This window comes from Chelon labrosus (genome assembly GCF_963514085.1).
Source record: "Chelon labrosus genome assembly, chromosome: 12".
Taxonomy (NCBI): Eukaryota; Metazoa; Chordata; class Actinopteri; order Mugiliformes; family Mugilidae; genus Chelon; species Chelon labrosus.
Genome location: NC_140345.1, coordinates 28318989 through 28459705, shown reverse-complemented (window position 1 = coordinate 28459705; position 140717 = coordinate 28318989). Strand labels below are relative to the sequence as shown.

The 140717-nt window shown below is 43.5% G+C and overlaps 10 protein-coding genes and 1 long non-coding RNA gene across 13 annotated transcripts in view; 5 read left to right on the top strand and 6 right to left on the bottom strand.

Annotated features, from left to right (window-relative positions):
* pear1 (platelet endothelial aggregation receptor 1) overlaps positions 1-17234 on the top strand; it is a 29364-nt gene extending 12130 nt beyond the window's left edge. Inside the window, exons 5-22 of the mRNA XM_084557532.1 lie at positions 1934-2180; positions 3441-3543; positions 3722-3858; positions 4820-5032; positions 5950-6124; positions 6226-6346; positions 6420-6583; positions 7528-7630; positions 8756-8908; positions 8990-9121; positions 10028-10159; positions 11099-11221; positions 11323-11541; positions 12457-12566; positions 12674-12800; positions 14016-14078; positions 14415-14609; positions 15841-17234. Of these exons, the coding sequence (XP_084413658.1) occupies positions 1934-2180; positions 3441-3543; positions 3722-3858; positions 4820-5032; positions 5950-6124; positions 6226-6346; positions 6420-6583; positions 7528-7630; positions 8756-8908; positions 8990-9121; positions 10028-10159; positions 11099-11221; positions 11323-11541; positions 12457-12566; positions 12674-12800; positions 14016-14078; positions 14415-14609; positions 15841-15992 (2669 nt within the window). The 3' untranslated portion in view covers positions 15993-17234. The remainder of the gene's footprint in view (positions 1-1933; positions 2181-3440; positions 3544-3721; positions 3859-4819; positions 5033-5949; positions 6125-6225; positions 6347-6419; positions 6584-7527; positions 7631-8755; positions 8909-8989; positions 9122-10027; positions 10160-11098; positions 11222-11322; positions 11542-12456; positions 12567-12673; positions 12801-14015; positions 14079-14414; positions 14610-15840) is intronic.
* A 138-nt stretch (positions 17235-17372) lies between these two features.
* Positions 17373-46707, bottom strand: LOC311497289 (lamin-A-like). 3 transcript variants are annotated; one of them, XM_084557533.1, is made up of 13 exons: positions 46563-46707; positions 44623-44996; positions 25947-26103; positions 24992-25117; positions 24429-24599; positions 24116-24241; positions 23798-24018; positions 22822-23131; positions 22620-22727; positions 21949-22068; positions 21808-21867; positions 21527-21722; positions 17373-19031 (listed from the first exon to the last, which is right to left on the bottom strand). In XM_084557533.1, exons 2-13 carry the CDS (start codon positions 44949-44951, stop codon positions 18934-18936), a joined length of 2022 nt encoding a protein of 673 aa, XP_084413659.1. In that variant the 5' UTR covers positions 44952-44996; positions 46563-46707; the 3' UTR covers positions 17373-18933. The 3 variants fall into 3 exon arrangements, with proteins under 3 accessions (XP_084413659.1, XP_084413661.1, XP_084413660.1); XM_084557535.1 differs by having other exon boundaries at positions 21552-21722; XM_084557534.1 differs by having other exon boundaries at positions 46438-46564.
* A 9865-nt stretch (positions 46708-56572) lies between these two features.
* Positions 56573-58896, bottom strand: LOC311497469. Its single transcript, XR_014699383.1, has 3 exons — positions 58424-58896; positions 58183-58308; positions 56573-56752 (listed from the first exon to the last, which is right to left on the bottom strand). It is a non-coding gene; the product is annotated as an uncharacterized lncRNA (long non-coding RNA).
* A 2703-nt stretch (positions 58897-61599) lies between these two features.
* On the top strand, positions 61600-72159 carry mex3a (mex-3 RNA binding family member A). Its single transcript, XM_084557531.1, has 2 exons — positions 61600-62174; positions 65551-72159. The coding sequence occupies exons 1-2, from the start codon at positions 61754-61756 to the stop codon at positions 66711-66713; spliced, it is 1584 nt and encodes a 527-aa protein (XP_084413657.1). The 5' UTR covers positions 61600-61753; the 3' UTR covers positions 66714-72159.
* Positions 72160-76312: 4153 nt separating this feature from the next.
* rab11al (RAB11a, member RAS oncogene family, like) lies at positions 76313-87362 on the bottom strand. The gene is made up of 5 exons (XM_084556492.1): positions 86995-87362; positions 81112-81307; positions 80339-80532; positions 78246-78326; positions 76313-76633 (listed from the first exon to the last, which is right to left on the bottom strand). The coding sequence occupies exons 1-5, from the start codon at positions 87032-87034 to the stop codon at positions 76494-76496; spliced, it is 651 nt and encodes a 216-aa protein (XP_084412618.1). The 5' UTR covers positions 87035-87362; the 3' UTR covers positions 76313-76493.
* A 1686-nt stretch (positions 87363-89048) lies between these two features.
* On the bottom strand, positions 89049-98664 carry rab25b (RAB25, member RAS oncogene family b). The gene is made up of 5 exons (XM_084556236.1): positions 97161-98664; positions 92551-92746; positions 90667-90860; positions 90325-90405; positions 89049-89676 (listed from the first exon to the last, which is right to left on the bottom strand). The coding sequence occupies exons 1-5, from the start codon at positions 97195-97197 to the stop codon at positions 89558-89560; spliced, it is 627 nt and encodes a 208-aa protein (XP_084412362.1). The 5' UTR covers positions 97198-98664; the 3' UTR covers positions 89049-89557.
* A 141-nt stretch (positions 98665-98805) lies between these two features.
* lamtor2 (late endosomal/lysosomal adaptor, MAPK and MTOR activator 2) lies at positions 98806-102126 on the bottom strand. The gene is made up of 4 exons (XM_084556237.1): positions 101932-102126; positions 100260-100422; positions 100091-100180; positions 98806-99220 (listed from the first exon to the last, which is right to left on the bottom strand). The coding sequence occupies exons 1-4, from the start codon at positions 101997-101999 to the stop codon at positions 99164-99166; spliced, it is 378 nt and encodes a 125-aa protein (XP_084412363.1). The 5' UTR covers positions 102000-102126; the 3' UTR covers positions 98806-99163.
* A 1107-nt stretch (positions 102127-103233) lies between these two features.
* Positions 103234-108343, bottom strand: LOC311497286 (ubiquilin-4-like). The gene is made up of 7 exons (XM_084557530.1): positions 108139-108343; positions 106430-106581; positions 106212-106339; positions 105684-105946; positions 105255-105370; positions 104995-105160; positions 103234-104649 (listed from the first exon to the last, which is right to left on the bottom strand). The coding sequence occupies exons 1-7, from the start codon at positions 108274-108276 to the stop codon at positions 104509-104511; spliced, it is 1104 nt and encodes a 367-aa protein (XP_084413656.1). The 5' UTR covers positions 108277-108343; the 3' UTR covers positions 103234-104508.
* Positions 108344-109157: 814 nt separating this feature from the next.
* Positions 109158-110621, top strand: LOC311496601 (1-phosphatidylinositol phosphodiesterase-like). Its single transcript, XM_084556491.1, has 2 exons — positions 109158-109534; positions 109631-110621. The coding sequence occupies exons 1-2, from the start codon at positions 109482-109484 to the stop codon at positions 110475-110477; spliced, it is 900 nt and encodes a 299-aa protein (XP_084412617.1). The 5' UTR covers positions 109158-109481; the 3' UTR covers positions 110478-110621.
* A 1682-nt stretch (positions 110622-112303) lies between these two features.
* On the top strand, positions 112304-128585 carry LOC311496563 (uncharacterized protein). Its single transcript, XM_084556450.1, has 14 exons — positions 112304-112493; positions 116072-116269; positions 116428-116541; positions 116702-116758; positions 116885-117112; positions 117483-117605; positions 118073-118092; positions 125399-125403; positions 126348-126634; positions 126802-126906; positions 127076-127132; positions 127259-127486; positions 127831-127980; positions 128448-128585. The coding sequence occupies exons 2-14, from the start codon at positions 116093-116095 to the stop codon at positions 128511-128513; spliced, it is 1617 nt and encodes a 538-aa protein (XP_084412576.1). The 5' UTR covers positions 112304-112493; positions 116072-116092; the 3' UTR covers positions 128514-128585.
* Positions 128586-129278: 693 nt separating this feature from the next.
* LOC311496952 (uncharacterized protein) lies at positions 129279-134305 on the top strand. The gene is made up of 7 exons (XM_084557015.1): positions 129279-129502; positions 131616-131813; positions 131972-132085; positions 132256-132312; positions 132439-132666; positions 133045-133167; positions 133524-134305. Exons 2-7 carry the CDS (start codon positions 131637-131639, stop codon positions 133587-133589), a joined length of 765 nt encoding a protein of 254 aa, XP_084413141.1. The 5' UTR covers positions 129279-129502; positions 131616-131636; the 3' UTR covers positions 133590-134305.
* Positions 134306-140717: the final 6412 nt, after the last annotated feature.

Sequence of the window (140717 nt, the reverse complement as noted above, 5' to 3'; positions counted from 1 at the left end):
CAATGGCAATAGCTGGTTCTCGTGTTAGTACCACGGGGGTAAACTGAAGAACTGGCAATGAGTGGGAGAGTGGAAAGTCCTTAAGTAGGGTTCAGCTTGATTGGGTGACGAGAAGCAGGTGAGATGTCAGCCCTGCCCCAGCATAACGACCAGCAACAGTTCAACTCTGCACACACTTTTATTTGTGCAGCTCTTCTCTGTCATCATAACTTTTTAAATCATCAGATTTCAGTCCTGACGCTGCTCTCAGAGTTGGAGCTATCTCGCGCTGACACGATCCATTTGCATTCCAACACATGCCAATAATTAAAAGGCCACTTCTTTGGATATGTTAAAGGACCGTTGTGGGAGATTTAGCTTCACCTAGTGGTGAAGTTGCAGATTGCAACCAGTCGGCTCAATTGTACAAAGAACCAGGTGCCAACATTTCAATCTTTGTGGGCTGAATCCAAGCTAACAATTACACAATAATTCACAATTACAGGTGATTATACACTAATAAAACATAATTAAAGATATTATATTCAATTCCAGTTAATAAATCTACACAATGTCCTTTAATTGAGGTTAGCAGTAGCACAGTTAAAGCTGTAGTGAGGATGTCGTCATGCATCTTTCATTTCCACTCTGACTGGCATCAGTTCGACTTAGAGAAGTGCTACTACAGTTTAGCATACGTCTCTGGTATCTTTCACTCATTCAGTGCGTGGTTGCATGAGCAGTCGGTTCCCTCCAGCCCTGCAGACCCTCTAGTAACTCTGCCCCGCTGCCCTGCAGAATGTCTGTGTAAACACGATCGCTGGTCCAGCTGAGTTTCTCATTACTCAACGTGACACACTCTGGCGGAGGCCTTGTCCAATGCCCACACGGAGAACAAGTGGAGTTATGATTCTTCTAAACAAAGGAGGAAAGGGTCCTGCTCCCAGTTAGTCCAATAAACATCGCAGTACGCTCCGAGCCAAATTTGGCTCGACTCTACGCTCCACGAAGAACTGTCCAAGCAGTTTCGTGTAGTTTTCAAAGCTGGGGCGGCAGGGGGTGCAGCAGAGGGGGGGGCGGGGGGTTCTGGGAACACGGACACATATGACGTCCAGCTCAGACTCTCTGGATGAGTCACTGCAAGGTAAGCATGAAATTGTTGGAATCAGTTTTGGAGCAGATAACTGACGGCCATCCATCAGAGTCACCGGACACCTCGTCCCCTCCACGATGTCCGAGACAGTCTCAAAGTAACTGATGAGAAATTTGGAGAATGCACCCGTGACCAATGTGGCTCCTCTCTGTGGACTGACGTCTCTTCATTTTGAGCTGAAATCCAAACCTTGTGTGAATCTCCGCTGCACGCCACCAGCTTGTCCGTCTCGTGAGCTCCATGCAAATCTCCGTCCCGCTTCCAAATTATTTGTTGGTAATTTAACACTCGGGCCAAAGCGGCACCGTGGCACCAGACGCTCTTCCTCTCTGGTTTCTGTTCAGTTGTTCACCTAAACACTGCTCAGCACTTTAATCAGATTAGTTTCAGTTTGTTTTTCATGACTTCATGTATTTTAGTGAACATGGAGAACACACAACGCTCGTAGATGAAACGTGTGCGAGTTGCTTTGCTTCACTCTTTTTATTGCATTTGCAGCACAGCACTGCAGAGACGCTTTGCCTCATTGTTTAGAGAAGCAGGAACATTACTGGAAGACCACTGGTTTAAATGGCTGGAAAATGAGGGCAATGAAAGCAAGAGCCCCCATGATGGTGTTTAACTGGAGGAGTAGGCAGCTCTGCAAAAAAAATAAATAAAACTTCTGAAAAGGTTTAGAAGCTGAGGAGATGTTCAACTGTCAAACATTAAACTAAAGTTTCAGGCTGTTTCGGTGCATTTCATTCTTATTTTATCTAAAATAAAAACACAAGTCACTTGTTTTGTCCTGTTACTTTTCAGCCTGTGATGACAAACACTGGGGCCCCGGCTGCAGGCAGCAGTGCAAATGTGAGAACGGAGCCCTCTGCGACCCCGCGAAGGGGACGTGTCGGTGCCCCGAGGGCTTCATAGGACGCTACTGTGAAGAGGCCTGTCCACCGGGCACCTTCGGGAGGGGCTGTCTGCAGAAGTGCAAGTGTGGGACGGGAGGATTTTGCGATAAGAAAACAGGAGAGTGTTCGTGTCGGGACGGATTCACCAGCACCTAGTAAGTGCAACATCCGTCCTGAGGACCTGTGTCCACACCTGGCATTAATTAAAATGTGTCTCCACATGCGTCCTCAGCCAGCACCTGAGATCTGATCTGTATGCAAATAAACATTATCTGAGGTGCAGAAGAATAGAAGCTGCAGCTGCTGTCTCTGATGGATCTCTGCCTGAACCATGAACAGCTCAGTTTTATCTTTGTGCATCTTGGACACACGTTTTTATTATTTGTTGATCTCTGGTGGTCTTTAATGTGACCCAGGACTCATTGTGTGTTCACACTACCAAAGGAAGGAGGTCACATGTGTCCCAGACCACCTCCACATGTGGACTGACACCAGATCAGTTAAATACTTGTGATAGGATTCCCCCAGGATGGATGTACGGGGTCGTAGATTAAGACAGAAACAGCATAAAAGGAATAACTTGAAATAAGATGCTCTGAATCAGCTGATGTGTGTAGTATCTGTTCAGCCCTGCAGCTCATTGCCTTTTCTAGAGTCGCTATAAATGGGACGCAACGTGCCGCTTCCCTTTTTTGGTACGAGACACTTTTAGAGAGCTCCATGGGATTAATTCTTTCTTTTGATAACTTCATTTCATTAACTGGGAGGACCCTCGTTTGTTTCCACAACCTAATCTGGAGATGACGGTCTGCTCTGAGCCATGAGTCATCTTGTTACACCCCGTTTTTATTTTATTTTAGACGCCCCTGAGGATGAGCATGCAGTGAAAACTCTTCCCCACTAAGCTTTAGTGGAAACTCACATGATGCAGCCAGTGTGAAACACTTTGAGGTAAATAAAAAAACGGGGCTTGGCAGCAGAGATTATGGGATAAGTCTCTGTGATGAATTGTGGATATTTGCAGGCCGGCCATGTTCATCACCTCCAGGGTGCATTAGAAAATATAATATCCCAACACTGAACGTACACCAGGTGGTTGAAGCCAAGTCATCTCTGATGTGATTGGTCACAGACACGTTCCAACTGCCCTGATGATTCCCATGAAACTATTACGAAGCCAAGTGTTGTAGTAATGAGGAGCTACTGTTAGATTTTCTTACTTCATTCTTCTAGATGTCATAAGATCAGTTTGAGTTTCTCAGAGGTCTTTTTTTTTTAATGGAAACAGTTTTTCTGCAGAACAAAACATTTACTTAAGTCTTCAGGAATGTCCCAGGACGCGCAGAGAGATCTGGACGATTGCTGTTAATATGTTAAGAGTTCTTCTTCTCTTCTCTTTCTTTTCCCCTCCTCAGCTGTGAGAGGTCGTGCAGAGGTAAATGCCAGGCTCGATGCCCCTGCCAGAACGGTGGGATCTGTCGGGGCAAAGGGATCTGTGCTTGCCCTCCTGGATGGACGGTACGGTTTCACCTTTGACCTCGCCAGATTTTAAATGAGTCTCTTTTAGACATGTTTGAAAGCAATCCGTCATCTGTGGAGAACAAATCACCACGAGATGTCTTTTCGTTTTGCATGTTTGTGTCTCGTTTTATTTTGGGTTGACACACGTCCACGTTTTTCCCGTGTTGCTCTGCAGGGTGCGGTCTGCACAGAGCGATGTCCAGAGGGACGGTTCGGACCAAACTGCTCAGAGGAGTGTGTTTGTCACAACAGCGGAAAATGTGACCCTGAGACTGGACAGTGTCAGTGCGCTAAAGGCTTCACTGGTAACAGGTAGGGATGAGAGAGAACCTGGATTATGTGTCGGTGTTGGCAGAACCGAAGCTTGAAACCGTCTCCTTGAAGCTGGAATCAGATCCTCCTGGAATCAAGCAAAACACCAAAGAACCAAAAGAACCAAAGAACCATGTCTAACCTCATCCAGATTAGGGCCTTGTATTCTCTTTGTCCCACTCATCTGTGCATTAATTTTTATCGATGATCCACTAACGTCCCGCTGCCTCTAATCAGGATATGACCACGCCGTAATAGACAGAGGGAAGTTTATTATTTGGGAAATAGACGGAGGGATTAGAGGGGTAGAATGGGTAGAGGGATGATTGTCTAAAGACTCAGAGGAACCTGGGGAGTGAGACTCGGGATGGGGACACGTCTCGGGAAGCTTCGGCTTCTTGTGCCCCCGGTTCCTGTAATGAAAGAAGGAAAAGGAAGCAACGGGGGAGACAAAGAGGGAGAAAGGGGTAAGACACATGTTTATAGGTAATGAAAAAGGGCGTGGTCTTGTTCCTGAACACTATCCAACATGTGCAATATGCACTGATCAAAAAAAGTTAAAGGAACACTTTACTGGGGCTTTAAAACCGTGCTGGATATCTCTACTGACACGGACTGGGTGATGTGTTAGGAATGAAGGGATGCGCCCTGAAAATCTGAAATATGTTTCGTTGCAGCAACTCAAAAAGGTTCTCAGTAGTTTGTAAGGTCCCCCACATGCGTGACGATGTTGGTGCGTGCTCCTAAAGAGACAACGGGTGGTGTCACGGCTTATCTCCTCTCAGATCTGGACCGGGGCATCACTGAGCTCCTGGACAGTCTGAGGTGCAGCCTGGTGGCGTCAGATAGACGTCTTCAGGGTCTAGGTTTTACTTCATGCTGCCAGCAGTGACTTCATTTGTTGCCATCATTTCTAATAGAGGCCATCTCATCTCATCTTGTGCCCCCCCCCCTTCTCCAGGTGTAATGAGGAGTGCGCTGCAGGAACCTACGGTCAGGACTGTAAAGGTGTGTGCGACTGCGCCAACGGAGCTCGATGCTACAACATCGACGGGGCCTGTCTGTGTGAGCCGGGCTTCAGCGGGCCTCACTGCAGGGACAGAATGTGTCCACCTGGAAAATACGGCATGCACTGTGAGCGCACGTGTCTCTGCCAGGACAAGCACACACTCAGGTGAGTGTGAGATGAAGAGGAGGAGGAGGAGGAGGAGGAGGAGGAGGAGGAGGAGGGTTACAGCTGTGCAAATATTTGTATCTGAATTGAAGCTAAACGGAGCTTGAGCAGGTAAAGGATAAAGGAAAGGAGGTAAAGGATAGGAGAACAAATGAAAGATCAGAAACAAGCAGGAACTCACCGGACGACAAGGCACGGCCATATATATATATATATATATATATATATATATGCACACAGAGGCTAACGGGGCACAGGTGAGACCACTGAGGGAGAAAGCAGTCACATAATTAGAGGAGGGAAAACCCAGACAGGAAGTGAAGCAAGAAACGAGACACAGAGGAGGAAACTTAAAAAATAAAAACAGGAAATGCAAAGAAAAGCCAAACAGGGGTCACAGAAAATACTCAGAGCTCAAATCTCATGAACAGGAAATGATTCTAAAGTTAACACCGTGACGAGACTGCACACGCTCAGAAGATAAATGCTTCTTACTTCTGTGTGCAGCGTCCTTCTTGACAGATTACTGCAGTGTCATTAAAGCTGCTGCACACACACACACACACACACACACACACACACACACACACACATCATAAACCACATGTGTGTTATTATTTCACTTGATTAGACTCCTCTCAGGATGCCGTGGGCGGGGCCGAGCCTGATTGACATCTTATCTGGTGTTAAATTGAGCTCGATGACCTGATTTGAACCCAATCAGCCGGAATAATTGAACACCTGCATGATAATGATCTAAACTGTCCTCAGATCAGATCAGATTCTGATCCCAGAGCAGTGAGAGGAAAGTGTTGGAAATGATTACACATGATGATGATGATGATAAGAAGGAGAGGGGGGTGGGCGGTGGGGTGTGGGGGTGCTCTGGCTCATGTCGGTGTGTTTCCTGTGTCCAGCTGCCACCCAATGAAAGGAGAGTGCACGTGCCAGCCGGGGTGGGCGGGGCTCTACTGTAACGAGACCTGCGCTCACGGTTTCTATGGTCACGGCTGTCTGGAGCCGTGTCTGTGTGTGAACGGAGGGGTGTGTGACAGCGCCACGGGACGATGCCAGTGTGCCCCCGGGTTCACGGTAGGTGGCCGACTCTGAGCTCCAAACACTGAATGTGGTTCATGAACCGGTCGCTCTAACCCCTCCGCCCCTCCCCCCCCCCCCCCCGTCCGTTACTGCAGGGGCCTCACTGCGAGAGTCCCTGTAAGAGCGGCACCTACGGGAAGAACTGCTCCCTGGAGTGCTCCTGTGACAACTTTGTCGACTGCTCACCCATCGATGGGACCTGCTACTGCAAAGAGGGTAAGATATTAAAGAAAATCAGCTGTTGAATGGTGAGAGGAACTACGTCTGATGAGCCTCCATGTGTCTGCAGGCTGGCGAGGGACAGACTGCTCCACCCCCTGTGCCGAGGGAACCTGGGGCCCGGGGTGCAACGCCACATGTCGCTGTGCCAACGGGGCAAAATGTAACCCTGCAGACGGGTCCTGCAGCTGCACAGCCGGCTGGGAGGGGGCGCGCTGTGACCGGCCGTGCCCGGTGAGTGCTCGGATGCGACGCTTCACAAACGCATATTTAATTTTGTGAAGCTGCGAGGAGGAAGAGGTGACATGTCTGTGGAGGTTCTCGGTCATCTGGGTCAGGGTGTAGCCGAAAACACAGAGAGAAGAGGAACTCTGAAAGTCTAGTTTGTATTTTATCAGAGTTTCTGGGTGTAAGGAGGAAGAAAAATCAGATATTAAAAGATCATTCAGTTGCCAAACTATCATACCAAACACAATTAAACCTATTTCTTTAATCTTTAAACACTTTTCTCATTTAAAAGACAATAAAAATCAGATGGAAAAACACTTATGTGCTTTGTTTTAAAATAATTATTCATCCAAAGAAATTTATATTTAGTTCTCAAGTTGCTTGCAGTAGAAGCACTGATATTGTCATAGTTATTCGAATAAAATAAAAGTACACACACACATATATATATTTAAAGGGGTGAAGTGCAAAGTAAAAATCAGGATGCAGTTTTATTAAAAAGACCTGTTTTACGAGTTCATCTGTCTCCATTTGCCTCTCGTCCTGGGCTGCAGCCACAGCGCTGCACAGAAACAGATGTCTCTCTGTAAAATAAATAAATTATTAGCAACTCTACAAGATAAGAAAGAAATGTGTTTATTCTACGCCGGCCCGAGGAGACGAATGATGTGGCGTCTGTGATAAGGCTAAATCATAATATGCAATAATTACAGAGGACATGTCAGTGTGTAGAGGGCGGGGCGCCTCTTCCTCCCCCCTCTTTATGCTTTATTCTGTGTTTTTGGATGTGCACCCCTCTCGTCTTCACCGTGCCAACCCTGCAGGCTGTCCACACAGCAGCTCTCTGCCAGTGTAGTATTTTGTCTGACTCTGACCGAGCTGGCCGAGCGCTCTAGAGATTCCCCCTGACGATTCTTTCTTCCCCCGTTGGCGCCGGTTCCTCTCTGCAGATGGGCACGTTTGGGCCGGGCTGCTTGAAGAGGTGCGACTGTGTCCATGCCGACAGCTGCCAAGCCTCCAGCGGGGAGTGCCGCTGTCTGCCAGGCTGGTGGGGTAAGTGATGACGTCCTGCTGGGGACGCTGCCAGCTTGGCTTTGGTATCACAGATAAGTCTGGAGCAGCAGAGAGAGAGAGAGAGAGAGACAGAGAACCCTCCCTCTTTTGTTCTCGTGTGTAGTTTGACTTAAACGAAGTGAGTCTGTGGATTTTCCTTCTACACTTCTTCACATTATCATCCAACATGTTTTTAATCAAGCCAGCAGCGTAGCTTTCTGTCAACATGAACATGTCTCCCCGTCATCCACCGCTGAGATCTGGACTCAAACGTCAACCGTTCAGTTTCCCAGCAGATAAATTCTTTTGGAGATCCTCTGATTTGTCTTCTAGCGCCACCATGCAGTTACATGCATTCAGGATTTTAGTTGGATTTTACACCTTCCATGCACACGACAGTTTAGCTTTTAAAATACCCACAAACATAAAATAAGAAACCCTATCTAAAGGTGAAGAAACCCTCCATGAAGAGAGGTTTAGAAGCTCAATGTGGCGTCTCCAGCCGTCGCCATCTTAATAAAATAAAATTTCAATAGATTTAGTCGACGAAAAGTCAACTTTTAATTACTACATTTAGTCAAACTGCAACTACCAGTGTTAATTTTGCAATTTTACAACTTATCTGCCATCTCATTGATTGATTAGATGAGACTACAGCAACTAGTAAAGTACTTAGATGAGACTTTAAAACCAGTAAAGTATGAGACTTTAAAACCAGTAAAGTACTTAGAGGAGACTTTGAAACTAGTAAAGTATTTAGATGAGACTACAGCAACTAGTAAAGTACTTGGATAGGACTTTAAAACCAGTAAAGTACTTAGAGGAGACTTTAAACTAGTAAAGTACTTAGATGAGACTTTGAAACTAGTAAAGTACTTAGATGAGACTTCTTTACCTTCCTAGTTATCTTGGTGATGGAGGCTGCATGTTTCCTCCTCATGTGTCCACAGAGCTTGTAGCTAGTTTTGGTATCTAGGGTCCAATATTCACATAACATCTTAGTCTCGTCTCGTTAACATTTCGTCCTAGTTTTTATCATCAGACATCAGTTTCAGCTCGTTAACGTCTTGGTTAACATTTCCACTGCTTCCTTCCTTCCTTCCTTCCTTCCTTCCTTTCCTTCAGGGCCCCGCTGCAGTGAGCCGTGTTCAGAGGGCCTCTGGGGCCGCCACTGTAACCAGACCTGCTTCAAGCACTGTCCCAACAGCGACACGTGCTCCAGAGAGACGGGAGCTTGTGTGTGTCGTCCAGGCTACTGGGGAGTCAGCTGTCAGAACAGTGAGTGGCAACAAAACAAAACAAACAGGAAGTGAACTGGTTTCAGGGTTCAGACTGTGACACCGGCTCTTTGTGTCCCAGAATGCAGAGCGGGTATGTACGGAGAGCAGTGCAGTTCATCGTGCGCGTCCTGTGGCCAGTCGTACCGCTGCCATCATGTGACGGGAGAGTGTGACTGTCTGCCTGGATTCACCGGACCTGACTGTGACCAAGGTCTGGACAAGTAGAACCCTTTGACTTTTCTAGTCTAGTCTAGTCTGGGAGTCTAGTTCACAGACAGGGTGACCATGATACAGTCCCATACACGGTGCATAATGTTCCTGGAGTCAGCACGTTTTAATCTGGTGTGTTTCAGATGTATTTGAGTTCAATCTGTCTGCATTAACCACATAACCGTTTCACTGGAGCCAGATGCAAACCAGTCCTATAAATATATTAATGAAATCAAATCCTCATTATTGTAGTTTTTTATGATGGTTTCCTCTAAGGGTGAGAGAGCAGGAAGCTCCACTGATTGGTTCTGCATGGAGGAAATAAAAATCACTAAAAACAAAAACTTCCTTTGAATATCAAACATTAAGGTCATTAAAAAAGTTTAAAGTGGTTTCCTGTTTTAATAATCTGAAATCCTACAGCCAGCTGTCCTGGTTTAAATGAAGGCTTATAATATGTTATGTATGTAATATGATATGTTAAAATATGTTTAGAACACACAACAACCCACATTTATCCTCCTGAACTGAAACGAGGGAACAGAAATCTCAATAAGTCAGCGACACCTTTTATTATCTGATCATAAAAAATAACCTGAACCATTCTACATGTGCTGATCTCCTCTCATTAATATGTTTTGTTAAAAAAATAACAAACACACCACTATCCATCCATCTATGTATCTCTGATGCCCCAGATGTTCATAGACCTCCCTACACCAATGACAATTTTTATTTAATTTACTTTAAACAAACTAAAAATGATAAAAGCTTTATTAAATTGCACTAATTTCCCGTCTCTTTATTTATTTCTTCATTTAGATTTATTGTCCAGGACTGCAGCTAATCCATCGTGGGTCATATATATATATATTTTTGTTTTCCATGTCGTATTGTGTGTTTGCAGTTTGTCCGGCCGGCTACTACGGTAAACGCTGTTCAGAGGTCTGCATCACCTGCGCCAACAACTCCACCTGCGACCACCGCGACGGTCACTGTGAATGTTTACCTGGCTGGACGGCCACCGACTGCTCCATACGTGAGTGACTCCAGGTCACACTGACACACAAGCTGGACTCTGAGAGAACGACTGAACCCTGCAGGAACTGCAAAATAATAATAATAGTAATAATATTCAGCTGGTGTTGCATTAAATGCACAAAGTAGCCCCAGTCTGACAGAGCTGCAATAAATTCATCATTAACTTGATAAAAATCAAACGACCAAAGCTGATGGTTTGGATTCAAACCTAAAATGGGACACAAAGGGAGGCAGGAGCAGGAAACAATCAGAACTTAAATAAAAACTTACCAAATCAGGAACAACAGGCTGCAGGGTAGGCAAGAAAAATAAAAAAGCATATGAAATACCAAGAGAAAGAAAAAACAAAAAGCAAGAGAAAGAGAAAGGCAGGACTGTACAAGCACACATGGACTAATGAGGGGCTAACGGGACACAGGTGAGACTAATGAGGGCGGAGCACAAGGAGAAACCAATCAACCAATCACAGTGGATGAAACACAGGAAGTAAAGTAAGAAACAAAACACCAAGGAAGAAGCTTTACAAAATAAAACCAGGAAATGATTTTGAAATCAACACAGTCCCAAGAAACCAGTCTTAGCATTGCAGCTAATTTCACTCTTCATACTACCCCAGATCTGGAGTAGTCACATGCACAGTTGTCAATGGCAACTGTCAATCATCATGATGTCACATCCTGTTTTTAATAACGTCAAATAACCAAAAGATTAAACTTCTGATAAAAACTGACTCTTGAACATACAGCAGCATGGAATTAATTACTACTAGTTTTAGTTTGACCCAAGTCCCACCCATTAACATAGAGGGGGCGGGGCTTATATGAGCTATACTGCAGCCAGCCACCAGGGGGAGCTCCACACACCTTTTTATGTCTGCACCATCCGGTCTAGTTCATGTGTCTGATGCACGGCTGTGGTTCTAACATTCTGTCTTCAGCCTGTGGCCCGGGACGTTTCGGTCCGTTCTGCACTCAGACCTGTTCCTGTCCGACCAACCTCCTCTGCGACCGATTCACTGGAGACTGTGTGTGTGAAAGTGGAGGAGATGACTGCAAGCAAGGTACAGACCCCTACTGTGCACCATGAAAGCATGTCAAAGACCTGGTCGTCTGTACCTGAGCCCCCCCCCCCTCCTCACCTCCTGCACGTCCTGCTCCACAGACTCCTCTCAGCAGACGGGGAGCGTCATGGTTCCTCTTCCTCCCGGGGAGAGGGAGTCGTGGGGGGCCATCGGAGGCATCGTGGTGCTGGTCATGCTGGTGGTGCTGCTGCTGGCTCTGCTGCTGCTCTACCGACGGAGACAGAAGGACAAACAGAACAACACGCCGACCGTCTCCTTCTCCACCAGCCGCACGGTCAACTCTGAATACGCCGTCCCAGGTACACAACGTTAGTCGCTGTCATTTATTAAACTTTACTTTTAAAACACAACTATAACTTTCCCTGAGTCCCTGCTGGATCCTGACCAATCACTGTGTGAATAGACGGCTGTGATATCAGCCACATGTTTCCTGAAGAGAGGTTTTGAAGCTCAGTCTGCCGTCTCAGGCTGCCTCCATCTTTGTCCGACTCCAAATAAGTTCCTGCTAGTTCAGAAATGGTCAAAGAGGTGGAGGGAGGAGCTGAGACGGTTAGATTCTGAAGTATGGACCATGGAGGACAGGAGAACGATACGTTTATTATAGAAGAAGGACCTGCTGGTCCTCTGGAGGGTCAGGGCGGGACGGCTGGAGCCTATCCCAGCTGTCATTGGGAGAGAGATGGGGTCCACCCTGCACGGGACATTTAGAATCACCAATGAACCTAACCAGCATGTCTTTGGACGGTGGGAGGAAGCTGGAGAACCTGGAGAGAACCCACGCAGACACAGGGAGAACATGCAAACTACACACAGAAAGGAACCAGTCGGACCATGGATTAGAACCCAGAACCTTCTGGCTGTGCTAACCACACGTCTTTATATTTAATTATATAAGTCCAATTAATATAAGATTGAATTTAGGTGTTGCAGCTACGGGACAGTGCAAAGATAAATAGAAAACATATAGAAGAGTAAATATATTAAAGGTAAAAGACAATAACATATCAATTATATATATATTATTGTCAACACTTAAAGTGTAGCAGTGACCTGTAGCAGCCACAGAGTGGGTGTCGTTGTGGAACATCCTGTGGTCTGAGTCCTACCTCACTGTTGTGTTTTAGTAATTAGTCTTCCACCGGGATGCGTTTTACGGCCTTGAGGTCATTTAACAGCGGCAGACGTGATGCCATGTGTTTGTCTTTGCTCTGCAGATGTTCCTCACAGCTACCACCACTACTACTCCAACCCCAGCTACCACACACTGAGCCAGAACAGGCCGCCGCTGCCGCACCTCCCCAACAACCACGACCGCACCATCAAGGTGAAACACCGTGAAAATCCTTCTAGTGGCGTGAAGCGTAGACGCAGACGCAGACACAGACACAGAGCGTGGCTTTAACGAGGCTCATCATTCTTTGTGTCGTTCAGAACACCAACAACCAGCTGTTCTGCAGCGTGAAGAACGCCGAGAGGGAGAGGAGGGGTCTGTTCGGGGTGGAGACCAACGCCACTCTGCCTGCAGACTGGAAACACCACGAGCCCCGCAAAGACTCAGGTAGCGTCTGTGTTCACGTCTCCTCGATGTGTTCACGCCTGCTGGACTTTGAGCTGGTCTCTTGCAGATCAGCTGACCCGGGACAGATGTTAATGTGGGGTCTGAACGGGGCCTTCATGCCTCAAGAGCTTCACATCTGGCTTTAAGTGGTCGTCATAAAGTTTGACTGACTCCCTGGGGAAGAATTTAAATCATCACAACATCACAAGATGAATTCAATTTAATACTTTACCGTTGTTATACATCAGCCTCATCCTCACTCTCCTTGATTTGCACACAAGATGCAGTGGTGTGGTGGTTAGCACTGATGCCTCACACCCAGAAGGTTCTGGCTTCTAATCCATGTTCCGACTGGTTCCTTTCTGTGTGGAGTTTGCATGTTCTCCTCTGCGTGGGTTCTCTCCAGGTTCTCCAGCTTCCTCCCACCGTCCAAAGACATGCTGGTTAGGTTCATTGGTGATTCTAAATTGGTCACCTGTCCAGGGTGGACAGCCGCCGCCTCTCGCCCAGTGACAGCTGGGACAGGCTCCATCCCCCCCGTGACTCTCCAGAGGACAAGCAGTTACAGAAAATGAATGTTACACACAAGATGGAGAACGTTCTAGACACCAGCATGTTAGCATGCTGAGCATTTGGCATGAAGAACCTCGGAACAAAGAAAAATAATTAAAAGAAGTTCAGACTCAAATTAAAATAAGGATTTTCTTATTTTTTCCTACTTCTAACCACGTCCGTCTGCCTCCAGCATCACTTACGTTTCACTTCTTGATTAGAAACATCAACTGAATCAATAAAACCTGCAGATGTGAACCTTTCCTAACACACATAAACATATTTTATTATTCTGATCATCAGTGGAAAGCTTCAGTAATCCAGAACGTGTCCATAATAAGAAAAACAAATCATCAAACATCCGTCGGGTTCAGCAGAAACCCGTCCCGGTCAGGTCCAGGTAAAGACGTGTAAATGTTTAGGAGCTGGGGCCTGAGCTGAATCACTCTCCTCACCAGGACTTTATCGACCGTCCCTTTCCCCAGTCAGCTCTGGCCGTTTGATCCGAGTCTATAAAAACAATAAATAGTTCATAAAACCTGCAACCGTCGCTCACCTGCTGTTGATGGTGCGTGTTTCCAGAGACGTGCTGACATCTGCTTCTTGTTAGTTTTACTATAAATGAAAATGAAGACGGCTCATTTGTCTTTTATCGTTTTACAGGAGCTTTTGGCATCGACAGGAGCTACAGCTACAGCGCCAGCCTCGGAAAATATTACAACAAAGGTACGAGACGGCGTCATCCTCTGCCTCTGTTTACTCCACTACGTTAATATTAGCTGGATCTTTCTTTTGTTCTATGCATAAATAGAGACAGAACCCACCGTGACTTTAATCAGATCTCTAGCTCTGACCTCTGAACTGTCCATCCTGCTCTTAATTAAATGCGTCCTCAACCAGAACCTGAGCTCTGGATGCAAATAAACTCTGACATCTTCCAGGGATCAGTAGTTAACGTGTTAAGTCCTCGTCAGAAATGAAGAATAAATTCATCTCTGCTGCAGAAACAGCTTCAGCTTCTAGACCTTTGACCTCTGACCTTTGCCTGTGCATCCCGTGCAGAGCTGAAGGACACGGTGGCCGTTAGCAGCAGCTCTCTGAACAGCGAGAACCCGTACGCCACCATCAAAGACCTGCCCGGCCTGCCCTTCTGCCCCCCCGAGAGCAGCTACATGGAGATGAAGTCGGCCCTGCCCAGGGAGCGAGCGTACACCGAGATCAGCCCGCCGCCGTTCCACGCGGCATCCTTACGCAGAGGTGAGCGACCCGAGTGACCTCCTGCTCCGCAGCCTTAAAGTTAACGTCATGATTTTATCATAAGATGAGTCCGTTCAGACTTAAACTCTCTAGATTATTACAAGTTTTTTTCCTGTCAACTTGTCACGTTATCGTCTTTGTTTCATCAGATGTAAGAGACAGCAGGGATCAGACTAATCTCTGGTTTCCATTCCCGATCAATGATTTGGTTTATAAGACATCAGGACATATCATGTAACCCTCCGTAGAGCTGTGATATCTGACGAAGAAAAGCAGCTAATCCAGGCTGGGATGGAGGAATGTGTCTCCAAGGGCATTTATATTAAACAGCAGAACAGCAGGCTTTTAAACAGTCCCACATCGCCCCGCTCCCTCTCCCCCCCTCCCATGTCAAAGAGTAAATCAAATCAAACCTGAGAGCAGGACTGGAGCCTGACGGGAAGGACGAGCTTCTCCAAGTCTGTGGATGTTCTCATTCATCCAGGTCATGGTTTAGATTAAAAAACGAGCTGAAACCAACTGGACTTGTTGAGTTTCTTGAAGATGTTTCAGCTCTAAATGTCTGGTGGGGGGGTGAGGGTGGGGGCGGGGTTTAATCAGGAACATCCGTGCAAGTTGTCCACCTGAAGGTCACATGACTAGAGACTCACCTGTAGATGGAGGAATCTGATTCTAATGACCCATTAATGTCCAGAGACTCATCTGTGTCTGTGTTGTCCCACCCCCCTCGTCCTTAAAGTGTAGATGGACACGTCTACCATCAGGTCCTGCCTTTATTTAGTTTTTGGAGTTAAATTTAGTTTAATTTCTAACAGACACTTCCTCCTGATTGGCTCCTTTGAAAAGACGTCGTCCTCCTGGTTTATTTCAGAGTCAAACGGTTCCAGAGTTTGAGTCACATGAACCTTGAAGTAGACACTAATAGATATCAGAGTTTACCTCCAGCTTCTTCCATCTTCTCTTCCTCTGCAGCAGACGACCGTGTCTTGTGTTGATTTAAAAGTTCTGCACTAGAAAAACTGAAGCGTTGATCAAATTAAAACTTAACGTGGCAGATAAACGAGTTTTTAAGGTGGACATGATTCATGAGGCAGAAGAAATAAAAGAGAATCCATTCAGGGAGGGATTTTCTCATCTAACAGAGAATCAGTGATGGTAATCCAGATTATAATCCCCTAACTGCTCTCTGCTCTGATCACTGATTGTTCTTTAACTTTTATTTCGTCACCAGAGCGTCAGAGCTCCCTCGGCCACACTCCTCACGAGGACCCCCAGAGCCACTACGACCTCCCCGTCAACAGCCACATCCCGGGACACTACGACCTCCCTCCGGTCCGCCGCCCCCCTTCCCCCTGCCCCTCCCCCAGGAGAACACCTCAGTGACAGCCTGAGCTGCAGGTTTTTCCTCCTCCTCCTCCTCCTCCTCCTCCTCCTCTTCCTCTTTGTGAGGGCGATGAATGAAGAGCAAACTTTGCGCTCCTCTCTGACAGTCAGAGCTGCAGCAAGGATCCCCCTCCCTCCTCCAACCCTACACCGCCCCCCTGTGGGCTTTAAGAGGTACTCGCTCCACCGTGACAGACCTGTCATCCAGACTGGGGGAGCCAGCAGGACTCTGGGGAAGTTTGTGTCCACACGTTTGCTTGCTGCTGATCAGCTGATGTGCATCTTATCACGATTTTCAACAAACTGCTTTTATTTTTTATTTTTTGACTTATGTTTCAACCCCCACCCCACACCTTTTTTTTTTTTTTTTTAAACAGGCAGCTTTGGATGAACTCGTCCCAGCTGGACTTGAACTCAGAGTTTGAGTCTTTGTCACAGACACGTTGTTAAAGTTTTCATTCCTGCACCAAAGAAGCGACTGTTTTATGAGCTGAGAGCCAAAATGAGCAGAAACGAGTCTCTCGTTTGTTTAAACTTTGTAAATATAGAAATAAATATATATTTTTAGCTTCACAGTAGAATAGAAGAGCGGCCATATTTCATACACGTGTTGTTAATGATTTTAAATTGGATGTACAGACGGATTTAAAGGGCCAGTTCACTCAAAACACAAAAAATATAAATAGCATTTAGCATTAGCATCCAGAACATCATTTTTTTCTTTCCTTCCCCTTAACCCCGATGCCTACATTACCCATAATGCATCTCTAATTGCTGTACATAAGGAAGTGAAGCCAGAATATCCCAGAAACAGACGCCGCCATCTTGCACAGGCGGCGTCATTTGACCCGTGGAGGGAGACGTGGCGTCGAGGGACGTAATCGATACGAATCACGTTGAAAGCACAAATAATCTGTGAGGAAAGAGCAGCTGATGAGGAGCTAAAGGGACGAATGCTTGTGTTTTACCTCATTTAGTGAAAAGAAAAGGTTTAATGAAGATAATCTGCCATTTTTATTTTCAGATTTCACCACAAACCGTCTCTACCGGAACTACTTTCTATGAACAAACTAGTTCCTTTTAAGTCTCTGCAGACATGTCACCGTTCTCTGGTAATCTGGATGAACTGACTCATCAGAAAGAACTGAACTCATTTGCTTCTAAATGTTTTCTTCGTCCAGACTGAATGTACGCTGTGCTCCAAACGCTCAATGCTGTTTCACATACGGTCATACATATATATATAAATATAAATGTATATTTTCTTTTTTTGAATGTAACCATGGGAACCTGTGTCTTGTCATGTAAATAAAAATATGTGCACTTTTCATTTTTTGTGTGGTTTTTTTTGCATTCATAGGAAATAATTACAAGCATGAGTCAGTGGAAAAAAAATAAGTTTTACTCATCGTTTGAGATTAGAAAAACAAAAACAAAGACATGACATGGAGTCAATGAATGGCTTCTTGCATCATGTTAACAGCAAATCCCACATCTTTGGCGTTGAGCTGTTCATCAGAGCTCAAACCAAACGACAGCAGGAGTTTAAAGGCTTTAGGTGTTAGAGGTAACGCTCTGCAGCTCTCCCTCTAAACGCTCTGCTCTGAGTGGGAAGGATTTAAAAAGGAGGAGGATACTACAAAATTAGAGTAATTATTACTTAATAAAGGTTGCATGCAGATACTGTAGTGGATAAACACTTTGTGGCTTCTGTGCCGGTTCTCTGCTGATTGTCAGACTCTTTAAGGCACTTCAGGGACCATCATGTGAAAAAGAAAAAACACCACAACAGCCGTCAAGTATTTTCAGCATATGCGTTTTCACTGGAGTATAAATGATTTAAGCTGCCGGACTACGGTAAAAAAAAAAAAGCTCTGGATAAAAAGCAGCGCGTGAAGCAAACCCCTCGATCCCGCTCAGACCCCGACATCAACCCCAAAAACACAAACGAGCGGACGGCGGCGGAGAGACAGCGACGAGAGGCGAAAGGTGCTGTCCTCCAAAGGCACATGTGTTCCTTTAAACTGTAAAAAACCTATTAGTGTTGAACACGTCCTACAAATACGTACATATATATATATATATATGTATATATATACTACATGTCTGGTACCAGTTCCTGATGTAGCCCCCAGTAGAAATAGAAAACAATATGAAAGACATATTTAAAGGTTCATGGAGCCGTTGACCAGGTACATTCAACTCCTCCAGAACAAAAATTATAAATCCTCATTTCTATAGACGCCCTAAAAACATCTCTCTGGAGACAGGAGGACGTTTTTTTCTGCAAATATATTTATCTCAAATAATTATTTTCTCTGTGTGCACCACAGTTGCTCGACAGCGTCGTGTAAATCAATCACGAGTTGAAGGCCAAGAAATAAAACTAAACAACAACCTGAGCGTACAGTTCTTTGGCTTCCTCTCTTCTAAAAGTGAATCTGAATTGTAAACGCGGTCTTTAAACACAGAATCAATGTGTTTAACAACGATTAACAAACCCCCCCCCCGCGCCCGTGTGGCTGCAGAGACCAAGTCCCGACAGGGTCCACTAGCTGTGCGTGTTGAGTGTTGACAGCCTCGCCATTAAATGTGAACCACCGGCCTCGGGTCGAAGCTCCGGCACCGGTCAGTGGAGCTGTGTGTGTGTCAGTGTGTGTGTGTGTGTGTGTGTGTGTGTGTGTGTGTGTGTGTGTGTGTGTGTGTGTGCAAGCAGAGCGGTGTACAGTACAAGCGTCAGCATGCAGGAATACAACTGGAATATACAAACGCAAAAGCAGGAATATGAATAATCCTGAGCCCCTTCGCCCCAAAACCCTGGAAGCAAATCTAACCTGCAGATTAATCTGAACACAAAACCAGACATGATCATATAAAAAAAAAATAAAAGTAAAAGAAAGACAAACGTCCCGACGGTAGAAAATGATTCTCCTATGAGGCTTCAGGAGGAGGAGGAAGAGGAGGAGGTGGAGGAGGTGGGTTCAGGTGAGGAGGCGTCTGGTTTTACATGACGGAGCAGTTCTCTGGTTTGACACGACCCTGAGGAGGAAGAGACAAAGGAATAATAGAATCAAGGTAAAGATTTATATAAATGTGCATTAAAATCCTCGTACAGAGACATGTAACAACGATCAGCCACAACATTATGACCACTGATAGGAGAAGGGAATAACACAGATCATCCCGTGACAGTTCAATGCTTCAGGAACAACTCAACAGCACAAGGTGTTGACCTGGCCTCCAAATTCACTAGATCCCAAACTGATCAAGTATCTGTGGGATGATCCACAGAGGACCCTCCCCTCAAAGACCCCCCCCCCCCCCACTAACAACAGGTCACCCTCAGAAGGCCCATGTCCATTCTCTGATGAGTCACCACAAGGGAGACCAGTCATAATGTTGTGGCTGATGGGTGTAAGTACTGTGATTCCTCTGATTCAGTTAGGCTTTCTGACTGAATACAGATAATAACAGATGACTGATTGGTTTCTCTGGGCCTCGGTTTTATTTGAACATTTCTAAGTTTCTCTGGGTCAGAGGTCATGTTCAGATTTGAGCAGCTCTGCGTCTGAACGTCATTTTTCAGACTGAAGCCCCGTTCACTTGAGAAGTCTCAAATTAAATCTAAAACTGGCAGACACCAGCAGCCAGAGCCGGAACATTTATTTCATCCGTGTACTCGCTGTACTTTCTGGTAATTTGTCTGAAACAACTTTTTCTCGAGTTAATTCGAAGCAGAAAAGTTCAGGAAGTGACATGTCCTAGAGGAGGACGCAGCAGACACAGAGGACAGCACTCAAACACTCTGCAGCTGCAGACACATCTTTAATGAAACTAGAATTTAACGCAGACCTTCCTGTCCAACATTAAAACAGACTTCTTTCATTTAAGCAGCAGCAGCATCAGAAGCTCTGTCATGATCCACTACAGAATGACTTCAGTGATTCTCAGAGGAAATGATGTTTTTGCTCCGATGGTTCAGAGTTGATCCTGAATAAAACATGGCTCAGTGAATCAGAACCAGACGATGTAAATAGTTATTATCATAATTAATTAGGTAATCAGGCTCCGTTTGGAGACAGATGTTTAATAAAGTCAAAGAAAAGACGACCTCATTCTGTCTGAACGTCTTTTTCTCTATAATACTGATGCAGTTTGTTTTCAGGAATATAAAGCTGTGTTTAACAGGTAGATCAGATAATTAATTAATTCCAGTTAACTGCTGCCTAGACGTCATTACAGCTTCCTCCTCAGACAGACAGACAGGCTTCCTTCCTAGACAGTAATGATGCAGTTTGCTTTAAAAACTGACAGGAATATAAATGTGTGGTCAACAGGATAATCAGCTAATTAATGAATTCCCATTAACTGCTGCTTAAATGAAATAATATTGGCAGTAAAGTCGTGATATGTCTATATTTTAGTGATTCTCCAGAGGAAACGATGTTAGGACTTCAACAAGGTCTTACTTTCAGTCTGACTCTGCAGAGAAGCATGACGCTCATGATGATTAGCGTCCTATTCACCTTGTACACCTCAGACTACAACTACAACCCAGAGTCATGTCACCTGCAGAAGTTCTCAGATGACACTGCTATTGTGGGGTGTATCAGGGATGGAAAGCAGCAGGAGGACAAGAATCTGGTGAACAACTTGGTCTCATGGTGTGAAGAGAACCACCTTCTGATCAATCCAGCTAAAACCAGAGGTCCAGGCTCCACTTGCAGCCTGTAACCATCAACGTGGAGTGTGTAGAGGTGGTTCAGACCTAGAAGTACCTGGGTCTACATCTGGATCACAAACTGGACTGGTCTGCTAACATAGACTCAGTCTACAACAAAGGTCAGAGCTGTCTCTGTTTCCTCAGGAGGCTAAGGTGGTTTAATATCTGCAGGAAGCTGCTGGACATGTTCTACCAGACTATCGTTGCCAGTGTCCTCTTCTACGCTGTGGTGTCCTGGGGAGGCAGCACTAATATCTTTCATATCTTCAACTGTAATTCCTCCCGTTTCTATGTGATGCAGATACTGGACATCGGATTATTTTCCTGTAAGTTTCATACCAAACTGCATCCTTACATTTACCAGGTAGATCAGACAGTCCGGGTCTTCTGACTCAGCTCTCCGTCGTCTGGCCTCCTGTTTCCTCTGGTTCAGTTTATTTCTGATAGATCACATACGTCCTGATGTTTGCGTTTAGTCCCAGCAGCCTACACAACACGTCTCTGTGGCTTCATCATTGATTTTAAGTGTTTGCATCTCATTTATTTATTTATTTTAACGCCCCTGCTGTCTGCGCTGTGGTCAGAACAAACAGCGGTTTATTTTTCTATAACTTTAAATGTCTGGGAGTATTCTCCATGAAGGTACGGAGGAAGTATCGACTGTCTTGGATCAGATATTTTCTTATTTGTAATTAAATTAACTGCAGACGCCTTGAGCATAAAACTACAAACCATCTGGAACATCTGGAATCTGTTCTCATACGCTCATGTCTCAGTCACAGAATCGTCTCTTCTAATATCATTTTATCACCGTTGATGTTCCGACTGGGATGCACCTGTCTGGGCTCGTTGGTGCCCATGAAGAAGGAATGTCCCACGATGCCTTCGGGTAGACCCCCGCTGCTGCAGGCGCCGCCGCGGTCCGACGGCTGCCCGCAGGAGTCGCAGATCACCGTGCGGCTGCGCAGGTTGTACTCGTTCTCGCCTCCGCTGGTGCTGTGAGCTCCCTGCAGGGGGCGACACACGACGGTCACTTCACTGCCGCTTGACTGGGAAACAGCGGAGGAAGAGGAAGAGGAAGAGTGAACTCACCATGTCGTCAACCTCGTCATCCTGGAACAGGCAGCGCTCCACTTTCCTCGTGGCCATTTCCTGGTGAACAGAGCAAATGAAATGACTGCGGCTAAAGAGAAGAGAGAGACGTGTTGTGATGTAAAAGAAGAGAAGTCAGACCTCTCCGTTGGCGCTGATCAGGAACGTCTGCAGGAGGTCGCCGGTGCCCCACGAGTTCTGGCTCTTCCACACCAGGTCAGTGGGAGGGTTGTGGGTTCCGCCGCCAGAGGAGGCCCAGATCTGTACAGATTGTGACGGATAAAAAGGGAAGCCTGAGATTTCGTCCAGCATCTTAGAGAGCCGCTAAAACATCTGCATGAGTAGAGCTGCATGGAGGTGCAGCCAGTTTTCTTTATCCCGTTTTTGCATGAAAGATTTCTCTGTTAGCTTTATGCAACATGTTTTTTTATGGCCATAGAAACTTCAGATGTAATTTTAGACTTTCTGACTCAAGGTATCGGGTCATCTGAATTTCTCTCTGAGTGTTTGTCTTGTGAATCTGGAGAAGAACCAGGTTTATTTAGCGCTGAACACAGTGATCCATGGACCAGAGAGACCTGGACCAGTGGTCACCGTGGAGACTACTTCCTGGAGCAGAGAGACCTGGAAATACTAGATGTAGGCTACTTCCTGGACCAAGTAAAAATCAAATATCTGTCGTTTTTTCCAGTTTTTGTTTCAGGTGTTAAAAGCAAACTTGAAAGAACTCCTCATCCAAACATCATAACTTCACTACTGGCTCTTTAAAAGCTGAATTAAAAGCAGAATGGAGAGAACTCAGTGGGGCTTACAGTCACGGTGCCTCCAGCCTTTAGAACAAACTTGTGGGGGAACTTGTAGGCGATGGGGGAGGCATTCCCGACTTGTCTCTTCAGCTGCCAGTTTCCCAGTGACTGGTCCTGCGTGAGTGAAATGTAAAGAAGATGAAGAGATGAATTTATTTCAGTCCACAAATAAAAACATTTGACGAGAGACGCCGATGAGCTGGTTTACCTCGTCGGCCTTGTTGCTGAGCCGGATGAACTTGCCCTCCAGGTCGACCTCGTCCACCGTGATGCGCCCGGTGGCCGTGGCGTGCTGGCTGATGCGGGTCTTGGTCACGGTGCCCCCCACCATGCTGGAGGTCTCGCTGTCGTCATCGTTGAGGCGGCGCTTCTTGGAGCTGGCTGCGCCGGAGGAGTTGCGGCTGCTGGAGGCGACGGCGCCCGAGGACTGAAGCAGGCGGCTGCTCTGGCTGTGGCTGGAGCCGGAGGTCCGGGTCACCGTGACCTTAGTGGGCGGGGGGCTGGGCGACAGACGCAGCCTGAGGAAACACAGAGGAGGAGGAGGAGGTTCAGACTCAGTCCTGACTTTACTGGCTCTCTCACCACTCTGCCTAAGGGACAGTTTGATGCATAAAATAATAAATAAAATAAAGTGCTGCAAACAGGAGGAAGAGTAAAGATAATAACTTCTACATCTCCGAATGCAGCAAGGAAAATGTTATCGTTGAGGTTTGATAATGAGTCTGAAGACCTGCACGATGAACTCAGACAGAGCAGAGCAGGGATTAGGACATTATTGAAACTGGGAAACAAACCGATAGAACTGTTTCATGCAGATTTTTGAGACTGAAAATAAACTCGACTCGGCTGCTTTTTGGTTGCAGCAGAGAAACCAGAACCAAAAAGCATCTGAATCTGTTAAATGCTGCTCCAGCTCCCAAACCTCTTTCTATACAGACCTGGTTTGGTGTTTAAAGGGTTTTAAATATAAAGTGTGGCCAACATTTTCCTTCGCTGGAACTCAATGCTCCAGTGAAAAAGTAGACCAAAGTAAATGACCCACAATTTGGGTTCTTCCAGCTTCAGATGTCTGCCTGCAGGGAAACGGCTTATTAAACTAATTTCACCTGATCTGTGACTTCTTAGAGCTCCCTCTTTCCCCCAAACAACTGGTCTCCCGGTGGCTGGTTTATAAACACACTCACCTCTCCTCCTCTCCCTCCAGCAGCTTCCTGTAAGCATTGATCTCCATGTCCAGGGCCAGTTTGATGTCCAGCAGCTCCTGGTACTCATCCAGCTGCTGCTGCATCCGGGCCCGGATCTCGGCCATCTCTCGCTCTTTGTCGTCCAGCCGCCGCCTCATCATGTCCCGCTCCCGCGACAGGGCCTCCTCCAGCTCCCGAACCTTGGCCTCGCTCGACGCCAGCTGATCCACAGAGAACGTGAGAGGGTGAGGCTCGGCGTTAAAACAATGGACGGTGCAATTCAGCGACACATCAGATGGATGGAGAGACGGACAGTACCTGGCTCTGCAGCATGCTGAGTTGGCCTGAAATGCTCTCTAGTCGAACACGGGTCTGCTGCAGCTCGTCGTGGGCGGCTCCCACCAAGTGGCTGCTCCTGTCGGCTGAGCTGCGAGCGTTTTCCAGCTGACAGACAGAAAGATGCAACAGTTAGTGGTCACCTACCTTCTGTATGCAGGTGCAGACCCTCTAACCCAGATCTATCAACGCTTTGCATTCACTAAAACCACACAAAGCTGAACTACAGCGCGACAGTCGGTGCTTTGTCTGCAGGTGGCGACAGATCCTCGTCCGCCGCGGCCTCCACTCTTACCTTGGAGTTGTAGGTCTTCTCCAGCTCCTCCTTGTAGATGAGGACCTGCTCTTCGTGCTGGGTGCGGAGGTCGATCAGAGCCGCGGCCAGCTTGCTCTCAAACTCCTGCTGCCGCCCGCTGTCGATCTCCACCACGCGGGACTCGTACCGACGCCTGGACTCGCGCAGCTCCTGCAGACGCCAGCGGAGAGAACGGGATTATCCTCTGATTATTTTATCAGAACTGACCTCGGCTGCAGCAGAGTCATGCAACATAAACAGTAAACACTCCACCTGCTTTTCAGTCAGTGAACTGTGGTATTTAGTCAGTAATTACTTGTTTAGTGGTGCAGAGAAGTAATGATGGCAAAAACATGGCTCAGTTTCTCTTTATACTGCTTTGCATGTTTTGCACGGAGAAATGAACTTGAATTAGAGGTGAGATGTAGAAAGAGAGACATGCAAAACAAACAAGTAGGTGGTTGGAAGTGAATCAATATCCTGTGGAAAAAGATGAAAAGTAGGACAGATGACTGAGGCTGCGCAAAATAAAAACAGAAAGTGTTGAGGTGAAAAGTGGGAACCTCAGTGTGGATGTTCTTCTGGAACTCCAGCTCCTCCTTCACTGTCTGCAGGCGGTTCTCGGCATCCACTCTCCTCAGCATCTCGTCCTGCAGCTGCTTCTTGGCGTCGGAATAGTTACTCTCCAACTGCGAGGGAGGAGGAGGAGAGAGGATGGAGAGAGGATGAGAGAAATGCTCTTCAGTGGAGGCATGCAAAGCCAGAGTTTGAGCTGTAGGCTACTCTTAAAAGAAACCCTGTAGTTCCTGGGTTTGGCCAATAGGTGGAGCGAGGCCACAGCTGTACGTCTGTCAGAGCTGTGCTGAGAGTCATTGATAAAACAAACAGCAGAGAAAACCTCGTCTGTCTCGCCACCTCGTCCTCATTCATAATCAGCTGCCTGGAGGGTTTACATAAAATGCAGAATTCCACTGAGGTATTTCTACGCTTCGGAGTCGGAGACAGAAAACACAAACACGGGTAATCACTGCAAATGTCAGTCACTGCGGCTTTGAGCTGCAACCACTGACTGTTTGAAATCTTTGGTTGCCACTTGTTGGAGCAGAATATATGCATGTCTGTGGCTTTTAACGAGCCAATTAATGTAGTTATCAAGACAAAACAGCATGTGGCTCTACTGTATATGCAGAGTATCTGCCTGTTCATGTGCAGATTACTGTACTACTGCAGCCTGAGGAGCAGCCTTGAAAGAAACACATCAGCATTCTGGTTGCTGGAAGATTTTCCTCTTCTGAGGCCAACGATTTCCCAAATAATTGCTCCAAGTTTTTTCCAGAAGTGAAAAAAACAACTAAAAGGACTTTACTCAGTGGATCGTGTAGAGAGGATGTGTTTAAATGATCCAGACGTTAGAGCGGTGTTGATTCTGAGCCACAAAAACATCAATAAACATAGATTTTTCCCGCCTTCAAGAACAACCGCATTAAAAACCTGCAGCTCAACTCAGATTGCTTTTACCTTGGCCAGCTGGGCTTTGAGGTCCTTCACCTCGGCCTCCAGGGTTCTCTTCTCTCCCAGGGCGGTGGTGAGGGCGGCGTCTTTGGAGTTGAGCAGGGCCTCCAGGTCCCTCAGCCTGACCAGAGCCCCCTCCAGCTCAGACTCCTTCTTCGTGTTCCTGTGAGGACGAGAGTGACGGGAGGTGGAAGTTAGTTTGACGGTTAGTCTGAACGTGTCCATCGCATCACTGCCGGTGACTTTCAACTCGCTGCGCCCCCTCCTCCTCCTCCTTCCTCTCTTTCAAAGACGTTTGAGCTTTTCAGAACAGTTTTTCTTTGACACAGTTTTGCTCTTTTTCTGACTGACGCCTTTGTAGTTTGGGGCCTAGAGGATTTGGAGCCGTGTTTTTATCTCACGTTGCATTTAAAGCAGCATTACATCTTTCCCCCTACTTATCCTTCTATTGTTTTCATGTGAGCTCTGACTGAAAGCTGCTGTAGAATATAAAAATATAAAGTTGCATGACTTACTTCTGCAGAAAAGTTTATTTTTTTTGCATATGGTTAAAACTATAGAAAATGAGAAACGACTAAATTAAATGAATGACTTGAATTTATCATCATTCTACATTTCTTAATTATGCATGTGTATATTTAAAACTGTAAGCATTTAATTCCAATTTTCCATTTTTTGCATTTAATTATTTACATCTGCATTTTCTTCTGTAGAGGTTTTTCTTTACTTAGTTTTTCACCCAGTTAATGTAATTTCTTTGGTAACTTTAGCTCCCATTAGGTCACAAATCTAAACACAACATCTCCCTTTCTTTATGCCTAAATTAAACGCCAATAAGTGGTGAAACAGTGACGGAAAGTGGACAAACTGTTACTGTACTGCGGTGCAGCGAGAGCAGCAGTTGTCTACAGACGTTAACCGAACAGAACAAGAGCACATTAAACTCCATCTCAAAGGAACCTGTGTTAAATTAAGAGAATTCACATTTGTTGCACATGTGCTCGTGCATGTCTGCGCCGCCTCCTCCTAGCGTCTCCACGGGAACTCATTTACTAGGAGGGAAAAACAAAAAAAAAAAACTTGGATCTACCCGTGGAAAAACAATACATCTCCATCAGAACATGAAGACAGAGGAGGGGTTGTTAGCGCGGCATAGGTGGTTCATGCACGGGCAAGGAGGAAATGGGCTCCCTGTTATTCTATTTGGCCCTGTAGGCTACTCTTCATTGTCACTAATAATGGCCATCTGCTGGGCGAGATTGCTTCCAGGCGGCTCACACAGACCTCAAGAGTCCTCCGGTCGGGGGCAGCTGGGCATTTAGGACGGCCAGTAAAACTCCCAGCGAGATAAAGTTGCTCCAGACACAAACATACACGATTAATATACAAGATTAACTAAAAAAGAATGTACAGACAGAGTAATCTCTACTTTTACTGCCTTCAGTAAACACCTGTAACGATTCTGAAGGCGATAAAAAACCCAGTGGTGCCCCTTGAAAGGAGTCAGGACGAGAGACAAAGTTTCTGCTTCAGGGACAAACAGACAGAGAGAACGTGTGAATGAGGCTTTTATGTCCAGAATACATATCAGAGATGAGGAGCTGAATGGGTGATTATATAAAGAGCCTGCCTGAGTCCCCAATGTTCAGATGAAAGAAGAGAAAAATAAAAAAAAGACTTTCTGAAGCTCTAAATAAATAAAATAAGGATTATGTCTGCAATCCACACACACACATGCTTTCCCAGAGATCCAATGAAAATACAAATAAATCTTCCTTATTATTATTATTATCTGTTTTCAACTTTAATAGAACAAAGAACACAACTGTTTCCAGTTAGCCTGGCATTACACAACTCTTCTCAACATATGGATTTCATTATGGAGCGTGTTTACACAGAGAAAAAATATTCCTCTGCATGTGACTGGCTAGTCCTAGTTATAAACAAATTAAACTCCATCACCACATAAAGCCCCGCCCCCAAAACGATCTGATTGGACCGGGAGATCTTTGCAGGAGCAGAATCAGTTTCCAACGGAGAGACTCCAGAACAAACTTTACCACCACAATCAATCTGTGAGTGGAGCAAAGTCATATCATAGTCAATGTTGATTAAAGTCACTTTAATGACGTTTAATGTCCAGTTTTTGTTGTAAGACTTGTTGATGCAACTTCACATCTATTTTGGAAGCTCTAATACAAAGTTCTAATTCTTAATCTTACTCGTCTACAGTTAAAAATATGCTAAACTTGATGAAAAATCTTACATTTTAATATTTTCCCATTCATCTTCTTAAACTATTCAATTATATAAGTTACTGTCAGTGTAGCTTAGCATTAGAGCTTTTCTTTGAGTCAAAGAAATCTTCCTGGGCCTTCACAATTAAAACTGGAACACATTGTAATGACGCTGTTCCTTTAACCAATCACATTTCTAGTTGGTATCCTTCTCTGTGGCCTACGGTAGCGTCAGCGGTTTAAGCCAAGCTAGCAGTTCATGTTCATCTGTTGCTAGCTGCACAACGTTAATGTCTCGATAGCTGCACCATGGAGGAAGGAGGAGAGGCTATCCATTTGGTTGCAGATCTTCTTAGAAAGACATTTTCACGGCGGACTTTGAAGGACAAGCTGGATATTGAGAGGAAAGGCCGCCCAACCCTGGAGCTAGCTAGCCTGACCCAGCCGGGGAAACTTTCAGGTCAGCAACTATGAGCGCTACCCTTGGTTGACAGGCTCTGAGGAGAACTCTAAATAGTTCTGGTGAGTTAAATGAATTATATTTACATCTGTTATGTATATTTTTGTCATTTTATTGGGTCGACATCAATGCTTCTGCTGGATTTGAATTGTTCTAAGTGAGTTTCTTGCTTTAGTTATGGCATTGATCTCTATCAGACACCTGTCTATGATGCAACGTCGTATCTGTATGATGTTGATGGTTTCTATAGCAGTGGAGTCATAACGATCGTATTAAGACGTGTTTTGATTAAGGTATGAGGACACTGAAGGTCTAGGTAGAAAATGCACGGCTCACCACTACGTTTATATTCTTATCTACAAGTCTAGCAGCAGTTGGTGCTAAAAGCCTTGCTCAAGGGCAGACTGTTGGACTACATTTCATTCACAGACTGATGTGTCACACACTAAAGGAATGCAGAGAGGATAACATCTCAAAAGAAGAAAGAGAATATTCTTTCCACGTAACTTGTTTTGACTCATACATTAGCGACAAGAATGTGACTCTTTATGATGCAGGTGTGCAAAACTATAACTAAAAACTACGCTGTAAAATATATATATGTATAGTATGTAGGTGTTGGTGTGAGTGGGTGTGTTCTTCAAACATTCTCTAAATTCTTGGATCGAGAAAAATGGAGGGCTACTTGTAAACGAACATGTCAGCCATCAATCAGTGTTGGGTCGAGCCTACTAGACAGGTAGATTAGTAACCTGGCTAAATATGCAACATGACAACTGCTGTAAAATGTTTTAAATGACTATTATTCAGCTGCGACTGCAAACTGATGGCTGGGTTTAACCACCTCTGGTTGGGCCCTCAGGAGTTTACAAGTGTGTAGGTCGGATAGCAGCTCATTTTCCACGGCTGCTCTTCTATATTATTATTATCGCGGAACATTTTGGAGTTCACCGCAGCGCTCGTTAACACGCGGTGGGTTTTAATAATCAACACAAACGGGCCTGGGTAATTAGAGAGAGAGAGAGAGACGAGGAGAGACGTGTTTCTGGTTTTATGAAACTCGGCCGTAAAAGTGTGGAAGGACGTGTTCACGCTCACACACACATTCATTAAGTTTCTGAACTCGAGATAAAGATCAGGGGAGAATATACGGCCCTGTGTCGAGACGGTAATATGTTCTTCAATAAAGCATTTTAACGGCGTGACTGTGCGTCGTCGGATGAGGGCTGTGCCGAGTGTGTGCATGTCGCTGCTGTGACGTTCATTAGGGCTAATGGGCCCGGTGGAGCCGCTCCAGCAGTGAGTTAATGGGGAGAAGTGGCTTCACTGTCTCTACATGCTGCTTCACATTCTGTATTCTCTTCATACGCAACAAAAAAAATTTAATAATAATCTGAAAGCACAAGAGAAAGAAAACACCTCACGGCTAAATGGCATGAACAGTAAGAATGTGATGAATGGATTAAATAAATAGTACACTAAATGATAGTCTCCACCTCATAGACTGTAAGAGAAGTGGACGCCATGAACAGCTCCTTTAAAGCGAAGCCAAAGCATGAGGAGCTCCCCCTGGTGGCTGGCTGCAGTGGTGGTTATAAGCCCCGCCCACCTCTATGTTAATGGAGGAACAAACTAAAACGTTAAAGTTTACATCAAATACTTATTTCTGTCATTGTAGGTACTTGTACATGGATCAGCCATAACATTATGACCACCTTCCTAATATTGTGCAGGTGACTAAGCGGAGAATGGACATGGGCCTTCTGAGGGTGTCCTGTTGTTAGTGGGGGGGCCTTTGAGGGGAGGGGCCTCTGGGGATGGCTGTTGCCATCAAGGAGTGTCATTGCTATGGGGTGGGGGTGTCTGGTCCGGTCTAGGTGGGTGCTACATGTCTAAGTAACATCCACACCAATGAATGCCAGGTCCAGAAGTTTCCCAGCAGAACACTGAACTGTCACAAGATGGTTTAAATGTTATTGACTTCTCCTGTCAGTGGTCATAATGTTGTGGCTGATTGTTTTTTTGATGCCACAGAAACGAGATGCGACGTCATGATGATTGACAGTTGCCACTGACAACAGCTCCAATCTTGGGCAGTACTTCAACTCGCAAGACAGCGCTGCCTCCGCCCCCATATCCCCGGGCAACTCGTTGCATCAATGGCAGGAAGCACCACATTGTCCATTTTCCTCTCCAGTCCATAGTGCCCCGCCCCAGTCACTACTATTTTTATTATTTCCAGCTGGAAGTAACAATAAAATGAAATAGGACTTCTTACAACATAAAAAGATAAACAACATCTCTGTGTGACTGTTTCCTGATTGAAGCTGAGTGTGGCGTCTCTGGCCGCCGCCATCTTACTCCCAGCTGATTCAATAACAGTCAAAGAAGCGTGAGTGGAGCTGAGGTGATGTTTATTTCAATAAAGTTTTAACGTCAAGGCCTACGTGGACAGGGCTCATGTCTCAGCCCTGAGGTTGCTGCTTGGTTAGGACGACGTGGTTGTGTTTGGTTTTACAGACGCAACTACAAGTTCTTGGCAGAATCTGTTTAATTTTTTTCACTTGGGGAGGACAAACAGTTTACAAACTAAATAAATTACATCCAGTAGCAGCGAACGGTGTCAAGGACCTCTGAACAAGTCTGAGTAAAAATGGAGGATCAGCACAAACAGCTACTGAGCTCCAGTTTAGTCACAAAACTGGTTTTTATTTCTGTTAAAACTTCACATTGAACTGATATTTCCAGCCTTAAAAATCTGAAAAGTAATTTACGTAGCACTAAGCAGTTTAAGGATTTACATAACACCAGGGCAGAAAAAGATTTTCCGTCTTGAATCGTTTTTTTAAACGCACGCCAGTTCCTGCGTTTTGCACGACAAGTCTCGCGAGACCACGGAGCTAGATTAGCCCACGTGTTACGGAGACTCCAAAACACGACAGAAGCTGCAACAGGACTAAAAAAGCTGACGACAGAGAAGACACGAGAAAGATTAGAAACCAGAGGGAGATGATGGAGGAGACGCCACAAACCTCAGGAACCGATTATTCACACGGGACTAGTTTTACCTGGGACCTCCGGTAATTACTAATAATGTCGAAGGACATCTGTGATCTTCGGCCATGTCTAATTGGTTTTTGTTTGATTTGTGGCTTTTTTCCGCCTCTTATCACTTAAGAATCATGAAGGATGTGCTGTAAATCAAAGTTTAGACAGATGTTAGGCTGCAAAGTGGAGATATCACCCATTTAGACGGATGAAACCATTAAATCAAGCATTAATGTGTTCATCAGTAAAGCTGGGGCTGATTTATATACACTCACAGGTCGTTTGTAGTTTCTTCCTCGGGATCAGTAGTAGAAAAAAAAATATGTTTTTTATTCTCAATTAGAATTTGCAAAGTAACTAAAGCTGTTAAAAAGTGTAAAACGTCCTCTGACATGTAGTGAAGAGGGAAGTAGCAGAGACAGAACTATGGATAGTAGATAAGAGTAAAACACAGAGTTTATTTATCCTGTGTGAATGCAACACATGAAACACACATGTGGTGGGGTCATCTCTGAATCACAGGACGTCCTGAGGTAAATAGGACTAATGATGACTTCAGTTTTAGGTAGTCCAGTTCTGCTCTCTGTACTTTAAATGCCTTTACCCTTAATTTGTGACATTTATACGGTATATTATATTTATTGACTCATTTCATCCTTTTTACACCTACGGAACTCTTCTATTTTGTTTATACACATTCTATATATATATATATATATGTATTTGTACATTTGATGTTTAAGTTGCTGCACCGTAGGCCTTTGAGGGAAGACATTTCAGTCCTCTGGATGTGTTTCACATGTCAGAACTGACAATGAAGCTGACTTTGACTTTGACAAGCAGTTTAGCAGATAAGCCGTCTTGCAACGACAGCTGAAACCAAACAGTCTTGAGGGGTGCAACATGAACACAATGACTGTTATGTTCTAGTCATAAATATTCAACCTGTAGACACGGTGACAGTAAATGACAGCAGTGATCGGTTATTTCAGTGCAGCGTCTGCAGCAAAGAGCCGACGCCTGAGCAGTGTCATGACCGACTGGTCCGTGCTCTGCTCCAACAGGTTTCCTTTCACGCTGACGTCTCCAGGACGCTCTTCCTGGATGAGAGACGCCTGCAGACAACAGACTGACACCAGAGAAACCTCTTCATGTGTGCGGGGGTGTATTTGTGCAAGTTCACAGCTCTAATACTAAGTGTACTAAGTGTGTTGAAGGAGAGCATACGAACCGCTGGGTGCCCCATGCACATGTGTGGTAACGTACACTATTTACATAATCCAGAGTGAGGCTTCCTAACGCAGGCGTTTGGTTTATATAATCCAGGGTGAACGCCGTAATTGGAGAGCCCCAGCATAAATATCCTGACTCCATGTTTACAGTCTGTTCCGTCAGAGACGTGCAGGCTCTCAGCCCCAGGTCAGGACATGTGGAGTTAATATTTACAGCATAAAATCAGCAGGAGAACAAACTCATGTGGGATTAACGCAAAAGAACTAATGCAGACTTTTACATTAAAGTTGCTGAGGAGAGCTCTGCCCCAACGAGGCAGCGTTCGCACGTTTTAGGACTAAAAACTGAAAAAGAAGTGGAATTTATCCAAGAGCTAGTCTTGTTTCCTGACTGTAAACCGCTCGTCTTATTCCCTCCCACACACAAATGACACATGCACCCCAACCAAAAGAAATAAAATAAGTCAAAAAATCATTTTCAGCTTTGATCTAAAAGGAATTTTACGGCCGATCATTTAAAACTGACACATTTTGAGGCGCTGAGACAAAATGGGAGCTACTGGACGGAGACTGGGTGAGATGGGAGAGGGGTGGTCGGGGGGGGGGCGGCGAAATGGAAACAAAAAGGACCAAAAAAAAAAGAGGGAATAATAGAGACAAGAAATCTGAGGAGGAGGAGGAGGAGGAGGAGGAGGAGGAATGTGTTGGCTCGGCTCCCGGGCTTCAAGGATGACTCACAGCTATCTTTGTCCACCCCAGTAACGAGAAACGAACTCCGCCTCGTGGAGCAAAAGAGAGAAAAAGGAGGCCCGTGCACTCTCTCTCTCTCTCCTCCCTCTGTTTTGCTATGCCGTTGCCGCAGCAACCGAGGCTCCGCCGCCACCGCCACCACCACCACCATCGCTTGCCACCGCCGCCAGGGCCTTTCCGAGCATGCACGTTTTTTTTTTTTCTTTGCGGTCGGACGCAATGGAATAAAGCTGCTGTGGACTTTTCTGTGCAGATTTTTTTCTTAATGTCTCAGGACTTAGGGGGAGAGCGTGCTACAAGCCTGAAGGAAAATTATAAGCTACAAACTCCACAAGATATGGAGGATGAATTACTGCAGCCACGCAGCTACAAACGAGTTTCATTGGAAACTAAAATAAAACCTTAACCTAGAGCATTAGAGCAGATGCATGTTGGGTTTGGACGTGTAAAACCACTGGAGCAGGTCTGAGTCAGTAGAAGCTGAATGTGAGTCGTATTAAGAGTCTATAAAGCTCCCTCCGTTGACCTTTACACTAATTGAGCAGCCTCCGCTGTTTTCCTGCTTTGCAAACCAAATCTGTGCTCCAGGTTGCGGAGGGTCAACATTAGTCGGCGTCTCTCTCTCTCCTGCCCTGATCAGGGAGCTCGTATTAAAGCCAAGACATTATCTTAGCGGACCACCAGGTTTAAAAAGGTTAAATCACTCCAGTTACAACAAAACACATGTATTGCTTCAGTCCAGAGCTGCCTTCAGTTATTAACGTAATGTAAACAGCTCTGTGTTTAGTTTTACCACCATAAATAATTAAATCCAGTCATTTGTTTTATTTTTCTCCAACATATGCTGAATCCCTTCACCCTATTATCATCATTATTCCACCAGGCGGTAGCTGTTAACGGAGCTGCAGGGGATTGAGGCACCTACATGCTGACGCCTGGGAGCTGCACACTAACACTGCAGCGGGATGGGGTGTGTGTGGGGGGGGGTCAGCACTTTGCACATGGGCACATCTGCTGAGGCCGTGCAGGGACAATGACGGGGAGGGATAGAGGGAGGGAGGGAGAGTTTTTCTTGCCATTGTGTTTAAAACTCTCAGATATCAGTAACTCATCCCTCGTCCTCTTCCTGTAGTAAGATCCATACGCCGTGTCACTACATAAGCACAGACACACCCATCTGGCAGCCATGTGTGTGGGTGGGGTTTCCCCAATGACTCACTGCATAAACACCGAGCAGAAAGGGTGGGGGAGCGGGGGAGAGAGAGGGGGGTTCTCCCAAATTCCCTATAGAGCGTCTAAAATGTTCCCTCGTCCACTTTTAGCCCAGCTTTCCTCTTTCCACCGCTCACACGCCGGCTATATGCGGAGAGAGGAGCAGGGAAAAGGTGACTCAGAGGAAGGTTGAGGAATAATGGGGCTTCAGTAAATAAGACACAGGGAACCAGAAATAGAAGTGACAGCAGAAAAAACACACCTGCACACACACACACACTGAGGTAAAGGTCGTCATGGTGAAACATAAACGAAGCTGCAGCTAGGCATTACTTTAGTTTAATTGAAAAACTGCAGAGTTTTAGAATCACGTTTTTACATTCGTGCAGGACTTTATAAAAGCAACTAATTAATAAGTACAACTGCGTTAGAGTGATGCTTTGAATTAGTGACGTGTTTATTAATTGAAAACCTGCAGACTTTATTGCATCGTATAGATTTTTACTTTTAAGATTCCCTAATTTAATAACTACAAGGTGTGAGTGTAGTAACTTTCCTGCACAGCGCTGTGTTAAAGGGCATCATGATAAAACACAGAAGCTGCAGCTAATGTCGATTATTTATTTTTTTTAAATTGAAAATCTGCAGACTTTAATGCATAGTAAAGATTTTGCTTTTAGAATTAAACTTGTGCACGACTAATTTAATAACTACAACCAAGTTCTATGATGCAGGCTGCTGCAGCTCATGATGCTTTTAAGAACGGCAGTTATTTAGAAAAGACTTTTTTTTCCTAGACTTGTGTAGTGACTTATCTGAGCAGCTGGAATCACTGGAGTAAAATATCTGCTGGTTATAAACTAATTCAATGACTTTTGCACTAGATAAAAGCAACTTTAAACCTCTTCAAGCATCTCTTAGATGTTCTGCCTAAATGAAAGCAGAGAGGTGCAGGAGAGTTAACCAACATGCACGTGAAGAATCTCAATCATGCGGTGACTCAAACCTCATTCAGACCCGCTGGCACAACTTTTCAGAGCGTTGTGCAACTTTCACACAAAATATTTGATTAAACTAAACATTACAGGCTGGCACATGACCGTGTCCTGAGTTTCCTCTGGGATGAACAGCACAGTAACCAGGATTGTGTGTGTGTGTGGTTCTATGCCTGTGTGTAATAAATCACCAGGAACTGCAGCCTTTGCCCTTGGGCCACCCGTACGCGTCCATCATGTGGAGGACGGGACACAGATCTTAGTGTTTCCAGAGTTAAAGCAGAAGCCGACAGGTTTCAGACGAGCCACACACACTCAGACTCAAGCTTTTGTTTCAGACCGCCACCAAAACCACCTTTTTAAACAGGAAACTATGACCTGCGTCCTTTTCTCTGTCTCATTCATTCATTCATTCATTCCTGTACGAATTTGCATTTGTTAATGCAGTTCCTCAAACTCTGTAAAGAGGCGATAACGTCTGTTAGAAAGTCTACAAAGTGAAAAAGGCAAATGAAACGGGCTGTTGTTCCTCCAGCGTGATTAGTGGATGATTCATCAGAGAGTGAGTCACACAGGCCGCCGCCGCCTGGTCGTTCTGTTGGATTCTACGCCTCTGGTCATTGGTCATGAATCAGATTAGCAGCGATAAAGAGCGGCACCAGGACACAAAGGTTGACACTTTGCCCTTTCGCTTTTCCATTTTTTTTACAGCGTCGTTAAACAACTAAGAGCAAACATGAGCAGAGATAAGGAACGCTGGGGACTGAAACAAGAACTGTTACTATGTTCTGCTGCCTCTTCATTAACACCTTAATCACACTTGACAAACAGGTGGCAGACACACACACACACACACACATATATATACATATAGAAAAATAAATAATCACTCTAATTATCTCCTGAATGAAGATCTCACCAAGCTAAAAATCAGGTTACACTGCATTACATCGATGCTTCTACTTTACTATACAGGTAAATCTGGCTGATGGAGGAAACGTCTGCCAGGAAACGCTGCTCTGCACTTCTTCACCTCCCTTCAACTGGAATTCTCAAGAAAACTCTCTGGTCTTATCACCGCTCTCGTTCAGGCAGCGTGCAGTAACCTCCTTCCACGCTGCTTTTTCCACCAGTTACAATAAAAACTCCAGAGCTGATAATGTTCAGCTTTAAGCTAAATAAAACCCATGTGGAGTTTATGAGCCAGTGCCTGCTCCAGCCCATGAGGGAGAGAGAGAGAGAGATAAAAGGGATTTGGTGCTTGGAGTTTTACCAAGCTGTGGTTGTGGGACGAGCCCGACGACCGGGCGCTCTCACGCAAAGCCGGCAGAGACCGGCGCTGAGCTCAGGAAAAGCAGGAGAGCTCGGCGTGTTTGTAACAGGAAACAGAAGAAGAGATCTGGGTTCTGAGTCGGGACGATTTGCGTAGCGTCAGGTGAGCTGTAAAACGGTGAAAACTTTCACACGCTTTCCTGTGATTGTCTGAACTCTGGCGCTCTGCGCTAGAAAACCACACCCAGCCGCCACACGGTACAAAAACATAAACATGCAAACTGTCCTTCCAAGTTGTTTGCATGTTCATACCAGAAAATAAAATAAAACTACCATCTAGTAATGAAACTGTAAAGTAATTCTCGCACATTAAACACAAACTAACTATGGACCAAAGTACTGTGACTGAAGAGGAACCGTGTCGACTTCCAGTCAGTCTTCAGTCCTAATAAATAAAAGCAGCATCTAATGCACAACATCTGAGGCTGGAAGTTGAAAACAGCTCTTCCACAAACTCTGTGCCCTGTTTAAGATTCTAGAGCCGAGCTGCTGCAAACATTCAGCTCAAGTATCTGTCAGAGAAAATGAGCTTTTGCAGAGATCTGGAACCTTGTTGGGTAACGTGTCCAGGTGGGACGGGCATGGCTGAGGTTACAGTGCAGCCACTTTGTCTACGTCCCGATAGGAAAGCCTCTGAGCAGAGAGAGAACCAGAGAGAGAGGGAGGCTGTGAGGAGTTCCACCATCTTAAAGTGATTTTCCCTGTTCATGTGCTGGTGACTCATCCAGGCAGGGCTTGGCTGGATGTGAAGCCTCTGTGGAAACTCTATTTCTATAAACTCCACTAACACACACACACTAACACACACACACACACACACACACACAAACACTAACACACACACACACACACACACACACACTCAGTGCAGGACTCTGCCAAAACCTCTGTTTGGTTCAGAGTTCTGGTCCGCTGACGTCCAAGATCAACGCTCTCATTACTCGCGCACCAATAAAGCCGAAAGGAGGCGGCGCCATCCTGCAGCCACTCAGCTCGTTTACAGGCCTGCAACCATCTGTTTCCTCTTAGGACCAGGAGAACAAACCAGACCAGTCCACAGACCGTACCCTCACCAGCACCCGCCAACGTTAACCAGAGGACATCTGTGCAAATCTGCGCAAAAGACGAGTGTTGGGTTTGAATCTCAGACAAAACGAGTGATTTGAAGATGCAACCTGAGGCTATTTTACCATGTTCTGCTGGGAAACACAAGGTGTAGATCCCAAACTGATCAAGTATCTGTGGGATGATCCACAGAGGCACCTCCCCTCAAAGACCCCCCACTAACAACACTCTGTTGATCAGACACCACAGGACACCCTCAGAAGGCCCATGTCCATTCTCTGATGAGTCACCACAAGGGAGACCTGCACAATTAGTCATAATGTTATGCCTGATCGGTGTATATTGGAGTCGAGTGGAGCATTATCTACTTATCTCTATTCATCTACTACTTGCTGTTAGCTGGTGTTAATCTTTAACAGAGCAGTGTTGAAATAACCGTTGTCTGGAGTTAATTTAACACCATCAGTGTTGCTGTGGAGATTAATATGAAACTTATTTTATCCGACAACACGCTGGGAAAAACCAGCGAAAGGTGTTTTACGTGGGTCATGAACTTGTATCAGGTATTAATTATGCATTTGATCTTATAGCATCTGCACGGTAGATCCAGTTTAGATCGCTGCAGGCGTGACTCGCTGCCACAGACAATAGGCCTTCGTCACGTAATACGAGCTGAGATCATCGTAGAAGAAACACAGCCAGGAGGACAGAGAAGGAAGAAGTTAATAGTCTCCTGACTAAGTGATCAGACTCTGAGCTTGTGTTTGTGTCTTTAACTTATCCTTTAATTGTCCTGCAACGGGGAAACTGCAGTTCCTGCTCTTTGACCCATTTGTTCCCACAGTGGTGTGTACAGTTGGAGCATTGGGCTGCAGCCTGGGGGTTAGATGCTCGCTCAGGTTCACCTCAGCCATGGGCACGGCAGGAGGGGAACCTGGGACCCCTCTGTCCCAAGCTGCACCTCTAACCACTACTCCACAGCTCCCATCATTTTGGGTAAATGTAACCCTCCAAGGTCTGAATGGATTTTGACGCTGCTTCTAATTACAGCGACTTAATAACAGCACAATCAGTCTAGTATGTGTTAGGGAGGAGGGATTTTATTTCATTTAATTTCATATGGAATCTTCTCTGTCTGCAGCTTCTAAAATGTTCCAATTTACACGGTTTTATTAAGATTATGACAATTTGAAGCATTTTAACACTATTACTTTGTTAATACATAAAAAACACTTTAAATTAATTCAATATTAATAATTATTACCTGCAGATTTTTATTTCCCATGGAATATATCAGGATTTTAGCAATTTTTTTTGCATGTTTAACATATATTAAAAAGTATACATTTAATTAAAATTAAAAAAAAAACTTATCATCTGATCTCTAAAATCAGATATAATAAAATATGATAAATGAGTTGCTGGTATGAAACAGGAAGAAACTTTTTATCTGAACACAGCCGACACCAGCAGCTTGAATGAATCGTCCTCGGGTCACGTTATGGACGGATGTGTACTGCGTTACCGTGGAGACGCGCTGAGAGTTTCCCTCGGGTTAAATGTAGAAGCTTTACTCAGCGCTGTGACTAATATTAGACCACTACTTATCATGACGTCCACCACTTCACCTCGCTCCCCCCCCCCCCGTTCACTACTTAGTTCTCCTTTTTTCCCTCTCAAGAGTGGAGGCTGGCTAAAGGCTGGCTAAATATTTAAATAAAACTTTATCACGTCGGATGCGTTGCTAAGGGCGTCAGCTTTGACTGTGTGACACGCTGCCCGAGGCGAATTTAACTCATCACGATCGAATTATGAGGAAATGTGGCTGATGCACAAAATAAACAACAAGAATTTATCTTGAGGAGAACACGTGTAAATGTAAAGGAAATGATTCCCAATCGAGGAAACGATGCGACGAGTCCACTTCCTGCTGAGCTCTCCGATAGCTGCCGGCCTCACATCACACACAGGACACAAACATGACATCTTTCAGTCTGCGCCTGTGTCGGGACACGTTTCCACAGCTCCTGTTGAATCCTATTTTGAAAGATATCGTACCAACAGGCTTTGTCTACCTGGCGCCACACCCTCAACCACACCCTGCAGACCTGCAGCCACGAGACACTCAATCCTTGCTCTGAGGAAGGGATTGTCTGTTTATTTAAATTTGTTTCTTAGAGTCAGAGCCAGTTTGGCGTTAGGTGTTAGCTTTTAAATTTGCATGCACGCCACAGATAATACTGTTAATACTCTTTATCTGGATGTGGAAGGGGGAGTCTGCTTTATCTTTGTTTGTACAAGAATGTACTCAGTAGTTCCAGTAGAATCTGTGGAAGTGTGTGTTCGATTCTCTTTGTGCTGCAGTGGACGGATAAAGAAAGAGGAATTATGCACTAAAACGTTTTCTCTTTAGAAGAAGAGGCGCCGTGTTCGCATTAACTGGCTTACATGCATGTATGAGCGCATACGCAGGATGAAAGCAGGACATCTACTCGTCCCCCTGAGTAAAGAAGGACTGAAAGAGACGAGCCAGTCGCCCACACAGGATTAAGCATCAGTCAGCAGCACAGCTGGACGTTGGACCGGAGCCCTGTTACAGTGTTAAACTAAAACCCACCAACACGGCTCTGTGGCTCCTGTTTATAAACGCTCATCTTAAATAAGTGGCTCCTGGCTTTAGACTTTACTGCACCACATTCCACACAAACCAGACCGTTTTACCAGTTTTTATGTTTTTGTTTTTCTACAGTTTAGAAGAAGTATTTACAAGTCCAACAGAGCTGCTGAGAGACTGGCTCAGCCTCTGGGGACGAGGGCTGGGGCTGGGGCTGGGGAGGGGGAGCATGTGTTCCTTGTGGTAGTTACGCACACAAAGACGAGTGTGTGAAGAGATGCTGCGTCGCGCCTTTGGGCGAAACAGGTGTGTCCCGTCAACTGTACTGTACTGAAGGCTCCACCTGTTGTTGTGTGTCTGAGAGAAGGTTAAGGGAGATCCAGGCATTTTTAAAATGATCAGATCTGGTTAATTATTTTTATTTATTATGATTCTGCCATAAACTAAAACCAGGTCCCTGCAGCGTCAAAACTACTACTTCTTCTGTTTTTATTGGTGGTTGTCTAGCGTCAGAGCTGCCAAAAACAAAACAAAGAAGAAGAAGAGCAACCAGAGTCATGTGACTAAACAAACGTGTTTGGAAGGACTTTACTCAGTCATTTGTAAATTGTGCAATGTGGATGTTTGGTGAGGTGGTAGTAGTTGATCATCATTCAATACTAGCAACAAACACTGAACGTTTAAAAGAAGAGAAAAGTTTCCTGGAGACAGCGTCAAGGAGAAACATCTTCCAGAGAGGGTTAGGGAGTTTATGGCAGCATTGGATGACCAGAACATTTCTGGAGTAGAGAACACAAGGTACCAGCTACCCTCTCCACACTACATTAACTTTGACTGAAAGATTTATTGGACTGAATCCAGTCCACTCTAGGAGAAGACAAGGAAGACAAGGACAGACTTTAGGACGCTACAGGAGACCAACTCTAGGACATTTAGGATCAGATCAGATCCAGGGGTGAGTCCATATCTGTGACGTAGCTCTCGAGCGTTGCCGTCTGCTGCCACCTGAAGCAAAGAAGCCCCCGTCGGTGTGTATTAATAAAGCCGGCTTCCCGTCACCGAGCCCCGTGAGCCCATCGCTAAGGCCACGAAAAACCTCTGAGTCAACACCCCGTCACACAGCCCGAGCCAAGACTCCCAGAGCAGAGCGCCATGGCAACCAAACATCACAACACGCTGGGAAAAGTCTGACAGATAAAAGGATGGCGCAGGATGAATGGACCGGTTCCTTTCCACCACACACTCACATCAAAAGGTCTGCTTCCTCTGCCAGATAAGGCTGCTTTACCAGAGAAGAAGAAGCAAAAACATGGTGGATTCAGGTAACACGAGGCCTTCCATCCTCACCCATGTGCAGAATGTGCAAACCTACAAAGCTGCAGATTGATGAGCTAAAAGGACACGAGGCAGGAAACAAATGATCCGCACTGAAAAGACACATTTCCTGAAGAATTCCAGATATTTTCATTCATTCAGCAGCAGCAGCCGAAGTCGGACGCGCCCGCTGAGCTCTGTGTGTGCTCACGTTGTTTTACGGTTCAGGTTCAATGTCAACTTTGTGAAAGGAGCACAATGGTACTAATCAGGGGTGGGCACCATGAGAGGCCCCGCTGTAAACACACACTGAAAGTACGCCTCGTGTTTAAGGTTGGTGTTGAACAAAAAGAAAAAATAATAAAACAGAATCAAACAGTCCTACAGCGCTGTGTGGGATCAACCGGTTTGTATTCAGTAGTTTCACTTTCTCAGACCCCCCCTCTCTAACCTGAAGTGCTCCCGTGTGAGCACATTCCTCAGAGGCCGACGGCAGCGGCCTGATCTACAGACATTCACTCACCTGTGAGATTAAATCAGTTTACAACTCCAAGGAAGCCACTCCCTCATCAACAAACCTCCAGGTGTGCTCAAAGGTGACCTTCATGTGACTTTCCTGTAAATGTTAACCTTTAACGTTCAGCAGCGACGCAGGACAGAGAGTTATATTATATTAGAGTTATATTAAAGGTTTGTTCTGGTTTGTAGAGTTTCTATTCCACATTTTAACTTCTGCTAAAATAAAGTATTACCAGTAATTTATGTCTGTTTAATGCTATAAACTGCTTCTGTTTATTACACAAACATCACTCACTTTAAATTATGAGTCCTCTCACACCCTCAGATGAAAACCACTCTGTCAGCACTCATTCATTCTGCCTCAACAGAGCCGGTTGTATGTTAAAGGAGGAGCATGTTTGTCTGGAGGTGTGCCGGTGTGCCATTGCCCCCCCCGTCCCCATCCTACAGGCTCAGGGTGACACAACTCGCACTAATATAACCGCCAGGAATGTCATCTACTGGGCTGGTGTTGGGGCCACATTCCTGGGAGCAAAAAAACATTTAGAGTTGCACCACCTCGGCTGGGTGGGGACCTGACGCAGAGCAGCACAAAAGATGGTAATTATAACTGTCACGACCACATGTTCACATGTTTGGACCACAGCAGGAATGTATTAATATATAGAGATAAATAAAACTAGAACGACTCTGAATAGAGATCAGTGTTTCCCACGAGATTTCTGTGTTTGTCTCAACAAAAGCCACTAATTATGATGCCAATCCCAACTATGCACATATAACACGAGCATAGGTTTTTATCAGTCCGTCTTTAAATTTCCGTAATAACACGAATATTGGATTGCAGTTCATGAGTTCATCTACATGAATACTAAACATGATGCTGCTGAGACGTGGCGTTCTCTGGACAAATGTATGTACGATTAAATAAAGTATCAGCAAAAATATTATGAGACCATGTCGGAGTAAGTTAAGACCCACCGTAGTGTTAACGTTGTGTGGGACCATACCATGACCGTCTTACTTGGCAAGTCTCTGTTACTAATAACACTCAATAAATAAAAGAAAAACCAAGGTGCACAAGAAATCCGTTAAATTAAAAGCTAAAAACCTGAATTTAAAAACCGTTCTGTGCCTTATTCTACAGATATGTGGTTATATTCCTCCAGATTAATAATAATATACGATCTGGCCCTCAACATGAATTTGCAAAGTGCAAAAATTACATAGTAGACCGCAATTTTTCATTGAAAATAGCTGCTAACCCTAATTTATCCAGTGTTTTAGAAAGAAAAGAGGACAATAGACGACGCTGAGAACTAAACAGCCGACACTAATGTGCACAAATTGCTCTTGAAGGACTATCCAGCTGCACATGATTGGTTGAGGACCGCCCCATAAGGAAATCCAAATGAGTACGACCTTTGACCTTACACCACTATATAACATCATCACCATAAACTGTATGTCATAAAACTTTACCTCCCCTTCATGACCTCATTCTCTACCATAACAGAACCGTTTGTCTAAATATTTGTACGACACCACAAGACAAACATCATTCTGAAAATCACAGTGAAACCACTGGGGCACTCCAGAGTTAGTGCCAGATCATTTGCCATATAGAAAGGGAATCCCCCCGTCCCCCTCAACGCAAAGAGCAGAAACCGAAAATAAAACTTATGTCATCAATGCTGCAGCACGGCTGAAAGATTTATGGAGCAGTGCTGCCGCTGGCTTTACTCTGAAGTGAAACTGTTCAAGAGCCAAAATGTTTCCATAAAGAGAGAAAAGATGGAGGCTCTGAATAATAGCTGCACGTCCTTAACAGCTAAATTAATAAATCAAATATAACATGCAGCGTAACTGTAGCCACACCCACTCTCAGTCAAAGCTCCTCCTACCTGGCCTTGAGCTCCTTATGCTCCTCCCTGATCTTGCCCAGCTCCAGCTGCAGGCGTGCTCGCTCCTTGGCCACCTGGTCCAGGGTCTTACGGGCGTCCGCCAGCTCGTTCTCGTAGGCGGCCTTCATGCCCGACAGGTCGCGGCTGACCGAGGACTCGGACTCGGTGATGCGGAGCCGCAGCCCGGCGTTCTCCGCCTCCAGGGAGCGCACCTTGTCGATGTAGACGGCCAGCCGGTCGTTGAGGTTGCACAGGTCCTCCTTCTCCTGCAGCCGGGTGATGCGGGCCGGGGAGACGGCGCTGCGGCGTTTTTGGCTGGGGGTTTCCATGGTGATAGTGGCTCAGCGAGAGGTGCAGACGGGGTGAGTCAGTGGCTGTGGGGGAGGAGGGAAGAAGGTTAATGAGATGTTAAGAATGTGAGGTGACTTCCCTAGAAACAAAATGAAAGTGAATCATAAGAGATCTGACTGGAGGAATGTTCCAGCCTCCATTACTGTCTGGGCAGCATTCAGTCGGCGTGACGATGGATTACAGGATCCTTTTTCCAGAACCACTAAAAGCACAGTTATAAAACTTCTTTCTTCTTTCTTTTTACACTCGGTTCCTGTTTTCTTGAACCACTTCTGATTTTTCTTGGATGCAAAATGGGTCTGTGCCCTTTTCCCGCTTCCAGAGATAACAACCCTCTTCCACACGGATACTCCTGATAACATCCACCTCACCACCCTCTTAACCTCATTTCACTCGCTTCACTTAACTGCTGTAGGCGTATTCATGCCGCTCCGTGAGAACCTTCACCTTCTGTTCGCTCATGGGGCAATTAAACACTTTTATAACTACTCTAATAAAAATATGCAGCTGTAACCGGAGACAGAGACATTTATGAAGACGTTTCCCTCCTTTTCTGCTCTTCGCTGAGTTTTGGGTAAAAATGGAAGCAAACTTAAAACAAAAAGAAGCTTCTAATTGCCTCAAGTCTTTTGAGATCAGTGTGTTCTCTCTGCAGTGATCATTTCTCCACCAAGCAGCAGCACTGAATATAATACCACAGCGTTGACTCATTACATAAACAAATGCTGCAGGATGCCCCGATAAGGGCATACATCCACACTGCGGCTTCTTAGATGTGTGCCAGCGGGAGAGGAGCATTAATTAACTTCAGTTTAGTTCTTATTTCAAAAGAAAGGAAAAGAAAAGAACGTTTTGGAGAACGATTCAAGCTATAAATCCTTTAAATTCAAGAATATAAAATGTGCAGCGGGACAAAATTGACAATAAACCAATGAATTAACTTTCCACAATGGAATCTGCAGCTACTCAGGTGTGATTATTTTCCACTTGAAGCCCCTTCCCACTGAGGCGAGGCGGGAAATCCTGAATCCTACTCCACTTTGGCTCGGCAGTGGGCGGACGTACCAAACTTTGCCATCCATCCCTCGCCGCCCCATTACCAAAAGCGCGCTCGAGGACATGCACGCCCATGTGGGTGGGATACGCGCCCGCGCCCACGCCCACAGGAGCGAAAAAATCCACACACCTCACAAGTACACTCTGGAATAACTGTGAATAAATGAAGAGTCCATTAAACGCTCCAGAGAGTGGACAGGTGCTGTCCGACGTTCCATCCACTCTTTCAAAATGAACTTTTTAAAAGTTACTCCACAGCGCTCCTCCTCGCCCACAAATGAAAATAGCTTCAAACCGCCGCCGCCACCGCCTCAACAAGTCAAACAGGAGACAGCAGTGGTGTCTGTGTAACCACGACAAAGACTCAGAGAGAGACTCAAACGCCCGAGGACACTCTGTGAAGCTTACCGTAGCGCTGTGGTCTGCAGCCGGCTGACAGACTGAGAGCGAGTGCAGCTTTCTAGAAGTTTAACTGCTGCCCTTAAAGAGAGAGAGACCGAGAGAGAGAGAGAGAGAGAGAGAGTGTGTCGTACCCTGGGTGAGCGTAGAGAAGAGGCTCCGTTAAAGAATGCAGTCCTGATCCGTCCTGGCTGGTGGGTGTGTGTGTGTGCGTTTGCCTTTGGCTCGCGCCCCTGAATGCTTTCCTGGCTGTCGCTCACTGCACATGTACCTACTGCTGGAGAGGGAGGAGGCGGGAGCAGCTAGATTCAGGAGGGTGGGGCGGAGAGAGGAGGAGTCCGACTAGACCAGAGTGTGTGTGTGACAGAAGCAGAGGGAGAGGGAGAGAGAGAGAGGGGGAGAGAGAGGGGGAATGTGTGTGAGCAGCAGCTGAGCTCTATCTTTTCCTTTCTCTCACACCGAGTCCTCTCAGACACTCTGACCTCAGCGACTGGTGCAAGTGGTCTGTCAATAAAACGCCGTGACACTGACGATGCAGCACCGCTCCCGGGTGGCCGACACCCCCCGCCCCGACCCCGACTCACTGAAGAATTCCTCCTTAGGCCCACACTTTCTCTCTCTCCGGCTCACGAAAAGAAGAGTTTCTGTTTCTATCTGCATGAGCGGAGCCGAGCTTGGCACAAACACCAGATAATCAAACAAGTCCAAAGTGCACACGAATCACCTCCTGGCAGAGTTCTGGATTTATCCATGGCACAAAAATAAAGCGTCGACAAGCTTATCCAGTGAAGCCGAGGAGGAGAAGTCCCCGAATCTGTCAGGTTAGGTTCCCAGTGGGCGACAGAATAACTCCACCAAGTCATCCTGAAGGTCTAAGAGTCTCCAGACCAACCTGACGCTGGTCCTGTATTTATTTCTTCTGGGTGGAGTTAATGGACTCACAGGTCCAATCAAGTTGAGATGCTGATGTTTTCTGTGTGGACACCATGGAGATGGAGGTTAGTCCATTCATATGTGTGTGTGTGTGCGTGCACGTATGAGCATGTGGTTAAACAAGGGGTAAGACTCTGTTTTTGGGCATGGGGCAGGCCCAGTGGATCGGGGAGTATCCCGGCTGCAGCGCGGCCTTCCAGTGGAAAAGGAGCCGTCAGAGTCTGAAGCTGCCGCCCTGAGTCACACGTCCCGGCGGCTGCAGACCGTTCACATGATCAGCGCCTCCTTCTTTCTCTTATCCCTGCGTATTCTAGTTTTTCAGCCTCCCCTTGTTACCATGGAAGTCACACCAAGACAGGAATGCCTGCATGGCCGGCTGCCCAAACATGTCTCCTTCCAGGACTCTCTTCCTCGTGCTTTTACTGTGCACAGACAACTACAACGTTACTCACTTAAAAAAAAAAAAAAAGAATAAGAAAGACAGAGAGATGATGCAAGCTGGATCACTGGAGCAGAAACTATAACCGATAACTGGCGATAACGGATCCACAACTCTGAGCACGTCTCATCATCTTCCACCACGAGACAAGGCATTAGTAAAACACGTTAAAGACTAATTGTGAAGCCACAGCCTGGTCTGTGGTTTAATTTCTCAACTAAATTCTATTCTTTCATGAAAACCCGTCAAATTTAAAATATAAACCATTATCTTAAACAACTCTCGAAGCTTTCAGTTTCTCAGCCGCCTGTCTGGCACAGTCTGAATCTCAGACTCAGTCCAGACAGGAGCAGGCACGACCGACTGCGACGCAACTCATCATTTAAGATCTAAACTACGAGTTAACAGTTAGCTTCTCTCTCTCTCTCTCTTTCATTCTGCCCTCGCTGCATTCCAGGCGGGCAGCAAGAACACACAAGCCGTGCCCATTGTGCAATATATTATCTCCCCGTCCTGACTTTCCACCCCAGTGAGGGAAAGAAAAAAAAAGAAAGAGAGAGGGAGAGAGAGAGAGAGAGAGAGAGAGAGAGAGCAACGACAAGAGGAGGAAATGTCATTAAGAGGAAAAGGCTTCATTCCAGTTTCCAAACCAGAGGAGCAGCTCCGACATGCACCACACGACAAACAGAAAGCTGCTTCCTCCTCCTCCTCGCAGCACAGCGAACCTCAGGCCTCGACTATTTATGAGACAACAACTCGTTTGTGCAGTCGGATCCTCAGAAACGCATCCTTGGATTATAATCCAGCAGTCTGTTATCGGTCACACATGTGCATCAATCATTAACAGAAGACTGGTGTCGTATATCTCATGATAAAGATCCCTCCAATAAGTCTTGATTCTTCTTTGGTTTTCAAAGCAAAGCTCAACATGAGTTAATATTTTATCCAGATGCAGTTTAACATCAAACAACTTTTTTTTTTTCAGCCCACAATGGAAATTATTCTTGAACTGATCACAGGTAAATCCCACCACAACACATTAAGAACTGAAGAAGGTACAGATGACTAACACTAGCCCAGTTACTCCTGATTTTAGAACAAACCATGACCTGGATGACTGAGAACCTTCACAGGTGTCTATTTATGAGAAACATCACTCTGTATGAAGAAACATGACCTAAAAAAGTATAAGATGAGGGAAGATCTTTTTAAAACTATTTCATCTTAAACTATTAATAGATAAATATGACTGCATTCATTTCAAACTCATTTCAGTTCAGCCCAGTTTGAACTCAAGGGGGTCGGACCAGTAACAACACAATAATCTATAAATAACAACAATACAGATGTTTCCTTTTGTTTCAGTGCAAAGAAGAACATTATGAAAATGATTAATTATAATGAACTATTCTTTTACAAGAACATTTTATGAACAAACCTGAAATTTCTCAAGAAAAATAAGTGCAATTTGGGCACATTGCTGCCATCTGCTGGTTAGTTGCAGGTGTTGTGTTCTGTCAGCAACTGTGACTGAAACAGTGCAACCCCTAGTGGACAAATTAGGAACAGCAGTTACTTTGATTTAACGTTTTCTACGTAATTTAACTTCAAAATATACTAAATATAGAGGCTCAGTTTAAAAGTTTAAACTTTTCTTAATCACAGGATCAATCTTGATCACAGGAGCTTTGACGTAGATTCACTTCCTGATTCTTTCAATCACAGATCTGAAGATATTTGAACTGTGGTATTTAGTTCATTTAGATCAGCCACAACATTATGACCACTGACAGGAGAAGTCAATAACATTTAAACCATCTTGTGACAGTTCATTGTTCTGCTGGGAAACTTCTGGACCTGGCATTCATTGGTGTGGATGTTACTTAGACATGTAGCAGCCCCCTAGACCAGACCAGGCACCCCCACCCCATAGCAATGACACTCCTTGATGGCAGCAGCCATCCCCAGCAGGATGCAGCCTGACACAGACACACACACAAAAACACTTTAGGAACAACTAAAAAAAAAAAAACATGAAGATCAGCACAAGGTGTTGACCTGGCCTCCAAATTCACTAGATCCCAAACTGATCAAGTATCTGTGGGATGATCCACAGTGACTGATCCTGATGAGTCACCATAAGGGAGACCTACACAGTACATCCAGACTACAGCAAAAGCAAACAAAAAAACAAAGCTCATCATTTGTTTGACATTTTTTCCAACTGTTGCTTTGTGAGAATTTGTTTTAGCTTAAAATGCAAATCATTCCTAAATTGATGACAGGGACCTTGGTTTAAATCCACTTCCTGATTTCCCTTTGTGTGCTGCAGATGTAAAAAGAAGTTTTGCTGAGACAGAAAACCACGAGGAGTTTCCCTTTGATTAGTCTAAACAGACTGAACCACGAGGAGGGATTAGAGGATTGTCTCATTACTTCAATCAGCGACACGAGGAAGTGACAGTCCCAGGGGGAAACGGAGGAAGCCGTAGACGAGAGCCACATCCAGGCTGAGGAACGACGACCGCTGCACATTTAAAGCCTTCACTTGTGTCCCCTGGATGTTTTGTTGTGAACAATGTCACCTCTGGATGTGTCTCCACCTTTATAACAGAGCTTCACCTCCTGCTGTCTGGAGTAAAAACACTTGGGCGCTGGAAAAAGATTCCCTCTGGACCTACTCTCGTGTTACACTCTGTACCCCAGTACATTTACAGTTGTTGAAGAATCAATAAAAACTAAGATTTTAATATTTAAATGTGCTATAATTTAATTTACAGTAATAAAATGTCATCTATAAACCACTTTCAGCCTGCATGTTTTACTGCCCGTGTCCCCTCTGTCTCGTTCTATTACTTCCTGTCTCTTGCTACCATTTCCTATTAAAATAAAAGCATAAAAGCAAAGAAAAATAACTTTAAATTACTGCGATATACTTTACTGAGCTGAGAGTTTAAGGATTTAGGTTCAAATCAAAGGAAACGGCCTTTCAGTGCAGAATTTCCTCTTTCATTGTTTCCTTGGTGAGCTGCTGGAGAGACACAAGCAACGCAACAGAGACAATATTTGTTCCTTTTGTTGTGCTGTTGGAAAATAACGACTTGATCTGACTCACTCAAACCACTGCAGACCGAGATTTGCTTCCTTAAATCTTGGAGAGGTTTAGATTTAGTTGTGATGGTCGTTGTTTCTGCAGCTGCATGAATGGATGACTAAATGCTTCCTAAAGAACAAAGACTTTTTTTTTTTTTGAAATTCTGTGGGACGTCCTTAAAAAAAAAAAACTCTAGTCCTCCAAAATGAACATTAAGTTGAAGGGAGATCTCAGACCATAAGTAGGAATCACTAGAAGACAGTCACGTAATAAATAGATATTTTAAAGATATTTTGTCCAGATGCAAATAATTTTTATTCTTTAAATTTTTTTGAATATTCTAGTGTTTGCTTATAAATCTCTGTGATCCTCTACAACGTCCCAGGTCACTCAGGTTCTGCAGACCACTGCCTTCGGGTCGTCCCAAGAACAAGACTGAAGCTCGGGGGGGTCGAGCTTTCTCAGCTGCAGCCCACAAACTCTAGAACAGTTTGCCTCTCTCTGCTCACGAGGCTGCCCCAGACGCTGCCTGTTTATAAATGACTTCTATTCTTCATTTAATTTAGTTTGAGAGCTGCTCTTATTTTAATCTAGAAAAGTGAATGTAACCTCACTATCGTCAGTCGATTCTGTACTTGCTGTAGTGCATGTGTCGACGCCTTGCTGCAAGTAAAACTTTAAAGCAAGACTCCAGTGAATCTGTCATTCTTGATAAAAAATAATTTCCATAATAAGGGGCCTCTGTGGATCATCCCACAGATACTTGATCAGTTTGGGATCTAGTGAATTTGGAGGCCAGGTCAACACCTTGTGCTGTTCTTCATGTTTTTTTTTTTAGTTGTTCCTAAAGTGTTTTTGTGTGTGTGTCTGTGTCAGGCTGCATCCTGCTGGGGATGGCTGCTGCCATCAAGGAGTGTCATTGCTATGGGGTGGGGGTGTCTGGTCTGGTCTAGGTGGGGTGGGGGTGCCTGGTCTGGTCTAGGTGGGTGCTACATGTTTAAGTAACATCCACACCAATGAATGCCAGGTCCAGAAGTTTCCCAGCAGAACATTGAACTGTCACAAGATGGTCGATGTTAGTCACTTCCCCGGTTTTAATGTTATGGCTGATGCCTTGACTGCTCTGTACAACACTTCGGTCAACATCTGTTGTTTTTAAATAAACTGACAACTGTGTCTTGCATTTAAGGTGATTTATGTTTAACTGTGACTGCAGCTCCTGGTAGAGTCTCTGCTGCCTGATTAAATATGTATATATGAGCTACCGCCTCTAAGTTTACATTTCATGTTTATATTTTATTTTTTGTACTATGTATAACTGTGCATGTGACAAATAAAACCTAACTGATCTTAAATAAATGCAGGTGTTCCTAATAAAGTGTCATTCTCTCTCTCTGTCTGTATCTCAGCTTTAACTGCTCCACACTCATTCCCACCAACAGTAAAGACACCAGGCGCCATCCACTGGCTGAATGGAAACTGATCGCGGGTCACAGAGTTCATGAACTGATTCAACTCTCCGTCTGTCTGCCTCTTCCCGAAAAAAATAAAAACAAGTAAAAAAAAAAACCTCCACACTTCGAGACTCAGAGGAAAACGCGTTGCTGCGACGCGTCTTACCTTCGAGCTCTTCACCTTCTTCCGTCTCCAGACGCCTCTCCTCCTCCTCCTCCTCCTCCTCCTCTCCTCCTCTCCACGGTCACAGGTGACCTTTCAAAATGCCCACGGTCCAGTTAATCATCATATTATCCTCTGAGACTTGGTGTTTTGGGTTTTTTTTGTCGGGGATCCGCAGAGCAGCAGAGTCCATCCGGGCCAGCAGCCACCTGCAGATCAGCACGCTTGATTAGACCACTGCTGCCAATGTGTGCTAATTACAGAGCAGCCTGCAGGCGCCACCTGGCGACCACAATTAACGCTTTACCACAGAGAGAGGGCTGTGGCTGGGTGTCAGTCAGAGCAGGTAAAGACCTGGGAACAGAACTGGATGCAGAGTAGAAGTAAACAAGTTATTCATACTACTAGTGCAAATATCACTCTGCATTTAACAGGTATTGTTACTGCCTTTTGTAGTAGTAGTAGTAGTAGTGCAGGGCGCTGGTTCAAGTCCAGCCTGTGACATTTCCTGCATGTCATCCCCATCACTTCCTCTTTTCCTCTATATATAATCATCTCTCCAAGAAAGACACAACAGGCCAAACATAAAATAACTTTTAAGACATGATGCATGTTTACATCACAAATTAAAGTTGTGAATCCACAGGAAAAATAAAAAAAACATGGTATTTTTATTTATTTATACATAACTAACATCACCTCAGTCTCTGAAAATATGAATCAGACCAGAGAAACATCCACAGGAGTACTGTTTCTGCAGAATGAGTCATTTCTTCTGAGGCAGGATTTTACTATTTTAACAGGGTTGCATTGTTTCTTACACGAGGAATCTAAAAGTCTCCCTCCATCACTGGAAAAAAACAAACTCCAGTAAACTTCTCCGTCTAGAGCTTCACATGAATGAAATAACTGCAGCATTCATTCAGCCTGGAGGGCCCTCGGAGGCCCCTGTGGCCTTACAGACCCCGTTTTTTTTGTGAACGACTGATACGCTGACCTGAAGGAGAGCAGAGCAACTGGACTTGACTTGTTTCTTTTCCAAAGTAAAGCTCGACATTAGTTTAATATTTTGTTGAAGTTAAATGTAAAAAGAAATGTTTTATTAGACTTTTCTTTGTTGTTTTGAAAAAGAAAATTATTCTTAAACTGATCTCAGGAGCCTTTATGAAGAAGCTACTTGGATGAAATGTCTTTAAGAGACGCTACCACATCCAGTTGCTCTTGATCCAGGTTGTTTGTTTGAACATATCATGATCTGAGACTAAATATTAGAAACAAGACTCAGTTTAGAGCAACGTGGTTTGACATGAACTTTAAAATGAGCAAAAGGTTGAAGGAAGATCTTTCTACTGAAACTATTTTAGCATAAATTGACCATAGTTAGGAATCACTGGAAGATAAGTCTGAATTCATTTCCACTAGCTGATACTAATAAACTGAAATAAAGATGGAAACATTCATTCATTTTCTTTAACCTCTTGTCCTCTGGACGGTCACGGGGGGGCTGGAGCCTATCCCAGGTGGGGTACATCCTGGACAGGTCTCCAGTCTATCACAGGGCTAACACAGAGAGACAGACAACCATTCACACTCAGGCACCACCCCTCCACTGTGTCCCGTCCCAGAAATATTCAGATCTTTCTGCAGCTCAATACTGATTTTGTTTAATTACATTTTATCCTGCTTGAGTTAAAATTAACTAAATATAAAAGCTGCACAGTGGCGTGGTGGGATGCACTTTGTTAACGATAGATTTGCTGACCTGAGCAGGGTTTCACATCCACTAGATAACTGAATTAAGGTGGCAGCCGGGGAGCATCACACCACTCCTCCTCCTCCTCCTCCTCCTCCTCCTCCTCCTCCTCCTCCTCCTCAGCTCCAGCAGCAGGTCGGCCATCATGGAGCCGTACAGATGGTTCCACTCACAACTCGATATCTAGACACAAACAAAAAGCACAGATTAAAAATCAACCGCCGCTGCAGACGTGTCGGATGTGGCCGTCGTTATGTAACAGCTGAGCATGAATTTTACATGGCCTGCTGCATCACTGGGCTGTAAATGCTTTGTTTACATTGGTTCATAAATGATGGAACGGGACGGAGGGTCACTGGGACGCACATCGTGGTCTGTGAGAATGTGGTGTCTGCCACCAACACTGTACCTCCAGGGCAGTGGGAGTGAGTTTGGGATCTGTAACTCTGAGGAAAGGATCGACTCATCCAGATAATAAAGCTCTACAGACGCTTTGGTAATAAAATACGACCTGGAGAACAGCAGGTGTATCTACCAGGACGTATTTACTGCACAAAACCTACTATTAATGAAGCTTAATGGGCCGCTGTTTAGATCCTTTACTTAAATAAAAGTTGTAGTACATCATTGTGGTAATACTCTGTTAGAAGAAGAGGCCTTCAGTGAGTTTTAAAGTTGGTCAGGGTGTTGAGGTGCTTCATAATCACACGTTGCTCCCTCAGAAAGGCTGCAGACTAGTTTCCACCCGTCCAGCTTATTCCAGACAGTTGCACCGTAACAACGCCGCATGTCCCTGAACGCCAGTTTATTAAGTTCACTCCCCTCAGTGAGGAACAATAAGAGCAACACAACAGAGACATCGTTCAGTCTCTACAAATGAATCATACAGAATTCAAGATGTTTAGAGCACACGGTGAACGTCTTACTTCCTCACTGACAACACGGAATAAATTAAAGAAATATAAAACATGCAAAGAACAAAATAAGGTGCAATGGAAAGCTGTTAAATTAAAATCTAAACAGCTTGAAACCTGAAAAGTGTTCTGTGCCTTATCCAGCGTATTTAATTATTTAAATGAAGCATTCACTCAAATGTAGCGTTGACTTCTTCTTCTGTGGTGGAACAAATGTTCTGACAGATAAATGAAGAAAAAATACAAAAGATTAGCAGCAAAATGTGAAAGTAGAGCAAAGTGCAGCTCCTTTAGTTCATTGTAAACATTATATTATTGCATTTCTTGCATCATATTTGCAGTTTAATGTCACAAGTGTCCAACGTGTGGCGATAATTGTAAACACTGTTTAAAATGCGGCGCTGCAGTACGCATGCAGCTCATGAGTAAATGAGCTCAGTTAGTTTCCATCATTGATAAAAAACTGGAGCCTGATTCGCTGATTTAAAAAAGTGCAATCATCTTACACTCAATAAGAACAGCAGTTTTAGAGCAGACAGTAGAAGTCTTACTTTGCAAGTCTCCCTCACTAACAACTAAATAAATTAAAGAAACATAAAACATACAAAGAACAAAATAAGGTGCAGAAGAAACCTGTTAAATTAAAATCTAAAAATTTTGAAACCTGAGTTTGAAAAGTGTTCTGTGCCTTATCCAGCATATAAACTGTGTGTTTTAACTAAAAACTTAATTATTTAAATGAAGCATTCGTTAAAATGTAGAGTTGACTTCTTCTGTGGTGGAATAAATGTTCTGACGGATAATAAAAATCCTCAATTTAAATTTTAAATTAAGTAAAAGTATAAAAAGATTAGCAGCAAAATGTAAAAGTAGAGCAAAGTGCAGCTGATTTAGTTCATTGTAAAGATTATATTATTTTCAGTTTAATGTCACGGTCGAACGAGTGGAGATAATTGTAAACACTGTTAAAAATGCAGCGCTGCAGTACGCATGCAGCTCATGAGTAAATGAGCTCAGTGACTTTCCATCATTGATAAAAAAACTGGAGCCTGATTCACTGATTGAAAAAAAAATAAAGTGAAAGCGTTCATCGTCTGCATTAAAAGCTAAATCTGAACCAGGCGTCAATAGGAAGGATGAGGACACCGAGGGCCGAGCACGGACCCCTGAGGTCAGAGCTCTCTGTGATGATGAGGATGAGGATGAGGATGATGATGATGCCTGTGAGATCACCGCCGCCATACGGGAAGAAAGCAGTGAGGTGAGCCTTACTCATCGCTAGGCGTGTCTCTAGCCGTACAGCACAATGTGATTAGACAGGCAGACGGGGGGAAGAGGGAGGGAATGGGGGGGTGGAAAGAGGGAAAGTGAGAGAGAGAGAGAGAGAGAGAGAGAGAGGGAGAGGGAGAGGGATGACCTAATACCCGTAAAAAGCAATGAAGTCATACTACCTGACTCATGTTCCCAGCTGACACCAGCTCTCTCTCCCAATCACAACATCCCCAGTGTGTTTGTTGTCGGAGGCTGAGGTGTGTCGTGTTGGTCAAAAGTTTCTGATGCATGTGAGCGAGCGTCTTTAGAGTTTACAGGTGGAGACGGTAAAAGAAAGAATAAAAAAGAGAAAGAGAAATAAAGATTTGTTGTTTTTACTGATTTTAAATTGACGATCTTTAGGTAGTTTGTTGTGTTGCATTGCTTTTTTTTAGGCTAAATGATAAACTGATCATAAAAATAATCAATAAGAGATTTTTTGGGTCATTATGGGTCGCGGTAAAAGGTGAATAATACAGATGACATAACATATCTGCACAGAAAGCTTTCACAATAGACTAAATATTAGAAACAAGACTTGGTTTGGAGCAGGGATGTCAAACTCATTTTAGTTCGGGGGCCACATACAGCCCAGTTTGATCTAAAGCGGGCCGGTCCAGTAAGATAATAGCATAATAACCTATGAGTCCATTTGTTTTAATGCAAAGATGCAAAGAAGGTCAAGTAATTTAGGAGAATGTTTACATTTAATGGACTACCCTTCAAAAAAAATGAAATTTTGCAAGAAAAATAAGTGCAATTTGAGCATCCTGTGGTCTGCTGTTTAGTCCTGGGTCTCTGTGTTGTGTTCTGTCCACTTCTCTGGACAGACTAAAACATTGGACAAATTAAGGATAATTTTCAGTTATTTTCATTAGAAAATTGCAGTCTTCTATGTAATTTTGCAAATTCATGCTGCGGGCCTGATTAGATCCTCTGCCGGGATGCTTTTGACCCGCGGGCCGCATGTTTGAAACCTGTGGTTTAGAGCAACGTGGTTTGACATGAACTCATTCATTTTCTGTAACTGCTTGTCCTCTGGAGGGCCGGGGCGGGGGGGCTGGACCCTATCCCAACTGGTCTAGAGATGGGGTCCACCCTGGACAGGTCTCCAGTCTATCACAGGGCTAACACAGAGAGACACTCACACCTACGGCCAATTTAGAATCACCAATGAACCTAACCAGCATGTCTTTGGACGGTGGGAGGAAGCTGGAGAACCTGGAGAGAACCCACGCAGACACAGGGAGAACATGCAGACTACACACAGAAAGGAACCAGTCGACCTGGATTAGAACCCAGAACCTTCGTGCACACCACTGTACAGAAATATTCAACTCTTTGTAATTTACATAGAGGAGTCAAAGTGTCTAAAGCTGAACACTGAATTAGTTTAATTACATTTTATCCTGTTGAGTTAAAATAAAGTAAATATAAAACCTCATTATTGATGTTAGCATCAGCAACACCTCAGACCGCAGTAAAAGTAAAAGCAAAGCTCGACGTTAGTTTGATCTAATGTCCAGCTGCAGTTTAATGTCTGAAAATGATTCTTGTAAATTCACTTCCTTTGTTTGAACAGATCAGATACAGTTAATCTCTGCTGATAATAAGGTGAATAATACGACTGAGTTGAAGGTGAAACAAAAACTGGGAAGCGTTCACGTCCTGAGCGGAGCTTCACTTGACTTACCCTCAAACACAGAGCAGAGTTTGTCCGTCTGCAGGATGAATCCACAGAGTCGAGGTTGTTGAGTTTTAATCGTCCTGTCCAGCGTCTCCGTCTGATCATCACAGCTCTGACCTCATGTGAGTCACTCTGGAAAAAAATCAAAACAGCAGAAAAACTTACAGCATATGAAAACAAACACAGACAATTATTATTATTATTACTATTCTTTCTATAAAAGGAGAAGACGCCCACAGACACTCACACGGCGGCCTCTGCATTCAGAGGGATTTATTCAGCTGATCGACTTCAGGGCTCTCGTCGGCTCACAAGCACAAGATGTGGTATCATTTGCATGGAGTCTTACATCATCCCTGAGAGCCCGTTCACTGTGGCATCAGCACGTGGTGCTTAGCCAACATGTCCCTTTGTGCTCGCGGGAGCCTCATTCAAGTGACAGCGGGGCACCAGAGGAAGTCTTGAAAGGGACATCTGGCCGTGGAAGTCAAAGGGATGTCCTTTAGGGATGTCTCCACAGCCTATTAAGCCTGTCCTCTTTGAAAGACAGATACTGTCCATAGGTGAAAGCAATATTTGCATGAGATCCTGGACAAAGAGACGCAGTAAACCACAGCATCTCCCCAAAGATGCCAGTCAGCCTTTCATTAGAGGGGGGAGAAGGAAAAAAAGAGGAGAAACAGCAGTACTGTGGCGACCAGATGGTCAAGATCACAGAGTTTTTTATGTGCGAGTAACATGACCTCAGCACTCTGGGTTTCACAAGTATCCTGTAGCTACCACACACACACACACACACACACATGCGTGCACACACAAACTAAAGAGTACAAATGACAATTGTAGCCCAGAGCTACAGGCAGAATGTCTGAATGAAAACCAGGCCCGCTGAGGATCATTCAGAGCCGGAGAAGGTTTAGTTCAGGGTCATAAAGATTACAACAGCAAGGCCTCCGACGGCCCACACCAAACTCACACATGCAGACAGAGGGTGGAAGTGTGTGGGTGGGGGGGAACCTGATCCCAGATCCATGCTTCTTATTGATTGGAGCTCTGGACTCCCAGCGGACCCCTTTTAATGGAGCCAGACGACCTCTTGGACACGCTGCCACACTCAGAGGCTGGCCCTTGAGCGGCGATCAGTCGCTCTCGCCCCATCCTCCGGCCTCTCCACCGGGGTGGGGTGGGGATAGGGAGCAGCAGCAGCAGCAGCAGCAGTAGCAGTAGCAGTAGCAGTAGCAGCAGTAGCAGCAGCAGACCCCCTGGGCCCACCCCTCTGGTCCTTCACTCACCACGCCATCCTCTTCCTGCTGCTGGGTGGAGTGGGGGGATGCTTTAATCCCGGCCTCATACCGGGAGTCTCCCTGTGAGTTCTCATCTGCAACGCACCCTCAGGGAACCGACCCCGTCCTGATTGGCACCCAGAGAGCGCGTCTAGACTCTGATTACACATGTAAATACGCCCGCTGCAACTTTCTGCCTCCGCTTTATCACAACACTGATACTGTTTCTATTTTCAGGAGCTGGTGTTTGGAAATTTGTGATTATATTATTGCTCCGTTCTGCATGTTATCAAAAGGCAGAAGGCATTCTCACTAGAAATGCTAAAATATTCATGCCGAGGAGTCACATGCCCTGCTCAGTCTGTCATATAAGAGTGTGTGTGTGAGTGTTTTTGTTTCTGTCGTTACAGTCGAAGCCCACTTACAGTGTGGGAAAACACCACACATGATGGAGAATAACAAACTGAGGAAGAATTAATGGACGGGGTCGAACGCAGACAAATAATCTACAGGGTGAATTTAACACCTCCCTGGGGATCACAAAGCACACACACACACACACACACACACACACCGAGAGACTTCATTCATCAGCAGTTTAGTTTATTTCCAGGTGTTGAACCATTAAACTTCACAAATAAATCCGGGGGGAAACGAGGAGGATGGAGGAGACGAGCGAAGCGTGTGATGTGATGGCTTCTTCTTCTTCTTCTTCTTCTTCTATTTTTTATTTTTTTCTCAGAGTAAACATCCCCCAGAGTTTGTCTTGTCATTCAGGTGGCCTCATGCAACACATAACACAGTGTACACCCCACACCGTGCATGTATGCACAGATGGCAACGACAGGCTAAGCTTGAGATAGACTGACACTTGGAGGAAGCTGGAAAACATGGACAGGCACTGCAAAGCAATTTACACACACCTGCTCCAGCATTTCCCTCAAAGCTTCATTTATAGCGGTGACCCAGGAGTGATGATAATAATAATAAATCACCGTAAAATATTCATTTATTGGTTTTATATTCAAAATTTCAGGTTTAACTAAAGATTAATTGAAGTTGCAGGGACTTTATGTAGTGTATGAGTGTGAAATAGAAGAAAACTGACAAAGGAGCTGAAATAAAAGTCTGTATGAATATTATAATAATAATTTAGATTCTTAAAAATCACTGCAATCTTTGTGCTGGACTGCTCCAACCATGCTGCCGGCGTGGCTTCTGTCGAGGACATCTTGGGGAGTCTGTGCGTGGAAACGAACGGCGCGGTTCTTTGTTCACCGGGGCTGCTGCAAAACCCTTTTTTTTTTTTTTTTTTTTTTTTTAACGGGAACTGTGCGAGGGCTTTTCTGATGTTCCCCCCACTGCATAGGGTCTGCAACGCCTGTCTGACAACTCCCTTTCTCTTCACCTCCTCGTATACATGCCCCCCCCACCCCCACCTCCCTCCCCCCCCTCTTAGACACCCTCTTTGCCTCCTATACATAACATCCTCATGCGCAACGGCGCCGGAGACAACAGCGCGGTGACCTGCCGCAAAGCACGGCTACATGGAGGTGGGCGGACCCCCCTCCTCCGTTCCCAAAAAATAAAAAATGCCACTAACTCCTTTTACTCGTGTAGTTCGCGTCAGATGGTGCAGACGCGCCTCATAACAAGCAAGCAGGTAGCTGCTGGTATCTGAATCCCCTCTAATGATAAAGTTGACATCATCCTTTCAGCGGCACCACTAGGTGACCATGTGCGCACCGTGCCTGCACCTTTTAATACGCATCTGTTTACATCCTGGGTGGCTATTCTTACATAAGTCTCCATGAAAAAATAAAAAAAAATGCGGCTTTCGAGCCACACTGCGGCTCTGGAGACCGCGGCCGAGTCTGCGCTCGCACGGTTCGCGTTTTTTGGGTGTTTTTTCTCCCCTTTCTTTCTATAGGTGACCGGAGGCGGCTCGAGCTCGATGCCACATGCTTGTGAACCTGAGACGGAATGAAACGGGAGGGCGGCTCGTTTTGTCTCGGCGAGGAGGGGATCTGTGTAAACCAGACTGGGTGGAGCAACGCGTCGCCCAGCCCCATCTATCCGCGCAGACGGCCTTGTGTCCCGTTCGCCCGGAGCTCGGAGAGAGACTACTGTACTGTGGAGTCTGGCGGATAGAGAGAGAGGGGGCTGGTCTATGGGAGGGACTAGCGCAAAGGGGGGAATTGGAAGGAGGAGGGGGCGAGGAGGAGGAGGCGGCACGGGTGCTGTTTCTCCAGTCTCTTTCCCCTGTCTTTGTCTCACACACTCTTTTGTTAGCCATGCCTAGCCTGCTGGTTCTAGCAGGGATCATGGAGAAAAATGGGGGCTACGGCGGGGATCTGGCCGGCTCCGGCTTCGGCAGCGAAGGTCTCCTCGTGCCGCCCGACGAGGAGGAAGACGACTCCCGTGCCCTCAGGGTCGCGCTGGGCCAGTTGTCTCTGCTGGGGCTCGGGGAAGGCGAGGACGGCGGCGGAGCCCCGACAACGGGAGTACAGGACCGGAGTAACAACAACAACAACCACCACAACCACACGAACAGCGGCGGCGGCGGCGGGGACTCGGCGATTCTGCAAGGGAAGAGCAAGTTGTGCGCCCTGTACGAGAGCTCCTCAAGTGAGACGAAAGGACGAGGCTGCAACATAACAGAATGCGTCCCAGTGCCCAGCTCTGAACATGTGGCCGAAATAGTGGGGAGACAAGGTAAAGAAAAAAAAAAAAAAACGCTGGCTTGCAAATTCCTTTTTCCCTCCAAACTTGAGCTTTTATCCCGCTACCAGAGCTGCATGATCCCCGCCGAGGTTTCCTGCGCGCTTGCTTTTTGTTCCCTAACTGTTACCTGGTGTTATTTGACAAAGAAAAGGGAGTGGTGTGTGTGTGTGTGTGTGCTCGTGGGTTTTTTTTTTGTGTGTATGTGTGTGTGTGTGTGTGTGTGTGTTCCCCCGAGACATCAGCCTCCCACTTTTTTCCTGCTACAAGTTCTCGTGTACTCATCATTAGACTGATCCTCCTGAAACGAGGAGCCGCGGCTCGTTTTGCCTTTTTTTTTTTTTTTTTTTTTGGAGTGAATTCGCTCAGAAGCATGAGACAGAGCAGAGAAGGAGACCCCCCCACCCTCCACACTCCACCCTCCCCTCACACCGTTCCCTCCCGGGCGAATTATTCTACATCCACGCCATCAATGTCAGCGCACACACACACACACACACATGCACGGGCACGCACGGCGCGCACGGTGGAGCAGGGAGAGAGCACTTGCTTCCTTTGTCGTCTGAGACGCGCCAGACTGTTCAAAAAAGGCAACGTGCAGCTGGCGAGGAGAGGAATGTCTTTGTGAGCTGATCGCTGAGAGAATAACAAAAAAAAAATATATATATATATGAAATGATGATAAAAGAAAAATACAAATCAAGACATTTGGGCTCAGCCGTGGTGGAGGTTGCTCCTCTTTCCAAATCCAGCTCGTTGTTTATGTTGCGCACTGGCCCACTGACACAATTGGACAATAGAGGAGCCAGCGTGGTCACCTTGTTGTTTAGGTTTTTTTTTGAAATGAGGGAGTTGGGAAAGTTTAATTCCAGACAGATGATGATTATATTTATTTCTTGCTTATTCTTATTCTTTCTTGCAGTTGGCTTTTCTCCTTCTTCTTCTTTTTTTTTTATTATTGAACAAAGAGCTTGAAGTTGAATGACAGCAGCTGTCAAACAAAGGTGTGAGTCGGGAGGGGAGGTGGGGGTGAGGTGAGGGGAGGGGCGCATTAACACAGTGTTGCTGCTTGGCACACGGGATGGTCTTTAAGGGTGACTCAGCGAGAAGAAGTTGGAGGTTTTTATTTTAGAAAATGAGAATATTTCTGTTGTTTGTGTTGAATAGTTCTAAAGATGGAGGGGTGAGGTGAGGTGAGGAGGGGGAGGAAAAGTAGGATTTCTTTCCCCCTCTTCTTTCTGTTTCATTGTGGCTGCACCCTTTTTGGGAATTGTTGTTGTTGTTGATGAACCCTTTGGGTGAGGAAAAGGGGGGGGGAGGCCTGGGGGGGAAGCGTAGCATCTGAAAGCTGAATGGGAGTCACGCCTTGGAGCTCAGCACATGGGCGGATGAGAGGGGGAGTGGGCTTCCTCGTGAGCCCCCACTTCACTGCACACTCTCAGTGCCACATGGTTGTCTTGTCAGGAGGCCGGAGTGGGGGGGTGGGGGGGTGGAGGGGGCACGGAGACCGCAGGGTGGGTGAGGTTCCACCAGTGGGTCCGGATCCATCTCCGGTCTGGAATAATGTCACCAGGAGGAGCAGACATGGCTCCTCTCTCGGCCGACACACCCCTTTTCTCTCGCTTCGCCGCCGTAGTAACGTGGGTGTTTTTAGTTGGTGCCGCCGAGCACCCCCACCCCCCCAGTCTACCCATCGTTGTGTACTCTGAAGTGTAAGTTTTGAATTTTAATGGAGGAACTGAAGACGGATAGAAGGGTGGATCCAACGAGAAAGAGGGCCCTTGCTTCGATCAAGAAGAAGTGCTGATTTGGGGAGGGGACGGGATGGGAGGGGGGGGCGTTTGAGATGAGCTGCTTTTTCAGTTTCAGGCCCTTCGTTAGTTGGCACTACACACACATACACACCCCCTTCCTCTCCCCTCTCTCCCCCCTCTCTGCACCATCATAGCCCCGTCTGGTGAATCTGGCAAATGGAGCATCCTGTCATGAAGAAAGGGTTGGGTATGATTGTTTCCTGTCAGAGTCGCAGACATCGATTCCCGAGGACGCTCTCGTACCGTCCTCTCGGAGCTCTCAGCGTGGTTATTTTTTTATTTTTTTTGTTTTGAATCCCGTCCACCACGTTTCACCGGCCGAAAAATAAAATCTGTCTCCCATGACTTAATTAACGCGTGCATATTTTGGTTAACAGATAAAATTCTTTAATTGGGACATTCATTTGGACTAATTAAAAATGTTTGAGGCAGTGAATTTAGTTGTTTGAGGCCCTGGTGCACGAGCTATTAGCTTAATATCAGGCGATGGCCACAGAGGGCTTTTTCAGATTAGGGGCATGACCTCTGATTTCTGGGCAGTCGGTGTTCCTGGACTAAGTGGACCTGTGCCGTAGCATTAGGGAGTCGTTCTGATTCAACTCAAGGTGTCTTTTAAAACCTTTTCATAGCTGTTGGTGCTGCTGCGACTCTCAGATAGTTAATACGACGACGTGCTTCGGGATGGTTTTTCTGAGCAGACGCCGTGCCCATAGAGTGTCTGGCACCGGCCTCTTTAAGAGACAAGAAAGGCACATGTAACCCGTCGATAAGAGAGGAAACCTTAATGAGGAAGTGCCTGAATTTCTGAATGGAAACTGGCCGGTGTGATGCTTGATGCATTCTTAATGAGGCGGAATATAAACAAAACTGCTTTGTCTTTTCTTGACCTCCAGCGTACCTGGTCTAATATCCTCCTAAATAATTACTGATTCACTATAGACCCAGCTCTGTCCCATTACGGGGTCAAGATGTAACCTGCGCTCTCTCCGTCCCTCATGTCACAGCTGCCTTTGAAAGCACTTAGTAAACTATTACACTCGGATCAAAAACAAGACAGATGTGGAGCAATAAATGGCCTAAAAACGAAGCATATGTGGGCTGCCTGTATTGTCTGGCAAGTTCAAGGACAGGTCAAAAAGTAATTGCTCAACAGCACAGTGAAAATATTCTGCATCTGCTATCACTCTTACAGCCCTGCATGAGAAAAAACAAAAAACGTCCATGTCCATGCTGGCCAGTATCGGTTTAAGTTGATTTAGAGGAAATAAAATAGCGCACTCAATAAGTACACTAATGCTTAGGTGCTTGAAAGCTCATAAATCATGGTAATTACTCTGTGTAGCCAGCAAAAAAAGCTGCTACATATTAAGTTAAACTGGTCAAAAGCATCCGAGTTCACGCTGAACAAAAGGGGGAGTGGAGGATTTATTTAAGGCTCAGCTTCAAAACAGAGTGTCTTCCTGCTGGCTCCCTCCTTTAACTTGATTGGGGTGTCACAAAAATTGAGCCATATATCTTATTTACTTCTTCTAAAACGTGTGCTGGTGTCTCTGCAGGCTGCAAGATCAAAGCCCTGCGGGCCAAGACCAACACCTACATCAAGACCCCCGTCAGAGGAGAGGAGCCCGTGTTCTTAATCACCGGCCGGAAGGAGGACGTTGCACTGGCCCGCCGCGAAATCATCTCCGCTGCAGAGCACTTCTCCATGCTGCGGGCGTCCCGCAACAAGCTGGGGGTGTCCTTCAGCGGGTCCCCGCCCACGCCTTTGCCGGGCCAGACCACCATTCAGGTGAGAGTGCCATACCGCGTCGTGGGGCTGGTGGTGGGGCCCAAAGGCTCCACCATAAAACGCATCCAGCAGCAGACCTGCACTTACATCGTCACCCCCAGTCGGGACCGCGACCCCGTCTTTGAGATCACGGGATCGCCGAGCAACGCCGAGCGGGCCCGCGAGGAGATCGAAGCCCACATCGCCTTTCGAACAGGAGGCCTGCACGACCACAACAACGAGAACGACTGTCTGGGGCCGAACGGTGGAAGCAGCCCAGCGGGCAGCGGCGGTGGTTTGGAGAGCCGGCTACAGCAGGTGTGGGGGCTACAGGGGGGCCAGCGCAAGCCTCTCACCAGCAGCTACCGCCAGAACTTCTCAGATGCCATGGTTGGAGGGGGAGGAGGAGGAGGAGGAGGAGGAGGTGGCAACGAGGGAGGGGGAATCTACAACAAGAGCAACTTCTCCAGCTCCGGAGAGAAGCCTTGCTCTTATTTTGGATCGGAGGGTACCCAGAGCTGGGGCGACCCCGACTACCCCAAACAGGTGGCCTTCTACGCCCAGCAGCGCTCCAAAAGCTTCGGAGGCCTCCCGCTCCCCCTGACCAGACTCTCCCCGGGCTTACCCGAGCCCTGCGGAGGCACCAACAACTCTTCAGTCACCAGCATCGTGCCCGTGTCCGGCTCGCCCCACGCCCAGGCCCGCCGCGCCCACAGCGAGCCCATCTCGGCCGGCGACGGGTTCCCGGGCCGCCTGCCGGTGCCGGACTCGCCACCGGCCATCGTGCGGGACTGCATGACCTGCTTTGAGAGCAAAGTGACGGCTGCCTTGGTGCCCTGTGGCCATAACCTCTTCTGCATGGAGTGTGCCATCCGAATCTGTGAGCTCAACCACCCGGAGTGCCCCGTGTGCCACACCCAGGTCACGCAGGCCATCCGAATATTCTCCTAAAGGAACCACATCAGTTTTTAATCATTAGTTTTGTCAAGTGTTTGTTCAACAATGATTTCCCTGTTATTATGATTATTATTATTATTATAATACACATTTTTGTTTTTCAGAAAATTTAAAAACAATCAAGCAGATATTTTAGAAGGCACTGCTTGCTTTACTAAAAAGTATAAGAAATATTTTTAAGTTTTTCTTTTATATATATATATATGCATATATATTTTATAAAAGTTTTGTTTATAAGAGAAGTATAGTACCTTGCATTTTCAGTTTTTTGACTGCTGCTGTTTTTCATTCATGAATCACAGTGTAGGCAGAGGTAGAACAGTAATGTGAACATTTTTATTATTCAAATTTTTTATTTTACCATGAAGTGGGTTTATACTGAAGGAAGATGATTGTTGAGGTACCCAATCTGCACCTGACTGACCTAGAAAGTCAATGTTGTTATTAGGAAGGAAGACGAAGAAAAAAAAAGACAATAATTTTTTCATTGCACCTTACAATCATCTCGGTTTAAAATAGGATTGTCAATCATACCTTGAAATTTCAGGAGCAGATGTGAAGGTGAATTCAGCCTTTTTTTTAGTTCTTTTTTTTTTTTTTTAAGTTCTTTTTTTGTTTTACTGTGATTGTGGTTCGATATAATTGGTCCAAAAATATTTTGGCGAAACAGAAATGTGAATAGATTGGTTCGAGGCATCTTTCCAGGAGGAGGAGACAAAAAAACAAAGACCTTTATTTCATTCTTCTAGCTTAAGAGTCTTAGAAAGCAGATAATGCTTTAAAAGGGGGACAGGACTTTACATCATTTACCTCCAGTAATTGGTTAAATTTTATTGGTGTCATTATTCACAGAGATAGACTGGGGCTGTATTAAGTGTGGGTAAAGTTCCCCTTCCAGTAGCCACTGATTACACTTTGGTCGCTGCAGTTTGTTGAAAAGATCCAGTAATGCTTGCTCCTCGTGGCACTTGAAAAGCATGTGGTTCCTCGGTTGGCTTAAAGCACTGATTTAATTTGTGAGGCCGAAAGCCTTGGAATTCATCCAGTTGGCTAGTTCTTGACGTCTGTCTCCCCCCGATGGACTTGTCTCAAAGCCACCTTAACCGCGCTTTTATTGTCTTTCGCATGGTCATTTGGCCGCACGTCCCGTCCCGTCCCGCCGAACGACGTGGGGACCAAAAAAAAAAGCAAGAGCTCCGGTCAACAAGCGTTACTCTGAGACGTGCACTGTAAATAAGGAGGAGAATTAGTGCGTGGACAGAAGCCGAGAAAAACTGTAGAATGTTTCACTGAATCAGCAGCAGATTAAAATAGTTGACTCTGTAAAATACAGAGTCCCAAATCAAGTAATCCTCGCTCCCCGTCCCCACTGCTAACGGCATTATGTGTGAGCTGCGAGGGGCCGCCTGTCTCCCCCTGTAATTAGCCAAGCTGTACAGGAGCAGGTGTTTCGTGGCGCACTGTGGCTGTGACCCCGAGTTGGAGGTCTCGCCTGGCCCTCCTTTTTCTTTCTCTCTTTTCTTTGGGAGTGGCTTTTATGTCTCCCCCTGCTTACAGTTGGACCGTTTTGCTTTTGGAGGCGTCATTGTCTGGGCCCGGTAGCGGCGTGGGGCTGTGGAGAGAGCTCGGACACGGCCCGGATCCGCTCATTCATAATTAGGCAAATGGGCTGGTCCAGGTGCGGACCGTGTGGGGACGCTGGAGCTGTGTGAAGGGGTACGATGGGGGTCCCACAGCGAGCCCCCTTCCCACCACCGCCCCACCGCTACAAGCTGCACAGGGAGGGGGGCTGGATGGTCTGGATGCAGCTGGGCGATTAGGACCCCCTCCTTCCACTCCCTCTTGCCCCTTCCTCCCCTCCCCTTTTCCCTCTCCTTTTCTGCTGCTCTGAGCCGTTCCTACTGGGGAAAGGAGGGGGGGCTCCTTTGTCCCAAAACACACAGACACACAAAATTTGAAAGACCCTAGCTGAATCTGGCAGCGCCTGTGAAATAAGGAGGGAAACAGGGGAGGAGGGGGGGGGCTTAGGAGAGAAATAAATTCTCTGCAGTTATCAGGAGCTACGGTAGTTACCTGTTTTCAACTAATATTTGCCATAAACCGATTCCAGATGATGAAAAAGCATTCTAACCCCTCCCCTCAATCCTAAACTGAAATTTGAAATTTCCAAAAAAAAACAACCTCTACCCCCTCTTTACCTCCACGTCCCCCCTCAACCTCCTTGTGTCAGCTTGCTGCTGTATGGGACATCCTGCAAATGCCCCTTCAGTGTGGACACAGAGGCTTCAGCCAATGGCAGCCCCCCCCACCACCACCACCCCACCTACCCCGCCCCTCCCCTTTGCGTTGAGCTTCCAGAATGAAATCAGACAATTGTAATTGACAGGAAAGCAGAGGAAACGCCCCATTTAACCAGCACTCATGCTGAATCAAATTACACACCCTCTGCGTCTGCCTTAGCCCCAGCCTGGGGATTTCAGAGGGCTAGAGGAGGGCGGGTGGCAGGGGGGGTAGGGATTAAAGCTGTTGAATGATCATGGTAGTGAGGGGTGGGGGTCATTTCGGTTGGAGAAAGAGAGAAGTATGCTCCCCCCTCCTAAAATAAATAAATAAATCCCTGCAGATCTTCCAGTTTTATTGATCGGGTTTTGAGCCTCTGTCACACGTGGACCATGTGTAGTAGTGGTGACGGGACGGGAGGGGGGGTTGAGGTAGGGGTGAGGCGGAGGGGATTCAGCGGTAAAACAATACAGCTCGGCTTCTGTCTCTTCTGCAGATCGTGTCTCGAGAACGGGCCCCTCCTTTACAAACAAAAAAACAAAAAGCAGACCCCTCGCGTTACGTGGTGGGCTGCAGGGAGCGCGCTGCACGGGCAGGAAGTACCCTGAAATCTATCAGATGTTACAAATAAAGGATAGTTAGGATTTTTTATGGAGAGGAGAAATTGCACAGTGGTTTGGCCGAAGCTTTTCAGCGTCACACTCGAGGCAGTACGACACTGTTCTCTGAACTTAGTATTTTTTGCCATTTTTGTTTTCTGCCTTAATCTTTTTTTATTTTTTATTTTTCTTAATGAAATATTGCAGCGACTTTGGCACACAAGGTAGCAACGTTGGCCTTTTGATATAGCACCGCTCCATTAAAAACAACTTTTAAAGTACTTATTTTTGGAAGAAACAAAAAAAAAAAATGAAAAAGAATGTGAATCAAACTGCTTGGGCGAAGGATTAAAGAGGGATTCAAAAAAATTAGGCTCTTAAAGAAAATACAAAAAAAACACGGAGTACAAAAAAAAAGCACCTTATTACAAAACACGTGCATTTATTTGATTAATACCAAACCGACCGCTGATGGTGAAATATATTTCCTAGGATTTGAAGACATGCACATAAGGATTCCCTATCATTTTAGTTTTATTTTGTGTGTGTATGTGTTCTTACGGTGGTTCTTGTTCTTCTTAATGCTACAGTAGTGCTAGTTGCAATTTGGGAGACCTCTCATCCATTTAGTCGATGCTGTTGACTTTAGTTTTTGAGTTTTGCACTGGTTTAATGAAGAGAGAGGGCTTGTTGGAGATTCTCCCGGTTTAGACGCTGTATAAGTTAATGAGTATTGTACTTTTATGGGAAAAGCACTCCGAGCATCTATGTAAATACAGTATGTGTATGGGTTACGAGCATCCAGACAGAGGTCCGGCTTCTAGTGAGGTTTTTGGTTGTTTTCTACGAGCTGAACGTGTCATTGTCAATGTTCTAGCAAACGGAGTTCAAAATGTTTCTGAGGTTTAGGGAGAGTAAATCTTTTATATATGCGTCCCATCGTTTCCCTTTGACTATAATAGTATATTAGACAGATCCATACGTGTAAGAAATATTATTTAAACTGATTAAACTTAGTATTTCATCCAAATATATAGATGAAAAATTAACCAGACACTTCTACTATAAACCGTAATATTGAATATCCTTTTATGACGCCGCTGATGTATAAATCCAGTCTCAAATAAAAAAAAAAGAAAAATCTCAAATGAATAGTACGTGTAATAGCCTAACCCCTAATGAATAAGTCAGTTTCTATGTATATCAGGATGGAGAGCAATAATAGGACTATACTGGGACAATAAACACAGGAGCCTGCTTCTTTGAATAATATTCTATGTAGAAATTGACCTTGACTATGAGGATAACGCCATCACGAGTCTGCCTCAAACTCATCAGTGTGAGGAACAAGAGGTGTAATGGATTAGTGAAACCGCTTCAGGATAAGTAATTGTTCTTGTTGTGTTCATCAGGGTCTTTCGATTCATTTTCACGTTGAGCATCAGTCACACGGGGTGGTGGGGGGGTCGTCATAGGGGTCGGGTCAGGTCAAGACAAACTTCAGGATTCTCATGCATCTCTCATCACTCGAGTGTAAACCAGAGCGTGGAGCGAGCTCCAGAGCTGGAGCTGGTGACTTCTTCTTATGACGGGCTGATGTCTTGAGGGCTTTGGTCACAAAATATACGACAGCGAGAGGCAGAAGGTGGGACGACACGACGGGACGGGACAGGACGCAACCGCCGTCGTGTCGTGTCGTCCGTGTGCTTTCATTAGTAGATTCCACACCGCTTATATCTCAAGTTCGGTTTACATATTTGATCCGTCTGTAAGACTTTTCATCTGTATTATTTAGAAAGTTTAAAAAAAAATTAAATAAATAATAAAAAAAAAAGGTCAAGACACAGCCAAAGAACAAAACTACAAGGAGAGCTAACTTATTTTAGCATCTGAAACCAGAAATAATCTCAGAGCTGCAATCATTTACCCCAAAAAGTCTAATTAATCGATATCTGTGAAAAAAAATAATAATGAAAGCATATCATGTTTCAGTGTTGTTTAAGATTAATACAAGAGACTCACTTAAAGCACATCCGGGCACTTCCTCAGTATTTTCTTTGAATAGTTTCTGGGTTAAATCGTTGGGGAGGGGGGAAAGAAAGAAATATCCAAAACTTCTTATAAAGTTTGTTTTTTTAAAAAGCAGAGTAAAATCCCCTCAGATCTAAACAAGGTGTAACAAAGCGACGGCGCCTTTAAGGATGTCGTTCAGAGAGTTAACCGTTAACCTTTAAGTTTAAGTGCATGTTAGTAAAATATAGAACAATAGGTTAAGATTTATCAAAAAAATAATAATAATAATAAAGAAGTAAAGATTTCATCAGCCTGATACCTGAAGTGTATAAAAAGCTTTAAGACCTTTAAAGTGAACATTGGTTTAAAATCATATATTTACCGTGTAGTTTAACGAACTGATGCATAGTTTAATTCTTAAGAATAAAGGAGTAAGTTTCATTTGTCCAAGCGCACCCAGTACGAAACACTTTTTTTTTTTTTGATTCGGCGGAGCAGCAGCGATGGAGGTGGTGGAGTGGGTGGGGGTTTGTGGGTGGGGAGGGAAGGGAAGGGGGGCGACTCACGGTGACATTTGATTCGTTAAGTTCTTGTTAGTATTATTTACAATATTGTATTAAGCTTACTATTATAGTAATGGTAGAAACTGTTGATGTTTTTTCTTCTCTTGATATGAAAAAGGTCTTTATGCATTTATGTAGAAATCCCTTTTAAGGAGTGATAGGAAATCCTTATTTTCAATGGATGCACTTAAGCAATTGTACCAACCTGTCTAAATCACACATTGAGCAAGCAATGCATTTGAATGTAAAAGAAAAAAACAGAAAAAGTAAAAAAAAAAAAAAAAAAAAAAAAAAGACCACTCGACTTAATGCACTCCTTACGCTTATTGTTTTGTCGATTTTACAAGTGAGCTTTAAGTTTTTGTTTGTTTTGTTCTTTTCGAGGGAAAGAATTTGCGACAGGTTTTCAGCGTAGACTATATTTGAGTTCTTCCACATACATTTATAGAAAGTAACTTAAAATGAATAAAAAAAAAAAAAGCATATTACAGTTTCTCAAATCTATTTTGCTAACATGGGTTATTATTTCATAGAAAGCAGAGGAAAAAAAAAAAGAAGTCAGTATCTGGATGTTATTTATGAGAAAAAAAAAATGAAGCAACATATTTATGAGTAACCTCGAGACATTTTGTTTTTTAATTAAAATTACAAGAAGTTAATATATTTCTAAACACAGGGAAGTCAGTTTCTACTAATAAGTAAAAATGAGAAAAGAAGAAGTTTAGAAGTTTTATTTATGGAGGTTATGGACGCTCGCCTTTTTTCCCCCCACACACGCTCCACGGTGAGTGGAGTGGAGCAAAGAGCGGCCCGTAGCTTGAAATTTTAACTTCAGACGTGCACTCTTGTCAACACCGGTGCATTCACAATGGAATAATTACAGAAAATAATATAATATTTTTTAGAATTTGGAGATATTTTAGTCACAGAGCATCAATTTTGTGCCTCGATTATATATTTTTCCTGCATCAGCATTCTTTGTGCAGTGCTGCTTGCTGTAACCCCCCTTTTTCCAGCCTCCCCCCCCACCACCCCCCCTTCGACTAACCCCATGTTACTGACTGAAACGCATTACTCATTTCCTCTGTAATCTAAACTCGCTTTTACTTATCAAGACTGAAAAAAACCACATGTTAACAACTGTAAACGCTTGGGATGAATGGAGCAGCCGTGGGCCCTCTCGCCCATGGGGGGGGCCCCCCACACACATAACTTGTACACACTTTCATTCATACATTTTTCTACATCTGCTACTCAGACGGTTTAGGATGGACGGAGCGTAATCAGCTCAGAAAAATAAAAACCCTCTGCCCCAACGTTAGGGGCGGAGGGCGAGTGGAGGCATCTGGGTGCGGACAACAGGGCACTGTGTAGTAGATCTATGTAACTAGATGCACACATATACACTGAACGGATTCATTACAGTACTAGCTTGCATGTATGTTGTATGGTCACTTAGACGGGAGGAACGGCGCAGGTCCTGCGTCGTCCGCCGACGTCCCGCCTGGCTTGGGCCGTTCCCCCTCTGTAGATTTTCATAGTTGGAGTCTCTTTGGAAAGTTGACGAATGAGTTTGGAGCCAGACGAAGACCACTTCAGTCCCCACGTCCACGAGTCGGGGCTTCGGATTCTCAAGTGTTTATTGAGGAAAGATTGTTTGTTTCGCGCCGCATAGGAATCTTAGGTTTGTGCAAGAGTTGATTAAAGAAAAACAAAAAACGCAAAAACACTACAATGGCACATTTTCTGCTGCATGTAAAGGTTGGGGACTGAAGCGGTGAAACTCGCTGGTGAAACTCTCAACCTTTTCCAAAGAGGCCGATACAGTCCGACAGTTTGTCTTTGGTAGCGTTTCCAATTTTTCCAGCACAGTAGAGGTGTTTCATACCGGTCTAATAGTGGTTGTAGTGCATTAGTTCTTGGGCCAGCATCACCTGGCGTTAGTTTCTGGTTTCTCTGTGAACAGTGAAGGAGGGTTGCCGCTGTGGCCCTCTGTGGCTGACCGTCAAACTTTGATGGATGGAAATAAAAAAAATAAAAAAATTTTTAAAAAAATAATAATAAAGAAGTCTTTGAACTCTGTTACAGTGTGCCATGCCCCTTAACAAGGCATGTGATATTGCAGGTTTATTTCTTATAGCACATGTTTTTTTGTGAATTACATTTTTTGGAGACATTTTTATTATTATTATTATTATTATTATTATTGTATCTGCGCCATGTTAGTTCTGGTTCTTTGTTATTTTTCCAAGATTCAAGATGTATTGTAAATGTTTCTAATAAAACAAAAATGAAAAGATTTCCAACTGAAGCCGCTGCCGTTACTTTGTGCCTAAACTGATCTTTGGAAGATTCATATTTTAATTTCAGTGAACAGAGGTGCATTAATATCTTATGTTACATAAAGAGCTCTGTTTTATAATATAATTCGTTATATAATATAGCTATGTCAATATCCCCTGATTAGCAATCGTGCTAAATTAACGAGCGGTTAAATTAATTCCAGCAGATTGACTCGTGAAGTCGACCACTTTATTGTTTTAAAGCGTTCTGAAGAGACACGAGTAGAGACGGGCTAAAACAAATGAGATTTATTTATACATATGCAGTCCAAATGAACATATATTAGAATAAATGTTTAAAAAGCCCTAACCTACACCATCCAGTTGAAGAGCTGTGAAGTCGACAGAAGTCTGAGTTGATGTGGAAACACATCAGCAGGATAAACACCATCTGTGTCCATAACCTTTGGATTTAATCAAGCCACTCCTGACTCTACTGTCCTCTCTCCCTTTGCTCATCTATTAAACGATTAGACACTAACAAACCCAATCCTGGCTCCTGAATACACCCCCCGCACCCCACCCCGCCCGTCCCCTCCACAGGAAATAAAGACAAGTGAAAGCGAGGGCACACCTCGGGGAGATCCCAGAAGGCAGAGTCCTGTTCCAGTCAGATACAGTGTAGAGAGACGGAGAGGAGAAGGTGAGCAGGCAGTGGAGGATTTCATTTACAGTAAAACAAGCCATCTCGGGTACATCAGAGACCACAGGAGCAGGGCAGGGCTGAGTGCCCGCACTACCTCATCCCCTGAAATATTATCCATCCATCCATCCATCCCAGCTAGCAGGCGGCGGTAGCAGCAGCAGCAGCAGCAGCAGCAGCAGCACAGGGTTGGCCACGCATTTAAACCAATTCCCTAATCTCTCCCAGAGCACCCGAAACGTTCAGGGCAGGGGTGAAAGGGTCATCAGCCGAGCCAATGCTACCATCGCACCGCCATGCGAGCCAGTTTAACCCATCCACTAGTGATGCGGCTATCCCACCTCATTTAGAGTTGACGCTGTGCAAAGCTTGCAGGAGCATGACTCATCTGTGGAGTACAAAGTGTGCGCGGAGCAGGAAAGCTGCTCCAAACAAAGATCAAAAGCAATCAAAAAGAAATTGCATGTCACTGTTGGGGAGGGATGTTATTGCTCCGAGAGGCCGGCTGGAACAACAACTTGAACCAACCAGCGCCAAACAAATTCCAGCATGTGCATTTAGGAAAAACGACTCGAGGCCCTTGCCCCTCCATTAGTGAGGAGCAGTCGCCTTTACAGGCTCCTTAGACACGAGTGAAGGCAAAAGCATCGAAACAACAAGAGCGAAAGGAAAATCAGAGTGAAAAATCTAAACCCTTTGGCCAAACAAGGCATTAATCTAGTGTTCAATAAATATTGCGAGGGACATAACTTTCTAAATAATCTAAAAAAAAAACAAACAAAAAAAAAAAAAGGGAAGGACAGTGGTGACAGAAGGGTTGCAGGTTCAGTCTGTTGAAAGTGGTTTTTTTTTTGTTTTTTTTATGGGCCAATATTGTAGGAGTGGGTGAAACTGAGAGGAAGCGTTTACTAGCCTGTAAAATAGAGCTGTCAAAGGAGACAAACAGAAACTGAGACGAGAAACAAAAGGGGAGCTTACAGTGTGTTCAAATATTTCACGAGGCTGTAAATATATTCTGATCATGTATCTCTGTCAATGAAGCGTCGCATCTGACCTGTTTTCTGTCCACTGGCACTAATCCTCCCTCACCACATGTCCTGTCTGTTTAAACTTCTTTACCATTCCCCCCCCCCCCCCCCAGCCCCCCCTCTCTCTTCATACCGTATGTGTTTCCTTCACCGGACGATAAGACAAATCAAAGCCGGTACAGGTGTCCTTGTGTGAATCTCTCTAACCTGTCTCTCCTCTTTCCCCCTGTCCATCTGCCTGTTCTTTGTCTATCTGGCTGTTTCTCCATTGGCCTGGAGGTGAAGGAGGAACTCTGCGGTAAAGTCTCAGTTGGTCTGGCAGCAGGCGCTCTTATTGGACGAGCTCTGGGTGGGCTCGACCGTGATGGGCACCACGTTGGAGGCTGGCGAGAAGTCGGCGTCGCTGCGTCCTGACATCTGCCTCTGTGACACGATGTTGTAGATGGCTGCGAGGGGGAGAGAGAGATAGAGAGAGAGAGAGAATAAGTTACGTGTAGATGCCGATAAATCCGGCCAACAGTGGGACATATTGTGATAAGGACAAGCAGCATGGCAGAACTGAACAACAACTGTTCTATCCAGACTCCTGGCAGCAGCGGAGGATTCTTTCCATCCTAAACTGGCATCGTTATGTCATGTGGCAGAATCAAGTCTCTAATTTAGGCATTCCCCACCGCTACAACCAGCAACACAGTTTACATTAAGTGTGCGATAACTAAGTAAACTTGATAATAATCAGCCTTTAACTTGGTCACATCTTATTGGATCCATCTGCTTCTTTAATACGTCCAAATATATCCGAGAGTTTTTTCTCCTAAACTTCGGCTCCGATGCCTCTGTGGCGGTCGGCTGATCGACGTGAGTGGAGAGCAGAACTAGTGCGAACACCTCCCCAGACTTACTGTTGCATGCTGCTGCTGCTGCTGCTTTAACTCTAAACTACAGCCAGATGTGGAACAAACAGTCCTGAAATAAAATTAAAGAAAAAAAAAAAACTGCCTATGAAGCAAGAACGTTTTAAAAAGAAAAACAAGACGCCTGGCTCTGATGAGACATGTCAGGTGGTTAACTATGACTCAGAGCAAAGTCTACACAGCCCCGGCTGATGTGCAGATACAGACAGGAACCCACCAGGACGACCCTTTCTGCCCTTCCATCTGGATCTGCTCTGCTCCACTACGTCCACAGCTCAGTTCTTATTGGCTTTCTAATGCGCCGCTAACTCGCCTCCTCCCTTAATGAGCCAATTAGCAGCGTTAACTCAATGGGGCTTGTTGGTTTCAAGTTATTATGAATTAGAAATTCACTGATAAAGCCGTGGCGAGAGCAGAATGTCTCGAGCGGGCCCCAGCAGAGGCGTCGGTGAATTCAACGAGGGGCAGAAGAAGAATATGAAAGGAAGAAGTGGCACATACTTGCAGAATGATAGCCCTTGGGGCAATTACAGTAGAAGCACCACTCACTGCTGGATTGTCCCTCCAGGGGTTGACTGAGCCACAACAATTACTTTTTTCTCATTGTTATCAAATCTCCCACATAAAATGCACTTGTTAGCGTGACCATAGGCCTCCTGGGGAATCTTGCTCATAGACATTTACTTAGGAAAACAGTGTCAGAACAGTGTTGAGTTTCCTCCTTGAACGAGCAGATACAGCTGGTACAGCGGGGCAGAGTGGAAATTTTAACCAGTGGTTGGTGGTTTTCTGGTGATTGGTCATCTCCATAGCAGCTCTCGGGACTGATTGGCTGAGTGGGCTTTCAGTGCGCCAATTATTCATGTTTTTGACCTTAGAAAAGACTCCAGCAGCACATCAGGGACAGATGGCGACAGCACATTAGATGGATTTTGCTGCCATCTAGTGGAAACACTCTTATGCGAACCATTAAACACTTCCAGACAAATCAATATGTACACACATACACAAACAAACGCCGTTGAATGGCCTCGGAGCGTCAGATATAACTCCCCGTAAGGATCAGAGTCGTTTTAAATTTTGGGTATTTAAATAAAAAATAAGTAAACACGCTGCAGGAAATAAACATAAATGTGAAAGTCACCTGTGAGAATCGTCTGAAAAGCCAGCTCCACGTTAGAGGAGTCCAACGCTGACGTCTCCAGGAAAGACAAGCCGTGCTTCTCTGTAAAACAACAAGACGCAACACGTTAAAGGCCTGCACCGTTTCAGTTGTTAGAACAACACACAGCCGACACTGATTTAACACGTTCTTCTGCATAAATGTGTTCACTCCAGGATTCTCAAACGTTTGAAGCTAGATTTTTCAACAGCGTTCAATCTGACTGCTAATATTCAACCATTCTATAGTTAGAGAACATTTAATATATTTAATTAAGTTCTTAGGACTCGCCACATTTACACAGTGTACCTGTACACCATGCATGTGACAAATAATAAACCTTGAAGCCTTGAATGACTCTGTGACAGCTTTAATGCAATATCCACCGATCAGGCATAACATTATGACTAATGTGGTGACTCATCAGAGAATGGACATGGGCCTTCTGAGGGCGTCCTGTTGTTAGTGAGGGGGGTCTTTGAGGGGAGGGGCCTCTGTGGATCATCCCACAGATACTTGATCAGTTTGGGATCTAGTGAATTTAGTTTAGTTTAGTTTAGTTTATTGGTTTTGTTTGACAGGGACCATGCATAGAATAGCTTCTATATATAATTTGGAGGCCAGGTCAACACCTTGTGTCTGTGTCAGGCTGCATCCTGCTGGGGATGTCTGCTGCCATCAAGGAGTGTCATTGCTATGGGGTGGGGGTGCCTGGTCTGGTCTAGGTGGGTGCTACATGTCTAAGTAACGCCAGGTCCAGAAGTTTCCCAGCAGAACATTGAACTGTCACAAGATGGTTTGAATGTTATTCACTTCTCCTGTCAGTGGTCATAATGTTGTGGCTGATCGGTGTATGTTTATAATCTAATCAAACTAAAAAGAAATTAATTAAATAGTTCAAATGATGACAATAATACATAACCATGACACAGCTCACACAAAACCACAACCCTGAAACTAAACCAGATTAAATCAACTCAGGCGTCGTTAACTTTATAATTTACACCTGCTGTGATGTGTCAGATTGTCTCCTGTGTAAAAAGACAAGAAACAACAATCTGACTGTTTGTGATGCTGAACATATTCAAACAACATTCAGAAATAGTAATAGTATGGTTTCTGCATCTTATTGAACAGAGAGACATTTTACTTAAACACCAAATATGTTTCGTTACTGTGATCATTCAGTTCATTTAAAAGTTAGTTGCTAAATTCATTATTAGCAAAAATCCTGATCCAGTTACTAAATATTATTATTATTATTATTATTATTAAAGGAATTACAAATAAATGAAAAAGGAAATTCAGACGTAGCAGCACATTTGACCGTAGAATAATGTGACGATCCTTTGTCACAGTTTTCCGATAAAATCATTTATGACGATAGGTGATGTGACCATTCCTGCTACATCGGAGACACGGGTTCATATGATGTCGTGTTATTTGGAAGAATTTCACATCCACAAAATGATCTTGATGTAAACCAGGTTTGGTTTAGAAAAAGAAATCATTACGGGTGAAAATGTGATTTATCTATTAGCACCAATGACTCTGTTTCCTGTGATGTGGCTCAGCAGGTGTTCCTACACTCTGTCCTATCTGGAGTCATTTACTAGTCAAAGCAGCGGCACTAGAATCAGGCTGAGAGTAAACATGGCCCAACCACTACAGAGATTTATACTTCAGGCTCTGAAAGAAAGGGTCAAGACAAATGAAATGCTGACTCATTTATAGTCCCTTTGACCCACTTGAACGTCTTAAAGTTGAGGACATGTGGTGAGCTCATTTAAATAAAATGCCTTACAGTATCACAGTGCAAACATTGCTAACATGGGTGTTCCCAGTGGGAAGGAGTGTGCAATAAAAATAAAACAATGCAACTATACTGAAGAAACTTAGGTGTAATTATTTCCTCTGTCATGCGTGTCATCTATTAAACGAATTAAGCTCTTATCCCAGGACTAATCTAAAGAATCCCGACACCTCAAAAGACAAAACAGAGCTTCATTTGCTCATCCAGGAGATGTTGTGTGAGTTTAGACAGACTCTCTTTGGAAACTTTATATTTACTATACCTGCAAACGCCTTGGCCTCATCTGTGGGCACCGCCCTGAGGTGGCGTAGATCGCTCTTGTTGCCCACCAGCATGATGACGATGTTGCTGTCTGCATGGTCCTGCAGCTCCTTCAGCCAGCGCTCTGCGTTTTCATACGTCAAGTGCTTGGCGATGTCGTAAACCAAGAGAGCTCCCACGGCGCCGCGGTAGTACCTGGACAACACGAGAGCAAACTTTAAATCGCCGTCAACAACATGTTCTTGTCTCAGCCTGTTGATTTGATTCAGGAGTCTTTGTGGGTGTGTCGCGGGGCCTCGGCCTCTGACACAGAAGAAATTAAAGTGTGAAGCTGAAACAACTGCACACAGATCTCACAGCGCAAATGAACCCTGACTAAATTAAAGACCGACGGCGGCTGCTGTCTCTCTCCTCGGCTGCTCTGGAGTCTCAGTTCATGCCGGTGCAAGGAGAGCTGCATCGAGGAAGACAACTTCTGATGAATGTTTGGAGAGGAACTGGATTGAGGAAGCTGTGATTACCAAGAGGACTTCCTGCCCCACAGTGAAAAGGTGCATTTTGTAGTTTTAATCACATCTGATAATCACTTTCTCGCTACCTTAGGAAGGATAAGGCAATAATTGACTGCTTGTAAACTGAATTCATAGATGGAGGGTGGAGTTTAATAACCCTATTCATAACAAAGTCTAATAATATTAATCTACGTGTTGTGTTTGAAACCATTAAGTATAACGCTGTACTCTTCAGGTGTGTGTGTTCCAGGGATGAACTCACGCAGAGGTGATGGCTCGGTATCGCTCCTGTCCGGCCGTGTCCCAGATCTGCGCCTTCACCGTCTTGCCCTCCACCTGGATGCTGCGCGTGGCAAACTCCACCCCGATGGTGCTCTTGCTCTCCAAGTTGAACTCGTTGCGGGTGAAGCGGGACAGCAGGTTACTCTTCCCTACGCCCGAATCTCCGATCAGCACCACTAAACGTAAAACAGGACAAAGAGGAACGATCAGCGCCGGCACGACACGAACCGTCGAGCAAATATTTTGGAAAACACATTACTGCACGATTTGATATTGAAGCAAACACACGGTAGATCGTTGCCTCAGCAGTCAGTCATGGGTTAATTATTTTTAATTAAATTAAGACTCATTTCTGTGAAGATACTCTGCCTCGCCGGTGTGACGCACATGTGTGGCTCCCAGCCAAGGCAGCAGAAACTCAGGGGACTCCCACTGAGCACACAAAACACCAGAACCACCTGCTCTTTTCAGGAACCACACGCAGACTTTAAACGTGAATCCAGGTGAAACCGGCGATTCGCTGCAGATTTCACCGGACTAATGTCCTTCAGCCGCAGCGCTGTTTGACTGAAGGACACTGCTGCGTTAGTAACATGTCCCGATTTCAAATGATCTAAACTAAGTGAGAGCAGAAATAAATGTTCAGACTTTAATAATGAACGATATATTAGTGGCTGATATGATCGATAATGTCTGCAGACTGGGAACAACCTGAAATCTAATTCTGAGAGGTTATTTTTCCTCTACTTTGCTCTTGCTCTGTGTGGAGATGATCTGCCGTCCTCTCTTCAGATGACTCTTATGCAAATAGTGTTAAAATGATCTAGAAGCGAATCCAGACTAGTCAGAAGAAACTACCCAACATCCCAACAACGACTACAGCTGGACAAAGGCCTGGACGACGACTTAAAAACCAAGCGGCCTCTTCCAGGACTGAAAAATGAAACCAAGGTGAAAGGGCCACAAAAAAAACTGCAGTTTCCTCAAATGTCCAAGTTGCGGCTGGCTCCAAAAAGTTTACCTCCGTGTTAAAACAGTTTTGGTCTCTAAAGTGAATTTCTAGTTCTTGCACCACATTCTGATTTAGCTGCGACTTAAACCTTTGCGGCGAGTCAGGCCTTGGCGAGATGGCGACGGCCAGAGACGCCTCACCGAGCTTCAAAACCACCTGTCAGGATGAAGGAGGGCTCGTCCGTCTTAAAACACTCACCGGCCACTTCATTAGGCACACGAGCGAGAACTAACTCCTCCTCCGTGACTGTTCAAATGTTCAGCGGTGATTCAACGGGTTGATTATTTAATAACTGTCCACCACAAACCACATTTGGGAGGATGTGGTGTGCGCTGTATTTAAAGCGTTTCTGTTATTTAGCCAAACCCCCTGAATAAAATGTCACAATAATCACAATAATAGGAACATGTGTCAGTGCAACACGATTCAATTCAAATGTTCAACAAACCACAGGTCCCACAGTTGACAGAGCAGCTGTGTAAGTTATTTGAAACTAATTCTGAACACCAGAACCCTCACGTAGATAAGATGTAGTAGATGACTGTTATATTTATATTTATTTTCATTAGTATACCAAATAAAGCAGCCGCTGTTTTGACCAAGTCTTTCATGCTTTAGCTCAAATCACAGCCTCCACTCGATCTTCTCTAAAAACTACTTCCACAATTGTCAAAGGTGAGTCAGCACAAGAGCGCCTGTTAGGAAACAGGAACTTCTTTTAGGAATGTTGAAATGGTATTAACCAACTGACTACTTGGTTTGCACTCCCATCGGGGGAAACGTACAATAGTGCAACAGAAGAAACAAGTACAAACATGTCCACATGTCCTTGGCTAGCTCGACTGCTTCAGACTTGGACATGATGACAATACGACACGTTAACACACTCACTCTCCGTTCTCCATTTCATCTGACACAAAGGATCCTGGGCGGAGGACAAAAATCATTATGCAATCCTTTCTGGGTCTACTGCCACCAGACAGGTAATGTCATGGCTGCATTACACACCCATTCCCTCGCCTATTGTTGAGGCTGAATTCTTCGGCTAAAAAGATACGACAGCCCTCTATTATATCATAAAATCCTGCAACCCACTGATCCGGCGGCCTTGCCTACGAGCGGCTGGCTGTAGGAACGGAGAAAAGAATAATAATCTGAGAGTCTATCTATCTGATCAGACAGATTAAGTGATACAACGATACTTCCTGAGTCGCCATGAATGGAATAAAAGATCACTATGACACGAGCAAATGTGAAATTAAAGCAGTGGCTGAGGGAGGCTGCGTAAAAGAGGCTCATTCTTCATTTCAGCAGGATAATTACTTTTTAAAAGTGCTTATTTTAGAGAATTAAAAGCATCACTGAGACTGAAAACATTTGGAAACATTATTTCAACGTTTTAACTGTTATATGAAGCTATATTTTACTCATATCAACACGAGAGTGGACATATTTGCAGCTTTATGCAATGTATGTTATTATTATTGGAACAAACCAACACAATGACAAATACTGAATACAGAATATTGTTTTCCAGGCGTCTCCGTTGCAGTTTATCAAGTTCACATCGACTGAATGCAGATAATTTAGTCCAAGTAAAGAGGCCTGGAAGCTGAACTTGCTGTTTTCTTCTGTCTCTTGGTTGATTTGTATTTATGCCGTCAACAGTTCTACTGCTTATTTGTTCACTTCCTAAGTTTCCAAACCAGAGTCACAGATCATAATATCAGAATGTGTTTCAGTTAAGTTGCTAACAGGTTAATATTGACTGCTTGTTTGTTGTAATGTTCAGCTGATGTTGAAACAGCCTCAGGAAGGTGGATAGTCAACTGGATGATCATTTGGGAGTGCCGTCAAACTGGATCGAGTGAAACAGTGAAATGTTTCTGTTATTCAGCGTAGCCCTCTCACTGAACCGGCATATCTCTGTCAGTGATTTTAAACTAATGCTGAATACCAGAACTAGGGACGTCCTGATCGGTATCGAGGGCGTTCCAGGCATTTTTTAAAATGATCAGATCAGATCGGTATCAGGCTTCTGCCAAGCCTGATCTTTTGTAGTGAATTTATTTTAGCCCTGCCGTAAAATAAAAGCTTATTTAGATCGTCGTTCAATACTACCGTCAACCCCCCAAACGACAATAAACACTGAACGCTTCTTCCCGGAGACAGCGTCAAGGAGTTAGGGAGTTTATGGCGGCGTTGGATGACCAGAACATTTCTGGAGTAGATTCTGGAGCCAAAGAATAAAAGATCAGATCGACTGGGACGTCCCTAACCAGAACCTTCACAAGGATAAGATTTAGAGCAGGATTGTTATGTTTCCCACTTGCGTACCTAAAGAACTGGCACATAATTCACATAGTTTGGTGGTGAAATGTGCAGTTAAATCAAAAAAAGAAGTCGTGGGAGGACCAGAGGTGAAGCACATTTACGGAACGTGGTCTAGCAGGACGGTGGGATGACTTCCTGGGCTGATGCCTTCATCAGTAGGAGAAAGAGAAAAAAAAAAAAACTCATGTGACTCAGGGAGAGCTCGCCCAACTTGACTCATGCGACCCAACTGCTCTGTAGAGATTGAAAGAACAAAGGAGAGCCACGAGCACTGCGCTTTCCTGGTGTGAGCTGCAGACTGAGCGGCAGCCGATACCTTATCAGTGTCCTTGCACCGCCGCGGCATGATTCAGATAAATTTGCTATTTGATCCCCAGAAACCATGTCGCAGTGCGAGAGTCGGTGAGGGAGTAAATCTCGTCTTCTGCGTGGCCTCAGACCTACACACACACACACACACACACACACACACAGATACACACACTTCATGCAGGTATTTCCAGTTTGACCACACATGCTTGTTTGGAGTTCTATATTTGAACAGACCGTGAGCGTTTCAGTTCCCCTGGTTCTAGGACAAACTATAAACTTCTGTTTTCAGTACATTGTGGTGAAATATCTGGTCACCTGGCAAACTTTCTAATACCTTTAAATGAGTGAGGCAGCCGTTTGTTAGATTCTTCTAACATTATTCGGTCGTTTTGTTGATTAAAAACAATAAAACACATCCTAAAAGTATATTTATGTGGGGAAATAGCTTTGCTTTGTGCTGTCTCCTTCATCAAATGTTTTCAGAGACAGTTTTGTAATTTTATTAAAGCTGCAGCACGTTTTTAAGGACACGTTTTTAAAATTATTAGAATTCTTACACGTGCAAAACTGAGGGTCAAACTATGAGGAAGGAAAGCCAACGTTAGCATTTTGTGCCAATGTACAGAAAATTTTACTTGACATAGACGTTGACACAAAAAATGAATAAAGTGAAAGGTTTAAAGACTTTTGAGTGATTAAAACCATTTTTTCTTACTTTTTATTATCATTTTATGGTTATTTATATATTTTGTCTTCACTTTCCTGTGTGTTGATGTTATATTAAAGTGTCACAATGAGAAAATACACATTATAGGGGAAATAAACTGTTTTAAAATGATCATTATCATTCTCATACTGACTCTGAGGGTCCCCAAACAATGAGGAAGTGAAGTCAATGTTAATAAAACACTCAAGACTCCTCCTCTTAGGATGGATTACAGCTTCTTCACGTTTACATGACAGCAGGCTGAATATCTGTGAGGTTTAGAGTGTTGGACATCACAGGATATTTAAAGATCACTCCTCTTCCCCTTTTTAAATCATTGTTAAATGTCATTTCTATACTTTTCTGCATGCTGAGATGAGAAAATACACATTAGAAGTTAAAAACATTCTCATCCATGCAGCATTGTGAGTCTGAGGGGCACCAAAACAACGAGGAAGTGAAGACAATCTTAATAAAACACTCCTCTTAGGGTGGGAAGACATTTTGTGCCAATAAACAGAAGTCTTTTTTACAGTTTCTTCATGTTTCTTCTGAGTTTAAATGCGCAAATAGGAACTTCCTGCAAGCCGACATAAGAAAATACACATTATAAGTGGAAAATGTGTTTCAAAATGATCATTATGTTTCTCATACTTTGTCTGAGGGAGCCCAAACAATGAGACAGTGAAGACACTGTGCTCCTCGTAGGATGGGGAGACATTTCGTGCCAACGTATAGTGCAACTTTGAGAGTTGCACCAAACAGGATTTCCTTTTTTTCCTCCTTATCTTTTAACAGTCGTTTCCATATTTTGGGAGCTCTTCTGCACGCCGAGATGAGAAAATACACATTATAAAAAGGGAAACAATGGGTTTCTGAGAGTCCCCAAACAACGAGGAAGTGAAGTCACTGCCAACAAAACACCAAAAAGTAAAACTAATGTCGGTTTTGGGTCATTTTTGTGACAATGCTGCTGCACAATATTTACAGTTTGTTCCCTGCGGTGCAGACACTAAGGGTACTGAGAGTTTAAGGGGATGCAGATGGATGCTACTTCTTTTAATTATTAGTTAATTAGTGTCATTTAAAGCCTCGGGAGTTTATTTTAAATCCACTCAAACTAGTTGGTCCTGTAAGAAAGATGGAGGCCGTGTTGAGTTCGTGACCTCCTTCCTGACCAGAGCTGCATCCCCAGATGATTGCATCATCGGCCGGCGAGGAGATGCTGCTGCTGCTGCTGCTGCTGCTGCTTAAGGCGACACATGAAGCTTCCTCCTCTCCCTCCATCTTTCTCTGCTCAAGTCGTCAATCTCGTTTTTTCAGTCTCGCAAATACCAACAGCCACAGCTGAGAGCAGGTGCCTCCGCCTGATAACCGTCGTTCCGCCGCCGCCACCGTGTTGCCAGGCGGCGCAGGTCGCCTCGGCATCAAATGACACCTCGCTCACAGGTGAAGCGGACATGTAGCCTAAAGCAGCCTGCGGGTAAACCGACACTCACCTTTGAACAGGTAGTCATACTCGTCCTCTCGGTTGCTCATAGTTTCGTCTCTCCGGCGACTGTTTACTCGAACAAACTTCTGGCGTAGTCACTTACTTCGACGTCCGACGATTCTGGCGAAAAAACGGCGACTTCTATTTCGCTCGGGCGACGCCGCCGCTAAAACTGTTTAAATAATAATAATAATCACAAAAATAATAGTAGTAATAATAATAATAATAATAAGCAGCAGCTAGAAGAGAAAATACAGCGATAACTACTACCGGCTACAAAAGTTTGGGCTCGTCTTCCTCACCCTCTGTCACTTGCCATTACTAAGGCTGCGACGTAACGTCAACTCCGTGGCCCCGCCCCCCCGTTCGCTCCTACTGGTCAATGGCTGATCGACACCTGTCACGGGCGCTGATCTGATTGGTCCGCTGGGCTGTCGTTCGTGATTTGTCCGCTGGTTGGATGACGTCTGCTGCCCCTCAGCCTCAACAGGTAAAATAAAAAAATAATAATAAAAAAAAAATGGTTGCTTTATTATTTCCGGTGAGACAACCGGGATAAAAAAAAATAAATAAATAAAATAAAAAAATTTAAAAATTAAAAAAAAAAAAAAAAAAGTGATGACAACCGGGATAAGAATAAAAAAATAAAATTTATAAAAAAGAATAAATTATTAATAGAAATTAGATTATATATTAATATATTACTAACAACACTAAATAAATATAATACTTACAAAAAACTAAATATATATATTTTTAAAAAGTGAATTCATTAATATATGTATATGTTCTACTGTGGGACTGAGATTTATTTACAGATATATTTTTTCTGAAAAATAAAAGCATTGACCCCCGTGACCCTTCACAGGACAAGCGGTTACAGAAAATGAATGAATGAATAAATACAGAAAGCAACACGTTATGTCAATTCAAGCCCTTAGTTTGTCGTTTTTGTGTATACAGCGCGTACTTCTATTTTATTTTCATAGTTTGTGTTGTTAAGTTTTAGGGGAAAATTTGCCGTGCTAACATTTCTGACAACAAAACTGACAGATTTGTTTGATATGTGAGAAGCTGGCTATATCTTTATGTAAAATAAAGAAGAAATCGTTTTTATCTCAAAGGCAAGTCAATTCAAGCCGTTAGTTCTAGTTGTTGTTCATACAGTATGTGTTCCTGTTGTTAACTTCATTACACTAGCAAAAATTAGTGCATTTAAATAAACCAGTCGGGCATGACTGCTCTAGTGTTCAGCTGATGTTGAAACAGCGTCAGAAAGGTGGATGTTCATTTTGGAGGGTGCTGTTAAACTGGATTGAATTACACACCAAAGCGTTTCAGGTATTTAGCCTAGCCCACTGACAACAATGAGGTTGCCACGATAATAGAAATATGTGTTGGTTAAACACGGCGCAATTAAATAAAATAACAACCACAGCCTCCAGCATGAAAACACAGCTGAATCAACGGCTCTCACTTATTAGTGCGGGGCTGTTTTATTAGAACGCATGTGCTTGTCTACGAGATACATCACAGTAAATTGAATTTAATGAGGTTTAGAGCTTTGTTTGGGTCAAATGTGGCATTTAAAGATGATCATCTTTGAGTTTAAGACATCTAAACTGACATTTCACTTTCTTTCTGTCTTTGTTTTATAGTGATATTCATGGTATATCGTCTCCTTCAATGAACGTTCAATAGCTTATGTATGTAAACCATAAGAAAAATAAAATCACTGTGAGTCTGCAGGCCCCAAAGCAACCAGGAAGTAAAGTCAATGTCAACGAAACACAAAGGTCAATGAAGTCTCCTCTGTTACATCATGGTCACCTTGGATTGCTGTACGGTCTGTTCGTGCCAGGCAGTTTGTTTGTCATGTACCTTGTGTTTAAATAATAATTTGCATCATCTATACAGAGGCAGGGCAGGACGTAAGGTTTACAACACAGACGTCACAACTGGTATTTGTAATGTCTGAATGGTGCTGAATAGACTTCTGCTGATGATGATTCAGATATTGGTTATTTTTTTCCCTAATATGTCAAAATAGCCTCTGTGTACAGGTCTAGATTTTGTTATAAGTCACAAATAAAACACGGTTTGTCTCCAGAAATCATTTATTTCTCAACAGAAATGTGATCAGACTCATCATAGATCATCAGCTGGAGCACACGCTCACAGTCAGCACGTACAACAAGCTGCAGGATTACAGAAAAAAACACTGAAACAAACATGTCGTATTTTAAACATTACTCATGTCACATGATGCGTCTCCAATTTACTGTACTGATTATAAATAATCTTTCAGGTGACCCGGTTTGACCTTTGACATTTGTACAGTAGTGAGCAGGGCCTTTTGATGGTTTACATCATGTTCTAGACGCATCATGCCGCCGTGCAGCCTGCACAACTCGTAAATCAGTCATCTGAAAGTGGCATCCCTTGAGCCAGGACCTGCCATTGTCGTGTCGCCCCCTCCCCCCCGTCCATCGTCAAATTTGAGCTCAGGGTTGCGGGTGAAGGAGGAATCTCCCACCCTGGGGCCCCTGGGCTCCTGAGGGACGGTGCGATCAGATGTTCCTGCAGCAGGCCTTATTCTCCTCTTTGTTTTCTGCACCAGAGCTGTTCAGGGAGACAGCGTTGATGGAGCCTCGAACCACTTCTTTACTGCTCACCTTCCTTTGAATCTCTGCAGCATGAGATCAACATTAGAGTCCCATAGTAACCAACTAAAATTAAACCTGGCAGCACTGAAGTTCATTAACAAGAAGGTCCTTCTATCCAGCTGAAGAGCTGAGAGGTCTGACTATCGCAAGATGTATACTTTAGGTTGCATGATCACCAGAAAGTCAGCAAAGTATACAAGAAAATGTGCACCTAACATGCAGGAAATTATGGACATAATTTATTTTAAAATATGCGCAAAACATCCAAAAGACGTGCACAAATTTTCCAGGAAAACGTGCACATCATTACCAAGAACATGTGCACATAAATTGCTAAAATGTAGAAATAATGTACATGAAAATGTGCACATAATTCACAGGAAAATATGTGCAACGTTTATATGAAAATGTGCACATGATTTCAATAAATATGTGCACATAACATACAGGAAACCATACACATAATTTATTTCAAGATGTGCACATAACGTCCAAGAACATGTGTGCATAGATTTCCTAGAAATGTGCATGTAAACAACAGAACGTTGCACAGAAAATGTAAAGTAAAATGTACAAATAATGTTCATCAAAATCTGATCATGTGCTCATAAATTGAGGGAAATTGTATGTAAGTAATAATATAAAAATAAATGCATGACTAAATGAACTACCTGCTAAGACGTTGTTGAAAGCTGCTTCCACGTTAGTCGACTCCAAGGCTGAGGTCTCCAGGAACAAAATGCCTTTCTTTTCTATACAACACAAATAAAATATGCAAATGATTAGCTAGTTGTCTTTTTCCATTCTGTTATGTTGCGTCACCTGTTTCAAAATCTCTATAGCAACATCACATAATACAATTTCAATCAACAAACACAAGTTTATCATCACTTATGTTCTCATGAATAATCAGTGAAGAGGTATTTGACTTGTGTGGAGAACAGAAGGTGAACAGAATAATTAACATGACACTGATTTTCTGCTCCGAGAAGTAAAACTTTAGAACTTTAAACCTGCAAAGTCTTTGGCCTCCTCGGTGGGCACTGATCTATCTGACTCCAGGTCCGTTTTATTTCCCACCAGCATGACCACGATGTGGGGGTCGGCGTGGTCGTACAGCTCCTTCAGCCAGCGCTCCACGCTCTCATAGGTGAGGTGTTTGGTGATGTCGTAGACCAGCAGGGCTCCAACGGCTCCTCGGTAGTACCTGTGGGGAGGAGACAGGAGAAACGTGTCTTTATATCTGACTGTGACGTGATAAATAAAAAGATCTGAGATGGACACAAACTGACGTATCACATCACAGTTCACTGTCGTTGAAGCTTCGTTTTGTGTCATTTGTTTGACAGTATATTGTAGTATTTGTAAGAAAATGTGCACAACGTTTACAGGGAAATGTGCACATCATCTACATTTACATTTACATTCATTCAGTCACTTTCTGTAGCCTGGACAGGTCTCCAGTCTATCACAGGGCTAACACAGAGAGACACTCACACCTACGGCCAATTTAGAATCACCAATGAACCTAACCAGCATGTCTTTGGACGGTGGGAGGAAGCTGGAGAACCTGGAGAGAACCCACGCAGACACAGGGAGAACATGTAAACTCTACACAGAAAGGAACGCAGACGGACAGTGGATCATCTTCAGGAAAATTTGCAAGGTGTGCACACAATTTATATTTGTATGCAACGTCCAGAATATGTGCATACAGTTTCCAAGAACATGTGCACAAAAAATGATATATATGCACATATTTTCCAAGAACACATCCTCGTAAAAGCAAAAACTGACATACCACATCACAGTTCACTGCCCCTAAAGCTCTGTTTTGGCCTCCACCACTCTGTCTATGTTCTCTAGCTAGTTTCTAACTTAGCTCATCAGCCGTGTGCAGTACATCTTCCCTAAAATCATCCTCCTGCTGCTATGAAATCTGATCCTGCAGCTGTCAGCACTGAGAGGTCCTGCAGAATTCTGGGGGTTCACCAGTTTTCACATCCCACATATTCACTCAGTCCATTCCTATAATAATAATAATAATAATATTAGAGTGTAGCTGCTATAAGCTCTGTCCAGTCTCTGTTGATAATAAGCAGCCCCTCCTGTTGTCGGTAGAAAAATAAATGAACGACTGCTGATTGCTCTGAAGTTATGAACCAATCAATTACGTTCCCGCTCCTCGTCTCCAGCAGCGTAATTAATTCCTCCTTAATAGGTTTTAGCTGCTTGTTATGGCACAAATGGGAAATTCCATGGGAATGAGAATTTGCATACTGGAACAAGTCGGCAAGTAATTACTCAGAAAGCCGAGCTGTCAGGAAAAGAGCTAATCCAGCGGTGTAGCATGGCCTCAGATTCTTTTTCCCCAAGTCTTGAAAATAAAACATGACATGGTTCCTTTGTTTTAAAACCAGTTTAACACACTGCTAATCCTTCTAGTTTAATTACAAAAAAAAAAGGAGAAAGGATGAATCAGCAGCGCTCTCAGATAGAACAGAGACCCAGTGAGGGCTGAGTGTTCAAACGGAGGTCTCTGCTCGGACCAGATGGATTTAGGAAACTCAGGCGTGCCCTGCTGGAAGCTGGAAGCTGGAGAAAAGAATGTGCTGCTGGTTTTCCAGGTAATGTGGGAGGACACTGAGGATCAGAGCCTGTCCTTGCGTGTGCTGTGGCTGATAACAGCACCACCTTAAGATGAGGACATACAGGTTGGCCAACAGGTGTGGAGCAAGAGAATGAGTATGAAATGTTGATTCAGAAAATGCACGGAAGGAAAGTCAGACACAAGTTAACGGATATGTTCAAATCTATCTGGCTGACAGGTTACACACAGTTTAACATGTACACAGGTGTGACTGGTGCAGTGGGGGGGGGCGGGGGGGGGCACTCACGCAGACGTGATGGCCCGGTACCGCTCCAGCCCGGCCGTGTCCCAGATCTGGGCCTTGATGGTGAAGCCGCTGAGCTGCACGGTGCGCGTGCTGAACTCCACCCCGATGGTCGTGCGACTGTCGTGGCTGAACTCGTTCTTGGTGAAGCGGGACAGCAGGTTGCTCTTCCCTACCCCAGACTCTCCGATGAGAACCACTGCAGCAGAGCGACACACACAAACAGACATCTCCATTAGAGTGGGTTGGGTCGTTGCAAAACAAATATTCTCAGAGCCACTTCATCCTTTACAGCCTGTCCTGCTTAAAGCCTAAAGTCTAGGTGTGTCTTTCTTAGTGGTCTGAGGCCGGGCTAATTACACCATTAGGTAATACCTTTATGGTAAATGAGCTTGTTGTTTTAGCTGAGGCGTGCAGATAGAGATCCTGGATGAGAGGCCAGGCCTTTTACTGTAGATTAAAGGATATTAGCACAACAATCCCACATCTTTTGGTCTGTCATGCCTTATTCTCATGACTAATTTGTATTTATTCTTTAACATCCTGCAGTTTGCATTTCCTCTTGTGTCATGTGTCAGCTCTGGGGGTAAGAGGCAACACTTCCTCCCCTGAAAAAACAAACAAAAAGCTTTGAGGTAAAAAATGTGGCACAAGCTTTGTTTTGTGAAAATAAAACAGTTGGCGAGGTGATTCCAGATCAGGTGGAACGAGTTCAGCTGCTACTTCCTTTTTATCTTGGGTCAGAGGAACCTACCTAGCTACTGCCAGGACCAGAAGTAACACAGGCAACCCCTCCTCCTCCTCCCCTCCACCACCTCCTCCTCCACCACCTCCTCCTCCACCACCCCGCTGCACATTTCAGTGACTAATGTTTGGGTTTCAGTCATCAGTAGCTGACTCAGAGGGAGAAAAGGAGAAAAGAAGGCTTGGCTTATAATAGGAACAGGATCTGTTCACAAGTGGCTGAGACACAGTTGCAGCTTGTTGCCGTAGATCTGTAATCCACCTTCTTATGACACTTTTAAACGCCTTCAATTCCAAAGCCTGGGCGTGAAGGGTGCTCAAACAGAGTTTGGAAACTATTTGGGAAAAGATTTGCTTCCTTGCAAATGGTTAGAAGAGACGACTGGTTAATCTTCACAGCATTAATGTGTTCCACTTCTTATCTCTCTGTTTTGGTCTCCACCAGCCTCTGATGAATGTGCCTCTTCATCTGGTCAGTGATCACCAGGTTAATCTGTCCTTGTTTCTAGATGAGAGATGTGAACCAAACAGACCAGAGCTGAGGGGGAACTACAGAGTCTGGCCTTAGTTCCCTGTGGAGTCACCCATCCAAGTGACCCATTTAACGTCACACTCAGACATTTGATCTGATACTACTGATATAAAAAAATAATAATAGTAGCTGCTTCATGTTCTGCTCTGTCTTTAAGTGGGATAAAACAGCTTCTCCTGTCGTCACCTGAAATTAAATGATTAAACCTAAGAGTCTAACATTAAGATGAGGACTAAAAATGCCGTTCACTTACTTAACCTTGCACTGGTGAAGGTTTTTGAGTGAACTCTCAAAAAAAAAAAACTCCTTAAAACTGCAAGAACAAATGAACAAACTCCATCTGATCTGCAGTATGTTTAACCTGAGGAATATTTTACAGCCTGCTCGTTTCAGGTTTGTTATTGTTCACTGTGTAAAGCTTGTTTTCCAGCCACCGAGCTCCTTTCCCCATTTTTCCTCCTCCACTACTCAGTAACTTCTTATGCAAACAATACTCCCCCCCCTCCCCTCCTCAGTTTCTATGGCGATGAGGCACAAGCAGCCTTCCAGCGCTCCGCCGGAGAAGTTGATGCGTTGCAGCGAGGCCCAAGTTTTCTCCTTGTTTGCGTTCATGACCTTCAGGAGTGGAAACGTTCTGCACGCGGCGCCGCTGCCTGGAGGCTACAATTAACACACAAAACGCTCCTGATGTTAACTCTTATTATTAAAACAAAGATGAGGCGTTTTTGTTTCGGGGGTCGTTTGTGTATTAGTTTGTGAGATAAGATTAAATTCATTTTGTGTAGTAGAGCAAAAGGTTTTGGCAAAACAACACGGCAATTATTCATTTAAACTCGTAATCCAGCTTCTTATGACACATTCCAAACCTTCAATTATTGAGTCTGGGTGTAAAAGGTGTTAAAAGAATATTACTGGTCAATGGATCATTAAGTGGAATGAAAACCTGCTGCAGACTCTCTGAGATACTCAGGAGTTTAAGGACCCGTTCAGACCTTGATTAAACATCCGTCCTGGTAAATCAGATCTCACCTGGTCTTAATTAAAATGCTTCAGATCTGATCTCAGTAGAATATTGTAGCAGCTGCTGTCTCTAATGGATCTCTACCTACCGCTGGATCAGAACCATCAACAGCTGCTTGTTGACTTGGAGACATGATCCAGATTTTGGAACAAGATGGAAAGACTCTCACATGATAAGATCTGATTTATTTTAGAGACGAAGTCCAGATTAGACCTGAACCTTGGAACCAGGTCACTGCTGAGAAACAAACATCTCTGATGATGAAGGAGATAAAGACACTGGGAGAATCCATGTGTTTAAAGTTATTTCCTCAATAGTGATCCATGTCTTTATTGTCTAATTCTACAGCTTGTTCCAAAATATGGATCATCTCCTTAAAGAAATATTGAGGAAATATGTAACGTAACTCCTCATGGCTGCAGAACTCCTCTTCCACAGATCAGCCCTGTTGAGTAGGTGGTCTTTAATGTGACCCAGGACTCATTGTGTGTTCACACTACCAAAGGAAGGAGGTCACACGTGTCCCAGACCACCTCCACATGTGGACCGAGACCAGATCAGTCTTCACACCTGGACCTGTTTAACCCGGACACTTATGATTGAATTCATCAGGACGGATGTTGATAGAAGTTTCCACTAAATGTATATTTTTTTAATTGAGCACCTTAAATATTACAGTAAGATTAATAAAGCCAATTTTAAATGACCAAAATGCTAGTTTACATATTTGTTTTCTTCCCTTTGTGTACCATAAACACCTAGCGTTAGCATTAGGTCACTATAGCAGCAGGTACAGGTCCAGTTGTGATGCTAAGCTAAGCTAAACTATGCTGCAGCAGACAGTAGCTTCATATTGAACAGAAAGACACAAGAGTGAATCTTTGCATCCACTCTCTGCAGTTAATAAATACGTCTACAGTGTGAAGCTTTTTAAATATTCAGATGAATTTGCCTGTAAACACTTATTTAAACCAATAATTTAGTAGTTTAATATTTAAATGTAGTGCACCACTGATTCAGCTTTACCCACTGTTCAGTCTCTGTGAGGTTTCCTGTGAGGCAAATCTGAGGGCGCATCTTATTACAGAAGCCTACATGGCACACCTGTGGGTAGCGAGCTGGTGGACTCGGCTCATTGTTGGTGAAACATTAGGAGGACTCTGCATGAAACTGAAGAACCAAAGACCTTTTCTCAGAGCAGACGTTTTGATTCATCACGGCCCAGGAAGAGGTTTAAAAACACAAACAGCGTCCCGGTAAACCTGTTCCGTGTTGAGCCGACACGCACGGCAGCGGGACCCTCCCAAAGCGGAACGCAGCCGTTATTAACGTGATTAAAATAGAAACGTGCTTGAGCAATGACGGGTCAGAATGTCTGCAATGAACACATCTATTGCACAATAAATAAGGCATATCTAAAGAGCGTGCATGTGTTTCCCCTCTGGGATCAGAAATAGTCAGTTTTGACTCAACAATAAGGAAACACCACTTGATTCAGGTGATGTAACCCTGTTTGTACCTCTGACTAACAGTCAGATAATACTAGCTGCACATTTACTATAACCAGAATGAGTCCCATCATGTCGTGGCACGGGAGCGTATTTGCAAAAGTAATTTTTGGAGAGTTTGCGATCCAGATTGAGAGTTCAGGGTGGATTATTTTTTAGCATTTCTTGTCAGTGTTCGAATCAAACCAATGATGTTGTGTGTATTCATTTGTGAATGAAACAGATTGCTGTCCATGCATCTCACTCTGCAGTGGAGCTCCATGACTTCTCCACCCACTCACCTTTATATTGTCACTCTGTATTTTTGTTTAGTGTCAGATCAGATCACTGCAGCTGAACGTTAAGGTTCATCTGGTGAAATAACTTCTCTGCAGAGTGAACTGATGAGGTGATGCTGCACTAACAGCACTTTAAAAACGAAAGAGAGAACAGCTGACTCTTCCGTGCAGCAGGTTGCAGTTAACAGGAATTAAATTTACATCCTGGTTAGAACAATAGAACGTATTATGCTCGTGCAGAGTCAACGTCCTGACCCAGAGTAGTAGCACACGGAAATGCATCTCCTCTGTTTCTACACCGTTCTCAGACAGCTGAGTGAGCAGCTGACATCCACATCAGCTCATATGTTCAGACTGATATTAATTACAACACTAACTAAACCTCTGCACAGCACGCACAGTCTTGTTCCTGGAAACTGCCAAGTTAATAATAAACAAGGAAGTATGATTAGACAGTCAAAGGGATATTAGAATGTGACACCATTTCTCTTTAGGGATCAGATCAAGTGAGCTGGAGAGCATGTACTCACCCTTAAAGACAAAGTTGTAAGCCTCATCTGACCCCATGTTCTGTCCATTCAGCGTCGCCGCTGCTGCCCCCCCCTCTGATGCGTCTCCTGTCCGATCGCAGGATGTAAGCTGACCCTGACTCAGATCAGAACCGGCCCGTCACCCCTCGAAGCCTCAGCGCTTGAGAAACGTCTGCAGAGAACGCTGTGACACCTGAATGCCAGACGCCAGCTCTGTTGCCCTTCGCTACCCTTCCCCGTCTGAGAGAGCAGGGAGAGCTGGCTTGTTTGAACAGGACATGTATCCAGGTCGCTCTGCTGCAGCGGGCGGGGCCTGAGGCAGGGAGCGGCGGAGCAGGGACGGAGGTGTGTCTTCTTGAGCAGCGGAGTCGGCGCAGGGCAGGTTGGACAGGTGGGGCGACCGGCAGGTAACAGCTGAGGAGGGCTGCCAGGCGCCTCCTGGTGGATCTGATTACTGCATGCAGGAAGTTTACAAGCTCTGTCTGGATTGTTGAAGAGCTCGGTTCAGATTCCTGCAAGTTTAGTAAGTGAAGAGCAGCAAGGAGGACAAAAGAAGAGAAGTGTGGAGACCGTGAAAGAACACCTTCTGTCTCTTCAAGCTTGGTGTTCCTATCAGATGCTATTGTTGGACGTTCTTCTGTTTCTTTTGAGCAGGATTTACAACAAGTTGAGGGCTGAAACTGAACCGTGCACACGGCACACATTCAGCTTCCTTTCTATAAAAATATAGCAAACATTTTGCAAGTAGTTTAAAACATATGTTGAAGTTTTGCCATTCTGTAATAATAGATGTTGGTGAAGGTGAAGCTGACAGCAACTGGACTTGTAGAGCTTCTTGAAGACATTTCATCCAGGTCTTCAGTTTTAACAGACTGGTGGGGAGTTTTAATAAGAACATCTGCAGGTGTTAGACCCTAGTTGTGCAAGTTCCAGGCGTGCAACACCTGCAGATGTTCCACCAGTCACTTAGGACTCAAGACTTGGATGAAACGTCTTCAATAAACTCTACAAGTCCAGGTTCTGTTGCTACAGCTTGTTTTTTTTATACGTATTAAAAGTTGTACTCGTAAGTGAAAGCACTGATAGATCCTTAACCTTGACATTATGGCTCATGCTCGTCTCTCACCGCTGAAACAAGCAGAAGAAGAAAGTTTCAGTTTAAATCTCAAACAAACAATTCAAGCGAAGTTAAACGATTGCGCAGCCTTTAGTCCGAGACGAGCTTAAAATGAGTGGCCACACTTTTCAATGAGTTTATTTATTTCAGACTTTAAAGGAAGTGGATCAGAACTGGATTATCAACAGAATATTTGTGGAGCAGAGTTGAGAATGTAAAACTATTATGTGGCAGGTAACAATGAATAAATATGTGTTCAGCAGCATCGGGGAAACGCAGCTGTTTCTCCATGTAGAGTTGCAAAAGAACAATAATGCAGTTAACACAAAGCCTGTAAACTACTCCACACTGAGTTAAGTTTCCCAATTTCACAATAAAGACACGGATGCAATTAAATTTAGATCAGAGACCAAACGTGGCTTTTTTTAAAGGAGTAATTCTGCTGAGAATAAACACGAACCTGATATTTTTTACCTTAAAAATAATGACTTACTGTGTCGGCGTAAACATAAATTATGATTGCGGGAATTTCCAGGAGCTTCTTTTATTTGAAACGTTAGAAACAAAACAGAACTCTCTCTCTTTTTGTCACATTATGTGTTTGAGACTCTGTGGAAGCAGAAGATAATGGAATCATTTCTGCAAACGTCAGATTACGATGATTTCTGGAGAGCAAGGGCAAAAAAAACAACAACAAAAAAAACACCATGGTGGTTTCAGAAGTACACACACAAGTTCTCCCTCTCGTATATGAATAATCGGGGGGTGGAACTTTAAGCAGAATGTTACAGTAGTCCATAAATGACCTGGATCACATGATGTTTGGGTTTTGTTTTTTTTCTCCAGGCAGACAGAAGCAAGAAGCAGAGCTGCAGCCACATCTCCACTACGACGCAGCCACTTGCGTTAACGGTTCCTCCAGGTACTGCACCAGCGCTTCTGCCTACGAACACAACAAACACCGGGCAGTTTAGGAGACGTGAATCCATTACAGGGACGTCCCGAACAAGTCTTGTTTGCACTAATCTTTTAATATCGAGTCCATCCGAGGATCTGATCTTAAATAAATGAAGGTTCCTCTCCTGGAGATTGCTAAAAGCTGAGGGTGAAGCCACGTTATCTATGCCCCGCCCACACTTCCTCTAGACTCACTGGTGATTGGTTAATACCGCGCTGTGCTCTACCTCCACTAGTTACAATACAAAGAAATGATGGATTATACACTGCACTTAGTTTTTTCTACTCTCACGTTCCTAGGGGACCGCTTCACGGGGCGGTTGTCATGGCAGCTGTCAATCATCACAATGTCACGTCCTGTTTCTATAGCGTCAAATAACTTAAAACGAAACTTCTTCTCAGAAAAAGGGACTCTTGAATATACATCTGCATTATATTTACTACGTAAGATGACTGAAACAGCCTTTAAAAATATTTATTTGATGTGTACTTTAGTGTTTTAGTCCCATCCACGAACACACAGGGGGCGGGGCTTATCTGACATATACCGCAGCCAACCACCAGGGGGAGCTCCACATGCTTCAGCTTCAGCTGTCCTGTCCTGTCCATCTTTATACACAGTCTACAGTTGCAACAGAGGGGAAAAATACTCTCCTGTCCATCACCACATTAAGCCCCGCCCAAACGTTTTGATTGGTCAGACAGATCTTTGCTGGAGCAGAATCAGTTCCCATCGGGAAGACTATATTTGTTTGGGTTTGAGTCTGATGTTAGTACAAGAAAATTTGTGTTGTGAGGAACAGCGAGTGTGTGAAATGCCTTGCTGGAGTAAGTGGGACACTGTTAAAACTCTCACCTTGGCTTTAAGCATCCCGAAGCCCACTGTCTCTTTAGCGTACATACACAGTAGTAGGTTGGCTACTCGGGTAATAGCCACTCTTCCTTCCTGAGAGAGAAACACGAGACCAGAATGTCAGACTCATCACTAACCTGAGGACTGTTTCAGAGGAGTCGGGGGAACTTACCATACAATCCATGAGAATGAATTTGAGTTTGTCTTCGTTGAAGGCTTGGTGGCCGTTCTTGTCGTAGGCCGCCCAGATGTTGCTGGCGATGGCGGCTGTCACTCGTGCGTCAGTGTCCCCGTACCCGGAGTAAGCCAGGAGTGAACCTTCATTATTCAGTAAGCTGGTGGAAAATACAACGTTGGAAGTTTCAGTATTCAGCAGATTGACGTGAACTGATTTCACCATGGACTGTCAGGGAGTTGATTTAATCTATTTCTCTACTAGGGATGTCCCGATCAAGTTTTTTTGCCCCTCGAACGATACCGCTCTTTTAATATTGAGTCCTGATCTGATCTTAAACGTCCTAAAGTTCCTCTTCTCCTGTAGCTTCCTAAAGTCTGTCCTTGTCTTCCTTGTCTTCTCCTAGAGTTGGTCTCCTGTGTCTTCCTAAAGTCTGTCCTTGTCTTCCTTGTCTTCTCCTAGAGTGGACTGGATTCAGTCCAGTAAATCTTTCAGTCAAAGTTAATGTAGTGTGGAGAGGGTAGCTGGTACCTTGTGTTCTCTACTCCAGAAATGTTCTGGTCATCCAACGCTGCCATAAACTCCCTAACCCTCTCTGGAAGATGTTTCTCCTTGACGCTGTCTCCAGGAAACTTTTCTCTTCTTTTAAACGTTCAGTGTTTGTTGTTGTTGTTTGGGTGCAGCCTTTGACTGAGTGGACTCCATGGATTCTGTTTAGATGATCAACTACCACCACCTCACCACACATCCACATAGTTACTGACTAACGTCTGTCTGGCTTAATGTTACACAGGAAACTTCTTCCACACAACAGACATGTTTAGTCAGGTGATTCTGGTTCCTCTTCTTCTTATTCAATTTTGACGCTAGCCAACCACCATTAAAACAGAAGAAGAAGAAGTAGTTTTGACGCTACAGGGACGTGCCCCGTTACCGATCGGGACATCCCTACTATTTGCCACTAATGGAAAATAACGGGGATCTCCTGTAAACAAGTTTACCAATCTTATCATAAGTGTGCTTCATGAATTTACATTAATTATTATGATATATATTGTGTGAGTCAAATGCACATTAAACACGTGATATTACACAATGTTTAAAGAAAAACTATAAATGCAGCATTTCCCTGATTTACCAGCATCCACAAAATGAATTTATTACTAATCAATGACAGTATTTTTTTTTTTTTAAATATGCTAAATATTTGTTGCTGCTGGACTTTTAAATGTGAAATATTATTTTTTCTTTCATTTAAATGATAAATGTTTTAATAAATTGTGAGCTGTACAGTGTGTTGGACTATTGGCTTTAATAAAATGTAAATTTATATAGTGAAGCATAAAATGTGCCGTTTAAATGATTAAATGATCAAATAATTAGTCCGTAATAACCCTGAATTTTTAGCTAAAAACTTCAAAACAACGTATTTTCAGCAGCTAAATACACACTGGTGGAATAAAAACTTATTTTTTTACTGCAGAATATCGGAGGGCAGGTAATGTCAGGTAGTGGCCAAACATGAGCAGACTTTTCAAATATAACTGTATTCTATGCATGTCAAAAAGCCCTTCATTACAGCTGTTAAACAACAAACTACACTTATCAAACCCAGCCTTAACTCCTGCTCCTATTAGCATCTGGCTAGCTGCTAGCTCGTCGTACTTACAGTGTGCTTTGGACTCCGTTTGTGTTCGCTTGGCTGAGAACCTGCGTCAGCGCCTTCGGTCGTAACATATCCGTTCACCCAGCAACGTATGAATATAATAAAAAATACTTAATATGTCTTAAATTTAATTAATTATTATGTTTAAACTGCCAAACTCGGCAGCGCACAGCCTAGTCAGGTGACAGTGTTGTTTTCTTCCTGTTCCGGGTGTTCTGTCTTCGCAATGCAACATGGGAATTGTAGGCACCGGATTAAATTCCAAAAACACTCGATTTACGACAGAAAAGTCACGTTTATTTAAATGTATTTACACATTTACCACGTTTAAGTGAAGACACTTTGTGTATTTGAGAATTTTATATTATTAAATATATATATTTTTTATTTTCAACTGCTGAACTTTGCCTTTTGATTTAATGTATTTGACGTTTTGAGGCACTTTTGTCTCCAAATATCATGTACAACATAATAAGATTTTAAATTTGGCTTCATGCAGGTGAACCTGATTGTATTTGTGTCTATATATGTGTTCTTCTCTTCTCTGTTTTCCACAGGTAAAGGTTTATGGACGCTTCCCCCCTCCTCCCGCCCACAGCTTTTGAAAACCTGTTCATTTAAGTTTGCAGCGTTACAATAAAAACCTAATTCCGTCATCTTGACTGTGTTTAATTGTTGGTTGTGGTGCTGCTGTCCGTGGCAACCTAGATATCCTAACAAACAGCTACTAATAATGTCCTCAGCTTCCCTCTACCTGATTTAATATGAAGCTAAAACACAGACAGCAAAATATTGACACTGAAAACTAAAAAAAAAATCAAATATTGGCACTGATAATAGTTAAAATGACACACAAACAAATATAGGAATTAAAAATAAAACCATTTTATGTGTTTTAACCGTATAAATTAAGACACTTAATTTATAAGACAATAAATGGATCATTTAATGTGTAAAAATGTCAGAACTGAAGTGGTTCTGTTCTGAGGAATGGGCTAAAATTCCTCCAAGCTGCTGTAGACGACTGATCAGCAGTTACCAGAAACATTTAGTTACAAGGAGGTCACAGCAGATACTGGAAACTGACCTTAGAACCTCACAGATATGTAATATTGGCTCATTTTAATGAATAAACAGACACAAGTATAATATTCTGCTTCTTTTGCTTGATGGTGTCTACTTTAAGGACTTGTCTGATAATCTGCTGATGTTTTGGGTCATTCTTCTGTCTAGAGGTCTAGTGCTACTGTATACGTAACGTGGATATTTTCAGTTCCTTCTACGACACAGAAAAACAGCGTGAAAAAAGGAATTAAATAAACTTTTATTTAGCTTTCAGAGGTGCAGTAATATACAAGTTGGACTTTTCAGACGTCACCGGAAGCAGCAAATAAGGCCTAATTGAACATTTTTAATGAAGGTTTAAACTCCACTGTCAAGAGTACTTTCTTTTTTTTTTATTTCTTTTAGCCGTACATGCAAATAATTTATTAGATTAAAAACTTTATATATTCCCCAATAGGCAGACATACATACAATAGATTTCACAGATCATTTTGCAACGGTTATATTAACAGATAAAGAAAATATGGTGTATGCACAGTCTATCAATGCTGTGATAAAACCAGAGAAATTAAAAGGGACACCTCCCCGGGTAAATAGTTCTCTGGTTGTCCTCTTCCACTTTTTGTATTGCACTATTGAAGAACCCTAATCGAGAATGTCGCAGCTTTGGTCCCAGCCTTAAAAAACAAACTAAGGTTCGCTTACTCCTCCTCCTGAAACCATAAAGGCACAAACAAGACAAAGGACTAAGAAATAACAGTGACAAGGGAAGAAAATACAAAGTGTTAAACGTTGTTTGAGTTCTTAAATAAAGTCAGAAATTAATAGCAGTGAGGGTTAATGTCAGGTTCAGAACACAGATATTGATAAGAAGAAGAGGGTCACTTTGTCAGATGATATAGACTCATAAACTCTTCCTGTGATTTCATCGAGACTCATGACACGGCCACATGTTGGTCTCAAACCAATCATCACCTTCCCATCTGTCACAACCTCTGTGATGTTGGAAATAAGAATGTGAAGGACGGTGTGAATGATAAAGGCTGCGCATATAAATAACCTGTCTATGCTCTACCATCACCGTGCCCATGGCTCACTTTCTTTACTTTCTTTCTGGTCGATCTATTTTCGTGGCGTTATTGTGTATTCTGGCTCATGCTTCAACTGCGAGAACGCCCCGACTCTAAACTCACGAGAGAACCACCAGAATACGATCCAAATTAAATTCTGTTAAGTTACGAATGAACGTTGGTGATATCGTGAAGCCGCCAAGCGATGTCAGGACCCACTTGTGGCAGCTTCTAGCCGGAGGAACACAGTATTAATGATGGTTATGGCGTCGTTCAAGGCAGGATCTAAATGTGTCGGAGACTGAAACTGGCATCAGTCCTCCTCCTTCTAGATTGGCTGAAGTGACTGAAGACCTGAGATCTGGTCAGACTTCCGTGTGAATGGAGGACTAGGCTATTTTGTTTTGTCGCTGTTCCATCCTCAGATCCAGGGTTGAACAGTTAGTTAGGCCAGCAGCCTCTCGATGGCGGCGTTCACATCCCCTCCTGTGGCGATGAGCGCCTGCAGGTTGGCTTCACGGTTGATGAAGCCCATGGCGTTCAGCTGGTCGAGCTGCTGCTGGAACCGAACCTCCGGCGTCTGGAGCTAGAAGGGGAGGAGGAGACATGATTGGTTATCCTCTTTCACGCCGTTTGATGCAGAACAGACTGTTGAGATGAGGGAAGTGTTTCCACTCCTCGAAGGCAAACACAGAGACAATGAGGAGCATTTATAGAAATTAAATGAAATGGACACATGAGAGCTTGAGCCTCTAAATCTTCACTTTGAATGAATTTAGTTACTGTTCTCCTTCTATCGCTGCGTTCCACTTTACCGTATTTTACTCGTTTCTAATATTGTACTGCTATTTTGCAGCAGTGAGTTCACATTTTGCAGCAGCTTGACAATCAGAAAACACGACACAAATTAAGACAATTAGATGTAACATACTGATGAGCCTCTGCCCGAAAACATCTGTAACATCTGCTGCATGAGCTGCTGCTGCGATTGGCTTGATCCGGACGCCGTAGCCGGAGCAGGAGGGGTCACAGGAGGGATCGCAGGAGGGATGATGCCCCCTGTGATTGGAGGGACTGTGAGACCTCCGGGAGACATCCTAAAGACGAGGGGAACACGTTACAAATCCACAAACTTGAGCTGGTTCAGATGATCGACTAACGTTTTCTTTTCATGACGTGTGCAGCTGGTACCTGGACATGAATCCTGGGGCTTCTGTCTGTAAGGTCTGCAGTCCCTGCTGGATCTGTACGAGGGCCTGCATGACTCTGGGGTTGGTCAGCGTCGACAGCGTTTCAGGATTCTGCATCTGCTCGACAAAGAACAGGACACAAATCTAAACCCTGTAGAAGTATGGTGCGCACGTGAATAAAATAAACTGGTATCCCTGCATACATTGTCCGTAAAGCATTAGAGGCTCTGGTTCCTCTGCAACTCTACAGTCTGTCATGGTGAGAGAGGATTCATATAACACAAACAGAGGGGAGCTGAGGTGGCCTACGAACAAGAGAAGCTGGTTTCAGCTGCTACTACTACTACTGACATTCAATCACAGGTGTGAACTTCAACATCTCATCTACAGAACACAACAAACTCTTCCACTTGGGATCGTCTGCTCTGACCTGTCTCATGAGCTCAGGGTTGTTAAACATGCCGGCAGCTTCTGGGTTTCGATCCAGCAGCTGCTGCATGTGAGGACTGCCTGCGACCATCTGCCTCATCAGCTCCGGGTTGGACATCATGTTCTGGACGAGCGGGTTCCCCATGACCTGGGACATCATCTGCGGGTTGGACATCAGCTGCCTCTGCACCTGCTGCTGCATCTCCATGAAGCTGGACGAACCGCTGCCCAGACCCAGCAGGCTGGACAGGTCACCGAGTCCACCTGAGGAGGTAGGCTGAAGATCAGATTCCTACAGGTTGATGTGGAACTTCTATGTGACGGAATTTATTTGTGAGAAGTTGTGGAGAGATTCTGAGTCAATCAGAGACTTTTTTCTGTGTGGATTTGTGTTGAGTTCTACTTGACGTCACTTGAAATTCTTATGCTAGTGAGAATTTGGCGTTGGTGACTTCTAATCGTGATCTTCTCACTTCATTTGCTCATAAAAAAAATCTATTTATATAACAGATAATATATAATTTCTTACCCGCTGCACTTGCAGGTTGTGTCGGTGTCTGGCTTGTGCTGTCTGCTACAGCGGGGCTGGGCCGGCTGGGGTTCTCTTGAGATGTTTCAGAAGTGGAGGTAGCCTGAGGTGCGGCGCCACCCGTTGATCTTAGGAGAGAAAGCAACCGTCTTTCAATAAAACAAAAGAGGCTCGAGTTCTGCCCCTCAAACTGCACATGCCTCATACGTTGCACTTACTTTGGGGCGGCCTTGATGACAAGATGGACGGTGAGCCCATCTTTGATGCCATGCTGCTTTAAAGAGTCCCCGTCCTTCAGAACCTTTCCAGCAAATATCAAGACCAGCTGGTCCTGATTGGCCTTGAACTTTTTGGATATTTCCTGTTTGAACTGGACGAAGGAAAGAAGAGGAGATTACAACGTTGGTACAATTTAATTAGTTCAACATTTGTGATTTTTCCACTAAAATATCAATAAGTTCAGGGATTCCCCCGATCAAGTTTTCCCTCCCGATCAGATCTTTTAATATTGAGTATTAGCCCAGTCCTGATCTGATCCTAAATGTCCTAGAGTTGGTCTCCTGTAGCGTCATAAAGTCTTTCCTTGTCTTCTCCTAGAGTTGACTGGATTCAGTCCAATAAATCTTTCAGTCAAAGTTAATGTAGTGTGGAGAGGGTAGCTGGTACCTTGTGTTCTCTACTCCAGAAATGTTCTGGTCATCCAACGCTGCCATAAACTCCCTAACCCTCTCTGGAAGATGTTTCTCCTTGACGCTGTCTCCAGGAAATTTTTCTCTTCTTTTAAAACGTTCAGTGTTTGTTGTTGTTGTTTGGGTGCAGCCCTTTGTCTACGGAATGATGATCTCTCACTACCACCTCGGGAAATCCCAAACGTTCAGATCCCTTTTTTAAGAGCTGCAGTGGTGAAACTTTCTAAAACCTTCAGTATTTTAGTTTCTCCTTTGCACACATGGAGCAAATTCATCTATAAAGTTAAATGACCACAGACACAGACAAACAATAATATTCCTGCGTGGGAATACTGGTTGTTTTCTCACAGCCAATTAAACTGCCATTTGTCCGTGGCACACACACAATGTAATCTTGGAGGTAAGTGGCTGAGAGAGAAAGGAGACTTTTTGATCCAGAAGCCCAAAAGAAAGTTATAAGGTTAGAGTTACGTCACCAGTTTACAGTGTAAACACTCAGTAAATAGTTCCACGGATCACTATCAACGCGTGGGTGAGGATTATCAACACTAGGTTTGCACATTAATTCAGGTCAACAGCACTACACCCAGATATAAGTTTACCTATCGGCAACCAGCCAATCTAAAAAGTGGACCATAGTGTCAGATAAGTAGTTTCTGAGAAAAAGCAAGAGCAAACACTCCTGAAGTAAAATGGCACCTGAGACAGTAAAGTGTGTTTTTTTTTTTTTTACTAGATGCAGTACTTGAGTAAACACTAATGGTGTCATGTAAAAATATCGCGATATTTCACAACTGCAGCGTAACCGGTACCTCAGCTACACTAACTTCATTGTTGTTCTCATCTGTCTCCCTAAACGCTGCTTTCACCGCGACAAAGTACTTAATTATTGCGGATAAATAGTACATATTTGTCAGACCTTGAAATTACTTTTAAATATTCAACCCTGATGGTGATTTACGGGTAAATGATTTGCGTTTTTAAATTTTCCCTGAACGAACTGCTTTACGACAGAATACTTTTAACATACGCACGGTTAGTTGAGACGTTTACAAATCGGACATTACCGACTTAGCCAGCAATAAATACAGGAAGGGTAATTACTGTTAAATAAATTAAAAATTTAACTGAAAATTACGATTAAACAAGAGAGCAGTGTTTACGTCACGCATCCTATGCTAAAGCTAGCTATCTTCGGCTCGTACAGTGGATTCGAGAGAAAACGTCCGGTAGCGAACCTCAGCGACAGAAGAATCCTCTGAAATATTAATTTCCTCTTTTCCTCCTGGGGCTTTGACGGTAACGACTATCGTGGAGCCTCCGGCAGCAACATTTTCATCAACTTTGGTATCCTCGGCGCTGCCTTTGTCAGCCATCTTTGCCTCTTCTTCTTTTTTCCGTCTTCTTCTTCTGTCACTTCCGGCAGAGCTGGCGCTGCGTCCCCGTGATGCTGCCACCCTTCGGTTGTTAGTGAAACAGCAACTCAAACTTTTGCAATAAAGTTCCGAATCTTGGAGTAAAGTAATGAACTTTAATTGATATTTTGAGAAAATTAAAATTATATATCTACTTTTTTTTTACACCTTTACGTTTGAGTCTACATTTTGTACTTATTTTTACATACACAACATTTGATCTGTCAAGCATGATGCACTGGTTTTGATAAAATGATTATTGCGCCTCATCCAGAAATATCAATAAAGTATTGTTGAATCATGAATAAAATATGTGTCTATGTAATTAATTACATGTTTTTAATGTATGACAAAATAATTATACTTATCAACATATATTTTAAGCACATGTGCAATAAATTCTTATGGACAATATCTGTACTGTTTCACATATATTTATTTATTTATTAATACCCACCTTATACCAACTGTAGTGCTGTTTCTATTCTTTCTTCAGACTGTCTTCAGTTTAGTTTATTGATCTTGTTAAATTTATTATTTATCCATCTTGTTTTCTTTTGTTTTCTATGTTTTTGATTGACAGTAAAAACCTTGAAACCTTATTTCTGCCCAGTTTGTGACTTTAGATGCATGACAACCTAGTTCTGTCCAGTTTTAATGAAGCGATTAGGTTTTGCTCAAAGTTTTTGGCAAACACCGTCGCCACACATTTTGGAAGTCATTATCTTCTCATGTTGCACAGGTGTGGCTGCTTGCATTCTTGGTAGAAATCAATTCTAATCTAATTCAATGTATTGTTTCCATTAAAGGAGCCGCCTTCTCAAACACCGCAAACTGTACAGCATGTACAAATATGTTTGATTTCCCCATATCAAGGCCAATCTATGAGTGATATTTGTAGTCCACACCTAAGATTTTTCTGATAACCGAGTAATATAAATTTAGGATTTTCTATTGCGCTGCCTACATTCTGACCACTGGAGCGGTGAAACTGTCCTGGCTTGAAGGTAAAGTAGAAAATGGTTTTGTTTTAGCTGAAAATGTACAAACAGCTTGGATAGCTTGGATCTGTGCATGAGTTTCATTCAAAATGAGGGACTTTGTGGTGATAAACGCAAAATATTTCTTTTACAAACTATTTGCTAGATTGTCAGACTTCTGCAAGAATGAGGGCTGGTCACAAGTGTCTGCTTTTCCACAGTCTCCTGCTGTCTGTCACGTAAGTGTAATGTGAAAGCAAAATACATGAATGAATAGTACTTTTTCTGCAGCTCGGTGGAATTGCTTTAATTGCTCAATTCTTCTGACTCATCAGCTTGCTGTGTCACGGTAAAGACCTGTATTTCAATGACAAGGACAACGTCCTGCTCCCGGGGTCCTACAACATCCCGTGGATGGCAGGCGTCCAGGACTTCCGCACCCTCTCCCTCGTCACCATCCCTGGTACTCATGACAGCATGGCTCTGTATGGAGGCCCAGATTTAGAAACCCAGTCCATGTCCCTGATGAACCAGCTGAGGGCCGGGATCCGTTTCCTGGATCTGAAAGTGTTTGGACTCGGTAACACCCTCTACGTCATGCGCGGCGTGATGTACCAGCACAGCACTTTCAAGGACGTTCTAGACACAGTTAGAGCTTTCCTGTCTGAGTTTAAGACCGAGGCCGTGCTCATTAGGGTGCAACCAGAGTCCTTTGAGAAGGACATTGTGAATGAAATGGTGCAGAGTCTGATTGTCAACGACCAGAATGTGTGGGTGAAGTCTGGCATGCCCAACATGGGTCAGGTCAGGGGGAAAATTGTCTTTGTGCAGAAAAGCACCTTCACGCTGGGAATTCCCTTCATCGATACCAGCTTGAAAGGCAGCAATGAGGTTAGCAACGTTAAAGAGAAAGACAACAAAATAATCAAACAGCTGAACCGAGCCACTGAGGCCTGTGGAGGTGACAACGCTGTTGTGACCTACACGAGCGGCACTGGCTTCGGTACTTTCTGGGGAATGTTTCTGACTCCAAAGCGAGTGGCTGAGAAGGTGAACCCCTGGCTCAATCAGTACCTGAGGCAGTTTTTCCCCAATCAGCCCAGACCGTGCTTCGGTGTCATCGCCATGGACTTCCCTGGCTTTGACCTCATTCAGACTGTCATCAGTTTGAACTGGTGGTAGGTTCAGAATGTTGGTCTGGTGCATTAATATAAAATCCCCAAACACTCTCAAATGAAGCAGTAATGTAATCCAGAACTGATCCTGTCCTCACCAATGTCCACTGTAACAGTCTTTGACGTGTGACAGAAATAAATTTGATCTCCTCATTAATCTGAAGCCTCATCTTTCATTTCAGTGACTGAGCATATACAACGAATTCAAATGATTTCTCTGATATTTTCTGTAATATAAAATAATTTAGACGTGTATAAATCAACTGCAGGTGTGTGGGTGGTTAGAAGAAGGTTCTGGGTTCGAATCCAGGCCGACTGGGATGCAAATTCACAGGGTTCTCTCTGCGTGGGTTCTCTCCAGGTTCTCCAGCTTCCTCCCACCGTCCAAAGACATGCTGGTTAGGTTCATTGGTGATTCTAAATTGGCCGTAGGTGTGAGTGTCTCTCTGTGTTAGCAATGCGATAGACTGGAGACCTGTCCAGGGTGTTACCCTGCCTCTCGTCCAATGTCACCTGGGATAGGCTCCAGTTGCCCCCGCGACCCTCCTTAAATAAGTTAACAAACTGAACCAAGTTAACAAACTCACACCTAATACCAAGCAAAATTAAGCTGATATGTTAAGTTTCAAAAGCTGCAGATGGATAGATAGATTCCTTTGGCTCAAATAAAGTGTCAACACCAGCAAAAACAGAAATGTTTCCAGGGGAGCTCAGAAAGTGTTGAACCTGCTGGGATGTGCTTGTTATTCATTTTTTTGTTTGTTTCCTGATTGCATGATTCCTTATAAAGCCTTCTGCCTTTTATTAGCTTGTCAGTTCAGACGGCACTGCAGAGCCTTTTCATCACTTCTTAGAACCCCAGGAAACATTATATATATTTTTTTGTCATACAGTTTGTGCGGTGTGCAGCATGTTTCTGTTGGCCAGTATTTCCTGGTGTTGTGAGTATTTGCATCGCATGTGTTGTCAAACTGAAGAGAACCTTTTTCTTAATTTGCTGGTGTTACATGTGTTTACATGTGTTTTCTTGAGCTGCAGAACACTGAACCCTCCTGTATTTTGGCTTCTATCTCTGGCAGCTGTGCAGGGTTTAATCCAAACACATACCGTTTGTTTCTCTCAGAGTTAACATCTGCACGCAACTCCTCCGGCGGGACGTTGTCAGTGAGCTCGGGTAGCCTCATCCGTGGCAGAACAGTGTTTAGTCTGTCAGCTGGTGGTGGGGTATCTTCATAAACCATAAATCAGACCTGAGACACATGGTGATGGTCGTAGAAAATGTGATGCACAGCTCTAGATTAAACAAATAGTTAAAAAATATCTCAGTTCTACAGATCTTTATTAAACCTTCATCAAAGACAAATATGTTCATACATTAACAGGACCAGAGTTATCAGAGTGTGACCCTGCAAACTACTCACAGAAAGGAACCAGTTGGCCCATGGATTAAAATCCAGAACCTTCTGGCTGTGAGGCATCTGTCCTAACCACCACACCTTGAATCTTGAATGAACTATCACAGTCCTGGAGCTTCAGGAGTGTCGTCATCAGGGACAAACATATCTTGCTGTTAAACCTGTGAACATCTGAACTTTCTGTCATAATGTATAAGAGCATGGACTTTTAATTTAAGAGAAACTGATTTGTTAGAAAAGAATGTGGCATTAATACTTTACCTAAAGATCTGAGCACTTCCTCCAACACTTGTCAAATAAAAAATAAATAAAAATAGACTTTTTTCTTGGAGGTGTTAGATTTAGATGCTCATGTGGTGAAATAAGAATTTACTGACAGATAATAAGTAAATCATTTAGTAAAAAGCAAATTCATTATTCCATCGTGTCACCTGTTTTTATTCAGTAAAGGGTTAAGTCTCCAGCTTCCTGATGGAGGCCGGAACTTCTGGGAAATCAGTTTCTGATCCTGTTCTTCCCGTTATCCAAATAAAAACTGCGCATCCAAACACACAGGCTCGATTAACGGTGGATTCTGACAGTTCTAAATAATTCAATCGATTTGACAAGTAAGTATATATTTTTTATATTTTTAAAGGTTTCACTCTGTTTGTAGCGCTACCGAATTAAATAAAATAATCACAGGTTTGTTCGTGAATCAGTGATGTGTGCGTTCAAACTCGCTGGAAGATACTTTAACTGTTTTGGGAGCTAAACGGTGAATGTTTGACATGTTTAAAGAGAGCGAGACATTTAGATTAACATATAAAAGTAAAGATCTATGATGTCGCTGGTTTTCTTCGCTGTCAGCTGCTCAGTGCTGCCTCTAGTGGCTTTAAATGACACCGCAACAACACTTATGTCGAATAATATTTTAATACTGTCGCATTTAACAAGAAACGATACAAGCTGCTTCAGATATTAAAAATATTATTAATATTATTTATGTTAAAGTCATTTTAAATGTTAAGAATGAAATATCCTCGAGACGTTTTTGTGATGTAGCTTCCGGCCAGCGGGGGCAGCACTGAGTTCACTGCTGCGGTGTGAGTGTGAGAGCAGGCAGAGAGCGAAGAAGACGATGTTTAGTGTTTATAACTTTAAAAGCTAAAGTAAACACTTTAAATACAACAGTCCTGCGTTAATGATGAGCTCCTTGGCCGCTGTAATGTTGAGTTGTTGTCAGAAAGGTGGTAATTGATGACCATGTTGGAGGATTTAGTTTGTGGTGCTGTTAAACTGGATATTCTTGCTGGGGATGATGCTTTGGAACAAGAATAGAATAGAATAGAATAGAATAGAATAGAATAGAATAGAGTTCATTTAGTACATTACAACACAGCACAGGTACATTACTACGGAAGAGCATTGCACTCACTGGATAAAATATTTTTTTTGACACCTTATCTCGTAATTACGAGAAAAGATCTCATAATTATGAGATCAGGATCTCGAAATTACGAGATAAGATAAAGAAAAAGGAAACGTCTGTAAATCCTCTCTCAGTAGCAATGACGGGGCTATCGCAGCTAATCTGCTATTACTTCCTACTCGGTTTGAGACTCTGGGAAATATTAATGTTTCTTAAAAATGAGGATGGTATTAATATTAGTATGTCAACACTGCGCAGGCATCTCAAGTCTTTAGGACTGTTCAGGCGGAAAGCCCAGTCTGACGGTGGATGTCGCTCTCTTCCTGCAGGAGCAGTTGAACCAACACGGGATGCTTCATGGATACAAATTCATGCATTTGAAATGCATCCAATCTGGTTCAGTAGTGACTCAGGGAACTGCACGGCACCTGTTAGAAACCCTAGACCAGTGGTCGGCAACTGGCGGCCCGCGGGCCAAAATTGTCCCGCCTCCAATAATATCTGGCCCGCCACATGACATTGAAAATCAGTTGAGTCCTACCATGTTTGATTGACAAACGTAGGCTACTACCCGGCTTGACCACTAACAAACTAAGGCACTCAGACACTCACTCACTACGCACAATAGCAGAGAAACGAAACTTAACCGACTCATAACCGGTGCTCGTGGATCCCCGCTTAACCGAGTCAGCAGCCACTCACTCGACCGGCAGAGAAACAACACTTAACCGACTCATAACCGACTATTACACTACTAACCAAGAGAGACAAGAGCCAGTTAATATGCTAACTCGCCACCAAATTGACAGATTGCCTTCATATTTTAATATTCGGTTAAAGCGACCCCTGATGTCAGGAGATATGGATGCGACTTTAACCCTCAAGTAGTTCTCCAGATTTTTGTGCGTCAGGCCGGTTCCTCTCGTGCGTCTTATGGCATTCATAGAAGAAGGTCGACTCGCATATAGGTGGAGGGAAACATCGTCAGCACATAAAGGCGAGTTTCCTGATCCATCTGCACTCATCTGAGCATCCAAAAGTCATCCACGGATTGCGCACTTTTGAGCGCATCGCAAACCAGAGAGATTGTTTGGAAATCAATAAGCTCCAGCTGAAATGCGGCCTCATCCAACGAGGGGATGGTTTCTTTTTTTTTTGGCCAGGGAGGATAAATCTGCATTTCGGACAATGAGAGGGTCACGAACAAAAGCGATGATGTCCCTCGGGATGGAGTAGTAAGTAATTTAAGAAAGTCATTCTCTTAAAATGTTAAAACGAGTGACTTTCTTAAAATTACTTTTTTTGTACAAGATATAATAGTATCCTATAGATAAGGGGGAAATGTTTTGTTAAGTGGAAAAAAACATGTTTCTGATTGATGTGATGTTTTGGCCCGCCATTCAGTTGCTCGGAGAAAACGTACTTGCCCACCCCTGTCCTAGACCCTCAAGGAGTACAGCTAAGGCAGGGCTTCTCAAATAGTGGGGCGCGCCCCCCGGGGAACATGCTCTTTTATTTGCCGTACAAGAATAAAGTGTAATTGCACATCCACTACAGTAGGTGGCAGTGGCGCTCGCATTATGGTGTATGTTTTGTTTTTTGTTTTTTTGCACCGAGCATGCGCACACACAGCATAGAGCAGGAAATATGAAGTGCAGTGAACAAACCCTCAAGTTTATAAATAATAATAAAAAAAATTTTAATCCAGTGAATGCAATGCTCTTCCGTACATTACAGCACAGGTACATTTGAATTATTTTGAGTTTCCCATAGTCAAGTTTACTGAAATTGAAAATGGCTGGAAAAAAAAGGCATACAAAGCAGGCATAGATAATAAAAACAAATGCTGAAGTTTGAAAGTGCACTTACAGTTACAGAATAATATATATATTCAGTATATATAATATGTACAAAATGTGACGAACATAGTTTATAGTTGTATAAAACATTTTATTTCGAGTTACTTTCTATTTTTTTATATAGTTTTTGTATTGTATGTTCAATGTATTTTACTGCTACTGGATGCTTGAATTTCCTTCAGGATCAATAAAGTATCTACCTACCTATCTATCTATCTATCTATCTATCTATCTATCTATCTATCTATCTAATATTGGCACAAAATCAGTATCAGATGTGGTCTTGGGGTCAAATCATGGAGGATGTGTAGTGTGAACAGAGTTGCCCATATTACAAGTTTAAGACAATAGCACAAGTTATTTATTTATTTATTTATTTATTTATCTCCACCCTGATGTTAGCTGCACACTTGCACATCAGTTGCACAGGACGTGTGTTAATGTGAGGTCAGAACAGGCCTTTAGTTACCAGTGATAATGAATGAATTCTACTATAACAGTCCTGCTCTAAATTCTCCTTCATGACTTGTTCTAATGCTCAGTTGTTATCAGGTTGGATGTAGTTTGTGGTGCTGTAAAAACTAAACTGGGTTGAATTGAAACACTAAAGTGTATCTGCTGTTTAGCCACGCCCACTGACTACAATGCCACAATAACAGGAACAAACGAACCTGAATACCAGATCCTTCATGGAGAGAAGATTTAGAGCAGGACTATTATATTAGAATGTCTTCACTACTGTACCTAATGAACTGGCATGTGAGAGTACTTCTGCTTCTTTACACTTGCCCATCAGTGGCTTGTGAAGTGTAGACGCTAAATAAAAGGATCTTATTCGATATCCTGCACATTCACACGAGCAAACGCATCCCTCATCTTTTGGAAAGAGATTTACAAGCTGTCTGATCTCTTTCAGCCTCCAGCAGGAGCAGGCAGGATGTCTGTGAGCATGAGCAAGGCTGATGGGGTCACTGTGTTCACTCTGACCTCTGACCCCCAAAGTCCTTGGCCTCCTCTGTGCCAGATCCTGAAGAGCCTTTGCTACAGCCCAGTGTGCTGCTCGGTGTCTCCTCAGCTGAGGAGGATCCAGGGAATGTCTCAGTCAGTGCTGGGGGTGAGTTACAACCTTCAGTGCTTCAGGTCACACGTCTTTGTTTTAGAACATAGTTTTTACACGGTCACAGTCCTGTAACTGTCTCAGAGCTTCGTTCTTTTATTAAGGACAATTTCTTGAAAACACTTGTTGTTCCTCTTGTGCTTCCTCTTTCACAGGCTCTGCAGATTATGGTTGGGTTGCTCAATATCGGCTTTGGAGTCCTCCTCAGCTGCACCCAAGATCCATGGCAAATTCGGGAAATGGGGTTTCCTTATTGGCTCGGAGCCTTGGTAAGAGAGCTGATGCTGGATTAGATTACTTTTTTCCTTATTTTTAAAATAAAGTTTCTCTTGTCTTGTAACCAGGAATAAACCTGTTTTCTCTGCAGTGTTTGTGTGAAAGCATGGATCTTAAATGATATATTAATATTTGTATCTTTTATTTTTGTAGTTCATACTCTTTGGCATCATGTGCATTGTGTCTGAGAAGTACCCCAGTCCATGTCTGGTGAGTAATTACGGCAACTCTACAGGTAATGTTGCAGGGAGTTCCTAAAATGAATACCAGCAGTTAGCTCTGCAGAGACTTATTTATTCCCTGACTGTAAATAAATTGACAAGTCTTGTGTTTTAGGTGTTGACCAACGTGATTCTGAATCTGGTAGGAGTCGGCTTTGCCATCACAGCCATTGTGCTCTACAGCCTTGACATGGGAGATATATATGTGTGGTGGGATTGCAGGGATAATAATCGTAATTATCATAATTATGATTACTGGGGCCGTCGCTCTACAACACCGAGCCCGTCTGCTGAGGAGCAGCTCATGATTCTGAAATGTGAGGAGGGAAGAGAGATGGTTAAGGTAAGTGTGCAAGTTATTTTACAGATATTGTTTTTAGAAATCCACGATCACCGTCTCCAGAGCTGCCTTTAGTCGATATATTGATCCAGTGTTTTTATGTTGGTTGGACAAAAGAAGCACGGTTGCATTAGTCTGAGCTGATATTTGTAGATTGTTTTGGGGAGACTCTGTTCAGGAGCAGCTAACCAGTATGGTAGGCTTCATGGAATATTATTAATGTTTATGACTGGATCTAAGAAGTGGAACTAGGCTGGAGACAAAATAATGTTTGCAGTAGCAGATGGATTTGTTCTGATCTTTATTAAACCTCTATCGAAGACAAATATGTTCACGTACTTTAAAGGAAACTCTGCTGTTTGTGTCCCGTCAGATGCTCCTGAGAAGCATCAATGGCGTGCTGATGGTGTTGTCGGTCCTGGAGCTCTGTGTCGTCATCAGCGCCACCGTGTTGGGGATCAAGTCTCTGAGACGCAGAGGGAAGGAACAGAGCCAGGTAGAATCAGAATACCTTATTAATCCTTCAAGGAACGAGTCAAATACAAATAGAATAAGAAGTAATATATAAAATAAGATGTAAGATGCATATAAACCAAATATTTCACAAGTATTCCCAATGTGACAGAGGTAAATGGTTACAAACAGATTATAAAAGAGTGTTAAGAGTGACCAACACTCAGTGGGAGGAGTTATAAAGTCTGATAGCAACAGGCAGGAATGAGCTCCTGTGGTGTTCTGTGGTTCATGTCAGTAGGAAGAGTTCACTGGCCACCACAGACTCAAAGAACATCCTCAACATTATCCAGCAGACACTGAAGGACCTCAGTCTCCTCAGAAAGTAGAGTCGACTCTGGTCCTTCCTGTAGAGTAGCCTCAGTGTTCTTCAACCAGTCCAGTTTATGTAGTCGTGTGTTATTTTATTGTGATATTTACTTTCCAAATGTTCTGTTTTTTCTCTTTCAGAGCGCTCATGACCCAGAGCTGTGCAAACCACTGCTGGAGGAAGAGCCCACTAAACCCACAGCCTAAATGTCTTTAACCCTGCAGGTTTATACCACTGACTCTGTGTAGATTCACAGAGTATAGTCTCCAACCTCTGGCTCTTATTTTGTACACATACACATTTCAGTCTCTTTTTAACTGTGTCCAGTCATCGTCTGCAGAGCTCCTTGTGTTTAAGAAGGAGCTTCATGGATGTGTGTGGCATTCTGTTTTTGTTATTTTAGCATCTTGAGCTGAGCTTAAAAACTTGAATAAAGGCATCAACACTATTGACTGTTGCATATCTCATTACTGCTTATATTTCCATATCATACGAAGCTTTAAACCAGTTCCACTGGCACTGATGAGTTGATGGAGATGTGTCAATTCAATCAAGTACTGGAGCTGAGGACAGTATTAAAGTGTGTGTTCATGATTATTTCTTTCATATCCTACTTCATAGCATTTATTCCTATAAATTAGTAGAATATAATAAACACTTTTCCATTTTTATTACAAAAAAGATTCGTTTTAATTTATTCATTTTCATTTTTAACCCACAAAGAAAACACATACGCAAAAATACTGTTTCAATGCATGTGTTCAGCTTCATGTTCAAATGGTTCCAACAGATGCATTCCTGTGAAATGAACATTTTAAGGTGTTTTTTTTCATTAATACTTTACCTCAACTAAAAGATCTGAGCACTTCCTCCAACACTTGTCAAATAAAAGAAATAAAAACAGACCTTTTTCTTGGAGGTGTTAGATTTAGATGCTCATGTGGTGAAATAAGAATTACTGAAAGATAATAAGTAAATCATTTAGTAAAAAGCAAATTCATTATTCCATCGTGTCACCTGTTTTTATTCAGTAAAGGGTTAAGTCTCCAGCTTCCTGATGGAGGCCGATACTTCTGGGAAATCAGTTTCTGTTCCTGTTCCACCAGGTACTCAAATAAAAACTGCGCAACCAAACACAGAGGCTCGATTAACGGTGGATTCTGACAGTTCTAAATAATTCAATCGATTTGACAAGTAAGTATATTTTTAAAGGTTTCACTCTGTTTGTAACGCTACCGAATTAAATTAAATAATCATAGGTTTGTTCGTGAATCAATGATGTGTGCGTTCAAACTCGCTGGAAGATACTTTAACTGTTTTGGGAGATAAACGGTGAATGTTTGACATGTTTAAAGAGAGCGAGACATTTAGATTACAGTTTTTTCTGATAGCTTAGATGCAATTTTTTAAACTTTTGGCTTTTTTTGCAAAACTCTACACACAAATCACAAAACCTTTCACCCAAATAGCAAAACACATTAGATTACTTGCAAAAGCACGTTTTTGCACTAATTGCATAAACACTTTTTGCTAAACTGTTCACACTCTTTCAAAAATAGTATTTTTGTATCCGATGGTGCACACAAGCCATAATATCAGTAAGCACACAAAGCAGCCACTGCACACTGGCAGTAACAATGAAAAACTCATTTGGCTTTTGCTTATCCTGTGTGCAGGGCATATCGGTTTTCAGTACCTTATACAGTAACACACAGGGGTCAAAGTGTATGGATATTTATTTACACACATCAAAATACGTAAACATAAAGTGTGTTTTTCAAGTCAAGGCACAAAAAAAAACATATAATGGAGAATATCACTGAGGAAAAAAAAAATCAGTCTTGTCTTCTTACGGGGTCTGGCCACAAAATTTCATCAACATCACATGCAATGTCTTCCATTGCTAGGCAGCGGGGATAATATCTCCTCGAGTGTCGTATCCAGGCCTGACATGATACCTGGTCAATGTCTACGCATGCCTCCTCCATTGCCTCTAGAAGGGCTATGCGCTGATGGGGGCGACGGTCATAGACCTTCCAGCGCCAAGAAGAGAAGAACTCTTCAATTGGATTCAGGAATGGAGAGTAAGGGGGGAGGTAGACCGCAATGAAGAGCGGGTGATCGATAAACCAGTTGCGGACCAGAACAGCGTGATGGAAACTAACATTGTCCCATATGACGACATACCTGGTCTGCTCTGGTCTCTGAATGAGAGTGAATATTTCATGCAGGGTGTCCAGGAATGTAAGAATGTGTGCAGTGTTGTATGGGCCCAGATTTGCATGATGGTGAACAACACCGTTTTGGCTGATGGCTGCACACATGGTAATGTTTCCACCACGCTGTCCTGGGACATTGATTATGGCACGTTGTCCAATAATGTTCCTTCCCCGTCTTCTTGTTTTGCTGAGGTTAAAGCCTGCCTCATCCACAAAAATCAGCTCATGACCCATGGCATCTGCCTCTAGCTCCATCACTCTCTGGAAAAGACAAAACAAATGCAGCACAGCGGGCCCATGCACAGCACACAGTATGCACTTCCAGATTCAGTACCAATGATAAGCTTACCTGCACAAATTCATACCGCAGTTGTTTTACACGTTCACTGTTTCTTTGAAATGGGACCCTATAGATCTGCTTCATCTTTATTTGGTTGCGTGCCAGTAAGCGAGATAATGCAGAGATGCTCACATTATTTATGTCCTCGAATGTTGTGTCATCCTCTAGTATGTGCTGCTGTATTTCTCGTAGCCTTATTGAGTTGTTTGCCAACACCATATTCACTATGTAGGTCTCTTGTTCAGCCGTGAATAGTCTTCTTCTGCCCCCAGCTACAGGTCGTCTAACAATTCTACAAAGTAACAATATCAGTATTTTTACAGTAAATGTACAGTATTGTTTCTCAAAAGAATATGACACTACTGTATTACAGTATACATAATGTAAAACTTAGTATGAAGAAGATACTGTACTAACCGATTCTCATTTCGAAATGTTCTTATGATGCCTGCTACAGTGTAGCGGCTCAGGTTGGGTTGAACCCGTTGGCCAGCTTCCCTTAGGCTCATGCCATGGTTTATGACATGGTCCACTATTGTAGCTCTGATGACATCAGTGATTCTATTTCTTACTCGTACTCCTTGCCCTTCCTCTCCTCTTTCTCCTTGTGCTTCTGCACCTCCTCGTCCTCTTCCTCTAAGCACACCTCCTCGTCCTCTTCCTCTAAGCACACCTCGTTGTCCTCTTCCTCTAAGTGCTCCTCCGCGTCCTTGCTGTCCTCCTCTCCCTCTTGCTTCTGCACCTCCTCCTCCTCTTCCTCCAAATTCATTTCCTTGTCCACGTCCTCGTCCTCCTGCTTCTTCACCTCCACGTCCTCTTCCTCGCCCTCCTCTTACTCTCACTCCTCTTACTCTTCTTTCTCCTTCCATTGTTCTCCACACAAAAGGCTTACCTGTGGCTTATTTATAGTGCTCAGGCTGATTGCAAAGTCAAATAATTATAGATAATAGTTTTCACATGTGACAATGTGGCCTGACAGTTGGCAAAATTGTGTAAATAATAGCCATAAATATGTATAGTTTTGACAGGAGTGTGTAGATCATCTGGAAATTGAGTGTAAAGCAGTGAGCAGTGTTTACAGTTTTGCAAAAAGAGTGCTGTGCAGTAAATTGTATTTACACATACACAAAGTGTTTGTTACGAAATTGCAAACTAAGTGCAAAGCAGCGTTTGTGCTTTCAGTTTTGCAAACTCGGTGAAAGGTTTTGTGATAAATATTAATAGTTTTAGAAATTGTGCTATAAGAATCAATGTAAGTGTTTAAGCCATCAGAAAAAACTGTAAAATATAAAAGTAAAGATCTATGATGTCGCTAAGTTTCCTCGCGGTCAGCTGCTCAGTGCTGCCTCTAGTGGCTTTAAATGACACCGCAACAACATTTATGTCGAATAATATTTTACAGTTTTTTTCAATTGCTTACACACATTTTCAAAGCTCTATCTGTTTTTTTCAAAGCTCTACACACAAATTCAATAATTGCTCAAATGAAATGCAAAAAGTGACCCCTATCTTGCAAAATCAAACACAGCGTTCAAAATATTGTACACATATCTCAAAAGCAAACATTTGTCTCACATCATAAACACATTTTCCATAGTATTATAAACTTATGTCTATCATGTACACACTGTTACTCTAAATCTAAAGCTCTTTTGTTTTTATGGATTTTTTTTAAAATATTGCCATATAAGAGTGAAAATACAGTAATATGCAAAAATAAATCAATCCAATCAATATTGGAACCAAACATGTTTATTTTTCTGAATAAATCAGTTGCTGTAGTGAATTCAGTTTTGTACAGCACAAAGGAAAAAACAAAGCATGTACACCAACCACCACATATGGTGGTACATCAACCAAAAAAATAGAGATTTACAGTAATGCATGACAAAAGTGTGTGTGTGTGTGTGTGTGAGAGAGAGAGAGAGAGAGAGAGAGAGAGAGAGAAAGAGAGAGAGACAGAGAAAGAGAGAACTAGTTGGGTGTGTATTTAGGGTCCATCTCTCCTCCGGGCTGGATCTGGCCACAATATTTCATCTACATCACATGCTATAATCTCATCAGGGACTACTCTCCTTGGTTCCTCCCTTTCCCTTACTCCTCCAAGTCCTCCTCTTCCTCTCCCTCTTCCTCTTCCTGCTCCTCTTCCAAAGTGTCCTCTTCCTCTTACTGCTCCTCTTCCAAAGTGTCCTCCACGAACTCGAACTCCTCGCCGTCCTCTGTGTCCTCCTCTGACTCCCCTGTCTCTCTCTGCATTGACGTTATCCATTGTTCAAGACAGGTTACTTGACCTTTGGCCTATTTATAGGCCTATATCAGGCAGTGATTGGTTGGTGTTCAGTAAAGCAATTATTGTTTGCACACATGAGGATGGAGTCTGAGGCACTGATGACTAAGTGTGGCATTTTCATTGGTTGTGTTTGAAATAGGAAATCAAGTTACTTCCTGATAGATTTTTGTGTGTTAGGTAGAGAATTGTGTGTATTGAATTGCAAAAAGTTAAAAGCTAAATTGAAAACTGTGTCAAGGCTGAGAATTAGTGTATGGTTTTGCTGAATTGATGTAGAGTTGTGAAGTTTGAGTCAAAGGTTTTAGAAAGTGTGTGCTACATAAAGGAGTTGTGTGTAAGCAATTGAAAAAAACTGTAATACTGTCGCATTTAACAAGAAACGATACAAGCTGCTTCAGATATTAAAAATATTATTAATATTATTTATGTTAAAGTCATTTAAAATGTTAAGAATGAAATATCCTCGAGACGTTTTTGTGATGTAGCTTCCGGCCAGCGGGGGCAGCACTGAGCTCACTGCTGCGGTGTGAGTGTGAGAGCAGGCAGAGAGCGAAGAAGACGATGTTTAGTGTTTATAACTTTAAAAGCTAAAGTAAACACTTTAAATACAACAGTCCTGCGTTAATGATGAGCTCCTTGGCCGCTGTAATGTTGAGTTGTTGTCAGAAAGGTGGTAATTGATGACCATGTTGGAGGATTTAGTTTGTGGTTCTGTTAAACTGGATATTCTTGCTGGGGATGATGTTTTGGAACAAGAATAGAATAGAATAGAATAGAATAGAATAGAATAGAATAGAACAGAATAGAATAGAATAGAATAGAATAGAGTTCATTTAGTACATAACAACACAGCACAGGTACATTACTACGGAAGAGCATTGCACTCACTGGATAAAAAAAAAATTGACACCTTATCTCGTAATTACGAGAAAAGATCTCATAATTATGAGATCAGGATCTCGAAATTACGAGATAAGATAAAGTAAAAGGAAACGTCTGTAAATCCTCTCTCAGTAGCAATGACGGGGCTATCGCAGCTAATCTGCTATTACTTCCTACTCGGTTTGAGACTCTGGGAAATATTAATGTTTCTTAAAAATGAGGATGGTATTAATATTAGTATGTCAACACTGCGCAGGCATCTCAAGTCTTTAGGACTGTTCAGGCGGAAAGCCCAGTCTGACGGTGGATGTCGCTCTCTTCCTGCAGGAGCAGTTGAACCAACACGGGATGCTTCATGGATACAAATTCATGCATTTGAAATGCATCCAATCTGGTTCAGTAGTGACTCAGGGAACTGCACGGCACCTGTTAGAAACCCTAGACCAGTGGTCGGCAACTGGCGGCCCGCGGGCCAAAATTGTCCCGCCTCCAATAATATCTGGCCCGCCACATGACATTGAAAATCAGTTGAGTCCTACCATGTTTGATTGACAAACGTAGGCTACTACCCGGCTTGACCACTAACAAACTAAGGCACTCAGACACTCACTCACTACGCACAATAGCAGAGAAACGAAACTTAACCGACTCATAACCGGTGCTCGTGGATCCCCGCTTAACCGAGTCAGCAGCCACTCACTCGACCGGCAGAGAAACAACACTTAACCGACTCATAACCGACTATTACACTACTAACCAAGAGAGACAAGAGCCAGTTAATATGCTAACTCGCCACCAAATTGACAGATTGCCTTCATATTTTAATATTCGGTTAAAGCGACCCCTGATGTCAGGAGATATGGATGCGACTTTAACCCTCAAGTAGTTCTCCAGATTTTTGTGCGTCAGGCCGGTTCCTCTCGTGCGTCTTATGGCATTCATAGAAGAAGGTCGACTCGCATATAGGTGGAGGGAAACATCGTCAGCACATAAAGGCGAGTTTCCTGATCCATCTGCACTCATCTGAGCATCCAAAAGTCATCCACGGATTGCGCACTTTTGAGCGCATCGCAAACCAGAGAGATTGTTTGGAAATCAATAAGCTCCAGCTGAAATGCGGCCTCATCCAACGAGGGGATGGTTTCTTTTTTTTTTGGCCAGGGAGGATAAATCTGCATTTCGGACAATGAGAGGGTCACGAACAAAAGCGATGATGTCCCTCGGGATGGAGTAGTAAGTAATTTAAGAAAGTCATTCTCTTAAAATGTTAAAACGAGTGACTTTCTTAAAATTACTTTTTTTGTACAAGATATAATAGTATCCTATAGATAAGGGGGAAATGTTTTGTTAAGTGGAAAAAAACATGTTTCTGATTGATGTGATGTTTTGGCCCGCCATTCAGTTGCTCGGAGAAAACGTACTTGCCCACCCCTGTCCTAGACCCTCAAGGAGTACAGCTAAGGCAGGGCTTCTCAAATAGTGGGGCGCGCCCCCCGGGGAACATGCTCTTTTATTTGCCGTACAAGAATAAAGTGTAATTGCACATCCACTACAGTAGGTGGCAGTGGCGCTCGCATTATGGTGTATGTTTTGTTTTTTGTTTTTTTGCACCGAGCATGCGCACACACAGCATAGAGCAGGAAATATGAAGTGCAGTGAACAAACCCTCAAGTTTATAAATAATAATAAAAAAAATTTTAATCCAGTGAATGCAATGCTCTTCCGTACATTACAGCACAGGTACATTTGAATTATTTTGAGTTTCCCATAGTCAAGTTTACTGAAATTGAAAATGGCTGGAAAAAAAAGGCATACAAAGCAGGCATAGATAATAAAAACAAATGCTGAAGTTTGAAAGTGCACTTACAGTTACAGAATAATATATATATTCAGTATATATAATATGTACAAAATGTGACGAACATAGTTTATAGTTGTATAAAACATTTTATTTCGAGTTACTTTCTATTTTTTTATATAGTTTTTGTATTGTATGTTCAATGTATTTTACTGCTACTGGATGCTTGAATTTCCTTCAGGATCAATAAAGTATCTATCTATCTATCTATCTATCTATCTATCTATCTATCTATCTATCTATCTATCTAATATTGGCACAAAATCAGTATCAGATGTGGTCTTGGGGTCAAATCATGGAGGATGTGTAGTGTGAACAGAGTTGCCCATATTACAAGTTTAAGACAATAGCACAAGTTATTTATTTATTTATTTATTTATTTATCTCCACCCTGATGTTAGCTGCACACTTGCACATCAGTTGCACAGGACGTGTGTTAATGTGAGGTCAGAACAGGCCTTTAGCTACCAGTGATAATGAATGAATTCTACTATAACAGTCCTGCTCTAAATTCTCCTTCATGACTTGTTCTAATGCTCAGTTGTTATCAGGTTGGATGTAGTTTGTGGTGCTGTAAAAACTAAACTGGGTTGAATTGAAACACTAAAGTGTATCTGCTGTTTAGCCACGCCCACTGACTACAATGCCACAATAACAGGAACAAACTAACTTGAATACCAGATCCTTCATGGAGAGAAGATTTAGAGCAGGACTACTATATTAGAATGTCTTCACTACTGTACCTAATGAACTGACATGTGAGAGTACTTCTGCTTCTTTACACTTGCCAATCGGTGGCTTGTGAAGTGTAGACGCTAAATAAAAGGATCTTATTCGATATCCTGCACATTCACACCAGCAAACGCATCCCTCATCTTTTGGAAAGAGATTTACAAGCTGTCTGATCTCTTTCAGCCTCCAGCAGGAGCAGGCAGGATGTCTGTGAGCATGAGCAAGGCTGATGGGGTCACTGTGTTCACTCTGACCTCTGACCCCCAAAGTCCTTGGCCTCCTCTGTGCCAGATCCTGAAGAGCCTTTGCTACAGCCCAGTGTGCTGCTCGGTGTCTCCTCAGCTGAGGAGGATCCAGGGAATGTCTCAGTCAGTGCTGGGGGTGAGTTACAACCTTCAGTGCTTCAGGTCACACGTCTTTGTTTTAGAACATAGTTTTTACACGGTCACAGTCCTGTAACTGTCTCAGAGCTTCGTTCTTTTATTGAGGACAATTTCTTGAAAACACTTGTTGTTCCTCTTGTGCTTCCTCTTTCACGGGCTCTGCAGATTATGGTTGGGTTGCTCAATATCGGCTTTGGAGTCCTCCTCAGCTGCACCCGAGCTTCATGGCAAATTGACAAAATTGGGTATCCTTATTGGCTCGGAGCCTTGGTAAGAGAGCTGATGCTGGATTAGATTACTTTTTTCCTTATTTTTAAAATAAAGTTTCTCTTGTCTTGTAACCAGCAATAAACCTGTTTACTCATAAGCCTCTGCAGTGTTTGTGTGAAAGCATGGATCTTAAATGATATATTAATATCTTTATCTTTTATTTTTGTAGTTCATTCTCTTTGGCATCATGTGCATTGTGTCTGAGAAGTACCCCAGTCCATGTCTGGTGAGTAATTACGGCAACTCTACAGGTAATGTTGCAGGGAGTTCCTAAAATGAATACCAGCAGTTAGCTCTGCAGAGACTTATTTATTCCCTGACTGTAAATAAATTGACAAGTCTTGTGTTTTAGGTGTTGACCAGCGTGATTCTGAATCTGGTAGGAGTCGCCTTTGCCATGACAGCCATTGTGTTCTACTTCATTGAACTGGACAATATATATGTGTGGTGGGATTGCAGGGATGATAATCGTAATTATCATAATTATGATTCCTGGGGCCGTCGCTCTAAAACACCGAGCTCGTCTGCTGAGAAGCAGCTCATGATTCAGAAATGCGAGGAGGGAAGAGCGATGGTTATCGTAAGTGTGCAAGTTATTTTACAGATATTGTTTTTAGAAATCCACGATCACCGTCTCCAGAGCTGCCTTTAGTCGATATATTGATCCAGTGTTTTTATGTTGATTGGACAAAAGAAGCACGGTTGCATTAGTCTGAGCTGATATTTGTAGATTGTTTTGGGGAGACTCTGTTCAGGAGCAGCTAACCAGTATGGTAGGCTTCATGGAATATTATTAATGTTTATGACTGGATCTAAGAAGTGGAACTAGGCTGGAGACAAAAATAATGTTTGCAGTAGCAGATGGATTTGTTCTGATCTTTATTAAACCTCTATCAAAGACAAATATGTTCACGTACTTTAAAGGAAACTCTGCTGTTTGTGTCCCGTCAGATGCTCCTGAGAGGCATCAGTGGCGTGCTGATCGTGTTGTCGGTCCTGGAGCTCTGTGTCGTCATCAGCGCCACCGTGTTGGGAATCAAGTCTCTGAGACGCAGAGGGAAGGAACAGAGCCAGGTAGAATCAGAATACCTTATTAATCCTTCAAGGAACGAGTCACATACAAATAGAATAAGAAGTAATATATAAAATAAGATGTAAGATGCATATAAACCAAATATTTCACAAGTATTCCCAATGTGACAGAGGTAAATGGTTACAAACAGATTATAAAAGAGTGTTAAGAGTGACCAACACTCAGTGGGAGGAGTTATAAAGTCTGATAGCAACAGGCAGGAATGAGCTCCTGTGGTGTTCTGTGGCTCATGTCAGTAGGAAGAGTTCACTGGCCACCACAGACTCAAAGAACATCCTCAACATTATCCAGGAGACACTGAAGGACCTCAGTCTCCTCAGAAAGTAGAGTCGACTCTGGTCTTTCCTGTAGAGTATCCTCTATGTTCTTCAACCAGTCCAGTTTATGTAGTCGTGTGTTATTTTATTGTGATATTTACTTTCCAAATGTTCTGTTTTTTCTCTTTCAGAGCGCTCATGACCCAGAGCTGTGCAAACCACTGCTGGAGGAAGAGCCCACTAAACCCACAGCCTAAATGTCTTTAACCCTGCAGGTTTATACCACTGACTCTGTGTAGATTCACAGAGTATAGTCTCCAACCTCTGGCTCTTATTTTGTACACATACTCATTTCAGTCTCTTTTTAACTGTGTCCAGTCATCGTCTGCAGAGCTCCTTGTGTTTAAGAAGGAGCTTCATGGATGTGTGTGGCATTCTGTTTTTGTTATTTTAGGATCTTGCGCTGAGCTTAAAAACTTGAATAAAGGCATCAACACTATTGACTGTTGCATATCTCATTACTGCTTATATTTCCATATCATACGAAGCTTTAAACCAGTTCCACTGGCACTGATGAGTTGATGGAGATGTGTCAATTCAATCAAGTACTGGAGCTGAGGACAGTATTAAAGTGTGTGTTCATGATTATTTCTTTCATATCCTACTTCATAGCATTTATTCCTATAAATTAGTAGAATATAATAAACACTTTTCCATTTTTATTACAAAAAAGATTCGTTTTAATTTATTCATTTTCATTTTTAACCCACAAAGAAAACACATACGCAAAAATACTGTTTCAATGCATGTGTTCAGCTTCATGTTCAAATGGTTCCAACAGATGCATTCCTGTGAAATGAACATTTTAAGGTGTTTTTTTTCATTAATACTTTACCTCAACTAAAAGATCTGAGCACTTCCTCCAACACTTGTCAAATAAAAGAAATAAAAACAGACCTTTTTCTTGGAGGTGTTAGATTTAGATGCTCATGTGGTGAAATAAGAATTTACTGACAGATAATAAGTAAATCATTTAGTAAAAAGCAAATTCATTATTCCATCGTGTCACCTGTTTTTATTCAGTAAAGGGTTAAGTCTCCAGCTTCCTGATGGAGGCCGATACTTCTGGGAAATCAGTTTCTGTTCCTGTTCCACCAGGTACTCAAATAAAAACTGCGCAACCAAACACAGAGGCTCGATTAACGGTGGATTCTGACAGTTCTAAATAATTCAATCGATTTGACAAGTAAGTATATTTTTAAAGGTTTCACTCTGTTTGTAGCGCTACCGAATTAAATTAAATAATCACAGGTTTGTTCGTGAATCAATGATGTGTGCGTTCAAACTCGCTGGAAGATACTTTAACTGTTTTGGGAGCTAAACGGTGAATGTTTGACATGTTTAAAGAGAGCGAGACATTTAGATTAAAATATAAAAGTAAAGATCTATGATAGCGCTAAGTTTCTTCGCTGTCAGCTGCTCAGTGCTGCCTCTAGTGGCTTTAAATGACACCGCAACAACACTTATGTCGAATAATATTTTAATACTGTCGCATTTAACAAAAAACGATACAAGCTGCTTCAGATATTAAAAATAGTATTAATATTATTTATGTTAAAGTCATTTTAAATGTTAAGAATGAAATATCCTCGAGACGTTTTTGTGATGTAGCTTCCGGCCAGCGGGGGCAGCACTGAGCTCACTGCTGCGGTGTGAGAGCAGGCAGAGAGAGAAGAAGACGATGTTTAGTGTTTATAACTTTAAAAGCTAAAGTAAACACTTTAAATACAACAGTCCTGCGTTAATGATGAGCTCCTTGGCCGCTGTAATGTTGAGTTGTTGTCAGAAAGGTGGTAATTGATGACCATGTTGGAGGATTTAGTTTGTGGTGCTGTTAAACTGGATATTCTTGCTGGGGATGATGCTTTGGAACAAGAATAGAATAGAATAGAATAGAATAGAATAGAATAGGATAGAGTTAATTTAGTACATAACAACACAGCACAGGTACATTACTACGGAAGAGCATTGCACTCACTGGATAAAAAAAAAATTGACACCTTATCTCGTAATTACGAGAAAAGATCACATAATTATGAGATCAGGATCTCGAAATTACGAGATAAGATAAAGAAAAAGGAAACGTCTGTAAATCCTCTCTCAGTAGCAATGACGGCGCTATCGCAGCTAATCTGCTATTACTTCCTACTCGGTTTGAGACACTGGGAAATATTAATGTTTCTTAAAAATGAGGATGGTATTAATATTAGTATGTCAACACTGCGCAGGCATCTCAAGTCTTTAGGACTGTTCAGGCGGAAAGCCCAGTCTGACGCTGGATGTCGCTCTCTTCCTGCAGGAGCAGTTGAACCAACACGGGATGCTTCATGGATACAAATTCATGCATTTGAAATGCATCCAATCTGGTTCAGTAGTGACTCAGGGAACTGTACGGCACCTGTTAAAAACCCTAGACCCTCAAGGAGTACAGCTAAGGCAGTGCTTCTCAAATAGTGGGACGCGCCACAGACTAACATAGTTTATAGTTGTATAAAACATTTTATTTCTAGTTACTTTCTATTTTTTTATATAGTTTTTGTATTGTATGTTCACTGTATGTCACTGCTACTGGATGCTTGAATTTCCTTCGGATCAATAAAGTATCTATCTATCTATCTATCTATCTATCTATCTATCTATCTATCTATCTGTCTATCTATCTGTCTATCTGTCTAATATTGGTACAAAATCAGTATCAGATGTGGTCTTGGGGTCAAATCATGGAGGATGTGTTGTGTGAACAGAGTTGCCCATATTACACATAAGCTCTGGAGTCTCTCTCAGTACGTTTAAGACAATAGCACAAGTTATTTATTTATTTATTTATTTATTTATCTCCACCCTGATGTTAGCTGCACACTTGCATTTCAATTTCACAGGACGCATGTTAAGGTCAGAACAGGCCTTTAGTTACCAGTGATAATGAATGAATTCTACTGTAACAGTCCTGCTCTAAGTTCTCCTTCATGACTTGTTCTAATGTCCAGTTGTTATCAGGTTGGATGTAGTTTGTGGTGCTGTAAAAACTAAACTGGGTTGAATTAAAACACTAAAGTGTATCTGCTGTTTAGCCACGCCCACTGACTACAATGCCACAATAACAGGAACAAACTAACCTGAATACCAGATCCTTCATGGAGAGAAGATTTAGAGACTATTTCTGCTTCTTTGCCCATCGGTGGCTTGTGAAGTGTAGACGCTAAATAAAAGGATCTTATTCGATATCCTGCACATTCACACGAGCAAACACATCCCTCATCGTTTGGAAAGAGATTTACAAGCTGTCTGATCTCTTTCAGCCTCCAGCAGGAGCAGGCAGGATGTCTGTGAGCATGAGCAAGGCTGATGGGGTCACTGTGTTCACTCTGACCTCTGACCCTCAAAGTCCTTGGCCTCCTCTGTGCCAGATCCTGAAGAGCCTTTGCTACAGCCCAGTGTGCTGCTCGGTGTCTCCTCAGCTGAGGAGGATCCAGGGAATGTCTCAGTCAGTGCTGGGGGTGAGTTACAACCTTCAGTGCTTCAGGTCACACGTCTTTGTTTTAGAACATAGTTTTTACACGGTCACAGTCCTGTAACTGTCTCAGAGCTTCGTTCTTTTATTAAGGACAATTTTTTGAAAACACTTGTTGTTCCTCTTGTGCTTCCTCTTTCACAGGCTCTGCAGATTATGGTTGGGTTGCTCAATATTGGCTTTGGAGTCCTCCTCAGCTGCACCCGAGCTTCATTTGAACTTCGGTACATTGGGTTTCCTTATTGGCTCGGAGCCTTGGTAAGAGAGCTGATGCTGGATTAGATTACTTTTTTCCTTATTTTTAAAATAAAGTTTCTCTTGTCTTGTAACCAGCAATAAACCTGTTTACTCATAAGCCTCTGCAGTGTTTGTGTGAAATCATGGATCTTAAATGATATATTAATATTTTTATCTTTTTATTTTTGTAGTTCATTCTCTTTGGCATCATGTGCATTGTGTCTGAGAAGTACCCCAGTCCATGTCTGGTGAGTAATTATGGCAACTCTACAGGTAATGTTGCAGGGAGTTCCTAAAATGAATACCAGCAGTTAGCTCTGCAGAGACTTATTTATTCCCTGACTGTAAATAAATTGACAAGTCTTGTGTTTTAGGTGGTGACCAGCGTGATTCTGAATCTGGTAGGAGTCGCCTTTGCCATCACAGGCATTGTGTTCTACTGCATTGAACTGGGAGATACATATGTGTGGTGGGATTGCGGGAATAATAATCGTAATTATCATAATTATGATTACTGGGGCCGTCGCTCTACAACACCGAGCCCGTCTGCTGAGGAGCAGCTCATGATTCAGAAATGTGAGGAGGGAAGAGCGATGGTTATCGTAAGTGTGCAAGTTATTTTACAGATATTGTTTTTAGAAATCCACGATCACCGTCTCCAGAGCTGCCTTTAGTCGATATATTGATCCAGTGTTTTTATGTTGGTTGGACAACAGAAACACGGATGCATTAGTCTGATCTGATATTTGTAGATTGTTTTGGGGAGACTCTGTTCAGGAGCAGCTAACCAGTATGGTAGGCTTCATGGAATATTATTAATGTTTATGACTGGATCTAAGAAGTGGAACTAGGCTGGAGACAAAAATAATGTTTGCAGTAGCAGATGGATTTGTTCTGATCTTTATTAAACCTCTATCAAAGACAAATATGTTCACGTACTAAGTACTTTAAAGGAAACTCTGCTGTTTGTGTCCCGTCAGATGCTCCTGAGAAGCATCAAAGGCGTGCTGATCGTGTTGTCGGTCCTGGAGCTCTGTGTCGTCATCAGCGCCACCGTGTTGGGGATCAAGTCTCTGAGACGCAGAGGGAAGGAACAGAGCCAGGTAGAATCAGAATACCTTATTATCAGAATACCTTATTATTATTATAGAGTGTTAAGAGTGACCAACACTCAGTGGGAGGAGTTATAAAGTCTGATAGCAACAGGCAGGAATGAGCTCCTGTGGTGTTCTGTGGTTCATGTCAGTAGGAAGAGTTCACTGGCCACCACAGACTCAAAGAACATCCTCAACATTATCCAGGAGACATTGAAGGACCTCAGTCTCCTCAGAAAGTAGAGTCGACTCTGGTCCTTCCTGTAGAGTAGCCTCAGTGTTCTTCAACCAGTCCAGTTTATGTAGTCGTGTGTTATTTTATTGTGATATTTACTTTCCAAATGTTCTGTTTTTTTCTCTTTCAGAGCGCTCATGACCCAGAGCTGTGCAAACCACTGCTGGAGGAAGACCCCACTCAACCCACAGCCTAAATGTCTTTAACCCTGCAGGTTTATACCACTGACTCTGTGTAGATTCACAGAGTATAGTCTCCAACCTCTGGCTCTTATTTTCTACACATACACATTTCAGTCTCTTTTTAACTGTCTCCAGTCATCGTCTGCAGAGCTCCTTGTGTTTAAGAAGGAGCTTCATGGATGTGTGTGGCATTCTGTTTTTGTTATTTTAGGATCTTGAGCTGAGCTTAAAAACTTGAATAAGGCATCAACACTATTGACTGTTGCATATCTCATTACTGCTTATATTTCCATATCATACTGTAAGAGCCAAATCAAGTGAAAATGTTGTTTTCAGAAGTTTGCATAATATCAATTAACATTTGAATTAAGATCTAATTTGATTATGATAGTTTATCGTTTAATATGAATTTTTGTAGAAGTCTGATGCCTGGTGACGTACGCTGCTGTTCTTAGTGATTATACAGGTGTGCGCTTTTGATTATTCAGACAGTGTGAGCGGTTTTGGATGAAAACAGCTTTTTACCGTGTCCAAGCCTTATAGAATGAATGCAACTTGTACTACGGACCCTTTATGTTGGATTAAATTCAAGAACGCACCACAATCGTGTTCCAGTGAATTATTTCTTCTTTGGGTTGGATACGAGTCAGAAACCGCCTGCTGCGAACACTGAAGGAAGTGGCTTTATAATGGAACGAAAACTAAAAACAAAAATTTTGCCATTACATTAAGTAAAAAGCTGACAAACTAAGACTGTTTAGCAGACAAGCCAAGAAACACAAAGATCCAACTAAAGCGTTGTAGCGCACCTGAGGACATCGGGATTTACGTGCCGGAAGAGATTGCGCAGCGGAGTCGGATTAATGGGACTTTTACGCGTCATGCCACTAAAGCGCACGAAGTTGGAAATTATTTGGATGGAACTGTGAGTTGTTTTACGTTACCATTGTGAGCAGATTTAACCATCTAAAACTTTTGGACGCATTATGGCGGACTGTGAGGAGGACGCTGAGGATGCCGTCTCCCGGACCAGCAGCCGTCAGAGAGTGCTCACGGAGAAGGGATTGGAGGCAAGATTACATCAACTCATAGGACAAAGAAGAGGTAAATTGGGTCAAATGACCGCTAAGTCAAATGAAGTTGAGCGTCTTATGGACAATGACACTCTGTCTGATGTTAATGACATTGTGCAAAAGGAAATGAAAGTTTATAAGAGACTTTATGAAGAGTTTGTTGAGCTTAATTCGTCTGTGATGTTATACTTGAAAGAAGAAGAAAAGGAGGCTGATCAAGATTTCTGGTTTCAGCCTAAAGTGGATCAATGTCAACAGTTTATGAGTAAAGTTAAAGCATGGACACAATCTGCACAATGTGACATGGAGGTGACCCCAAGGGACAGTGTGTCAAATGTGTCAAAAGTGTCATCAGCATCCTCTGCACGCATGAAAGAAGCAGCCAATAGAGCTGCCCTGATTGCTCAAGCTGCTGCCCTGGAAGAAAGACAGTCATTAGAAATAAAAGAAGCACAAATTAAAGCTGAAAAGGAAAAACTGGAAATTTTGACAGCTTTAGCAGCAGCTAATGCTAAAATTAAAGTGTATGAGGAATGTGAAGAACGCCAGAAGTTATTGAACATGGACAAGCCTATGGCGGCTAAGCTTGGAAATGCTGTGCTTTATGATGCAAAACCCAAGATAAAAAATACACCACCACCGAGGTCTCGACAACCCAGAGACTTATCGCATCATGTGGATAGTGCTGGTGGGATGTACCAGCTGATGCAACGACAGACTGATATCACAGAGTTACTTGCAAAAAATCAGCAACTGTTTCGCTTACCTCAAAGAGATGTTCCAGTGTTTCATGGAGACCCTCTGGAGTACAGATCTTTTATGAGAGCTTTCATCCACGCTATTGATGAGAGAGCCGACAGTAGTGCTGACAAGTTGTACTTCCTTGAGCAGTTTACCAGAGGTGAGCCACAGGACCTTGTGAAGAGCTGCCAGCATATGCCTGCCGATCATGGATACGCTGAGGCTGTGAGGCTGCTTCAAGATAAGTATGGAAATGAACTGAAGATCGCAGCAGCTTTGATGGAAAAGGCATTCAAGTGGCCACAGATTAAGGCTGAAGATGTAAAGGCTTTAAATGCTTTCTCATTATTTCTGGTGAGCTGTCGCAACGCTATGGAGGACATAGATTATATGGAAGAGATGAACAATCCCACAAATATGAGGATCATCATTTCTAAACTGCCATTCAAGATAAGAGAGCGATGGAGAGTTCATGCCTTTGACCTTCAGGAGCTGCACAAAAGAAGGGTTAGATTTGCAGATTTGGTGAACTTTGTTGATCGTCAAGCAAAAATAATTTCTCATCCACTATTCGGCGATCTCAACACAGCAATACCTGAAAAGAAAGACACAAAGAAATTTCAACAGGGAATTAAGGCAAAGAAAGGAAGTAGTTTTGCTACTAACATTGAGCTCATTGGAGAGAAACAAAGTGGAATATCAAGACCAAAGACTGATGTTACATCATTCAATTGTGCATTTATGAAGCCGTGTGCGTTTTGTGGAAAGAATCACACCCTGGAAGACTGTCAAAGGATCAGAGAACAACCACACAAAGAAAGAGTGGAGTTTCTGAAGAAAAACGGATTCTGCTTTGGTTGCCTTGTTAAAGGTCATCTAAGTAGAGACTGTAAGAAGAGGATGACATGTGAAATCTGTTCTCAGCATCATCTCAGCATGCTGCACTTCTCAAAGCAGGACAAAGTTGCTAAAGAAAGAAAGTCTGAGAATGAAGTGGAGGGAGCCACTAATGAAACAAACACTGCCTGTGTGTCTGCAACTTTCCATCAAGAGACAAGTGCCTGCTCTGGGGCCGGAGGTAACTGTGTGCTTGCTATTGTGCCTATCAGAGTGAAATCCAAGAAGAGCAACAAAACTGTAGAGGCTTATGCATTTATGGACCCCGGCAGCTCTGCATGATTTTGTACTGAAGCACTAGCAAAGCAGCTGAATGTTCAAGGTCGAAAAGCCAACCTTATGGTGAGCACCATTAATTCCAGAAGGAGAATGAAAAGTTACATCCTCACAGGTTTGGAAGTCAGTAGTCTTGAGAACAATAATTTCATTGAATTATCTAAAGTCTTCACTCAAAAACGCATCCCTGTTTCAAAAGACAATATTCCATTGCAAAAAGATGTTGACAGATGGCCATATCTCAGTGAAGTCAAGTTGCCTTTCATTGACAAAGAAGTGGAACTTCTCATAGGAACCAAAGAACATAAAGTTTTAGAGCCATGGAAAGTGATCCATAGTCAGAACAATGGACCATACGCAGTAAAAACTGCTGTTGGATGGATTTTGAATGGACCACTCAAGGAGCCGAGTGACACCACAGTGGATGACAACACACAGCTGTGTGCTGTAGTCAACAGAATCGCCATTGAGAGTGTGGAACAACTACTCATACAGCAATATAATCATGACTTTCCTGAACGCAACTGTGATGATAAATCAGAAATGTCACAAGAGGATCATCACTTCATGGATTCTGTGTCACACTCTGCATGCTTTATGGATGGTCATTACTACATAGATCTTCCCTTGAAGAAAACAAATGTCCACATGCCAAACAACCGAAGTGCAGCAATGCAGCGAGTGTTAAACCTCAAGAGCAAGCTGAAGAAGAATCCTGCATTTCATAAAGAATACACAAGTTTCATGAATGACATGCTGAATAAAGGATACGCAGTGGCAGTGCCAACAACTCACCTGAACCGCCAAGATGGTAAAGTTTGGTATATTCCTCATCATGGGGTATACCACCCACAAAAGAAGAAGCTGCGTGTGGTGTTTGACTGCGCTGCCAGTTTTCAAGGAGTCTCTTTAAATAGTGAGCTTTTGCAAGGGCCAAATTTGACTAGCTCTCTGTTAGGAGTACTGACTCGATTCAGACAAGAACCAGTTGCTATGATGGCTGATATTGAGGCAATGTATTATCAAGTGAGAGTACCTGATGAAGATACTGACCTGCTGCGTTTCCTGTGGTGGCCAAAGGGGGACTTAAGTCACAGCATTGCTGAGTTCAAGATGGTTGTACACCTTTTCGGAGCTACTTCCTCCCCCAGCTGCGCCAACTTCGCTCTTCGACGAACAGCAGAAGAAAATCGCTGTAACGCACCACCTGAGGCAGTGGACACAGTTTTAAAGAATTTCTATGTTGATGACTGCCTAAAATCAGTCACTACTGATGCTCAGGCCAGTGAGCTGTGTGAAAATCTCACAAAACTATGTGCTAGTGGTGGATTTCACCTGACGAAGTGGACTAGCAACAGCCGGGTGTTGCTTGCTTCTGTCCCAGATTGTGAGAGAGCCAAAGAGGTGAGAGATCTGGATCTTATTCATGACTCACTTCCTGTGGAACGGGCTTTAGGAGTGTTGTGGTGTGTTGAGTCTGACTTATTCAAGTTTAGAATCAGTCTGAAAGATAAACCAGTTACAAGACGAGGAATTTTGTCTGTGACAAGTTCAGTTTATGATCCTTTGGGCTTCTTAGCTCCAACTATCATGCCGGCAAAGATGCTCATGCAACAACTGTGTAAAGAAGGCCTCGCATGGGATGATGAAATTCCACCACAGCTTGGCCGAAGATGGAATATGTGGCTACAAGAGCTACATCAGCTGTCAGAGCTGAGTGTCGACAGATGTGTAAGACCAGTGGATTTTGGACTTGTTGTTACAGCACAGCTTCATCACTTTGCTGATGCCAGTGAAAAAGGTTACGGAACAGTTTCTTACCTGAGGCTGACAAATAAGGATGAACGTGTTCATTGTGCCTTCATGATGGGAAAATCACGTGTTGCCCCACTGAAACAGACCACTATTCCACGCATGGAGTTGACTGCAGCAGTAGTAGCCGTGGATATGGACAAACTGTTAAAAAGAGAACTTCAGATGAACTTGCTTGATTCAATGTTTTGGACTGACAGCACAACTGTGTTGAAGTACATTGAAAATGAAACACTTCGTTTCAAGACTTTTGTTGCAAACCGTATTGCCACCATCAGAGAGACAACAACGCCTCAGCAATGGAGATATGTCAGCACCTCAGTTAATCCAGCTGACTGTGCATCCAGGGGGCTGATGCCTACCAAGTTCATGAGAAACCAAAGCTGGTTTCATGGTCCAGCATTCCTTAAAGGTCCAGAATGTCAGTGGCCGGATAGACCTGATGATGTGAAAATTGTGGGAGAAGACAGCGAGGTGAGACATTCAGTGAAAGTGCATCTCACTCAGGCAGCAGAAGTTACAAATCCTGTTCATGAGTTGATTAACCACTACTCCAGCTGGTACCAGTTGAAAAGAGCTGTGGTATGGTTTCTCTGGCTTAAGGACTTGCTTCTTCAACGTAGTAAGAAGCAGAAAACACAATCACAAGCAGATTTCAGTGGTGAAAGGAAGATGGTGCACCAGAGGAAACAATATGAAAGGTCAGCAGTGAAAAGAAATGTGACTGTGGAAGACTTGATGAAAGCTGAGATGGAGATTATGAAATTCATCCAAGGCCAACAGTTTCAAGAAGAAATATTCATGTTACAGAAAGGCAGAAATGTGAAGAGGAGTAGTCATTTGTCAAAACTTGATCCAAAGATTCAAGATGGAGTAATAAGAGTTGGTGGCCGTATCTGTGCATCAGCAATGCCAGAGTATGCAAAGCACCCAGCCATAATCCCAAAGAACTCACATGTCACAACATTGATTTTGCAAGATATTCATGAAAAGATTGGACACTGTGGGAGGAACCATATGCTTTCACAACTGCGTCAGAAATATTGGATTCCCTCAGCAAACTCAATGGTGAGAAAGTTTCTGTCAAGATGTGTAACCTGCAGAAAAGTCAGCGGCAAAGCACAAGAGCAGAAAATGGCAGATCTGCCTGAAGACAGACTCTTACCTGACAAACCACCTTTTACAAATGTCGGCATTGACTACTTTGGGCCAGTTGATGTTAAGCAAGGCCGTTGCACAGTGAAAAGATATGGTGTACTGTTTACCTGCCTTACTACTCGAGCAGTCCACATAGAAGTTTCACATACACTGGACACTGACTCCTGCCTGAATGCAATACGTCGCTTCATATGCAGAAGAGGACAAGTGTCCATCATATGTTCAGACAATGGAAAAAACTTTGTTGGTGCTGAGCGTGAATTGCGTGAAGCCATTGAGCAGTGGAACCAATCAAGGATTGAAGATGCTCTTATGCAAAAGGGAATCCAGTGGATCTTTAATCCACCTGCAGGATCTCACTTTGGAGGAGTTTGGGAACGACAGATAAGATCTGTTCGTAAGATCCTGAAGTCTGTGCTGAAGGAGCAAGCAGTCAATGACGAATGTTTACAGACAGTTCTTTGTGAAGTGGAGTCGATTTTAAATGACAGACCACTGACCACATCAACAGATGATCTCTCAGACCTTGAAGCATTGACTCCTAACCACTTGCTTTTGATGAAGAAACAGCCCATCCTGCCACCGGGATTATTTAACAAGGAGGATTCATATCCACGCAGAAGATGGAAGCAGGTACAATACCTTGCTGACTTGTTCTGGAAGCGATGGGTGCGTGAATATTTGCCTCTGCTCCAACAACGTCAAAAATGGACTCGGATCAAGAAGAACCTGACGACTGGAGATATTGTCATGGTGATGGACTAGTCAGCACCACGGGGCTCGTGGGTGTTGGGGAGAGTTGTTCAGGTCATTCCTGATTCAAAAGGACTTGTACGGCGTGTGTTGATCAAGACAAAAACTAACATTCTAGAAAGACCTGTTGACAAGCTGTGTCTTATTTGTGAGACAGACACCTGAACATTAATATTTATGATAAAGACAGTGATAGTATTTCTGTTTGCATTTACTAACGGTACTTGTTCACACGTAATTGACAATTTTAGTTAATAGTTAACATTGAAACATATATTTGGCTCTATTTATTGTTTAAGTAATTGTCAGTCTGCTTGCCTTCCAATTAGGGGCCGGAAATGTAAGAGCCAAATCAAGTGAAAATGTTGTTTTCAGAAGTTTGCATAATATCAATTAACATTTGAATTAAGATCTAATTTGATTATGATAGTT

Coding starts and splice junctions, on each gene's coding strand:
- LOC311497289 (XM_084557533.1), bottom strand. CDS start 44,951: ATGGAAACCCCCAGCCAAAAACGCCGCAGCGCCGTCTCCCCGGCCCGC. Junction 25,118..25,946: donor TCAAAGCCCAGCTGGCCAAG/GTAAAAGCAATC, acceptor CCTCCCTCGCAG/TTGGAGAGTAACTATTCCGA. Junction 24,600..24,991: donor AGAAGAACATCCACACTGAG/GTTCCCACTTTT, acceptor TGGCGTCTGCAG/GAGCTGCGCGAGTCCAGGCG.
- mex3a (XM_084557531.1), top strand. CDS start 61,754: ATGCCTAGCCTGCTGGTTCTAGCAGGGATCATGGAGAAAAATGGGGGC. Junction 62,175..65,550: donor CGAAATAGTGGGGAGACAAG/GTAAAGAAAAAA, acceptor GTGTCTCTGCAG/GCTGCAAGATCAAAGCCCTG.
- rab11al (XM_084556492.1), bottom strand. CDS start 87,034: ATGAGCAACCGAGAGGACGAGTATGACTACCTGTTCAAAG. Junction 78,327..80,338: donor TGAGGCCAAGGCGTTTGCAG/GTATAGTAAATA, acceptor GTTGTTTTACAG/AGAAGCACGGCTTGTCTTTC. Junction 76,634..78,245: donor TTTTCAGACGATTCTCACAG/GTGACTTTCACA, acceptor TCCCCCTCGCAG/CCATCTACAACATCGTGTCA.
- rab25b (XM_084556236.1), bottom strand. CDS start 97,197: ATGGGGTCAGATGAGGCTTACAACTTTGTCTTTAAGG. Junction 92,747..97,160: donor TTACAACTTTGTCTTTAAGG/GTGAGTACATGC, acceptor GCTCTGCTGCAG/TGGTTCTCATCGGAGAGTCT. Junction 89,677..90,324: donor TTTCAACAACGTCTTAGCAG/GTAGTTCATTTA, acceptor CTCATGCTGCAG/AGATTCAAAGGAAGGTGAGC.
- lamtor2 (XM_084556237.1), bottom strand. CDS start 101,999: ATGTTACGACCGAAGGCGCTGACGCAGGTTCTCAGCCAAGCGAACACA. Junction 100,423..101,931: donor AACGGAGTCCAAAGCACACT/GTAAGTACGACG, acceptor ATTTTCCACCAG/CTTACTGAATAATGAAGGTT. Junction 99,221..100,090: donor TCGGGATGCTTAAAGCCAAG/GTGAGAGTTTTA, acceptor TTGTGTTCGTAG/GCAGAAGCGCTGGTGCAGTA.
- LOC311497286 (XM_084557530.1), bottom strand. CDS start 108,276: ATGGCTGACAAAGGCAGCGCCGAGGATACCAAAGTTGATGAAAATGTT. Junction 105,947..106,211: donor ACAACCTGCAAGTGCAGCGG/GTAAGAAATTAT, acceptor CTACCTCCTCAG/GTGGACTCGGTGACCTGTCC. Junction 105,161..105,254: donor GCCCCAGGATTCATGTCCAG/GTACCAGCTGCA, acceptor CCTCGTCTTTAG/GATGTCTCCCGGAGGTCTCA.
- LOC311496601 (XM_084556491.1), top strand. CDS start 109,482: ATGAGGGCTGGTCACAAGTGTCTGCTTTTCCACAGTCTCCTGCTGTCT. Junction 109,535..109,630: donor AGTCTCCTGCTGTCTGTCAC/GTAAGTGTAATG, acceptor CTGACTCATCAG/CTTGCTGTGTCACGGTAAAG.
- LOC311496563 (XM_084556450.1), top strand. CDS start 116,093: ATGTCTGTGAGCATGAGCAAGGCTGATGGGGTCACTGTGTTCACTCTG. Junction 117,113..117,482: donor AGGGAAGAGAGATGGTTAAG/GTAAGTGTGCAA, acceptor GTGTCCCGTCAG/ATGCTCCTGAGAAGCATCAA. Junction 126,635..126,801: donor TGTCTCAGTCAGTGCTGGGG/GTGAGTTACAAC, acceptor CGGGCTCTGCAG/ATTATGGTTGGGTTGCTCAA.
- LOC311496952 (XM_084557015.1), top strand. CDS start 131,637: ATGTCTGTGAGCATGAGCAAGGCTGATGGGGTCACTGTGTTCACTCTG. Junction 132,667..133,044: donor AGGGAAGAGCGATGGTTATC/GTAAGTGTGCAA, acceptor GTGTCCCGTCAG/ATGCTCCTGAGAAGCATCAA. Junction 133,168..133,523: donor GAGGGAAGGAACAGAGCCAG/GTAGAATCAGAA, acceptor TTTCTCTTTCAG/AGCGCTCATGACCCAGAGCT.